This window comes from Talpa europaea, assembly GCF_964194135.1.
Source record: "Talpa europaea genome assembly, chromosome: 4".
In the NCBI taxonomy this organism is placed as follows: domain Eukaryota; kingdom Metazoa; phylum Chordata; class Mammalia; order Eulipotyphla; family Talpidae; genus Talpa; species Talpa europaea.
The window spans coordinates 4,130,714-4,272,358 of record NC_140070.1 but is presented as its reverse complement, the minus strand read 5'-3'; the positions used below and the strand labels follow the sequence as shown (position 1 = coordinate 4,272,358).

Below are 141,645 nucleotides of genomic sequence, written 5' to 3'. Positions count from 1 at the left end.
ACATTTATCCACAATCAAAAAGAATCTCAGATCTGGGCCTCCCTGGTGGCGCAGCGGTTGAGCGCTGGGCTGCAAAGCTGCCCGCAGCCACTGCAGTGCCGGTTCGATCCCCGGCCACCGGTGAGGGTCCCACATTGTGCGCAGACCTCTCCTGCTGTGCCTGCTGCTCCCCTCAGCAGTGTACTTCGTAGGTCTGCCTGTTCTGTTCCCCGCTCTGGCTCTGGTGAATTCTCTCACCCTCCCACGCTTCTGACTATATCCAGTGCTTGTATGAATAAATCTTAAAACAAAAAACAAAAAACAAAAAACTCAGAACTGTTATTTGTTTATCCATCAGCGTTTGTGCATCTGTGAGCTGGGTTTAGAAATAAGGCAGAGGGCCTCACTGGTGGCGCAAGGGGTTAAGCACCGCACTATGAAGCAATCTGCAGCCTCTGCAGTGCGAGTTCGATCCCCGGCCGGCCAGGGAGCAACCCAAATGGGGCAGCAAACCTCTCCTGCCTCGTCTGCTGCTACCCTCAGCAGTGTATTTCAGTCAGTCTGCCTGTTCTGTTCCCCACTCTGTCTCTGGTGGATCCTCTCACCCCCTGTATCTCTGGCCTGTACCCCAGCTCTTGTATGCATAAATAAATAAATCTCTAAAAAAAAAAAAAAAAAGAGGCAGAGACCATCATTGGTATAGAACGTGGAACTCTTACTATATTTTAATTTAAAAACAATGTGTTCTACACACATACTAAAATATGAACAAGCAATTTGGACTGTTATTATGGAAGCCACTTGTGAGTCATCCAACAGTTTTCTGGAGCCACCATTACTTGTCTGTCCAAGGCAAAATAATTTGTGTCACACATTTTTTCATTTGACCTACACACGTATATTTATGACATCGAAACTTAACATCCCAAAAAGCAGTCTTTAGGAGGCAGGGTTTTAGAAGACAGGGGGTTAGGCTACACTGCAAGAAAAATGAATAAATGTGTGCTTTTAACTGAATTAAAATAAGTATTATCAGAGACTCTACAAAGATTTTAACCTAAGGCAACTACCTCCTGCAGCAGAAAAAAATTCCACTTAGAAATTAGGAATATAAATTGTTCAGTGTCTTCAAGTGCCACAACAGTCCTTCAGAATATAAAGGTACAGGTACCTGTAACCCTCTTGCCATGTTCAAAGCAACTTTTAAAATCACAGCTGCTGGAAAAGGACCATGGTCATCTTTATTTCGTTCTTCTATTAAGTCATTCAGAGACTTTTCCCCTCCATATTCCATAGCGAGACACAGACTTCCATCACTGGCTTCAGTGAAAGCACGATAACCTTAAAGAAAGCAAGACATTTCCTTACTAGAAGAGGGGAGAACAACAGTACTAAGTGTTTTTCAAGAACATGACTGAAAACGCATCTGGACAAAAACTGACAAATTATGAAAGACCTATTACATACAAAACTAATTCAGTGGGTGGAATTTACAAAGCCTTCAGTGTTGGCCAAGAGCATCACAAATTATAATATTTAGTATTCTGTGCCTCTGTAAATACAATGGCTTTACCAGCCCTCCTTCTATTTCCAATGAAAACAAGGAAATTGTCTAAAAATCATTTCACGGAGACGGGGAGGGTGAGAAGGAGGAGAAGACCACAGTGGACTACGGCGGAGGACCAGGGTGTGTTGGTGGTGGGAGAATTAGTGACCACACCCAAGGGGAGAAATCCTAAACTGTCTCAAAAAAAAAAAAAAAAAAAAAAAAGGGGGCCTCCTTGTGGTACAGGGGTTAGTTTCAGTGCTATCAAGCCATTGCTATTGCCAGCCGCTGCAGCATGAGTTCAATCCCTGGCCAGGCAGCTGACACACATGGCGTAGCAGACCCCTCCTGTCTCCCCGCTGCTCCCCTCAGCAGTGTGTTTCAGTAGATCTGCCTGTTCTGCTCCCCACTCTGTTTCTGATGTATCCTCTCACCCCCCACCTCTGGCCTACACCCCAGGTTCTTGTATGCATAAATAAAAAGAAATCTTTAAAAAAATGTAATGAGGACATAAAACAATGGTACCTCATTAAAAAATAACATTAAAAAATAAGACTTAAAAGTCATTTCACGTTCTTGAATTCTAAGTTCTAACACCACGATGACTGTAGCTGTTTCTATGACATTTTAAATATATTTGAGCATCTAAAAAAAAAGTTATATTCTAATTTTTATTCCCAAATGTTCATATTAATGTGATTCTTGCCAAACTCTACCATCTCTTCATTTTTATTAGTGAAACCAATGAAGAGATCACATAAGCTGTTCTTAGATAAGTGTTTATTATATTTTACAAGACACTACTACCAAGCAAATTTAAACTTACCCACTATGTTTGGGTGATGAAGGCTTTTCAAAATCTTTGCTTCATCAGTTAGTCTTTTTTGATACACACTCTGATGATGATCATCACACCTAGGATTAATCTTTTTCACAGCCCAAGGAGAATGAGACAAACCTCTTGGAGATCTTCAAAAACATTAATCAAAAAATATGTAGACAAATGAATAATGACAGTACATTTTAAATTACTAAAAAGAACTAAATGAAATGGAAAAAAAAAAAACAAAAAAAAACCTCGATAGTAATTTGTTTAAAGATTTTTTTTTAAAGATTACCAGCACCTCTGGTGCATTTGCTCTTTAACTGGGTAAGTTCTGCAGAAATGCGAAACTCAAGAATGTATCCCCTGGTTTTCATGGAGCGCTACCATATGTCCTCAACCAAAGAAATGGCAAGAAACCAAGAAATGGTAAGACATAAAACAGAGGAAAAATGGAGGATCCAATTCACCAGGGAAGCAAAGGAAACCCCTAGGTTACCACGAAAGGAGACTGGGTGACAGAGCCGCATGCCCCGGTGTGGTACCGGCCAGGCGTGAATTGTCTGGTAGTTTTCTGATTAACTCATATGCAATACAACAATTTGTATTCAAGAAGCTTTAAAAAAAAAAAGAAAAAAGGCAACAAAACCCCAAAAAAGATTAGCCATGAACCTGTGAATTTTTTTTTCTCAAAATGACTAAAATGACTTAATAGTTTTCAGACACTAAAGCACAACTGTTCACAAAACAAATTAGTAGCACATAAACACACAAGGGGGTGCTTAAACTACACAAAGGCCTCTGGAATACCCACTTACAGATAATCACTACACTATCCTCAATTCATTCAACTTGTTATTAAAGAAAGCGTTTCTATGTGGAAATAATATAAGCCTAGACAAATCTAACAGGGTTAGCTGGGTTGGAATAGTAAACTAGATTGATTCCAAAATCAAGTTAGGATGCATGTTGACATTAAATACAAAACTAGGTACAAAGTATTAATTAAAAGAAACAACTTTAAAAACTTCTGTCTGCTGTTGTCTGTCTTATTAACTATAATCATCTGTTCTACTGTTTCATTTCAACACAACTTTCCCACTTCATAATCATGTATTTACCCTTTTTACTCAACAGCGAATGCCAGAAGAAGTAAACACTTTACTTCTGTTAGAAGACAGGACCTGACACAGCATGTCTCCAGAGAGAAGAGGCAGCAGCCAGCGATAGCTGCCAACACTGCTGTCTCTAGGAGGTTTTCTTCGTGAGAATACTTTATTTCCACACAGGAACCCATTTCTTCTGCCCCTCTCCCATCCCACACAAGCCAGGAAAAATTTTGTGGTAAATTACTTCTCTTTTAGTAATCCATCAGGAAGAAGTCAGGGCAAAGTACACCAGGCAGAGCTCTGGCAAAGTCATAAAAGTTCCGAGGACTGGAACATAGCAGTTAGGTAGGCTCAGGAACAAACTCCAAGTGGAAATTTTGAATTTTCATATTCCTTTTTGTCTCTAAGTACAAAGAAACTATGGTTCCATGTAAAAAGGTTAACCTGAAGTCTTTACTCACCTTTTCATAAGGTAGACATTTACGCCAGTACCAAAGCCAAGCTTCTGCATAAATGGAGAGGCAGGAATATTTATACATGGAGTTGAACATAACGCTAAATGTCAGAAAGAGGAATAAAAAATAAAATTAGCATTTCAAAAGGCCTCTACAAATGTACCCTGACATTCCCAGTGCACTTTTGGTGGGCATTAATTGGTATGGTCTTTTCAGAGAGTAGTTTCACATCACATCACATCATATCATAATGTTAAGTGGACACTCTTAGAACAAGTCTAGATTTGGAGTTCTGTCTCATGGGATCACCGAAGCAGAAGCCAGCATACAGACTGCTTTCATATGGCTCACAAGAATTGCTTTTACATTTTTAAAGGGTTGTTAAAAATAAGGAAACTATGCAAGAGTGTCCCCTTCTGGCCTATAAAGCACGAACTATTTATTATCTGGCCCTTTGCAAAGTTGGCTGATGACTGCAAATGGAATCAATTAATACATAAAATACATCACTACCAAACTGGCTTTATCCCAGGAATGAAAAGCTAGTTTAACATTTGAAAATGAATGTGAATGTATCACATTAACAGACTAAAGATGAGAAAAATCTCATTTCAGTAAATTTTATAAAAGCTCTTGATAACGTTTAATATCCATTCATAACAACCAGAAATAAAAGAAAAATTCCTCAACCTGATGAAAATCATCTGTGAAAAAACTTCATCTAGTGTAATATTTCACTGGGAACAAGTATGACCAATCACAAGTCTTCTGCTCAAAATATACTGGCCCCACTGCCACAGGAGAGAAGAAATACAGGGGGGTAGAGGGAAGTAAAGCTATCTCTGTTTAGCCACAACAATACAACTATGCACAGTATTTTAGGTATTCTATACTTAGAAAGTCAATATGCAAAAATCCATATACTAGAAATGAACATAAGATTTTTCTCGTTATTTTCTAAAAATTTTATAATTCTGGCCGATTTTGTATATGATATGAGCTAAGGATAGATTTGCTATGGATATCCAATCGCTTTATTTGTTGAGAAGATTATTCTTTATCCACTGAATTGCCTTTGAAAATATCCTTAACAAGAACAATACACACAGAAGAGGGGAAGGTAACATGGTTCCTTGATGGTTCAAACTAAGCTGATTCTTCACCAGGGAGAAGCCCAAATCTGTGAGTGTCAATAAAATTGGCCCATAGATGAGCAAACCATGACCTACAAAATAAGTCTTGTCTGTTAAGATCAACATTATAAACATTTATGCTAAAATTATTTGTGTAAGACATATACCAAAGACTTAAATGAAAATACTAAGACTTTCTAAAAGCAGTAACAATGAAGAGAGGTTTTAAACTGCGACCTTACCAGATTTCTTTCTTTCAGATAATTTGCTTGGCGTCTTGAAATTACTGATTTCTTCCATTGTAGTATTACTCTAGATCCTATGACGAAAAGAAATTGAAAAGTTATACGGCACTTATAAATACAAACCTCATTCATGAAGAAAAAATTCCTATAGCAATATCACTCATTTATCATATAAACATAAAATCTGAAAACTGAAGACTGCAACAAATTTCAGTCCAATTTTATTTACAACCTAACCACATCTGAAAGAACTGGAAAAAGAATAAAACCAAAATCAGAAGGAAGACAATGGTAAAACATAAGTAAATGAAATAGAAACAAAATGATACAAAAGATCAGTGAAACCAAGTGTCGGTTCTTTGAAAGGATAGACAAAACCAATAAATTCTTCCTTAGAAGAAAAGGAGAAAACCCAAATAAAAAGAATCAGAAATAAGAGAGACAAAAGTACACCAGATACCACAGAAATACAAAGGCTCATAAGAGATTGCTATGACCATCTATATGCAACAACCTAGATGAAATGGACCAATTTTTGGAATCAAACATCCTTCCAAGACTAACCCAGGATGAAATTGTTTGAACAGATCAATCACAAACACAGCAATCAAAAGAGTAATCAAAAATCTTAGAAGAAAAACCCAGGACCAGACAGCTTCACCAGTGAACTCTACCGCCTTCCAAAGAAGATCTACTCTTTATCCTTCTCAAACTTTTCCAAAAGCTGAAGGAAGGAAAGAGGGAGGAAAACTCCCAAAAACATTTTACAAGGCCAATATTACCTGATCCTAAAATCAGACAAGGGCTTAGGGTATTTTAAAAAGAACAAACACTGTTTAAGAAGCTATATTAAAAAAATAAATGGGATTTGGCAAGCTAATCAAGAGTCCTGCTGGCACCAACGTCAATGACTTTAGGAACCTAAACCAGCAGGGTAGTAACGACACACACACAGGGGTACTACTGGCAAAGCTAAGGGGAAGCAAACAGCAAAAAAAGGAAAACTAAAAGAACAAGAGAAAAAAGCAAATACAACGAGAAAAGAGAAGCAAAACGGAAGAAGGAACGAGAAGTCTGATCAGATTATTTCTGAGCCCCTGCACCACTTGTTAGGGGGAAAGGATGTCCTGAGTTAATCCCATGCAGGCTTTGTGGACCCCACCCCCACTCCAGACTAAAGCCATCAGGACATTGGGAAAGTCAAATCCCATCACCACCAAAGGGAGGGTGGCTGGGACTTGAGGGTGGAGTTGGGCAGCCAGGTTGGGTATAAAAACCAAACACGTGGGCCTTGGGGGGGCTTGCTATCGCTCGCCTCCTGGCTTCACGGCTCCTGGCTGGCAGCCAGCTCTTAGAGTGTCATTTTGGAATTCCAGATGGGCGGATCGGGTAGGACTCATTGAAAACTTTGTCTCCTACTTTTCTCCCTGAGCTGTACATTTCCTCATTTCCCCTTCCCTTGTCAATAAACCTTTTATGAACCTTTCGCGTGTGCCTGCAGCAGAGCATGGATAAGTCCTTTTAAGCGCGCGGGTGGGGACCCACAGTCAGGCACCCCGTTTTGTATCGGGGTTGCTCTACAATAAACTGACGCCTTCGGGAAGATTCCCTCGGGAGAAGCACAGACCGCTCACGCCCTGATCCCGGCGCCCAGGGAGGGCGGCTGTTAAAACCCTTCTTCCACTTTTAACGAACGCCCAGTCCCCTCGCTTGAAAACTGGAAGCAACGTTAGTGGAGAAACTCAAAGGAAGAAATCTGCGCCCCTTCCCCCGCCTGGAGCCCCAGCACCGGCCACAGCCTCGGGGAGAGCCGGAGCCGGGACGCGCAGAGCAGAACCCGCAGGCTCCCAGCAGGTGCGGCCCCGAGGTGCCGCCCGACCAAGACGCCCCACCCTGGCTCTCGCTGCGCCCCGCAGTGAAGCCCCCGAAACACAACGCAGTCCGCCAGCTCGCGGGGGCCCAGCCGGGGTACCCCAGACTGCCAGGCTTCGCTTGGAGGCCCCTTTCCCCCTGAAACCCCCGCCCCAGCCCGTGACTGCGATGTGCTTTCGGGTTTGGGTCCCCAGGATGATTCCTGAAGCTACTCCCAGCGGAAAGCCCAGTTCCCGGCGCCTGCCCCCCTGAACCCCGAGCTGTCAGCGCAGCGAGCAGAGCCCAGGCCTCTGGGGGCGCTGCCCCCGGCCCCGCCCCGGCGGCGCGATCCGGGCCGAGGAAAGCCCCCCTTACCCGGGTGGTGCGGCGGAGACGCGCCCCGGTAACGAGAGGTCCGGACCACGGCCGCCTAGAAGACCCGAGCTCCCGCCGCCCCGCGCAGCGGCCCCCCCGGCGCCGTCGCCAACAGTCGCGGCCGCGGGCGCCCGCCCTCTTTCAAAACCGCGCGCGCCGTGACGTCAACGGGCAGACTACGGGGCGGCGCGAGGGACCTGCCGCGCCGAGCTCGCCCTTCGCGCTCCGGGCCGAGGCCCTGGTCCCGCCCGCCGGGTACCCGCGCGCTTCCGAGGCCGAGGAAGGGGAGGGAAGGGCAGGCGAGGACAAACTGACCCCGCGGCGCGGCGCGCCCCTCAGAGGAACGTCTGGCATCAGGAGAATTTGTATGCTGGCGTTTAGAGCTGCCATGCTCCCCCAGTACACTTTGCTCAGGACTTGTAATGATTATTTATTTATTTATTATTTTTATTTTTTAAAGATTTATTTATTTATGCAACAAGCGCTGGGGTGCAGCCCAGAGGTGCAGGGGATGAGAGGATCCACCAGAGGCAGAGTGGGGAACAGAACAGGCAGGCTGACGAAGTACACTGCTGAGGGGAGCAGCGGGGAGACAGGAGAGGTCTGCCTCGCCATGTGGGTATCTCCCTGCCCGGGGATCGAACTCGTGCTGCAGTGGCCGTGTAACAGGGTGGTCCCCAGGAAAGGGGGAGGTTCCCTGCCCCACCCAAGGGAGGGTGGAGCTGAGCAGGAAGAGGAGAAGCTGCAGAAGAGACTGAGGAAGGAAGCAGGATGGAGCCAGGAGACCTGGAGGAGGCGCATGGAGCCTAGAGACACGTGAAGAAACTGCGCTTGTCTTTTGGTCGTGGACGGGGTGACACAGATGTGGGTGAGACCCGTGGGGAGGTGACAGTGGCAGCTTTTATCTTGATGTTGATTTTGCTCTTTTCCTTCCGGGCTTGTCTGGTTGTTTCTGACCCTTTTCTGTGAGTCCCCACTGGAAGATGCTTTAGACTTGTGGCAGGCTTTGGGGCTTTGCTCTGGGCCAATCCCATTTAGATGGACTTTTACCCACGAGGGGACGGGTCACTTTGGGTGCTTCATTTAGAAACTAGACTCTTTGCCTTACCTGTATTGTTTCCTAGTTTTATTAAAGTTCCTTCCCATTAAAGTCTTATATGTTTTGTGTTGATGCGGCGGATGGCAGAACCCATTTAGAATAGGCAGGTTTGCGGGGTTTGGGCTGACCCTCTCCCTGTCCTATAACAGCCGCAGATAGCGTCAAAGGTTGCGTCTTGTCCCCTGCGCCACCAGGGAGGCCCTGTAATGTTTTTTTTTAATATGAGTTTTTATTAGCGTCCTTGCAACACTAACTAAAAATGAATTGGCCTAGAGCAGCGGTCACTTTTGACTGAGGAGAAAAATATTTAGAAATTTTGCTAACTTTTGTAACTGCCACATGAATGTTCATTTATTCAACAAATATGTCTAGCGCCCCTACTATGTGTCCTTTGTGTTTGGAATACCCACCTCATAGGAGAAACTATACTACTTACTGACAGAGGCTAAGAGGAGAAAATTTGGGATGGAGGCATGGAAAGACCAGAAACTGGAGGTGGGGGTGGAAATGAATAACAGTCGTTAAAGCAGCTCTAGAAATGAAATAACCTTAGGCGTCAGCTGCTGTAGCAAGTGTCAGACGCACAGAGCAGATGTGAAGGGAGATGTGGAGATGTGAAGGGTGAGGGCCATTTGTAGAGAGTCCCTGGTCCTGACAGAGTAACCCAGTCACACCCTCGAAGTAATTATTTAACAATAGACAAAAATTCCACAAAAGTGGGCTTCCCTGGTGGCACAGGGGTTAAAGACAGCGCTGTCAGAATGTCACCAGCCACTGTGAGAAAATAAAATGATAGTAACTTTTTTTTCCTTTCTTCTTTACTGCTATTACATTTGAATTCTCTTTGAGGCCAAATGGTGCTGTTGATTGACTGAGAGAGCAATGGGAACATTTAGGGGAGAAAAAAGGAGAAAAAATTAAAAAGTCAAATGTTGCATTGGGTAACACCACACTGATAAAGAAACGGGAGTCGTGGAGCAGGCTACACAATGCAGGATGCTGCTGAAGAGCAAGATCCCGGCCCTTTTTGTTGATATACAGCGTAAGGGGGAGGAGCAAAAGGAAAGGGAAGGAGATTAAAGAAAGGGGAAGAATGTAGAAGATCAGGGGTCATGAGTCTGCCCTCCAGGCACTTCTTATCTGCTGATGACGGTATTGTCATTGAGATCACTCCCTAGATCCCCAGCCATGGTTTTAATCTTATCAACAAGGCATCCACTGATCAGCTTCTGGGGTCTTTTGTTATATATACATCAGTCCTCACCCCCCCACTCCCCCCCATATTCCCGGTTGTACCACGTGATGCATAGCCTTCCCTGTGTGATCCAGCTTTGTGCTCTTGTTTGATTTGAAAGGCATCTTGCATGTTGGGCTCCTGTACCAAACTGAACAGGTCATTTTGACCTTGCTTAAGATTTAGAACTGTAGGTAGCGAAATGGTGGCCGAACAGGCCACTTAGGAGTAGCAGACCCACAGTCAAAGTTTTGTTACATCTGTATATCCAACCAGTCAATTCGACACATCACTAGGGTACTAGGGATAGGCCAGTTGGTCTGGGAGGTGACAGAGTTGATAATTTAATGTCTTAGCAATGGTCCTTGAATCCATGTTTGCTGACTGCTATGGATTGAATATTGGTGTCAAGCCCCCCACCCCATCTATATATGGAAGTCCTGCCCTGCACTGTGATGATGTTAGGCGATGGGACCTTTGGGAGTAGTAATTAGGGTCAGATAAAGCCCTGGGGCAGGGGCTCTGGCCCAGTGGGATTAGCGTCCTTACAAGAAGAGACACTGGAGAACTCTCATGCTCACATGCACTCTCCCCTCTCCCCTTCCACTGCCAAGAGAGGAAACAATGGGAAGGCAGCTGTCTGCACACTGGAAGAGAGCCCTCTCCAGGCCTGGACCACACCAGCACCCTGACCTTGGATTTCCAGTGTCCAGAGCTATAAGAAATAGACGTCTGTCATTTAATTGTCCTGTTCGTGGTATTTTGTTATGGTTGTTAGAGCCAATTAAGACACTGACCAACTCTGGAAGGGGTAAAACTCCAGCACTGGGGTAGGGGCAGAAAAGAATGAGAAGGAAACTGAAGAGTCTCAGTCCCACACACCTTCTAATTCTTGCATTTGCCTGTTTTCCCAAAAGTTTCTCTTTTGACTCTTAAAAGCACATGGCTCTCAAGCCCTCCATTGTTCAGCAGACTTGTTGAAAATATGGAACCGGGCCTCCCCTGGTGGCACTGCGGTTGAGCGCTGGGCTGCGAGGCTGCCCGCAGCCTCTGCAGCGCGGGTTCGTTCCCCGGCCACCGGCGAGGGTCCCACCAAAAAAAAAAACAAAAACAAAAACGAAAATATGGAACCACTCTATTCTCCTCCCTCTGCATTCAAATGTCCACCAACAGTAGCAAGACTATGCCAGTGGTTATTTATTTCTACAATGGAATACTCTATGGCAGTGTCACTGTTGGCAGGAACGCAGACTAACTTCATTATGTGGTGCAAAGAAGCCAGACACAAAAATGTGATATTGAGTAGTTCTACTTACAGAAAGCCCAAAAACATGCAAAATAAAATCCTAGTATTTGGAAGTGCATGTTTAACTGGCAAAAAACATTTTTTATAAAAAAACCCACCAGGGATGACTGTAAAAATCATGGTCAGTTTCATGGTCATGTTACAGGGCAGGGAGAGGGGCAGCCCAGACCCCCCCAAACCTGCCTGCTCTAAATAGGTTCTGCCATCCGCTGCATCAACACAAAACATGAGACTTTTATGGGAAGGAACTTTAATACAACTAGGAAACAATACAGGAAAGGCAAAGAATCTAGTTTCTAAATCAAGCACCCAGTTACCCGGCCCCTTGTGGGTAAAAGTCCACCCAAGCAGGATTAGCCCAGAGCAAGGCCCCAAAGCCTGCCCCAAGTCTAAAGCATCTTCCAGTGGGGACCCACAGAAAAAGATCAGAAACAACCAGACAAGTCTGGGAGGAAAATAACAAAATCAAAATCAAGACAAAAACCGCCATGGTCACCTCCCCACGGGTCTCACCCACACCTGTATCACCCAGTCCACGACCAAAAGGCAAGCGCAGTTTCTTCACGTGTCTCTCGGCTCCACGTACCTCCTCCATGTCTCCTTCTGGCTCCATCCTGCTCCTTCCTTCCTCGGTCTCCTCTGCAGCTTCTTCTCTCCCTGCTCAGCTCCACCCTCCTTTGGGTGGGGCAGGAAACCTGGAACCTCCCCCTTTCCTGGGAACCCCCCTGTTACAGTCACTTTGGAGGAAGGGAACATGGCATAATTGGGGGAATAGGATGGAGGTTGACATGAGGCTTTGCTTTGATAGATTGTTCAAGTGAACATTTTGTTTTGAGTTCTTTTCTTAATTGTTGTATTTCACAATTAAGCTTTTTGAATAAAGGAATGAGAAAAACGTGTGTGATGGACAGCCGGCGTAGGGAGTCCACCCTGGCTGTGCTTTGGCTCTGCCAGTGACATGCACTTGGTGCAGTTCAGAAGAGAGTGAGATGGAGGCTCCTCCTGCCCCTTCACTTCTTTCCCCTTGCAAGCAGGGCTGTGAGGTTGGGGCACTAGTATTTGTGTTCTCATGTGTTGAGCCAGCAGGTACATGGCAGGCTCACTATTGATTTGGGCAGGTGGATAAAGGAGAGTCCCGGAGCCCTTGGTGTATTTTTTCAGTCTTTAGTGCTCTCTCTCTCGGGGAACCAGGCACACCAGGCAGGGAGGCTGGAGTGCAAGCAGGCGGGCACAGGCCAGGTGGGGGCGCTGGGAGGCAGGCAGGCAAGCAGCTGAGCCTCCCCGCCCCCCAAAAATCTTGATGCTCATTCTCTGACTTCTCTCTGGCTTCTCTCTTGCATGTCATCTCATGGTCTTGCCGCTTCTGCAGTCACACCACTCGTCTGCTCACTGCCGCCCCTGCTTTTATCCCAGCCTCTAGGCTCAGGTGTGCACATGTACACATGCACACACACCCCAACTCTAGGTACCCACAATCGGGCACATGTGTCCCGTGCCCACACTCCCAAGCACCTTCTGTTTTAACACTATCAAGGCCTCAGGTGATAGCCTAAGAGGCTAGTGGCATAAAAAGCCTGGTTTAATTCATTTACCCTACACTGTGTCTAGTCACTCACTTGGTGGGTGTTGAAAGACCCCTGCAGTGGTCAGTGGTGCTCTCTGGACCCCTGGATCACGGCTACAATGGGTATCCTTGAACCTGACATTCCCAGTCTGTCTTCCTGCCTGGCTGGCAATGAGCATGGTGACCCTCATACTGGGAAGACAGAGAGCAGAAGACCGGACACTGAGCATGTTCCACAAAGAAGAAAAAGGGATCAGTTGGACCTCATCACAGTGAAAAATTTGCACATGCGCATGCAAACTGAAGTGTATGTGAACATTTAGAATGCGCTTATATTCAGACACACAAGGGCTAACCTAATAAAGGAGGTCGGGGGAGATTTTGTTTTGTGAAGAGAGTGAGAAGACAAACTCCGGACCAGGAGGAATTACTGGTGAACCACATTATTTGCCAAGGATGTGTATCTGGGCTGTTACATCAGAACTCTCAAATTTGAACAGTAGAGCAAGCAAACAATCCAGTTAGAAATGGCTGAAGATGGGGCCTTCCTGGTGGCGCAGGGGTTAAAAACAGTGCTATCAAGCTATCTCCAGCCACTGCAGCAAGAGTTCTATCCCTGGCCAGGGAGCTGACCCACATGGCACAGCAGACCTCTCCTGTCTCACCCGCTGCTCCCCTCAGCAGTGAATTCAGCAGACCGGCTGTTCTACTCCCCACTCTGTCTCTGATGAATCCTCTCACCCCCCCCCATACCTCTGGCCCACACCCCAGTTCTTGTATGCATAAATAAATAAATCTTTAAAAGAAATGGCTAAAGATGTTGTAATCGTCGGGTTCGTGGCCTCCAAAGACAGCAGGTTCTAATCTCTGAGATCTGTTTGCTCATTGGGAAATAGCGTGTCTGCAGATGGGGTGAAGGGGAAGGCTATTAAGCAAGGAGCCTGTCCTAGATTATCCTGCATTGCCCTGAGTGGGCCCACAATTCAGTCACGGACTCTCTGAGAGGAGGCAAAGGAGAAAGCAAAGTGAAGATGGAGAGATTCGAAGATGTTGACCTTGAAGCTGCGTCCTGGCAGCCACAAACCAAGTCCTGCCAGCAGTCTCCAGTGCTGGAGGAGCAAAGACCCGTTCTCACCTAGTTTCTCACACTCTTCATTCCGAGAGGGTCCTGCCAATGCCAGCTGCTTCTCCCTCACGATGCTCCTGACTCGCCTACTTGTTCTAACATCTGATCTCACAAAGAAGCCACCTTGCCCTAATTTTTGTCATCTGCTTCGTGGACACATGTGTGTGAAGTGGGGCTGGTAAACACTGGCCAACAAGGCATCTTATCACAGTTTGATTACACTTGGCTTCATACTCGGCCCCCAGGAGGGGCAGAACGAGGGTGTGTCCGTTCAGAGGGAGTGGCGACTTTGAGCTGGAAAGGTTTGAGGATGGAAAAGAGAAAGCAGGCCTGGGAGCCTCGCACCGTGAGCAGCTCCCTACTGCTGGGGGGCGGCCAGAGGGTGTCATGTGGCCTTGGAGCAGAGGGGCAGCAGGGGCCCTGCTTGCAGCTGCTTGTGGGAAGCTGGACTCCACCAGCCTTTTCTCATCCTCCATGGCTAAAGATTTCCACTTGCAGCTGTGACTTGCTAGGAAGGGGGTTTCTGCTGGGCCTGGGAGTAAGGGACTTGGACAACAAAAAGCACTTTGGAAAACATGCTGGGATGTGAGCGGCCTGGAGCTGATGAGTTCCGTCCTCCTTTGTGGCCCAGAGAAGAGAGAAGGTGTGACAGCGAACTTGACCCTCCTCAGGGAAGCCGCCCACTTGTGGTCTCGCTGGGAGGAGGCTTCATCCTCCGAGATTGCGTAAGGTTCTGGGCTGGCCTTGACAGCTGGTCACAATTCCAGTGCCCTGATGTTTTTGCTCCATGGTGTTCTTTGCTCCGTAATTCAGCTAGAAAACATGGTCTTGATGCTTCACTTCTCAGGGTGAGTCAATACAGGGAATAACAGGCCAGAGATTTGGGTGGTGCACATTCCAGCCCTTGGACAACCCCATGAAATGTATCGGGAGGTCCTGGCGGCTCAACAGAGGGAAGCCCTCCTGCTTGCTGTATGCTGGAAACTTCCTGCCACTACGGCAACAGCATCCACTGAACAGACAGTGTGAAGAGAAAAGAAACCGGATATTCTCAAGACGTGGAGATCACAGGTTCTGGCGCTGTCCGCGTGGAAGGTAGTTAGGTGGAGGAGCTGTCCCGCAGCGCACACATGTGCCATATATTAAAGCCCATGAGGCTGAGCCATAAAAACAAGCTTGTCACCACCGCACTGCACTGAGCAGAGAGCACTTTTCCAGCCATGTGATGTACCCACTTATCTTAATTGCTCCACAGGGCTCAGAGGGCTAGGTAGATATCAGAAAGGAGGGGCCCCCCAAGGCCCAGTACCTATGCCCCTTCACGTACCTGTTAGTATTCTCAGCACCATTCAGGCATCCTGAAGCAGAGAATAGGCCTAAACTAGGTGGGTTGCTTGTGAGAAATGACTGCTGTAGTGAACAGGAGTTATTGATTGATTCAAATTGTGAATCTGAAGTAGGTAGATTTTTTTGAGGTTCTTTCTTCCTTGTGGGTGGGAAGAAGAGGGATTGAACTTTAAGAATTGCTCGCAAGAAGCCCAGAAGTGGGCAAACTCCTGTTCACTTTCTTCCTCCCTCTCTTTCTTATTCATTTGTTCATTGAAGAAATGAGCCTGAACCAGCTGCTGGAATCAGAAAATGGAAAAATACACAGGGCATTGCTGAGTGATGGAGACATGGACAGATGACAAACCGTAGCTTGTCATTGTGTATGTTATTCTCCATGCCGCCCTCCATTCCTGGAGGCATCTTGGCAGAGAAGCTGGGTCACCCTTGACGCCTTACTGCTCACGAGGTCAGTGTTATGACACCACTAAGTCATAGACATTTTGAGACCATTGTCATAGAAATGGCCCATTGTTAAGCAAAGCATGTGTATGTGGTGTGTGATTGGGTATATTGAAAGTTACACCCTGCCTCAGGGAGGGTGCACCCTGCCTCAGGGAGCACAGGGACTAGTTAACATAAGGATACACCACAATGGGGAGAGCTGGTAAGGAGAGCCTGCTGTGCTTGAGGTGAGGGCAAGGTTTCATGGATGTGGGTCTTGAAGGAATTTGCTCGACCATCCTGATGAGTGGGCGGAAGGGGGGCGTGGGTGGAGGTAGAGTGTGTGGATCCAGGAGAAAGGATGTGGAAAAGGTGTATTCTGCAGCATGGAGGGATTACCCTCTAAATGCCAGTTAGATCAGGTTGGTGGATAGTTATTCTACAGATATGGTGTCATCTATATCCTGATTGATTTTCCCTCTACCTGTTCTAATCAACCTAGAGAAGGGTGTTAACATTTCTAATTATGATTGGAGATTAGTGTCTTTCTTTTAGTTCTTTAGTTTTTGCTTCATGTATTTTAAACTTTAGGTGGAGGTATACTTTTCACATTTTTTCCTGTTTTTCATCAGTATGTACATAATGTCTGTAGGGTAAGGAAAAATGTCAGGCTTTTCTGCCCTCCCACCATGAGGATAGATGATGGATCCTTGCGGTCCTGAATGCATGCCTGATGGCGGGCACCTGGCGTAGGGTGTGGGCAGATGTAGATAGGATTCACCTGGGCTAAGACTGGGCTTTTAAGGGCGGCGTCATGAGGATGCCAGGAGAAGCTGAAAGAGAAGCCGAGAAGCAGCAGAAGCCCAGGGAGAGAGAGAGAAGGTCGGAGAGCCCAGAGTGAAGACTTGCTGGGGGCTGGGAGGCCTGCTGTGTACCGGGTAAATCCCAATAAAAGACCCGCAAAAACCACTGAGGACTCTGATTCCTCCTTTACCCGGTCTGCATGGGATCAGAAAACCTGCTCAGTGTCCATTCCTGCCCTTACAATGTCCAATTGTCTCCTGGTGAGGTGAGTTATTCATGTTCAATCCCTAGATTCACTAATTTTTTGGAGGTTAGAAAATGGTAATGTTAGTGTGCAGACTGAGGGGCACCCTGGAACCCCCCCCAAACTTGCATGCTGGGAAGGGGTTCTGCCACCTGCCAGATCGAGACAAGCCGACTCTTAGCGGGAGAGACCTTGAATCGGACTACTGTGCACGCAGGGAGAAGACAGGATAATGTTCCCCAGCGAAGCCCCCAAAGTGCCCGTCCCCTCGCAGGTCAATGCTCAGCCAAACATGGTTGGCCCAAGGCAGGCTGCTGAGGCCCTAAAACTTGCCACAAATCTGAGGCACCTTCTGGGTGGGAGACATAGGAAGGGGCAAAAGGGATGAGGCAAGTCTGGAGGGAAGAAGCAAACCCAAAGCACAGATGAAGACAAAGGCTGCCGGCGGCGGCTCCCACGGGTCTCTCACCCACCCGGTCTCCCCACGCGTCTCTGTCTCCACGTGTCTCCTTCACCGGCGTCCTCGCCCAGTGCCCCCCGGTCCTGCCCAGCTTCCCTCGCCGCTCAGCTCCCCCTTCATTGGCGGGCAGGGACCACGGAAGCTCTGCACGGGGCCTCCGCTCTGGCACAGCGTATAGCTCCGTGGCAGCGACGGCTGAGTCCAGGCGGGCCTTCCCATCCCTTGGTTGCCTTCCCAGGCCTGTCTCGCTACATCGTGTACTACAAAGGCAGAATGAACACTTCGTCCTTTCCGCTTATCATAAATAATCCTGTAGTTCACAGAATGAATGGGTTGCCAGGCCTCCTGCAAAGGCGACCCCCTGAGGTTGCTTTCAATGTCATTCTAAAGGCACGGGCTCGAGCAGGGTCGGTGGGTTTCAATTCAGGGCGTGGCTGTCCTTGCTGGCCAGCAGGCGTCCCCCCACCTGCTCCTGGATCTTGTTTACGGGACCTTAATAGCTGTTTGATAGCTTCCCTTTTAATTGATATGACGGGATATTTCAGACTCATCTCAAGATATTTCTAAACTCATACTTGGATTCAGCCATTTCTTTACCAAGCCCCCCGAGTGTGCCTCTCAGAGCAGGACGTGCTGTTTCAAGACGTCCATCCAGGTTCGTGAGGGCGATGGCTTGCGCTTGGTTCTGGTCTGGGCTACCTGCTTCTTAAATAGACTTTGGACTAGCTCTTTCGTTTTAGCCACCCCTTCACCACTGCTTCCGAAAGCAGCTCTTGCCCCTGAGTCCCCTGCTTGTTGGGATTCTGCCGTGTTCTCCCCTCCGTGCCTGGCACTCAGCGTTTTCATGTCTGCTGAGTCACGCACACTCCCCGATCCATTTTTCCAGTTTCAAAGGTGTCCTGTTGCCCCTCCGCTGCCAGCCATCGCCGGTTTATGGCTCCGAGAGCCAACATTGCTTCATTCTGGTCTCACCAGGCCTTTGCGGGGGAGGGAAAGTAGGGACATTGATCGATTCCTATAGTTAGCTCTGAAAGTCTCTCCTTTATCTTTGCATTCCTGGTGCTGGTAGAGGCCTGGCTACTCCCCAGGATGCCCTTTGGGGAGGGGGCTGCCCCCAGTGGTCTTGCTTGTGACGAGTTCGGCCAGTCCTGGACATGCTGCAGCCAGTTGTCCCTGGATGCCTTTCTCTGACTGTTTTTGCATATTCCTTGGCAATTGCCTCATCGTTTAGGTCTTAGACCCGAACCGGTGCACCCCCTAGCACCCCTGTTTCAACACATGTCTGCTTGGTCTGGGCTTTATGATTTGCCAACATCAGAGCTCTCTCTTGGTGATTAGCCTGCTGCTCGGGGACTTGTCCCCAAAGCTTGACTCGGGGCCCTGACACCGGGTGGTCCCTGGTCAGCTCTCAGCTGCAGCAGAGCCCTCTGAACAAGCCTGGCTTTTAACAGGGTACCTTCGCAGACGGGAAGAAAAGCTGAGGACAGAACCACTCTAATCCCTCTACGCAGCGTGAGCCGTCATCAGCCCACATCTCCTTGCTTGATGGCATCTGAGCACCACTCCTCAGCCTCAAGTCCAGGGAGAAGACTGCTCCTGGAGTCACTGTTTATCTCAAAGCATTTTGTACCGTGAGCAAAAGGAGAAAAAAAAGATACTTGCAGCACCTGTTTTGGAAGGTGATTTGCTTTGTCAGTTATTCCTTATCTTCCGAATAATTTGTGTGATGCGTGGATTTAGATTTCTCTCCTAAAGATGAGAGAAAAGAAAACTTTTGTTAATCCCCTGGGGGAGCAACATGGAGTTGAAATGGCCAAGGAGGCTCTGGTGACACATTCCACTTCCCTGCAGCGGACGCCGTGGAGGGGACACCTTGGCCGCAGAGTCCGCAATGCCGGGATCCAAGGTGACTCCTCGAGTCAGATGCAACACGTTTTCCGTGGAACTAGATACTGATCTCCGCCGTGACTGCCCGCGGCCACGCAGTTACTGGAAGCCCACAATGCCAGCTCTTTAAGTGGCTTTGGCAAGGCCTTTGCTAGCATTTAATCACAGCAAGAAGGCTCCAGAGACTTTATTAACTGTAGAAAGAATTACAGATATTAGTCTAAGCTGGATGACGTCCAGAGCAGCTGCACGGCCCTTCAAGGAGAATTTCTCAGCACTATATTATGCTAACAGAGAAGTGTCCTGGGATTTAACCCTAATTTAAGTTAACAAGTGTTCCTTATTCTACAAAACATCTATATTCCTGAAATTTGTTGTGTAAATCTGGCCTCTCATGCCCAATCCCTGTTCAATATATTATAATTTTTAAAAATACTTAATTTCTATTTATGGCTGAGTGTCAATGTACATACTGTTTCCTTTCAATCCCTCTTCCTTCTGCGAGTTTCTTTGGCAAGCATGTGAATAGAAGAAACGTAAATCTTAGCGGCGTCTTTATTAAAGATTTTGGTAAAATGAATATTCTCTCAGCATTCTGAATTTTTACATATTGACATTTTGGCTTCACTCAGAATGTACCAAGGGGGGAGGCCTGCCTTGCCAAGCGAGAGCCTGTTGAGCTTGTCATTTTAATTTAACTTAGAAATTTTGATGATCCCAAAATGCCATTCTTCATTGTAACAAAGTTTACACACTCTGCTGCAAAAGGAGCAAAGTAAAGGGGAATGAACGACATTTTAGACGGCTGATGTATTCAATGGAAAAGATTTTTCTTAATTCCAAGATGATGACCTTTCTTTAAGGATGCTTAGATACCCTCTCAGCTCCGAACGGCAATGGTTTGCATAGTTGCTTTCTCACAGGTGGCCAGTTGTAAGCGCAGGAATGGGCCTAGGGCAGGTTTTCTATGACCCGAGCAGACAGGGTAAGGAGGAGAGAGTCCTCGGTGGCTTTTCAGGCTTTCATTGGGATCTACCAGGTACACGGCAGGCAGAGGTGCCGGGGGGCTGGGAGGTTGGCAGGTCTTCACTATGGCTGGACTAAGCAAGTCTTCACTATGTCTGGGCTCTCCGGCGATCTCTGCTTCTCTGCTTGCTCTGCTTCTGCTGGCGTCCCCGTGACGCCGCCCTTAAAAGCCCAGTCTCAGCCCAGGTGAATCCCATCTACCTATGCCCACACCCTACTCCAGGTGCTGCCATCAGGCATGCATTCGGGACCACAGGGTTCCCTCATCTATCCTAATGGTGGGAGGGCAGAAAAGCCGGATACTTTTACCTTACCCTACACCCATATACCAAATATTAAAAATAGACCACCCTGTAAGTCTTCCAATATACACGTATATATATATATTATATATATATATATATATTTTTTTTTTGGTAAATTAACTGGTCAGCGGGACTCATAAGCATGGAAGGTGAATGGTTTATTCCCCTTCCAAATGTATCAGCCCTCAGTGACTAAATACGGGCATGGGGAGGTGGTGTTTCAGCCAAGCGTCATTCAGCTAATGAGATAACGATGCTCTTCCTCTTGAAATCATATATAAAAACAGTTCACTGCTGACATAGCTGCAGTCAGTATATTTTCCATGAACCATTACATATTGTTCTCAGTTATTCCAATGCTTGCTTTGTGTTTCTCGATGTAAATTTTGTAGATTGCTAGTTCCCTGGGTAGTGGCTTTCCCCATGCTGTGCAACAAATTACTCACTTTAGCAGTTTTAACCAATTGACACTTAGAGTCCCACCTCTGGAAAGACATCGTGAGTTCCACATTCTCCATTTATTCTGATTTACTTTGATTACATGTGCTGGGCTAATATTTGCAAATCTGACTTTTATGGTAAAGATTGCTTGTACGAATTCATACTTGGCACCAGGAATGGGGGATGTTTTGGTCTGAATGTAGCCCCTCAAATTCATGTGCTGAGACCACAGCCCCCATTGTGATGGTATTTGGAGGCAAGGTCTTTGTGTGTGTGTGTGGGGGGGAAGGGCAGACAGGTTTAGGTTAGGTCATAAGTTAGGAGGGTGGGGTCCCATGATGGAATTAGTGCCTTTATAAGTGAGATCTCTCACTCTCTGGGAACACAGCAGAGGCCCCATGAGCAAGAGCACAGCAGGAGGAGGCTGTCTACAAACCAGGCGCTGGGCGCTCGGCAGACACAAATCTGCTGGTGCCTTGATCTGGAACTCTATGAGAAATAAGTGTTTATTATTCAAGTCCAGACTCTGGTATTCTGTTATAGCAGCTTAAGAGATTAAGACAGGACATCAGAGTAGAAGCCAAATCTTTTATTCTAATTTTGTCATTTACTAGATATCTTAGTCCAAAATGCCACAGAACTGTGGCTTATTAACAGCAGAAATTTATTTCTCACAATTCTGGAGGCTGGAAGTCCAAAGTTGGGGTGCAGCATGATCTGGTGAGGACCCTCTTGGGGGTCACAGACTTCTTATGGGTTCTCTCATGGTGGAAGGGACATGGGTGCTCTCTGGGGTCCCTTCTATAAGACCCCAACTCCTGAGGGCTCTTCCTCATCACCTGCACACCTCTGAGAACCTCCACCTTCTAATACCATTGCATTGAGGGTTTGGGTTCCAACTTGTGGATTTTGGGGGACACAGCCTTGGGGACACAGCCTTCAGAGCACAGCACCAGCAGTGTGACTTGAGGCATTTCCCCATGCCTCATTGTGCCTCAGTTTCTTCATCAGCATAAGGGTTGTAATAACACCTGTCTTACTACCGCCGGATGGATTTTGAAAACCAATTCAGGGTGCTACTTGCTGAGGAAGCCAGCTGGGCATGATGGAGACCCCAAGTGCAAGCAGCAACCTGTGCAAGCAGCCCCCGAGCACAGCAGACAGTTGTGTGTAGACATCAAGGTGCAAGAGAGTTCTTACTAGCAACACTTTTCTGTAGAAAGTCTGCTCCTTCTCTCAAGCTATACACGTTTTGCGGTCATAAAATATTGGAGCTGGCAGGGAAACTGAGAGATCATCTCCTACAAGCCCTTCATCTCAAATGTAGGAATGAGAGTCCCAAAGAGGCTAAGCAGCTTGCCCAAGGACGCACTTTTAGCGAGTGGCAGATGGAGGGATAAAGCCCTTATCTTCTGCTTTCCGGCTGCGGAAATTTTCCACTGCCCCATGCCAGACACACACAAGTGTCAATTTCTGCATTTCTACTCATATAGCTTAGCCTTTGCTTTAAATGGTGATGTTAATGAATTCCATGAGTCAGTGCTTATTTTCCAGATTCTGCCAATTAATTGTGGTTTGGGGGTAATCCATTTCAAGGCCCTGGACTGTAAAGTGTGGCGTCAGCTGTTTTTCGAAGGTAATTTATTCCAAAACTTGGACCAATTACACCTAATGTAGTTGAGGGTTAGCTGAATTTCTCTTTAAATGTCCTTGAATTAAAATCAGTGGGCCTGATTTCCCCCCGTAGCACGGTTACAGAGAGTAACTGTGATGTGGGGGACTGGGGCTCTGTGGCCCCTGGGGCGAGGACCCCCTGGGGAGTGTAAAGGTCAAGTTTAAGGCCACCTGCGGTAACCTGGTGGGCCATTGTAGGGTAAAGAAAAGGTCAGGCTTTTCTGCCCTCCCGCCATCAGGATAGATGATGGATCCTTGCGGTCCTGAATGCATGCCTGATGGCAGGCACCTGGAGTAGGGTGTGGGCAGATGTAGATGGGATTCACCTGGGCTAAGACGGTGCTTTTAAGGGCGGTGTCACGGGGACGCCAGCAGAAGCTGAGAAAGAAGCCGAAAAGAAGTCGATGAAAGAAGCCAAAAAGCAGAAGCAGAGAACGCCAGAGAGCCCAGAGAGAGTGCGGATTTGCTGGGGGCTGGGAGGGCTGCCGGCCCCCCAGCACCCCTTTCTGCCATATGCCTGGTGAAGCCCAATAAAAGACCTGCAAAAGCCACTGAGGACTCTGACTCCTCCTTTACCCCGTCTGCATGGGATCAGAAAACCTGCACAGTGTCTATTCCTGTCCCTTACAGCCATGAACCCTAGCGAGGGGCAGTCAGCCTTCTTTGTGATGGCAACCAGAGGTGACAGTAGGTAAAACCCACTGACCTTGACCGACAGGCCTGACCCACTGACCTTGACTCCACTTTGGCAATCTGGGGGAGCTCTACTACCTGGGAGACACCACCTTCATCTGGAAGCCAGGAATCTTCCCCAGCCAGCAGTGCAGCAAGGAGAAACAGGAAAATGTATTATGGGTGGTAGAAAATTGCTGGCTTAGCGATTGGATGATCAGATAAATCTTCAGTGGCCCTTGAGCTCATCAGAGGAGGCAGGCTAGACTCGCTCTGTGGATCTAAGAGGTGAAGCCATCAGAAAGATGGAGTCAGAGCTGGAAAGCCTGCCTCACCCATGCAGTTGAAGGTCACAGACCAGAAATCCAGGTTTAAGGAAATGAAATCATAGTTATTTTACGCACATGGTGGTTCCTGCCTTCTCTCTGCGTGCTCGGCCTCCTCACCAGGAAAACAAGGAGGTGGGGTGAGGTGATTTCTAACACCTTCTCCACCTGACCCCTGCAGACTTCCTGCTCCAGGGTGGGGGGTTGTGGCCAGGCAGCCCGGGGGCGCTGCCTGGGAGACAGACCCACTGAGGCTCGGCGGTCCTGCCCCAGATCTGCTGAGTGAGAACCTGCATTTGAAACAAACCCCAGGCCACGCGTGTGCAGTGGACTCAGCTGTAGAAATCCGGGCGCTGCTGACCGAGACTTCCCCGAGGCTTCGGGGCGCTTCTCTCAGTGACCTGCAGGTGGCGTCCAAGAGCCGCCGTGAGCTTTCTGCAAAGGTGCGAACCCCGCGTTTCCCTAGAGTCTTGCCTTGGGCCCTGCTCCCCTCCTGCCCAGGCTCCCTCTTTGGCTCATTACCCAGTAAAGGTCCAGGGAGATGGACTCAAGGTGCCTTAGAAGCTGCTCACGCACAGTGTCTGCTCTTCCAGAAGAGCCCTGGACTTTCCAGCAGGAGCCTGGTGGGGAGTGAGCAAAATACCCCCAGTTCTGTTTCCTCAGAAATTCAGGCAAAGGCAGTGAAACCAGCACTGTAACAAAGTAATATAATGAAGTAGAAAGTGTTCCAACACTTATTTGTTTATTTAATCATGTATCTATGCAGGCATGTGTGTGGGTTTTTATCAATCAGTTCCCTACAATTTTAAATTATAATGACAATTTTTCTAATACACCAGTGTTGATGTTACTATAAACATGTTATTTGTATTGGCCTCTAGATTTTGTGAAGCACTTTCAATTTAACATTTCTTTAATTTTTTTTTTTTTTTTTTTTGGTGTAGAAGAACTGGGGTGTAGGCCAGAGGTGCTGGGGTAAGGGGATTCACCAGAAATGAGATACACTGCTGAGGGGAGCAGCTGGTGAGAGGGAGAGGTCTGCTGCGCCATGTGGGTGAGCTCCCTGGCTGGGGATCGAACTCAGGCGGTAGCACTGAGACTTAGCCCCTAAGCCACCAGGGAGGCCTCCTAACCCGTGTTTTAGCCCTCTCAGCATGAGCTGTGCACACACATGTTGATCCTGAGGTCCGAGCTTCATCCAGGGCCCTTGATGGGCTTTGATATGATTAGGATTATTATGTAATGCAATTTTAGGTTTGGTAACAACTGGAAAAAGGTTAGCGGGTGGGGAGGGTTTATCATTTTTGAAAGTTAATTTATCTAGCATTTCAGTATATTCATGATCATTAAACTCATCCTCTGACTGGGAAAGGGATTCTTTTAATACAGGAGCAGAGGCTTGAGCGAATAATGATGTGTTTGGATCAGTATTGTTTTTAGGATTATCCTGAACTTCATTCTGTTGGCCTTACCACAATTCTGCCTCAGTGGCATCAACCAACAAATATCTAATTTGTACCCACAAGGACAGAGCCTGTCTCGGAACCTGAGATGGTCCATGAAGGGCATAAAACTCTTTCACTTCTTTTCCTACTTTCTTCCAAGTTTCCAGTGACAAACTACCTTCTTCTGGAAACCACGGGCATACCCGTAATATAAATTTATAAAGTTGCAGTAGAGCTTTCTTATTTACTTTAATACCTCGTGTTTCCATCATATTTTTTAATATAGATAGAAAAAGATTTTTGTTTTTGGTCTCGTGGTGCTTTTGTTCACTTAAGCAAAGATTTCTTTCAACTGTGCTGTCCGGCCCGTGTCCCTCGCGGGAACTTGCGGAGGCGTCTTAGCTAAGGTCTGTCCGTATAAGTCCCGGACCAGGCTGCTCCGAAGAGCAGATGACCGTTATGCCTTATGACGTCCTCCACGGGAATCGCGGGTGCAGCCCACTCAGACTCCGTAGCCACGAGGCCGTGGAACCGTAATCATACACTCTCACACACACACAGCACCACGAGCATTTACTCTTAGAAAAACTTTTCACTATCTTGAACTGATCATCCTTTATCAGCGAGCTCCGGACGCTCCAGTGAGGATCCTATCCCTGACTGTTTAAAAGAGGGTATTTTAAGGGAATCACATTCACACTCACACACACAAGAAAGGAGATAGCTTACCCAACACGATCTCTCCGTTACTCACCTCTTCTTTGGGTGGAAGACACAATGAAATGAAATGAAATGTCGGGGCCCCACGTTGGGCGCCACCTGCCGCAGACCAGCACAGCAGTAGATGATGAGGCCACCTCAGGGTTGAGAGAAGCGTGCAGGGTGGTCAGGGAGTCGGCGAAAGAAATGACAAACAGACACACTTCAAGAGTGAAAATCTGAGTGTAATTTTCTTTAAGTTTGTGACTAGTATATATATGTTTTCTAAAAGCACAGGAATGAATATCAAAGAAATTAGCTTGCTCGCTGGCTCAGTCTATCACTATCAGGGAGGTGATCTACATAACAAGCAATGACCATTATAGAAGAAAGGAGGAAGTTTAGAAAGACAGATAAGGGATTAAAGTTTGTAGTTCTAGAAAGACAGGATAAGATTTTTAGCATTCTTGTAGTGGTTCTTGGTGGTCGTTAGTTATCTTTTGATAAGCTTCTGCCTTTTCAGGGAACTTCTGCTGCACTTTCTCTGCTTCAGGCTGTTCCCCCCCCCCCCCCCCCCCCCCCCCCCCCCCCCCCCGCGCTGGTTGCCCAGCCGGATCTAGGGACCGTGGCGAAAGCCATTCCTAAAGATCACTGCGGGGGGAGGTGCAGCAGGTAGGGTTTTGCTGTTCTCCCCCTGCGCGCTGGTTGCCCAGCCGGACCTAGGGACGGTTAGCCCTAAAGGTCACTGCAGGGGGAGGTGCAGCAATCCAGTAAGTTGTGGAACTAAGACTTGGGTCCCGTTCTTCTGATTCCAGATTCTATAAACTGTTTTGCAAAGTAGCCACCTCAACTGTCATCAAATTTCTGCTCAATGAATGACATCGAACTATATTCACTATTGCAGTTTTTTATTTGGGGATTTAACAGTTTTACCTACCAGTATTTTTCTACCAATGCAATTTACCAGCAAAATCTAATCAGTATTAGAAATGGAATTTCCGGAGACGTGGGGTGGTTGGGAAGCTGCCACTGGGCACAATGCACTTTAGAAATAATAATATGCTAAAGTACCTTGAGATGGGGCTATTTCCCTAGAAAGCAAAGTCAACACTGACTTGTCCCTACTACCCTCTACACATCCCTCAGTTCTCGCTAGTGCAGAAAGGAGAGGATTTTCTTCCTTGCTCTATGTCTTCTTCCCTTTCTCAGATATTAAGCTCCTGCCCTTGGGCAGACCCACTAACAGGTGCCATGACACTGGACAACCCGTTCCCACGATCCTGGAGCTGATGGCCTCGTGGGGGAGGCCGACCCTGGACAGATCGGGGCGCTGACATGACAGGGAAGAGCAGGAACATGCAGCTGGTACTAAGAGGACATACCCGAGGGAGAGCATCGGGGAGGGCTCTCCCGGAGTGAAGGACAGTAAGAGGGGAGAGGGGCAGTGGAAGGAAGAACTCCTCTGCTGGGGAGACATCACGGGCTTGTCAAGGGCCCTCGAGTCTAGAGCCCGAGATGGGCCCTGGGGACAAGAAACGGCTGGCGAGATGGCCTGGGGTCACCCCGTCAAGGGCATTATGATCACAAACCCAGTGCTCTGCTCCCCAGTCATTGGTGACAAGTCCATCTGTTAAAACGTTTCAGTGGGTGCGCCCTGCGGCGTTCACAGCTTCGCAGAGCTTAGAAATTCACACAGGGACACACGTCTCCTTTTTTTCAAGCTTCAGGATTAAGCACAGAACTAAAAGGGAGCAGACCTCAGAGGAGTGCTGGCGCCTCCTTCTGTCCCACGGCGATTCATTCGAGCTTCCACGCCCATATTCATTCTAATAACGCGCTCAGACTCCGGGTTTTCTGAGCCCATCACCACATCATCTGCAAATACTCAGTTTTGTTTTTTCTTTCCAATCCTCACACTTTTTATTTATTTGTTTGTTTCTCACTGTGCGGGCCCGGAGGTCTGGCACATACCGCAGACGCAGAGGTGGTGGCGTTTTGGCCACGTTTCTGCCGAGAGGGGCGGGCTGGGCTGCCGGGGTTCGCGCTTAGGAGTGTTTATCACAGGCTTTTGGTAACACCGTTATGCCAAGTCCCATCCACCCTAGGAGGTGCAGCAATATTACAGTCAAATATTGACCCTCTTGTTGTTGAGATAACATATGCTTTTTATCCTTTAATCTATTCATGTGGTGATTTGCATAAGTAGATTTTCTAAGTGAAGGCAATTTCCATTCCTAGCATAAATTCCACGCTGCACGCGGCACAGCGCAGAATGCTTTTTATATTTTGCTGCTGCTTTTTGCTGATCCACTGTGTCGAGGGTCTGCCTCTATGTCGACGGGTGGGATTGGCTTGTGATTTTCCCCTTTCCATACACTTCCAGTCTCGAGTAGTTAGCGCTTACCAGTCTCACCACCTGCAGACTCTGTTGTTTAAAATGTCATTGCACTTTCAACTCCAGGATGCTACTCTGGCCTTCAGAAATACTTGAAATGTCGTCTACCTTTAAAAAACGCCAGGGCAGGACGCTTGTTCTTAGCGCCCCCTCTGACTTGCCTCGAAGTCCCTTTCTGTGTCTTCTCTTTTTCTTCTTGATCGGGTTTGCTTCAAGCTGTCCATAATGTCTTTTTAAAGGTCCACATTCAGTTTTATTGGTCTGTGATGATGTCCACTGTGTGGACACACCCACTGACCTATCCACTCACCGATGCTGGACACTTAGGTCCTTCCAATTTTTGTGTATCACAAAATTGCTGTGAACATTTGCATGCAAACCTATGGGTGAAACTGTGCTTTTGTTTCTCTTGGATGAAAATACCTAGGATTGAAATGGCTGAATTTAAGGAGTTGCCAAGATATTTTCCAAGGCGGCTGTGCCATGGTCATTTCCACCAGCTCCGGTGAGAGTGATGCTGCTCTGCATTTGCTCCACGCCCTTTCCGACACAAACTTTGTCATTATTTTTGCTCTGAACAGTCAATTATCTTTTGAAAAGATTTAAATGCAGTTAAAAATATGAACCCATGAAGTGACTGTTGCCATCTAGACTTAACTTTCGTGTAGCCTGGATCAGCGGGGTGAGCAACTCAACTTTTGCGTGTCTGAAAGAACCTACATATCACCTTCGTGTTAGACAGGAGCTAGTCACTGGGTTAGCCATTCTAGGCAGGCAGGTGTTTTCTCTTTCTGTATTTGAATGATGTTGCCTTTCTATATTTTCACTTACATTGTTTCCGAAGAGAAACCTGCTGATATTATTAACTCTGTTCCTGTCACATATGGTTTCTCCCTCACGGACTGCATTTAAGATTTTCTCTTTATCAGTCATTTTAGGCAATCTATTTTTTATTTTTTTAAAGATTTATTTTACTTTTTATGCATATAAGAACTGGGGTGTAGGCCAGAGGTGCAGGGGGTGAGAGGATTCACCAGAGTCAGAGCGGGGAGCAGAACAGGCAGATCTACTGAAATCCACTGCTGAGGGGAGCAGCGGGGAGACAGGAGAGGTCTGCTGTGCCATGTGGGTCAGCTCCCTGGCCGGGGATGGAACTCGAACTTGTGCTGCAGTGGCTGCTGATAGCTTGATAACACTGAGACTAACTCCTGTGCCACTAGGGAGGCCCTTCAGTCAATTTAATTACAAAATACCTCGGTGTAGAGTTCCTTCATTTTACACATGCTTTAAGTTTGTTGAATTTTAAGGACCTATGGGTCTCTAATTTTCACCAAATTTGGGGAAGATTCAGCCATTATGTCCTCAAATGTTTTCTGACTTTGCCTCTTCCTTGACCTCCAATATACATGACCTCCCCATTTGATGTTTTTCTATAGTTAACTAACATTCTACTCATTTTCCCCATTTTTTTTCCTCTCTCTTTGTTTCATTTTGAATTCAACGTCACAGAGAGAAACTTTCCTCTGCAAGGTCTTACCTATTAATCGCAGTACATTTTCAACCCATTTCAGTGTTTCTGTTTTGACTTTACTAAATGGGTAGAAAATGAATGGTGTAGGGTAAGTGATGAAATAGTCAAGCTTTTGCACCGCTGGCCTCTGTGGCTATCATCTGTGGCCTTGAATGCAAGAGGAGCTTGGGAGCATGGGTTCGGGGCACACGGGCCTGATGGTGGAAACCTGGAGCTGGTGTGGGCATGCGCGTGTGTGCACACCTGAGCCTGGAGGCTGTGGATCTAAGGGCTGCATCACTCACACAGAAAACAGCTACAGCAGAGAACAGCTACGGGAGGATGAGTGGCTAGAGAGAGGCAGGACCATGAGATAACACCAGAAAAAGCCCAAAGAGTAAAGATTCACTGGGCTTGGAAGGCCTGCAGTCTCCCACCCCTGTCCCCAGCTGGGCCCCTGCCCGCTCTAGGCCTGGTTGCTGCATTGCAATGGCTCTGGATTTTATTTCGGGGAGTCATTCTAACATAAGCCTCACTGAGGGACTGCCCCTCACCACCTGAAAGGTCCTAAGTGAAGGCACCATGTCCAAGGAGGTCGGCTGTGTTCATGGCACAACTGCCAGAATAACTCCTCGAACATTCCTTTGCTCATACAGTGGAGTCTCTCCATCAGAAAATACCACTGTCCAGAATTGTGGGATGAGAACTTGGCAGTAGGAGGGGGTTCACACTACTTGTGAAAATATCTCTGATTCTAATTAATCTCTGGATTTGTTTATATAACAAGATCTAAGTGGATCTTCAGAAATGAGTCCTCACAAGAAGTTCCCAAAGCCTTGGTGGTGGTGGTTTCTCACAAATCCAACTCCTGTCCTTTTTCCTACCCCCACCCTTCCCCTACCTGAACCCTGCCTGCCCTTTACCTCTGCTGCCCAACACTAAGCTACTCCAGAAAGGAAAGATGTGCTTTTAAGATACGTTTCTTAATTTTCTGGTTTGCTATGCTCGTGTGTAACTATGTCTCAGAAACACATGGAGGGGTAAGACATTGATTATGACTACATAGCTTAGGAAACAAGCGCGGTATAAATAGTAAAGGGCTCTTTATCTTGATTTAGGAAATGTCACCACATTGGCTATGATTAGCCTGCGCTGTGGGGGGACCTGCCTGGCATTCTTCTTCGCATAAAGTCATACAGCTCCAAATGTCAAACAACTTCCTGCTTAGTCCCATTTGTGACTCAAGAATAAATAAGTCTGTCAATTGATTTTAGAGATGGAAGAAATTATAGTCCTTTCCACGCATGCAGCCTACAGAGTGGCTTGGCTTAACTCCAGCACTTGTAGCCCCAAAACCTGGTCCTCACAGGCAGGCACTGAGAGGAGGGCAAGAGTGGTGCTGTGTAGACTCTGGAGAGGGCAGGGAAGAGAGGGCTGTCCCTCTCCATGGAGGCGGTGGACAGAATGGGGGCCCTGTCCACAGGTGGGGCATCCCCGGGTGTTTTAGGGGAGGAAAGATGGAGGTCTCCATGGTGGATGTCCAGGAGGCCAACTTTTCTCTTTTGACATCTTTTAGCAAATTGTCAAGGCCCTGACAGTAGGTGTTCCCAGGGGTGCTGGCTGTGAGCGTGTGAGTTGCCAGGATGGCACCATGACCTGGGGCATCGCACACCCTCCTTGGGTCAGGGTCTGGGAGCTCCTGGCCTCACAGATCTTGACTAACTCTGGAAAGTCTCTTACATGCGAATGGAACTTCCAAGGGCAGCAAATGCCTGAGGTGACTCCAGGAGCAATCGTCTTAGAAGGTGGGCCTCGATGTGGTTCTGTTGCTTCCAACCCTGTCCTTAGGTTGCCACATATGGCTGACACTCTGTTCCACCACGCTGTCGGTCTAAGTTGCCCTTCCTACTAATTGCTGCTGAAAAATGATCAGAACACCCAGATTTCAACAGTCCTCCCACAGGACTTGGCTTCTCATCAGAAAGAATGTGACAGAAGTCTTAGCAGTGACATGTTTTCAGCTTTATTGAAATTTTTTCTTACAAAAAGGCCTGATGTATTTTAGGCCAGGCCTAATTTCCTCTAGTCCCTGAAATACAGGTCCATGGTTATTTCCATGCCCTCTTAAGTAGGATTGTAAACCAGTAGACTTTTATTTTAAGGTTCAAACACTCATCGCTGTTGTTTTCATTTGATGGAAAACAAGACTTTTTTTTTCCTCCCCAAAGACCAACTTATATGGGTCCTCCTTACTGGGGCAAGTGGGTGTTTTCCAGAACCATCTTAGGAATTTATTGCATTCAATGTGATATCTCTCCACCTGTAGCATTTTCTTCTTTAAATGCAAACTTTGCGATGCGCGGAGCCAACGGGGAAGAGCGCTCTGTCTACATGCGCGCACGTGCGTGGTCGGCCCGGGACAAGAGAGGCACGGGCCCTGCGTGTTGCCTACACATAGCAATGGCAGAAAGAGTCTCTGGTCACTAGGGCATTAATGAATATCGAGTATATTGTAAGCAAAGAACAACCAACAGCACAGACTAGTTTAGGATCTTTGCTGGTCTGCATCGGGGGAGCCCCAGACAAGCTGCTGCTCACCCAGCTTGCAGGCACGTGTGCACCCCGGGTCTGGCTGAGCCTTTTGGCTCCCTAGGTGCAGTGGGTCTGTGCGCACTTGTTGCCATGCAGCCCCAGTCCTGGAGCATGATGTGAGCGGCTCGGCCCCTTCCTCCTGTCCGAAGCAGAACATGACCTCCCGGGGGAGGGCGCGGGATGAGGACTTGCAGATTCCTGTGCCCATCCTGCTCCAGAGGTTAGAGAGAATCCATTTCCTGACACCTTGGTAGGATCCACCAGGACACATGTTCGCTTGACCCCAGGATCACACCCAAGAAGCCTGGAATGTTCTATATCATGCCCTCCTAACAATGCAGAGGACTTGACTTGAACGGTGATGCCAGGCACTGAGCTCTGGTCTCCGCTTCACCCAGACAACCCTGTGTCGCCCTCCATACCCCCTGTGTGCCTGGCTGACCTGGGAACAAGCCGTGTCTGGTCTCGCACTCACACCTGAGCATTGTAGGTTTGTAACTCAGTCACCCGCGTGCACCACGAGCTGCCTGCTCAAGCCCGGCCAGGCGCGCTGCGGTGGACACAGAGGTCAGTTGTTCTCAGTCTTCTGGCTTGCAGGCCAGGGCGTGGGCAGTGCCTCCAGCAGGCCGTGTGCACCCAGGCGCCACTGGGCCTGACGCGTGCGTGCTGGTCTCGCAGCACACACACATCGCCCACCCCCTCCACGTCTGGATCGGCTCTTGTGTTTCCCTCTTGTTCCTGCAGCTGCCTCTCTAAGTCACGTCCGCAAACTAACATCGGGGGGCAGAGGCAGAGCAAAGAGGGGAACAGGAGTCTCTGGGTGTTGCCCGTGGCTGGAGAGATGTCAGGACGCCTAACAGGTCTGGGAATGATCTGCAGAGAGAACCCTCTGGTACTCCCTCCCGTGCCTAGGGCTGCATTTCTCTTCGACATCCTGTCAGCGTTCACGTCGAGCCACAGACGGGAGGAACGAGGCCTCGGGAGCCGGGCCGGGTGTCTAGGAGGCCAGGCAAGGGCCCCCCCCGGGCGGGTCCTGGGGTAGGGGTAGGAAGTAGACGCAGAATGGCACCTTGGAGATGTCCACGGGGACAAGGACAACAGGCTGCTACCGGCCCGGGAGGGGGGCGCTGCTGGGCTGGGCGAGGCAGAGCTGGTCAGGGTGACCCGAGCGACGCCCCCGCCCTGGAGAGCAGGAAGGAGGCCGGCTGCGGCCCCCAAGCTGGGGCGCGCCCCCGTCAGTGTCGGCTGCACGTCACTCCCGCGTCCTCGGCGTGTCCGCAGTTCGATACCCCCCATTTGGAGAAGCTGCAGCGGAAGATGGTGTCCTCTGTGCCCTTGCAGGCGACGTCATCCATCCAGATCCTCCCGGTGCCTGTGGAGACAAGTCACGGAGGGTCTCAGCAGGAGGGCGGGGCGCTCTGCCGCGTTGGCCCTTGGCCAGGCTGTCAGGCCTTCTTGGCCATTCTCGAATCTAGAGCTTCCCACCTGCCTCCTCCCCGCCACCGAGACCTCACTGCGGTTCTCTAGGCTCAGTTTCTCCACTGCAGAATAGTAACTGCTGGGGCGATCGCAGCCTCTCCCGAGTGTCTCCTGTGCGATCTTCCTCGGTCCTCTGGCGCTAATAAACCCATCTTACGGGTGGGAAAACCGAGGCTCAGAAAGCATTCGGTGCAAGTTGCTCACTTGTAAGTGGGCAGATTCTGAACTCAGGCCCAAGTCCAGCCATCTGCCAGGCCCGCACTTTATACGTGACACTGCACGGCTTTGAGCTGTGATGTCTTGTGACGTTTGTTTGATGAGAGTCAGGCAGGCCTAAGCAGATGGACAGTGTCAGGCAGATTTTGGGTTGTCCCTGTGCCCCTGTTGTCCCTGTGCACAGGCAGGCCAGTGCCAGCATTACCTCCCATCTCCTGAGGCTGAGAGCAGATGGTCCCATGCTACAAGCCCAAACCTGTGCCTTGGAAGGCCAGCCCTGGGACTCAGCAGCGTTCCCAGACAGGTGATGATCCGCAGGCTTGTGCTGGGCCGCGGTAGGCAGGTCCGTGATGCGGTCAGAGGGACCTCGGCACCGCCCGCGGCCTGGGGAGGCGCCCCGCTCCCCGTGACTCCCTGTGCTGCGTGGCCCTTGCCTCGCGGTGCAAAACCCGCACCCGTCCGCCTCCCTGTCTGCAGGGAACACGTGCAGACCAGGTTTGCTCACCTCCATGCCCCATGCAGCCTAGTCTGGCCCTCAGCTGTCTAGAAAGTGCTCAGGAAAGGGGCTTGGGGGACATGGACCTTCTGCCAGGGAAACTTCCTGTACCATCTGCAGGAAGAAGGGCTTGAACGCCTCAAAAGGAAAGCAACCCAACTGGTGAAGGCTTTGGAAATGTTGCCATCTGAGGACAAGATGCAGTAGCTGGAGCTGCTCACCTGAAGATGAACGGGGCATTGGCACGGGGCCGGGGGGCCCGTGGGGGGTGAGTGAAGCAGGTGCACGCATGGAGTTGCAGAGCATGCCAAGGACAGACAAATTCGTAATAAAAGGTGACCTAACTGCTCCTCCCCAGAGAAGGTGGTGTGTGGATTTGGGTCTTTAAGCCAAAAGCCTGAGCTGAAACGGCATTCTCAGGCATCTGTGCGCCTCACAGCAGAGAGAAAAAGGGACTGGCCTAAGTGGGAGGGGTCCAGACTGGACCCTGAGACCAGTGTGAGGTGGAGGGGGCATCTGACCAGCAGGCAGGAAAAGAGAGGAAGCCGAGGCAAGGAGAGGGGGTGGCCCAGTCATGGGCCATGTCCACAGGTGGCCGGGGGACAGCGAGTGGCCGTGGCAGGGGGTGCCGGAGCGGGGCCTGGTGACAGGAGGCGGGTGGCCATGAGGGGTCTCAGGAAGGAGGCCAGTGCTGGGGAGCCGGGGCTCTCCCTCCCAGCGCCTTACCTTGCCCGAACCGCGCCGTGCGGTACACCTGCTCCGCGCCGCGGAAGCCCAGCATGCGGCAGGCCACGTCGCCGTCCTTCTTGTCCCAGCCGTCGTCACACACGGTGCCCCAGCGCCGGTCGTGGTACACCTCCACGCGGCCCTCGTGCGGGCCCGAGCCGTTCACCAGCCGGATCAGCATGGCCTCCATGCCACCTGCGGGGCAGCCTGGGGTCACTGGTGCCCTGGACACAGTGGGCAGAGGCTCTCCCCCAGCGCAGGAAAGAGGGGGGGGGGGTTGCAGCCAAGGCCACACTGGCAGAGTCATGGCGACACCGTGATTTCTTCTCCCCACCTTTTACCTTTTGCTTTCTTTTTTTCAAGTATTATTTATGCATATAAGAACTGGGGTGCAGGCCAGAGGGAGGTAAGAGGATTCACCAGAGACAGAGCAGGAAGCAGACCAGGAGGATCTACTGAAACCCACTGCCGGCGGTTGGGGGGGGCGCAGCAGGGAGACAGGGGAGGTCTGCTGCGCCATGTGGGGCAGCTCCCTGGGTACCTGCGCCTCGGCACTTGTCCCCAACTCTCACATCCAGGGCTTCTCCCCATAAAGGAGGAGCATGGTTATTGGCCCGTGGGGTTGGCAGATGCTGCCTGCCCCCAGGGCATCAAATGATTGTGACAGTTGTCACCCCCCGGAGCCACCCAGATGGCACTTTCCTTCAAATGCTGTCTCACAGGACGTGGCCCTAGTTATGACTTTTTGCCTCCTTTCCCCCACGGACGGACGGGCTCTGCGGGTGCCTCCCTTGGGAACATGCAGGCTGAGGGGTGATCTGATTATGGAGCAAACAGCCCCATCCAGGCAGCCAGGCAGCCCAAGGGGCAGGCCCTAAAGGCCTCTCCGGCCTCCTCTACCCTGAAGCTGCAGGGCGGAGGCAGGCAGACCCTTCCCAGGCCTGACGATGATGTCCCTGCAGGAACTCTCTTGGGGATCTCCGGATGACTCCACAGGACCCCCTCTCTGGTCTGACGAGGACGTCAGTGACTGTTAAGAGGTTTGGGTTTCTGTGGGCAGAGGGTTTAAACTCTGCTTTTTCCCAGCAGTTTCGGCCTCAGGGCAAAGCTTTCTCACCAAGCGACCAACCCACCAACCGCGCTAGGAAACATTCACACCCACAGCTGTGTCAGCCCCCACATAATCAGAAGCGGTGCCTGAGAGGCGGCCTGGCCTGGTTTGTGAGCCCCCTGCCTGCCCCCAAAACACTTCCTGTAAGTCCAGGGAGCTTCTTCCTCAGATGCCCACGCAGCGTGGCCCCGGGGCCATGCGGGGCCCCAGGAGATGGAGGAGGCGGCCCTCTCCGCACACGCGAGGGGAGAGGGAGGTGGACTCCTGACCGCTCCAGACTCAAGAGCCCGGGGCCAGCCCAGCAGTGGGGGGACGAAGGGGCACAGAGGTGAGGGCCCTCAGGTTTTCTTGACTACGTGGACCCCCTAACAGCTTCCCCGTCTTGACCGGCAGGCCCGGACAGCCTTGTCTGCCTCCCACCTCAGCAGCCCTGGCTCCTCCTTCCTGAGCTCCACGCCTGCCCACCTTCCCCCGTGGGCACTGCTCCCCGTTCCGAAGGAGAGCCCCGGGAGGGGGAATCTCCCACCTTTTCTCCCATTACTGGGGCCCTGCCCCGCAGACGGCAGCCCGCCTGGCCTGTGGCCGCGGTGGCGAGTTGGGGACGGCGGCCACAGCACCTGCTCTGCGGGAGGAGCCTGCCGACCTCCGCGTGTTCTGAACAGGGACATTCAAAGTAGTTGGTCCCTCCCCAAACCTGAAGGCCAGTGGGGGTTTTTCTAAGTGGAGCATTTGCCCCAGTCTCTAGCCCACCGAGTCTTGTACCCCCTGCACCCCTGCTCCCCCATGGCAGGGGTGCCCCGATGCTCACGGGCCAGACCTCTGCTTCTCTGTTGCCATGGCCCCAGATGGGGCAGAGGGCCTCCCCTGTAGACAGGGAAGCGCCAGAGAAGAGCTCCTGAGGTCAAACCCAGACCAGCACTTTGCCTTGCTGGGGGGCCCTAGGGAGACAGCTGATGTGGGGTCCCAGGGCAGGGGCCGGCGAAGGGCCAGCTGCTTCCCCACCAGGCTCTCCGGAGCATCTGTGGCCCTCATGGCTGCTTGGGCCCGACCACGAAGCCGCCCCCTCATTCCCTGACCTGCCACCACCCAGGCCGCGCCTGGGGCCACCCTCCTGCCGCGGGACCCCAGATCTCCCCCAGTCCTGACCCACTGTAAAGAGGGGGTGCTGAGGTGCAGCCGGGGTTGGAGAAGAACAAGGCATGGTGTCCCAAGAGGAAGCTTTGCCTTTGGGCGGGAGAGGGGGAGCCTTAGAACAAGCTCCCCCGCGCAGATGCAGACCTGGCCCTGGCCCAGCACTAGCCTCTTTCAGGAAGTCGCCACGCGGCCGGTTGTCACGCGCTGCATCACGGGCGCCCCTTGTGACGCCCACCCCTGGCCGGCCAGCACCTCACGCGGCGAGTAAGGAGCTCGCGCGTCTTACTGAGGCCGGTCGAGGGCCCATAGCCTGAGCAAGGCTGGCGCCTCGGCTTCTTGTGTGCCAGAGCAAGCTGCCGGCTGGACAAAGGAGCTCAACCCGCATCGGCCTTAAGGTCCTCTGCTCTCCCCAGGCGCAGCTCCTGGCCCCTCAGCACATCAGGGCCTGGGGGGCCTCCGCGCAGCCCGCTCTGCTGCCAGCAGCTCCTGCTCGCTCCTGCAAGTTGGAGGCGACTTGTCAGGCGAGGCAGCTCCGGGGCAGTCCTGAGCGTGTGCTGGGGCGAGTCCACGCTGGGGCCCCCGGCTCAGAGCTTCCTGCGTATACATGTGGGGATGCCCCTCTCAGGACAATGGGCTTTGCGCTTGTTGCCTTGTAAGTACAGATGGAGGAAAGCAAGGGAACCCCAGACAGGGTCTCCGGTGCCCCCCAGAGCCGCACGGCTCTGAACCCCTGTGCCCAGAGCTGGGTGGGGTCCTGGAGTTGGCCTTGAGTCTCCTCTCCCGCTCGCAACGGAGTCTCTCTCCACCCCTGCCTCTGGCGAGGGCTCCGGCTCTGGGAGCCCAGCAGGGAGGGGGTGTCTGGGCAGCTCCAATGTTTCTCATCCAGGGGTCCCCTCCTGATTTCACTCCAGCTGCTTCCGGTCTCGTGGCTGTAACTGGGACTAGGTGGGTGGACCAGCGCCCTCTTTCTCCAGCATCTGGGGAATGCGCAGGCCGGGGGGGGGCCTCCAGGGCAGCCTCGTGGCAAATATGACCAACTCAGAACCAGCTTCCGGGCTGGGGCTGCTTTCGAACTACCTGCTTCCTGAGGGCCACACCTGCCTCAGAGCACCCCCAAGTGCAACAAAGCGACATTCGGGGGCTATGCCAGAGAGGCGGCGAGTCCAGGAGGACAGTGACGCGAGAGAAGGTGCGCTCAGCTCCCACCCCCTGCCCGGCACTGTGCAAAGGGCCTCCCGGGGCAGCTTCTCACTTTTTCCTCCATGAATTTCTGATGATGGCCCAGAGAAGTCGAGTTATTTGCCCAGAGTCACACAGCTGCTGCGAGGTGTCCAGGGACAAGAGCAAAGGTCTTTCATCCTCAAACCACAGAGCCCAAGACAAGCAGCTCCCCGCGGCCGTCCCGGCATGGGAGTGCCTTCCCCCACCCCCACCCCTCGCAGTCGCGGGGATCAGTGTCTCTTGTGGGAAGGGGAAACATCTTGGGCTTGAAGCAGTGGTTCCCTGTCCTGGGCTGCAGGTGACCTGGGGAGCTTTTTCGGGTACCACTGCAGGGCTGGGGGCTGGGGATTGTCTTCCCACACTTCACCGGGGCCGAGACACGAAGCCACATGGGACAGATGCAGGGACACCTGGGCTGCACACCTGACCAGCTGTCAGGCCGGGCAGGAGGACACGAAGACTTCTGTAGGGTAAAGAAAATATCAGGCTTTTCTGCCCTCCCGCCATCAGGATAGATGATGGATCCTTGTCCTGAATGCATGCCTGATGGCGGCACCTGGAGCAGGGCGTGGGCCTAGGTAGATGGGATTCACCTGGGCTGAGACTGGGCTTTTTAAGGGCGGCGTCACGGGGACGCCAGCAGCAGCAGCAGAAGCCCAAAGAGAAGAGGCAGAAGCAGGGAACGCCAGAAAGCCCAGATAAAGTGAAGATTTGCTGGGGGCTGGGAGGACTGCCAGCCTCCCGGCCCCCCAGCACCCCTGCCTGCCACGTGCCTGGTGAACCCCAATAAAAAACCTGCAAAAAACCACTGAGGACTCTGACTCCTCCTTTACCCGGTCTGCATGGGATCAGAAAACCTGCGCTGTGTCCTGTCCTGACTTTACAACTTCACTCCTCTAGAAGGGGCTCCCTGCCCTGCGGGGTCTCGATGAGAGCTGACCCCACCTCTCTTGTGCCCGCAGCATTGAGCTGGGGGTGGGGGCGCGACGGGCACCTGGCACCTCATTGCTTCCCTTGTGGGCTGAGAGCCTGGCGGGTCCAGTGTTCACCAAATGAGCCAGCGAGGAGTGAGTGGGTGGCTGGACGGGGTCCATAGCCCTGAGGGGGCCTGTAAGGTAAGGTGAAAGTATCCGGCTTTTCTGCCCTCCCGCCATCAGGATAGATGAGGGAACCCTGCGGTCCTGAATGCATGCCTGATGGCGGCACCTGGGGTAGGGCGTGGGCCTAGGTAGATGGGACTCACCTGGGCTGAGACTGGGCTTTTAAGGGCGGCGTCGTGGGGACGCCAGCAGAAGCAGAAGCAGAAGCAACAGAACAAAACTACCAGAGAGAGAGAACCACAAAAGAGTAGAGAACAAGGCCAGGAGAAAACTCCGGAGAGCCCAGATAGAGTGAAGACTCGCTGGGGGCTGGGCGGCCTGCCAGCCTCCGGCCCCCCAGCACCCCTGCCTGCCGTGTGCCTGGTGAACCCCAATAAAAGCCTGAAAAGCAGCTGAGGGCTCCAGGACGCCTCCTTTACCCTGTCTGCTGGATCAGAAAACCTGCCCTGTGCCCCTTCCTGCCCCCTACGGGGCCCTAGAACAGCCCAGAACCTGCTGGGCAGTGTCTCAGCAGGGCCCTAGGGGCCAGGGAACCGCTTCTAAAGGAGAGGAGACGGGGAATGCACAACACGAAGCATGGGGCTCTGGGGTTTGTTTATCCTGCTTCCCTGCGGCCAGAGCAAAACAAGCCGGAGGGAGGGAGGTGGAGGGGAACAGAAATAAACAGGCGGCGGGGAGAGCAGCCTCTGACGCTGCAGCTGCGGAGCAGAGCCGGGATAATGCAGACCAGCTGCCCGCTCCGGAAGTCGAACTTTCCTTCTGTAAAGAAAGAGCTCCCCGTGCTCCTGAGGGGGGGCGGTGGGCTCCCCCTTTCTAGACATGACACCTCCCTTTGCCCTGACATCCATGGGAAATGGGGCACATGTGGGAAGGACAGGAGCCATCCCACAAGCGGAAGAAGGACTTCCCGGCCAGCGCTCCTGGAGGGCAGCGCTCTGACAACGCGGCCTGGCCTGGGGGCGCTGCTCCTAAAATGCTATTTCCTAGTGGTGTTTTGCTCTTCCTTGAATCTAGTCCCTCATGCCTCTTCAAAGCACGCTTGCTAGATGCTCTCACTAGTCTTTGCAGCCCTTGGGGGGGTGGGGTGGGGGCTGCACCCCCTGCATAGGTGGGGAAGCTGAAACTCAAGGGGAGGGACTTTCTCCAGGTGACGTGGTGAAGCGGCCACCCCCGGTGTCCGGCGCTGCTGCTGCTGCGGCGCCAGTACCGCATCTCGCATTGGGGGCCATGGGTGCTGCGGCTTTGCTGGGGACTCCGCTTTGGTGGCCACGGGTGCTGCGGCTTTGCTGGGGACTCCGCTGTGCTTGGCACTCCGGATTCCGTCCTTTTGGGTTGGGGCGCGTTCAGTCTGCGTCTTGGTGGAGCTGTTCACCGAAGCACCTGGGAATGGCCGAAACAGACATGGCACGGCCGTGGTGTGATGGAAGGTCCACAGAGGGGCGAGTTTGTCACCATCCGCTGGGCACGGCGACTCTGCACGTCCTTTGGCAGCCGGCGCTGTGCCTTGGCTGCTGTTTCTTCGGTGCCCTGCTCACTCCTGGCTGCAAGAGCGTGTGTCCCATCAGAGTAACTGAGGCGCGGTCCCTGCCTGGCCCCGAACCAGAGGCTCTCCCGGGGCAGTGGGCGGACGTGGCTCCCTCCAGAGGCGCCAGTGTCACACCTGCATCTTAGTGACTTACTGAGCGGGAGGTTGAGTCCTGCGTGTGGCTTTTGCTCCTGTGCTTCTCAGCGGGCAGGGAGGTCACCGAGTGTCGCCAGGCCTTGGGAAGAAATGCTGCAGAGCGGGGAGAAATTTGGTGGCGCAGACTCCCGCTGGGTCCCACGATAGCCTGAGGTGGAGCGCCCTGCAGGAGGCCCTGGTGCACACGAGGCGCCCTTCTGAGGCTGTGCAGACCCGCCGCCTTTACCGCAGGATCTCACACCGGGACGAGGAGCCCTTCCCCAGGTCCGGCTGGAGACTCCATCTGATGCTCGCCCGCCTCACATCCCGGGAGACAGGAGCAGCCTCGAGCTCCGTGGCCTTGGGCATGTCATTGAACCCCCCAGAGTACTTTCCTCACCTGCTGAAGGGGCTGACAATGCATCTTAGAGACTTTCTTAGAGAACTTCTCACGCTGTGTGAGCTCAGTGATGGTGGGGGGGGTTGGTGTTGGGGGGTGGATCTCAGTAAATAGTGTTATTTACTGTTCCCCTGAGGATCAAGGTGGGGGTGCGAGGCACTGTGTCGAGCGCTCCCCTGGCATTGGAGTCAGGGAGGCAACCAGCCAAGACCCACCGACCTCAGCACCCAGGACCTCCCGGGGCGTCTGCAGGCCTCGCCTCCTCGCTCATCTCTCTGCCATCAGAATTCGACCACAGCGCTCCTTAGAAGAGAGTTTGAAGTCCATTGCCAGGGAAGCAACTCTTCTAGATAACTGGCTCCAAGTGCACCCGGAGGGCGTTTCCATCTTCAAAAGACAGCGAGGTTCACGCAGTGGCCACGAGCGCTGAGCCAGATCCGTCCCAGATGCAGCGGGACCTCCCGGGTGTGATCTGCAGGGCCTTCTTCCAGCCTCACCCCCAGGGGCAGAGGACAGTGTGTGGGGTCACGGGGATTTAGGACAATTCCGAAGTTTGTTTGAATTGCTCTCTGAGTAAACAGCTAAACCATCGCTGGTTTTAATGCACGTCTCAACTTCAAGTGTTCTTGTATAAAACCCACATCAAAGACCCACAATTCAGCTCTTCTGTGGTTCGGGGTGTTGTTTGTGTAGAAATCTCTTGTTCACCTTCGGCCTGAGGTTTTATTACTGGAAGTTTTCTTGCAAGGCAAATCACAGAAACCGCTGCGTGTTTGCCAGGGAATCAGGAAGGGCAGCTGTGGGGGAGCTGCTGCCAGGCCCCCCTTGGGAAGGACAGACACGCGTCAGCCGAGATGGGCAGTGCGAGCACGGAAGGCCTCCACACTCACCGTAAGATGGCCAAATGCTCGGGCACCAGCGGAAACCTCCCCTCAAGCCCGCAGCCACCCCCTAGACGGACAGCCAAAGAAGCAAGCCTGCCCAGGCGCCACTTACTCCCGACCCAAGCTGTGGACACTCGCTGCCCAGCTGGGCCTCGGTCAGCACACACAGCGGCCCCTGGGCCACATGGGTTGGAGCTGTGCAGGCCACTCAGGAAGATTTCCTCTCTGAGGTTCTGCATTCATGGATTCGACCTCTGATGCCGTGGGTTGAACCTGGGGATATGGGGTTCCTGGGGAGAGCCTGCAGCACTGGAGGGGCTTGGTGTCTGAGGGGGTGGCCTTGGAGCCAGTGCCCTGTGGCTACCGGGGCATGGCTGTAGTTAACTTCAGGGAGAGAGTCAGAAATTGAGGATTTTTAACTGTGGGGGAAATGAGTACCCCTCAGCCCCGCTTCTTAGGGTCCACACTGTATCTGGAATACCAGGCTGGGGTGTCCTGTTCGTGACCTCTTAGCTGCTCTCTAAAGCACCTCGGGGGTTTCTCCCGTTCCGCCTGTTACGAGATATGAAGGCAGCCCATCCGCGGGGCTCCCCAGGTACGCGGGGCTGAGCGTGGACTCTGGGCCAGACAGAGCTGCCTGGGACCTGGCTGTGCCCCAGGGGAGCACCGGCGACCTCGGGTTCCTCCTCTTCTACCCCCAGGGTTCCCACATCATCTCCACAGGTGGTGCCTCCTCAGAGTCACACAGGACCCGGCTTCCTCATGGTACGGGCCGGCGTGGTCAGCCGTGTCGTAGCAGCGGCGAACTCTTCCTAGGGTGTGCTTGGCCTCCAAGTCGCAGCGTGGCTGGGATGTTAACGCCATAGTCACAGCTGAGACACAACCGTGTAAGGCGATGCGCCTTCAGTGAAAAATAGTCGGATGAGCCGCGAGGCTGTCCCCACGGGGCATGCGGACGAGGGTCTGCGGGAAGGCCCCGCTGCTCCGCCTCTCCAGACTGGGCCTCGCTGACCCCGCGCCACCTCACCCCGAGCAGACGCCGCCGGGCCCCAGCGCAGCCACAAGGCGGGGTGGGAGGAAGGGGCTTCACGGACCCCGAAGACTGTTGCAGCCTTGTCCAGAGCAGAGACAGGAGTGCTTGGAAACCGCCTCCCTCGTTTGCTTTGCGCTTGCACCACACACTGGGGCACCCGCTATCCCTTTCACACCCCCTCCCCTTACTCTTGAAAGCTCATGCAGACGTTAAACACTCTTCACGTTTTCTGAGGTGGCACCGATGCCCATCAGCACGCGCCGGCTGAGAACTCCCCTGGGCGCCGTCTGTGTCCACGGGAAACCAAGCGGAGGGACGTTCTTTAAACAGCCCGAAACTGTATCCTGCTTCGCATTCATGCTGGGGGACTGCAACTCAACCAAGTCCACGTCCCGCCCCTCGCTGCGAAAGTAGAATTTATTTTTCCTGCAGATGAGCTTCTGGCAGGGACGAGCACATCTTTCCCACTCGAGCTGTGTGTCTGTACCTTTCTTGTCCTCTGGCCAAGACTCCCTCCAAACCAAAAATTTAACGGAATGACTGATGTCACCCTGGCCTGGGAAAGAAACAAAGCAAAACCCAACAGCAGGCCCTGGCCTTCCCGTGGCACCGAGGTCAGGGGGTCCCGATTCTCAGATGGGGCCGCGCCGGCTGCAGCCGGGACCAGGGCTCTCTCCGCTCTGCGCTGGTGCCGGGCAGTGAGTTGGTGGGGCGGCCTCGGGGGTGAATCCGAAGCCCCGTCTGACTCGACAGTCCTAAGACTCCCACCCCGACGTGGGCAATCCACCGCAAGATTTTATTCTGAAAAAAACATTGTAATTGCGCTCTTCAAAGGGAACCCCTCCTGCCAGTGACCTGGAAGGGGAGCTGGTTTTCCTTGTCAGTCCCTCTAATGTGGTAACATCCCCACCTGCTGGATCGTCAGGCTTTTGCCTCTGGGTGCCTGATTGGGAGGCGCAGGTCAGGGGCCCTGGCTCAGGCAAGAGCTGGGTTGCCAAGAAAGCTTGGGGGATGCTCCTCCCCCACAGTATTAGTTTTAGAGAAGAGTAGAGCTGGGGTGCTGAGAACCCCTTCTTCCTAGCTATTAGCGCCTCCAGTGAATGACTAAGAACCCCCACCCAGAGGCACTCAGCTGTGGTCATGATTACCACACTTTCCAGAAAGATGATCCCCGCCTCTGCCCTCCAGGCTGGTCTCGGGGATCCAGTTAAAGCCCCTGGGACCTGAGTGCCTTGGAAACTACCAGGGAGTGTGAACACAGCAGGGTGGGTGGGGTTTGAGGCAGGCCAGGGTGGGGGCCACCACGTGGGACAGACAGATGTCAGCTCCCCTCAGTCTTGGGCCCTTAAAGCCCCATCTCCAGGCCAGGGACTCACTAGGGGTCGCGAGCCCACCCCACCCGTCAGGGCCGCAGCCCCAGGTTCTCATTCCAGAATTAGCCTGATGACTTGGCGATCAGCTCCCCACTCCTGGCTTCCAGAAACGGGGAGCTGGGTGGGTGGCCTCCTGGATTAGCGTCCGGCCATGCCTCCTGTCCAGGGAGCCACCTGCCCTGTAGCCCACCTTCCACCTCCCTCCCCGCCGCGGTACTGCAGGGTCCCATGGGCGGGCAGGAAGGAAAAGACCAGAGCTTGGTGCAAGGGCTGGCCTGGGCCCCGGCTCCAGCGAGGGAGCAGCCTCCAGTGAGGGAGTAGCCTCTCAGGGCAGGAAAGAACGCCCTGGGCCCCCAAAGCGGGTGTGCGGTGCTGATGTCAGCCTCCTGCAGTGTGTCCACAGACTCTGGGGCCAAGTGGATTAGACGTCCTTCCCCCATGCTCCCCGCCCAGGCTTGGGGGGCGGCTTGAGGCTCAGTGGCCTCCCTTCCCACCCTCCACCCCTGTCTGGCCTCGGGTGCGGAGCCCAGCCCGCTGGGTCTGCAGAATCCAGGCAAAGGTGACGAAGCATCCTCGGGATTCGCGGTGACTGACAGCCGATTTAGCACTGACCTCGGCCAGCGTCCCCCTGGCGTGTGGGCAGCAGTTCTGGTCACTCCCAAAGGTCATCTTTCCACAGCTCCTCCCTTCCAGTCCCATCGGGAGTTATTTACTTCGGACAGCTAAATACCACGGTCCTCGGCTACCTTGGCAGCCTCTGTCCGGAGGCAGGCGCCGCGCAGAGCCGGAGACAGCAGCCGGGACGCGGTACCGAGCCCAGCCCACAAGATAGATGTGACTTGGCCCTGCCGCGGAGGCCCAGATCATTTCCAGACCCCTCTGGCTCCCCGGCTCCGCCCTGGCTCCCTGCAGGCCCACCAGACCTCCGCTAGCCGGACACTCCCAGTGACGCCCTGGCCGGCTCCGCAGCGGGGCTGGGGGTGCTCGGAAGACCAGGAGACACATCCAAGGCTCTGTGGATGGCATCGCCTCGGGAAGGTGCCCGGCGCGCCCCAGGCAAGCCCAGGCACATTTGTCCTCAGATACCGCCCTCCCTGTAGAGTGACAAAGTCCTCGATGCTTCATCACTGTCCAGAGAAAGGCACGGGCAGAGGAAGCAGGAGCCAGGTCAAGGGCCAGGGGCTTGGGAAAGCCTTTTCAGGAGTGAGGGCTGATGTCCTTGTCCAGTGGGGCGGAAGGGTCCCTGTGGAGACTTCCTGAACCCCAAGATCAGCCTCAGGGAGGTGCCTGCTCCGGGTCTGGTGTGTGACTCTGCAGTGGCATCGGTCACTGTGTGTCCACAGGGCGACCTGAGCCCGGGTCCTCGTTCCCTGCCTGTCTTCCCAGAGAGCCCAGGCTGGGGCACACGGAGACCTGCCCCCCTCACCTGCCTGGCAGAGCCCAGGCCTGCTGCGGTGCTGAGACCCAGCCAGGGGCTCTTCACTGAACTTTGCCAGGAGGCTCGTCCTCAACAAGCCCCTCCACGTAGCCCTTTGGGGGTGGGGCAGGACACCCTAGAAGAGTGCCCTACACTGGCTCCCTCATCAAGGTTTTAGAAGGGTGTCAGAAAGACACCCGTCCTGGGTCCCACCAATGAGGTCTCGCCTCACCTTTCAACCAGTGACAAAGGAGGGAACAAAGTGGGGGTCAGCCTTGCTTCGGCACCTCCCCCAGGCGGGCACCCAGGAAGCCGTGCAGGGTAACATCTGAGCTGAATTTCAGCGCGCACCTGCCATGGGGTTGCCAAGTCCAGGTGAGGCGGGTATCACATGGAACCTCAATGCCAACACCCCTGAGCCCTGACCGGCTCCTTGCGCCCTGACGTGTGCTCAGCGTGGACGCTCATGCAATTCTCCCCGTGACCCTGGGAGGTCATCTCCCCCCTGCATGGAGGGGACACAGACACCCCGGAGCTGGGAGCGGGGCAGGGGGAGGTGCGGGGAGCCTGACCCGTTGCCTCCGAATCCCCACACTGGCCACTGCCCCCGGAACCACGTCAGGACACAGGCCCTGCGCTGCCCCGGCGGAGCCCTGAGGCACGTCTGTACGGAGGCGTCTCCAGGAAAGAGGGAGGAACCCTGTTTCCTGCCTCACCGGATGGGTGGGGCCGAGCAGCCAGGTGAAGCTGTGCAACACGGAAGCAGGGGGCTCAGGGAGATAAAGGGGGCCCTCTTGTTTCTGCAGTCTGGCTTCAGGCCTCAGCGACCCTGCATTAGGCTGACCCTGTTGGGCTGGGCATTGGCCCACGAGGGGATGGGGATTTGGGGGAGTTTGCTTAGACATGAATGTCCTCACCTCTCTCCCCGTCTCTGCTCACTCCTGCTCAGGGTCCTTCACACCACGTCTTTGCCGTGTGCGCATGGCTGGCCACACCCCTTTCGAGCACGCGAGTCTGGGGGCCCCTCGGTGCTCCTCGGTCACATGCGAACACTCTGACACTGCAAGCCCAGCCCGTGGCTCTAGCTTCTGGACCCCCCAAATTTGGGGGGCTATACCTGAGCCAACACAGAATCCCCCGACCCCAACAGAATTGTCTTACTGGCATCTCCTGGCCGATCTCCTCGCTCTCCTTTCTCTCCTTTCAGACCTCGGTCACCTGAAAGGGAGGAACAAATAAGGCCTGGGGTGAGCAAAATGTTATCCACTGGTGACGTTTTACCCCAAGACCAGAGAAGCCCTGGCAGGACCTAGCAGCTCTGCGGGCATGGCAGGTGGGACGCGGGCAACTTTAGCCAGTTGTGGTGCCGTTGCCATCATCACCCCGGGTGGGAGCGGGGCCCGGCTGGGGTTTCCTTCGCTCCCAAGTGAAGCAGCCAGCAGCAGTGACGGCATGGCTGAAGGAGGCGGTGGTGCTTAGGAGGAAGCCAAACCAAGACATTAAATAGTCCAGTTATATGTCCACTTCCAAGGCTGCTCTCATGGGGTAGGGAGGGGGTCTTCAGTGACACAGGGAGAGGCACAGGGGACTGCATGTGAGTGAGTTAATCAGGCTTTTTACTCCATGAGCGCCTCTGTGGCTATCACCTGCGGCCTTGATCATGTTCATGCAGAAGGCGCTTGGGAATATGGGCACTGGGCAAGCGTGTCTGATTGTGGGCACTTGGAGCATGTGTGTGTGTGTGTGTGTGTGTGTGTGTGCATAAGTGTGAACACCTGAGCCTAAAGGTGGGGCTAAAAGCCGTGGCAGTGACCGGAACAAGAGGGCAAGGAATGTGACGCTAGAAGAGAGAGAACACTCAAGAGCCCAGAGCAAGGACAGCATAAAGATTCACCGGGGGCTGGGAAGCTGGCAAGCCTCCTGGTTCCCTGGCCCCATGCCCACCCTGAGCCTGGTTGCCCCACAACAGAGATGTACACGTCAGGTGGATGTACCACTGAGGAGGCTACAAAGCACGAGGGGGAGCGTCGGGTAAATGTGGTTGGTCAGGCTTTTACACCATTGGCCTCTGTGGCTGTCACCTGCAGCCTCGATCTTATTAACGTAGAAGGCGCGTGGGTGGGGGCACAAGTGCCTCATGACAGGCACCTGAGCCTGGGTGTGTGCGAACGTGCAAGCATGCACACCTGTGCCTAGGAGGGAGGGGATAAAAGGGCAATGTCAGCCTGGGAAGGCGGCTCAAGTTGCTGTCTCCCCGCTGGCTGGTTTCCCTGCTGACCACTGAAACCTATGAAGATGACGCCAAAGGCTCCAAAATTCTTCAAATTGCTAGAACCAACGTGAACCTACTAGGCCTGGGATGGTTATAAAACGGGAGTTTCTAGGGAATTGTGGAGCCGCCTTGCCAGGATATGGTTAAAAGAAGAGAGGTCTTCTCCCAGCCAGCATCTCACTCTCCAAAGAAGTAAGAAGCTTCTGACATCACTCAAGACCCATTAACGGGACTGGGGGATTCTCTTCCAAGTAACCCCAGACAGATAACTGCAAATCAAAAGCCCATGACATATTGTCTGATGAAAAAGCATGCCAGCAAGTTCCAGGGGAGAATGATTTGAGTGATCCAAATTTTGGAAAAACAAGGCAAGCATCTATGTAATGTGAATGCGCCTGGAGAAAAGTCTGGCAGGACTTGCTCCAAAGTGTGTACGGCGGTTACTCTAAGAGCTGAACCGACCGAAGGACAGGGGAGTCACTTTTTATCTTACCCTTTATAGATTGCTGTATTAATTTCTTAAACATATGCTGCTTTTGCAATCTTTTAAAATCAGTTTTTTAAAGATGTGAATCATAAAATGAAGGGAAATCTCGTCTGTTTAATCACCAGCCAGAAAGTAAAGGTTCCCAGTGATTCGAGATGAAGAGACCATCCTGGACAGGTGGGAATGATTAAGAGAATTTGTGTTTTCACTGAAGAGTGAGGAAGCGGAGCCCAGAGAAAAAGCACCAGGTTTTCTGGTCTCCTGCAAAGATAGAAGATCTGGACCCCTTTGAAAGAAGCATGGAAGGCAGAGACTGTCTACAAAGCAGATCCCCCTGACAATGAGCACATGATGGTCTGTAGGGGAAAAAGCAGAAGAAACACTGGCTGCTGATGTGTGTCTGAGGCTGAACAACAGTTGTAAATGCTGGGGGATGGAGGGAATCTGTACGCGGGGTGGGGTGGGGTGGGGTGGGTCTCCGTGGCTGCTCTGAGGTTGGTGATTACCTTTGAACCCACGCATGCCCATCGGGCCTGTGGCACCCAGTTTCCCGTCATCACCCTTAGGGCCGGGTAGTCCTGGGGTTCCTCTCTCGCCTGGCAGACCTGGGGAGACACGAGGCAGGGTGGCATATCAGACTCAGGACTAGAAGGTCTGAGAGGTTCTGCGTGACCTTCAAGGTCTCAGCAATCGACCTCATCGCACATCCTCCCTCTTGTAGTTTCCAGATTCTTCTCAGTTGATTTAAAGACATAAAAACAGGGCCACCCTGGCGCAAGGGGTAAAAGACTCAACTTATGAAGCTGTCCACAGCCTCTGCAGCATGAGTTCGATCCCCACCGGCCAGGGAGCTACCCACATGGCGCAGCAGACCTCTCCTGTCTTGCCTGCTGCTCCTCTCAGCAGTGTATTTCAGTCAGCCTGCCTGTTCTGCTCCCCACTCTGTCTCTGGTGAATCCTCTCACCCCTCTCACCTCTGGCCTGTACCCCAGTTCTTGTATGCATAAATAAACAAATCTTTAAAAAAAAAGATGTAAAAACAGTGCCCAAAGGTCCACACAAGCCTTTGCCAGCAGCAACTTTCATCCAGTGTGCTGGAACCCCCTGGCGTGCAGTTGCTGGTGAGTGGGGGAGGTGCGCCAACCCCAGGGGTGCCCCTGTACCGCTATGTTGGAGAGTAAAATTTGGCCATTTTTTTTTTTTTTTGAGGACTCTATAGCCAGTTGCTGTTCTAGATGCTTTTCACTACGTATCCCATTTAATCCTCATAATACACTGAGGCCAGTATTATTTCACTATGTTACACATGAAGAAGCTGAGGCCCAGAGAGGTTACAGAACCTGCCCACGACCACACAGCAGAGAACAGTGGAAGCAGAATCTGAGTCTGGAAGTTCTTGGTGGGTTGGCTTTTTCTCATGCTGGATGAAAAGGGCTGACTGGTATGAGGAGGAGGCTGAAATCACTTTCCATCCTGTTTAAGAAAAGGACAAGAAGGCCCTTCCTCTTCCGTTCAGTGGAAGGCACGGAGGGCAGAGGCGGTGGGGTGGCTGGCCGGCCACCGGGTCAGGCCCCAGTCTGGGCCCCAGGCTCCAGGCCACCTACACGTCACCATGGAGATCCAGAGTCAACACATCACCTGGAGAGGCCCTGGCCCCGGAGGCCTGACCTAAGCCCACAGCTATCTCTGCAGAGCAGAGCGCGCTAATGAACTGATGAATTGATCTTTCCGGCCTGAACGTTCAGTTGGTTTTCTTTGGCGTTTCCCATGACTTGGAGGAACCTGTCTCCAAGTAATTATCCCTCCAGTGCTAACGTCAGCTGCTGGAAGCGGACGGGTGGTCCGGGCAAGTGGCAGGGCCTGGAGAAGGGCTGATGGATTTCTTTTTTCCTCCCTAATGTGACACATCTGTTCCCGGAACCCAAAGCTGCCCCCGCCTCCCCAGAATTCTGCATCTGAACCCTCCGCAGGGTACACCCGGGCGCCTCATCCCTCACTGAATAAGGCAGAAAACAGGGTCCCATGACCCTGGAGCCCCAGGGCTCCTAAGTTCTGAGTTTAGGGAGCTCCCCTGTGAGGGGAGGCCACGAGCAGGGCGGGACGTGGCTGCAGGGAGCTGGTGGCTGCAAGCCTCCATGGACCTCTTCAGATCTGGTACTTTCCGTGAGAAACAATTTGCTCCATCTTGTAGCTACACCAAAACGCTACCAGCCTCGTAATAGGACTGGGCATCCTAAGCCAAGTTGGTTGGGAACCCCCTCCAGGGAACCCATCTTTCATACAATGAGAAACCAGAGGATCGGGGTGAAATGGACTCCCCTCCCATTCCTGGTAAGTCCAGGGCCCTCCTGGAAGCTTCTCTATTACCTCGAAGTCCAGGCAATCCAGGGATTCCAGGCTCGCCTTCCTTCCCTTCACTCCCCTGATCACCTTTGGGGCCTGGAGGTCCTGAAAGTAGAACAGACAGCACCAGGGTTAGAGGGCTGCTTTCCAGAACAGGCCACCTGCCAGGGAGACAAAAACTCCATCCCAAAGAGAGGGTCAGCGTTATGCTGTGGAAGCACCCAGGGTACCACCTGGTCCAGCTCTGTGTTTGGGGACCAGGGGGGACCAGGGTGAGCTTCTGGAAGAAGTGATCTCCAAGGTGAAACAAGGCAGCTGTGTAAAGGAGTGAGTGGGTGTGTAATAGACAATGTTCATGCCCCCCCCCCCGGATATATTGCAGCTCTGATCCCCAGTGGGATGGTATTTGAGGTGGGCGTTTGGGAGGTGATTAGGTTTAATGAGATTACAAGGCTGGCCCCCCAGAATGGGGTTAGTGCCCTTAGGAGAAAGAGGGCTCTTTCTCTCTCTCTCTCTCTCTCTCTGAGTTTCTCCCTCATGTAAGGACGCAGGAGAAGATGACCCTCTGCAAGCCAGGAAGGGCTCGCACCGGAAACTGACCACACTGGCCCCCATCTCAGAGGCCCAGCCTCCAGAACTGAGGGGTGCAACTACAAGCCAAGGAACACCCAGGATCGCCACCCACCAGGAGCAGTTGGGAAGGGGCATGGAGGACACTCCCCTGGTGTCCTCAGAGGAGCCACGGCTCTGGGGACCAGGACTGGGGGGGCGCTGGTCTGCTGATGTGGCTGCCCAGTTCAGCCGTGGCCGCTCCCAGCAGGGCAGCGATGCTTGTGCAATCGCTACTTGAAAGAAAGAGCAGATGAGCTCAGAGGGCGTGAACATGCGCACGAGGCCCAGGCGGCCAAGATCGCGATGTGCTGGCACATCCCAGAAGCTGGCATGTCCCGAGCCCCTGACCCAAGTTGACAGCTGCGATGGCCCAAGCGCGGGGAGAACGTCACGAACAGTGTCCCGGGCACGAGGACGCTCAAGGGCTGCGGGCTCTGCTCCTCTTTTCAGAGAAGACGGTAAAGTGGACCCCGACTTCCACACAATGGGGTGGAGGCAGGGGAGGTGTCTGAGGGGACCCAGCCCAGCAGAGGCAGAGGGAAGAAGCCAGTGAACTGACTCAGGACACTGTTCCCGGTCCCGGCACCCCCCGGCCAGGTCAGGCAGCAGCGCCGGGGATGGGGAGAGGGGCCGCTCGCTGTGCTCCGGGAACTGTAGCAGCTGACTCTCCTCCCCTGGACCCCCCCCCCCGGTCCTCCCCCATCACTCCTCATGACCCTCCCCCCCACCTGGCTCCCTGGGCATCAGGAATTGAGAGGATCAGGGATGCAGTGGACCCCACACCCCAATCTATTCTATTCCCTCTGAGGTGGGGTGAAGAGTGGTACTGCCCGGGACTCACTCTGGCCAGGGGCGGGGGCTGCCCCAGAATGAGCCCGAGGCTCAGGCATCAGGGTGGCTGAGGTCACTTGGAAGGGAGGGTCTAGCGAGGCCCTGGAGTGACCTGGTTCACGTCCTGGTGCTGAGCTCAGTGAAAACTCCCTCCTCAGGCATCTGCAGGGGGCGCGAGCAGATGCCATGACACAATGGACGCCAGCGGACTGGACACCAGGAGTGGACACCACCCCTGACACCTGCCCCCCATTCGTCATAGTGCTTCGTCAACTCTTCAAGGATTGTGGGGTGTGCTTACCCTAAAAGCACCTGAACTCAGCTGCCGGCTGGGCTTTCAGGGAGAGGCGGGTGTGGAAACCTGCTGCACAGGCGTAGAGCTTTCCAGAGACAAGACTAACCCAGAGATGATGCCTCAGTCACATGCTCACACCTGGCAGGTGCTGCCGAGCCTAAAGTGTGGCGTGTGGAGCCCCTGGGACCTGCTGCCAGGCACTGCCTGGACCAAGCGCATCTTCAAACACCGCTGCCCATGGCCCTGTGCCCTTGGGGTCTGGCTAACTCATTTTCTCAGGAATCCAGGCTAAAAATCTCAAGCTTGCTTTGAGTCCTTCCTTTCTCTACCACCCCCTCCGGTTTGTCATTGAGGCTCCTCCCTGTCCTGTCTCTACCTCCTTCCTCGCCAGGCCCAGCCTATGGGGCGCAGGATGCCCTCCAGTCTCTTTAAAGACTTCCTTGTCTCAGGGGGTCTCTCCAACCCACACAGGGCCCGGCTAACCCTACTCATCTCTGCAGCACCAAACCAACTCCGAATCCGGGGCCCTCCCAGTGCCATGGGGCCAAGGACCCACTGTGAAGACCCTGCAGCTCATGCCCCCCCATCCCTTCTGCAAACTCATAGTCAGACATTCCCCCCTCAGCAGAGCCTTCTCCTCGCTGTGTCCCCAAAAGTCAGCCAGATCCTCACGAGTCCCGTCCCCTGAGCCCTGCCGCTCGCCTTCACGCACACCCTTCCGGTCTCAGAGCACCTGGGGGAGCCCCGAATCTCAGAGCTGGGGGAGTCCTTCCCAGGAGCATCACTGAGCTGGCCAGGTCCCCCCGGCCACTACGCTCGTCAGCACTGTCCCTCACCCACCTGCGGTCACCCAGGAGGACAGCCTCACTGCAGAGCCCGACCCCCACTGTCCACGCCCTGGGGTCAGCCGCTCCCGGCACTAGCGGGGACGCAGAATGACTTCCGGGCAATCGTAGAAGCAGTTAGGGTGCTGGTGGACCCCGGTCCCCAGCGATCATTTTAACTTTGGGACATTGTCACTTTCACCCTTACCTGGCTGGGACTGGGGGGCAGGGAGGTGTCTCTGCTGCATCACCAGAACCGCCCAGCCTCACTCCGGGAGAAGCCTGGTGCTTGCAAGGCCCCAGGTACCTCCTGGCACTGCGCCCTGTGTTGGCGCCTCGTCGGCTGGTCTCCTGGGCTAATGGCCGGGTAAGTATCCGGCGGTTCTTGGGGAGCCACGGTGGGTTTTGAGCAGGGGTGATGCGGGAAGGGGTCTGTCACAAAGGGCCCCTCCCACCCGGCAGCCAGAGGAATGGGGGCTGGGGGGCAGCTGGGGTGGAGAGAGCCAGGCTCTATCTGTGGGACACAAGAGGACACACCCGAGAGCCCACAGGGGGGCCATCCTATGTGAGCTATTTCTAAAAGCAGCGCTGGGTGGGCGGGAGAGGGGCAGGTACCTTTGGCCAGGGAGAGGTTTCTCAGCGCGACGGAGTGCTCCCAGTCCTTGAGGCGCAGGTCCTCCGTGACGGTGTTGAGCACGGCCAGCTCCTGCTTGAGCTGCCGCTCCAGGCCCAGGTGCACCAGCCGCATGCGGCGCGCGTCCTCGCTGGCGTTGCTCACCAACACCTGCAGGTCCTGCAGCCGCGTGTCGTGCAGCGCCACGTCGTAGGACAGGCTGTGGTTGAGGCCGCGCAGGGTGCCGCCCACGTCGGCCAGCTCGTCGCCCAGGACGCCCACCCTGCGCGCCAGCCCGTCCAGCAGGCCCGCGTGGCGCCGCAGCAGCAGCTGGCTGTGGTTGCTCTCCACCTGCAGCTGGTAGAGCTCCAGCTGCGCCGCGTCGCTCTGCTGGCCCGTGCGGTCGCGCAGCAGGGCCACCGCCTGCTCCGTCTGCGCCGCCTGGGCCTGCAGCCCCCACAGCGCGCCCTCCAGTCGCTGCACCGCGCCCGCCAGCGCCAGCAGCGAGTCCGACTGGTTCTGCAGCGAGTCCTGCGCCTTCCACACTTGCTCCGTGAGGTCCGCCTGCAGCGGAGTCTGCAGCAGCCGCAGCTGCAAGTCCCGGAAGCTCTCGTTCAGCCGGTTCACGTTCCGAGTCAGGGCCTTCAGGTCGTCGGGGGAGCTCCGGGGCCTGGACACTGCAGGGGAGGCAGAGGGGAGAGATGAGCGCGGGGTGGGGAGGTCCCGGGTGCCAAGGCGCAGAGCCCGGCGTGCAGTGGGTGCTCAGTAAGCCACGGATAAATGGAAAGCAGAGGTGGCTGCAGGTGGATCGCAGGCCTTTACTAGATCGCAGGCACTGGGCTCGGCCCATGGGCCCCAAACTTCTCTGCCCCTTAGAATCACCTGGGAGGGTCCATCTGCAGAAACGGTGATGGACAGAGATGTTGGAATTTTTCAGAGTCCCAGGTCATTCCTGGGTGCAGATGAGTTTGGCAACCCCTGCACTCATCCAACCAGAATGTTTGAGGGTAACCTATGTGACACCCCGGTTTTTGCATGTTAAAAGTGACGGGATGTTTGGCAGATTCATGTGGTTCCTTCCACACTGTTATCCTCTGAACTTCAGGAGGCCGGTACCTCTCTGCTCCCCTTTAGCAGAGATAGTGAGGCCACTGCCGTTGTAAATTCTGTTTTTTTTTTTAAGATTATTTATTTATTTATTCATACATACAAGAACCAGGGTACAGGCCAGATGTACGGGGCAGGGGTGGTGGTGGTGGTGGTGAGAGGATTCACCAGAGACAGAGTGGGGAGCAGAACAGGCAGATTGACTGAAATACACTGCAGAGGGGAGCAGCACTCGAGCCAGGAGAGGTCTGTGGCGCCACGTGGGTAGCTCCCTGGCCGGCTGGAATTGAACCGGCGCTGCAGAGACTGCAGACAGATTCACAGCGCTGCGCTCAACTGTCAGCGCCACCAGGGAAGCCCTGTAAATTCTGATTTTAAAGTTGTGAGTGGCAACAAGAAGGAGGCCACTCACTGATTTAAATCCCAGGGCTGCTTTTGCCCAGACATGCAGAGGCGACACTGTGAGTGGGCAATTTCCCTTGGTGCCTTCAGTCCATCCTTCCCTGGTCCGCATGCCCACCTAGTGCCTGGGTCACGGTGGTCACTAGCCTGGCCCATCAGCCACCTCCTCTCAGAAGCACCAGCTCTCGGACCCCTTCTTTTGGGCTCAGAAACCAAAACTTCTCCTGATGGTGAAGGCTGAAAACCAGTCACTCCTCCCAGGAGTTCATTTGGGTCTTTTAGGGCTGTTCATTGCACAACCAATATGAACATAAGTCCAGACAAAAGAGAGAGAAGATTCCCCCACAATCCCACAACCTCCAGCAAAACTGTTGTACTTGTCTGGTTTTCCAGCTCCATCCATACACGCACCCGTCTTCACAATGCGCACCCTGTTTTTTTTTTAACCTAATAATAGTAGTTATTTTTGTTCATGTTTATGCAAACAGCTCACTTATCTCTCTGCCTGGTGTATCTACTTTTAATGTGATTTAATTATTCCAAATAATAATAATTATGTTAGTGTTATTTTATAAACATTTCCCCAACCTTCTCTCTGGTTTTATGATTAGAATGTGGATGGATGCATTACAACTGATCCACCCTCCTGCTGCTCAATATTTTTTAATCAATTGTGGTAAATAAATGCAGAGTTTGAAAACTTTCCTGACAATAAATCCCCAGTGATTGGATTTGTAGGTGGAAAATACAGATAATTTTTATGATTCTTGCAAAGTCCAGTCAAATCACTTTCCAAAAAATGTAATACTGATGTATAGCTACATTGCAGATTTGGTAACTGCAATGTTTCAGTGTGACCTCAGCCACTGAGTATGACTAAGGTTATGCTGTTAAATTTCACAGATATGAAACAGTACCTCGTTTGTTTTTTATGTTAGTATATTTGCATTATTTAAGGAAACTTTTCAAGGCAAGGTACTGGCTCAAGGAATCAAAGATCTCTTAGTTACCCTTGTTAATCAAAACAGAAATGTTTTGGAGGGTAAATACTCTGGGCATCCAATTGTTGTACTAGCCTGGAGCAGCCTCCCTTTCTGGGGATCACTTACCCACCCCAGAAATGAATGATCTCCTTTCAGCAGTCACAGTGTGTTCTCAGCTCACACACCACCGCCACCCACCCGCTTCCCCCATGTAATTCCTTCCAGATGTTTGCTGTCCTCAGCAGGGAACAATTCTTCCTTGAGTGTGACTCTCTTAATTCATGTTTATGCAAGTGGTTCATTTATCTCTCTGCCTGGCATATCTACTTCAATGTGCTCGAGTTATTCTTCAACTTGAATGCTTTCACAAAGAGAGAAATCAATCATAGAGGGACAGTAAACACTGGCATTTCCCTCGCGTTTACTGTGTGCCAGGCAAACTGGGCCAAGAAATGAACCAGGACATGATGCTCAGTCTTCCCAGGGACTACACAGGTCACCCCCCAACCCAAGGGCCAGTCACTTAGAGATGGATGGAAGGATGGCCTGGCTGCCCCCACCAGGAACCCCTGGTGACCCACGTTTACTTCTGTGGACAAACTGTAAGGTCCTATAAGTGAAAAGGTTTGCTCAAGAACTCGGATCAAGCTGGTTGTTCTTCCTAGAATGCCTCGTCTTTCCTTCCTTAACTCCTTGTGCGGAGCATCCTTCCGTCCACACCTCTTCCAGGAAGCCCTCTTGGAGCCTTCTTTACTCCCAGTTGTATCAAGATTTTGCTTCTCTCTCTTCTAGGCAGTCTCTCTCTTCTTGCATCAAATGCAAGGTCAAGAGCTAATACTTGCCGGTCTGTCCCATCACCCCAAAATCCCCAGGGGGCGAGGCTCCTTATCATTTGCATACAGCAAGTACCTGTTCAAAGAGCTGAGTGTACGAAGTGCTGGCAGAATTTAAAACAAAAGCACCATGTCTTTTAGTATAACTTAAAGCTGGGGTGTCACAGTGGGTTGAATGCCCTCTCCCCCACAATCCATGCCCACGTGGAGCTTCAGAATGTGACCTCATTATAGATCATGCTCCTGTAGATGGGATCAGCAGGATGACATCTTATTGCCCGGGGTTCTTATACAAAGGGGCGTGCAGGGCTGGGCAGTGCAGCCCCAGCCACCACAGTGTAGGCACCTCGCGCGGACAGCGCCTCCTCTAGGCTGAGCTGAGAGCAGCGCCCAGGCTTCTGGCCTCCGGGACAGTGAGCGAGGGCGTGTGCCTTCTGGGCTCGCAGTCCCCCAGCTAGTCTTGCTTTTTTCTCGTGAACACAGGAAGACGACGCCATGTCCAAGGCTCCGCAGGGCCTTGGCGTCAGGAACAGGCCGGAGCAGGACAGGGAGGGAGCACGCCCAGGTCCAGCTGAGCAGCGGGGATGGAGGAGCGGTCCTGAGCGGGGTTCCCTAGGGGGGCAAAGGGGGCTGCCATGCACTGGATGTTTGCATCCCCCCATGCCCAGGGGATGGTGTCTGGTGGGGTCCCGGAAAGGTCAGTAGGCTTCCATGAGGCGTGAGGGAGAGACCTCCAGGAGGGATCGGCCCCTCGTGAGAAGAGACCAGGGTTTTCCTCCTCTGGGCATGTGAGCACAGGGCAGGCGCCGTCTGCAAGCCAAGAAATCAGACCCGGGCCTTGCTGGACCGCGAGGTGGACTTCCAGCCTTCAGAACCCGAGACGCGAGCAGGTTGTTTGAGCCCCAGTCCCTGGAGCTTTGACAGAGCAGAGCCTGAGCCGACTGAGAAAGAGATCTAGGGGGTGTCTGGGTGCAACAGCAGAGCCTGCGGGCAGGTGGGTCTCCGCGGCCATGTGGGTGTCAGCAGAAGGCCCACAGGCAGGGCAGGGCAGGGCACCCCAGCCACTGGAGCAGGGTGCAAGGGATGGCCTCCAGGAGAAGGGCTGGGGGGAGCAGCAAGGGTGACATCCATGGCCTGAAGGACAAAGGACTGGGACAGCTGAGTCTGAGTTGTGGGGGGCTCAGGATCCCACACCCGGATGGCAGCCCCCTGGGTCAGGGAGAGCCCCAAGAATCCTCTGCCAGCAAGGGCACCACTGGATTCCAGACCTGCCTGGTGGCCACATCCCTTCCCACCAGAGGGGGGCGAGTGGGGGCCGTGGGTGGCCCAGACCCTGCTGGGCTGCATGTGGGTCTGAGGAAGGACCTAAGGCTGGGAAATGAAGCAGGTGGGGGAGGGAAGTGCTGGGGTCACTCATGAGGAGCAGCAGGAGGCAGAGGCCAGCCAGACTCTTTGCACACGGCCCACAGATTCCCCGCCGTGGCCCACACATTCCCCACCCTGTCAATCTGGAGGGACTCCGGGCCACGGCAGGTGGTGTGCTCACGGGACCCCCAATGCCTCCTTGCGGTGCCTTTTTTCGGTTGCGAGACGAGAAAAGCAGCCAGGCCTGGGCCTGGGGGCAGCGTCCAGCACACGGCAGAGGAGGGGGATGGCCTGCCCGCCGGAGCAGGACCTCACCGCGCATGGCCTGGGCCTCAGGGGAAGCCCTGCCTACGTGGGAGCAGCTGGGGCACAAACCTCTCCCTGACAGACACTTCTCCCCGCCGCCCCGCAGCGCCCAGAGAGGAGGGCAGGACCGAGCGCCGTGGTCCAGGCACAGACCAACTCAGAGGCGCGCCTCGGGTCTGCTGCCCTCCCTCTGCCCCCGCTGCCACCCAGCATCGCTCCTCGCAGCAAGCACCAGCCCGTGCTGGACGCTGAGGTCCGTGACAGCCCAGCCACGCTGAGGAGGCCCTTCCTTCTCCGCACACCGCCCGCCTCCCTCTCCCGCCTGCTCTTCGCGTCTTCGCAGCTGCCCACCCCGGCCGCCGGGCACCGTTCGCGTGTCCGCACGGCCACCCGGCAGGTTGTGCTTGGGCTAGCAGGGCCGAGGGGCGAGCCCTCCCCGCGAGGCCGCGGCCACGTCCCAAGGGAGAAACTGCACAGAACAGGATCCCGTTTTCCAACTCCTCTGACACGTGCCCGGTGTTCCCTGGGAGAAGAAAACCCAAACCCAGCACCAGGACTCTCTGGCGCAGCTGCCACGGTGCCCCGAGCGAACCCTCCTCAGCTGCTGGGCGTGGTGGTCTCTGTGTTTCTGTGGGTGGTGTCCGTGGTGGGGAGCAGGAGCAGGAGGAGGGCAGGGTTGCCAGCGTCCGGCGGACGGCAGAGGGCCAGGGCCGTGGCTGCTGGGACGACAAGGGGCACCTTGAGAGGCAGGCAGAGAAGGGGACGGGCAGGGGCGGCCTCCGGGAGCCGGAGGGTGAGGGAGAAACGGGCTTTAGCGCTGATCGCAGGGGCGTCTGGTGACAGGAAACCCCCAGCCCCGTGGAATCAAGCCGCAGGGTCATCCTGCAGCGACGAAGTCAAGCTCAAAGCGACCGACGTGGAGCCGGTCATGGGGCGGGGCTCGGGGAAGAGGCACAGAAGCGGTGGGCTGCAGGGTCTGGCCTCAGCGGGACTCACGCTGGCTAGCGCCCCGCTAGGTTCCCGCCTGCGCCTCAGGTACCCCAAGCCTGCAGGCCCCTGGTCCCCCACCCTGCCCCTATCAAGACCAGATCTGGGGGCCCGCTGCCCGCCTGTCCCATCACCCCAGAATCCCCGGGAGGTGAGGCTCCTTATTTGCTTTCACAAGTACCTGTTCAAAGAACTGAGTGTGCAAAGTGCTGGCAGAACTGAAAACAAAAGCACCATTTCTTTCAGAATAACTTAAAGCTGGGTATCACAGCGGGAAAAGGCCCAAACACGCCCGGGGTGTGTGTGTTGGGGGGTCTCATTGTGATGTCATCGTCAGGTGCGGTGAGAAAGGCGCTGCTTGGGGTTCTAAGCTGCACCTGGACTCGCCCTCCAAGCTCCAAGCGCCAGGCCGGGCCCGATGAGCAGGTGTTGGGCTGCTGCTGCTGTTGTCTCTTGGCTTTCATCCGTTTCTTTTGTTTTTTAATTTGTTGGTTTGGGGTGTGTTTTCGAAAGCACAGTAGGTGGGGTGCGTCTGGGCGGGCAGCAGACGGGGCTTCCGCAGCAGAAGGACCTCATCTCACAGGCTGGAGGCGGAGGCCTGGGCCCTTGCACGGTCTTCCCTGTGTGTCCTCGTCTCCTCTCTTTGTGGGGCACAAGTCCCAGTGGACGGGGCCCGGCCTAGTGACCTCACTGCGCTGCGGTCATCTCTGTAAAGGCCTTGCCACAGGACAGTCACGTTCTGCGGTCCCAGCGCTGGACTTCGGCAGCTTTGAAGATGTGACTCAAGGCACAACAGTGGCCCCTGAGGGCCTTTACTGGGGATTCACGGGAGGCAGTGGGGTGGGGAGGAAAGGATGATGCAGTGGTTTGAAACACGCTCGGTCCTGGGTGTGCCAGCGGCCAGGCACCACGAGCCCTGCGCGGCCCTGTCTTAGGTTCTTCTGTGTCCGCTGGGCCGGTGCCGCCTGGGGACGTGGCCAAGCACAGCCACGAGCACCGGTGGGGACTTTTGTTTCTGTCCTTCCTGTCCACAGAGGGCTGGGTGCTTGCCGGCCGCCCCGCGTGGCCGCCAGGGCCTCCTGTCTCTAGGGCGCCTTCCTGGGTTTCTCCTCTGTCTCCTCCTGTGGCCGTGCCTGACTGAACATTTCATGAAAGAACACAGAGATGCTCACACGTGTAGCCTCGGTGGGGCGAGCCCAGAGCTTGCCCCTGACGGCAGCCTGGCCAGTGGTGAATCCCGACTCACCTGGGGCTGCTGCCCCGCCCCTGCAGTCCACGCGCCTTCCGGGCAGCGGCCGCCTCCCTCTCTCCAGGCTGCCTCCAGCCCCAGTCCCGTGAGGCCAGCTCTGCAATCAGCGAGGAGGCCAGCGTGTTTCTCTGTTTCCATCTTCTGGACAAGTTGTTCCATAAGTGCTTGTTTTCAAATAGCTCAGCGAGGTCCCTGGGGCACCACATGGCTTGGGGCGGGAGCAGTGGGAGGCGTCCCGTTGGCTGCTTCCCCGCAAGCCTGTCCGGGAGTACTCTGGAAAGGATTCTCACTAGTGACAAGGAGGGGATGGCGCCAGGCTCGGCAGGAGTCAAGGCACCTATTGGGCTTCCCCTGCCAGAAGGTGGGGCTTGCAGCCCATGCGGCAGGCAGATGGCTCGCACCCCCTGCTTCACAAGGCGGACCCGCGCCTGGACTCACAGGTGCTTTGCCCTGAACGTGACCTTAGCAGTCGCTCTGCATTTTCAGAGGAGGAAATGAAGGCTGAGAAAAGTGATATGACACGTCCCAGGTCCTCTGAACGGTTGGTGGCAGGACAAGATTAAGCGCTCATTTTCTGAAGCCCAATTCGCCTCTTGCCACCATTCTGCACTGCTGTCGAGAAGGCCAGAACTGGGTGCCCATCTCTCCACCTCTCTCCCATCCGTCCTTTCTTCCTCTCTCCCTCCCTCTCCCTCCCCTGCTGTCCTGTGAATCATCACTGATAATCATGTAAACGCATTTCCACCCAAACATGTAGAGTGTTTCAATTAAAAGCATTGACACTCAGTAAGAATTATTTTGAAGGCTGTTTGGTCCCCAGAGGGTCTTGCATTATTAAGTAGGATATCTTTAGTGTTGCAAAAATATTTAGCATTGCAAAAGAGTCACATGAAACTGTGCCATCACCCATCCCATTGCAGTGTTATGTGGGTTCAGAGCCTGTTCTACAAAAGGGAAAATAATTTAATGACAACTTTTAATGCAGCATAATAAAAAAAACACCCTGCATGCATCTCTTGTTTACTGTCTTACAGAAACTGAGAGCTTTATGTGACGTGTAGATTATCAAAAGGAAATGAATTTTAGCATTTCATGACTCTTAAGAATTGGACCCTTAGCTATAAATCAGAAAGGAAGGAATATTGAACTTAGAGTCCCAGAATTTTGATAGCTTAACTTGTTGCTTGTGGACATGGGAATTCTTTTTAGAGTCTCCCCCTTTTGACCCCAAAATAGAATTAGCAACGTCTCTATCTGGGGTTTCTGTGAAGACTAAAGAGTAAATGCTACCGAGCACTTACTCTGGCCAGGTGCTGTGCTGCAAGCTTTGTGCAGCTCTTATCTCATTTGAGGAAATCAAACAAGTAGGAAGAAAGCCCAGTGTCTGCTGCAAAACCCTCTTCAAACTCACAGACTGGTTGTCGCGTGCACTTGCTCAGCCTCGCCCCTCTGCGGGGTCGGACAGCCGCGTGGGCACTAATGTTCCCGGTGGGAATCCAAACAGCTGTCGAGGGCTTTGCATTTTACAAAGCTCTGTTGTGCTCACTGTCTAACCATAGACCCTCGACCAGCCCTGAATCCCGTTGTATTTGGCACAGAACTGAGGGGAATGGGTTTCCCACCAGCAGGTGCCAGCCAGGCCTTGAGTGAGACCCGCTCCTGGGCTCTACACCAGGGAGCATCCTGGGCACATCTGTCCCTCCTCCTCCCTGGGGGTGACTTTCCAGTCACCTGAACACACACCCTCTTAGCCCCTGGGGACCTCCACCATGGCTCCCCCTATGACCTGGTAATCATTTGGAATTTCCAAAGGAATCCAGAGCACCGGTGCCCCCTTCTCATCACCAGTACTAAGGGAGCCGGTGCATCCACATGAGGGGACCTGCTCCCCTGCAGTGTATGGTCCCCTCTGGCCATCCTCCTCCTCGTGACTCTCCTTGGGCTGCGCCTGAATTGTTGTCGTCCTGTGTTCACTTTGCCATCAGACACCCAGGTGTCTAGGCGCGCTTGCCACGTCTGCACTCAGCAGTGACACACCCTGTAGCTGCACCACCCTGGCTTTGCCTCTGGGACTGCAGACGCTGCTGAGGAATTGGCAGACTTGGTTCATGCTCCTGTTCTCTGTATACACCAGAAACCAAAGGGTCACCTCCCTCAGCCTGTACACCATACCTCTATTAACTTTGCAATTTTTGGTGGGCAGCCATACTTACTCTTATAGCTAACCTCAAACAGAAAACCTTGTTTTAAAACTTGCCCTCGAGATCCTTGTCTCTACACAATCACACAGCACCTCCTGCTCATCCACTTTCATTCTAGAGTCTTGGCTTCTCTCTGGGGTTCAGGCTCAATTTGGACTTGGATTTTGCATTCCATTGAATTGAATGCATATCTCCGTGAACCGCAAAGATAAACATGCTCTCTGGGACTGAACTACATTCAACAAAATTTATCAAGCCCGCACAATGCATAAAGTAGTAAGTCGGGTATACAAAGACATCAACAGTAACTAAATAAGATGTGTTGGTCGACTGTAGGCCTTGGGAAGATAGGAATTAGGCCTTCCACTTTCTTGGTGACCCCAAAGCACCCCATGGGAGTGAGCATATAGTAGATGCTTAGTAAATATCTGATTGGTGTCACGTAGGTAAACAGACAAAAGGCCGAATCAACTCTCCCTTAGGAGTTGCTACAACTAACAATCAAATGAATGCAAAACTCTATGAGATGATCAGTTAGCAATGAAATGAAAATGAAAACAAAAAAATGAAATCACACTAAGGCTCAGTGTTATTAAGGTTCACTCTAAGGGGCCAGTGTTATTGATATAGCTGGCTGGCAAGACCCTGGTGAAAATTTGTGTGTTTATACACTACTGCTGACAGTGTGAAATGCTTTTGGAAAGCAGTTTGGCAACATGTATCAAGAATCATAAAAATGTTCATATGCGTTGTTCAATAATCTCACCCCTGGGAATTTACCCTAGAAATAGCCAAAAGAAGATAAATGCCATACATAAAGAAATTCATTGCACTCTTATCTGTGACAGCGAAGAACAGGAGATGTCACAAGTGAGCCGTTCACGAATAATGAAATCACAGGACATCATCTAGTCGGGCTTCAATAAGGCTCTAAAAACGAGAGGTTTACAATGGAACAGCGTGGAACATGCAGACGCCACACTATTCAGCAAACACATACAAACACGCACACGGGATTACAAGAAAACTACAATTGTTGAAAATAATTGATTTTAGAGTGGCAGAATTATGCGTAATTTTGATTGTTTCCCGATGGGATGGTTATGTTTGCACAATATAAAGAATTTAAAGCCCATATCTATGGAAGGAAGGTGAAAAGGGTTGTGTTACAGGTTAACCATGTCCCTACCCCAACCCCATCTATATCTCTTTTTTTTAGATTTATTTATTCATGCATACAAGCACTGGGATACAGGCCAGAGGCGGGAGGGTGAGAGGATTCACCAGAGACAAAGTGGGGAACAGAAGAGGCAGACTGACTGAAGTACACTGCTGAGGGGAGCAGCAGGGAGACAGGAGAGGTCTGCTGTGCCATGTGGGAATCTCCCTGACCGGCCGGGAATCGAACCTGCGCTGCATAGGCTGCGCACAGCTTCACAGTGCTACGCTCAACCCGCTGCACCACCGGGGAGGCCCCCATCTATATTTTAAATCCTAACGTCTTCGAGTGTTGACCCTTTTTTAAGAGAGTCTTTAAAGCAGTGATTAATTTAGCGGCAGGCTGTGGGCAGGTGGGCGGAGGCTGGGGACGATGAACAGGTGCTAGAGGCAGGGGGTGGGGATGGTCTACAGCCACGTACATAATGCCCTGAACTTGCACTTGAAGATGGCCGAGGGCAGTGTTGGGGTGTGATATAGGTGCAGGCATCACAGATGGAGCTCTGCCACAAGAGAAACATTTCAAAGGGGACCTGAGGGAGGCTCTGGGGTGGGGTAGGAGCAGGAAGAGGGACTAAGACTCTGGCTGGGATTGGGGACTGACCCCTGGGGGTGGGTGGCGGCTTGGGGAGCGCCTGGCTGATCCCAGCACACGCTCCGGTCGAGCATGACTCAAGCTCAGCCCAGTCCCACCCAAGGTCAGATGCTAGATGGGCTGCAGGGAGGCCACGTGGCCCCAGCTCAGCTTTCACAAGGGAAGTTTCAGAGCCTGGCCTGGGGCCGGAGGGCTGGAATCTTCTCTCCCTTTCCCTCCATCCTCTTGGCCATCGAATACAGTGATGGGGCCGTCTGGGGTGGGCCTGCTCCTTGGGGCGGCAGGGTCTGCCAGCTGGCCTTTCTGCCCTCGGGGGCAACACGGAGCCCAGGGCCACGTGTCCGGGGGGGCATGTGCCTGGGGACTCGCGTCTTCAAACTGGCCACTCGTGTGGGGAGGGGTGGGAACCGTGCCCAAGTCCCTCTCCAAGGAAGAAAAACAAACAGCTGGGCACAGGCGGCTCCAGCTGCGGGCCACTTTCCAAGATTGGGAGGGAAACAAATATTCCAGTCCCAGACGCCTAGTGAAATCAAAAGCAATGGGCCGCAAGAGGGAATGGGGATTTCTCCTCCATAGCCCTGGCTTTACCAAGGAAACTGAAAAATCCATCCTCAAGAGCCCACCTGTTTTACATCGCAGTTTGCAGCGTGCCAGGACGGCCCGTTAGTGGACGCGCCGTGTCACCCGTGCTGGGAAGGCTGACGGCATCACATCACATGACCATAAAGCTCACGCCTGCGGCCTGCGGGAACCAGGCAGGTGGGTCGGGCAGAACCAGCTTACAAGGGGATTCTTAAAAGAAAATCCCCCACTTCCCCTCACCCCTAGATACCTCAGTTTCCCTCTCTGCTTCTTGTCCAGATGGTGGGGGCGGGGTGGGGGGCAGGGAGGTGGGACAGCGACCTTGGGAGGACTCAAGTCCCAAGAGCATTCAACCACGGGGAGCCCAGCCCTCCTGCCTGGTGGGCGCAGCCCAGGCTCCAGCTGCAGGGCATTCCTGGGGGGGTGGGGCTGGGACCCTAGATGGGGAGGGGAAGAGCTCTTGACTGAAACCAAAGGCCGACCAGCTGCCATGTCACTGCGGCTCGGGCAGCGAGGGAGTAGGGCCATGGTCGCAGAGGAGAGCTCAGCGTGGGAGGGGCCCGCGGAAGGCCGGTCCGCAGGCATACCCCACTCAGCCCCAATAAACCTACGAGCCCCTTGACCACACCCCATGAAAAGAGGGGTCTGTTATTCCCCCCGTCTCCTTCCTGACTGATGCAGGGCTGGGCCTTGAGGGAAGGCAGGGCTGCGGACGTGGGTCTGGCTCCTGGAGAGCAGTGGGGGTCTGAAGGGGTGCGGGACACAAGAGGAGCCCCTGGCCCAGCCCCAGGAAAGCAGTGCTGCTGCAGAAAGATCTGGAACTGGGGTGAGCTGCCGGTGGATGGTTCACTGCTACATGTGAATGAGCAGCTGGTCCCAGCAGGTCAGGTGATGGGGGGCCCTGCAGGGTCCCGAGCAAAGCCTGCGCTCCGCTGGGTGAGACACGGGCTTCGCATCCTGACGTGGCTGGGCAAGGCCACACTGTCTGCCACCAAGCAGAGTCCCTGCAACCCAAGGAGGCCCAGAGCATCAGGGAGCGAGGGGCTTAGCCCATCCGGCTGCCCCTGCAGCTGGGGCCCCTGCAGCCTGAGGCAGCGACATGGAGTGTTGGTTGCTAAGCTGCCATATATGGGTCTTGCCCAAGAACCAGCCCTCTGAGGTGCCAGGAGTCCGTACTCTGACCTTATGTGGGGAACCTCACTCCCTCCCCACACCCCTCCTGTTCTGTCCCACGCAGTCTCATACCCATGCTTGGGGATACTGGCCTGTATGCCCAGGTCCTACCCCTTGGTCCCTCGGCCCTGCCAGTAGCTCCCAGTTGTCACACACAGGGGAGTATTACTCAGCCATTAAAAAGAAGGGCATCCTGCCATTTGCAATAACATGGATGGACCTGGAGGAAATTGTGCTAAGTGAAATAAGCCAGACATGGGAAGACAAATGCTACATAGTGTCACTGATAAGTAGAATCTAAAAACAGAGAACTCATAAAAGCAGAAAGTAGAATGGTAGTTGCCAGGGATTGGGGGAAACTGGGAGGAGCTGATCAAACAGTACAGAGTTGCATTTACACAGGCTGAGTAAATTCTGGAAATCTGACATCCGGTGTGAAGACCCTCGCAACAGCACGACGCTGGATGCTTGAAATCTGCTGAGAGTCGATCTCGATGTTCTCACCACACACGACCAGAATCTCAACCGTGTGGATGATGGTTACGCCCACAGCTTTATGAAGTGACTGTGGCAATCATTTCACAGTATAAGCATGTACCAAAGCCTCACGCAGTGTACCTGAACACAGACAATTTTAATTTTGTTGACTTCACCTCAACAGAGTTGGGGGGTAAGCTACAGGCAAAGAGATAAAGAGGGAAAGAGAGAGGAAGCGAGAGGTTTGAGGGGAAACTTAAAGCATTTGACATCGCTCCCAAAGAAATAGAAGTTGTGAAATAAAATTGGCAAAGCAGAACCAAGATAGGCATCAGAAAGTGGGTGCTGGGCCTGGGGGCACAACTGGGACCCTCGAGGAGGGTGCTCGGAAGACAGGACTTCTCAGGGGTGTCAGAAGTTTGGGTGCTCCAGGTCCAGATGCAAGTCCCCATCTCCCCAGAGGCGGGGACAGTGTGGAGCAGGACACTTCCCCTGGCCTGGGCTCACGGACAGCGCAGAGGTCGGGCGTACTCCCCCCAGCACTGGTCTTATATGTCATCCGGCCTCTCCCTCATCATGTGTCCTCAGGGTCCCAGCCCAGCGCCTCCATCTGAGACAGGAGTGTCTTTGAGTCACTCCAGGACGGCTCTGTGGGCCCCACCTGACACTGGACAGGGCAGCCATGGGCCTTGGGAGGTGCTGGCCCCACGGGAGGTGGTGGTAGTAGGGGACACTCAAACCCCACGGGGGCCGTGTCCTCCACTCAAGGGGGATCCCGTGGCTTTCTCCAAGGGCGGGTTTATCAGAACAGCAACAACATCACACACAGAACGGAAAGGGAAGAAGATGCCAACGAGCCTCCCACTCCACCGCAGTCCTGTTGGCCTCCCCAGGCCCCCCCCCGCCATCTGCTTGCATAATTGCCCCCCAGCACACATGCACTCGGGCAGCCTGGCGCCCCAGAACGTCATTGCACAAACATCTGCCATGTTGCTCCATAGCTGTTGCTGGGATGGCTGTGGACTAGCTCTGGGTGTCGACTGCCCGTCACTGGAGTTAACCCAGCCCTATGTTGGAGTCAGGTTTTTTCCAGTTCTCAGTGGTCACGAACACCGTTGCTAGGCGCTTTGTACACAGCCGCTCCCTCCCCTGTAATCATTTCCTTGAGACCCGCGGAGTAGGGTTTCGGAGCCAGAGGGGAGAAACCGCCTTCACAGACCCTGAGGGAGGCGAGCTCCCATCTGCCCGCGGATCCCCGGGATCCCTGCGCCACGCCCGGGACACGAGTGCTCACGGGGACAGAGGACTGGCTGGACTCGGCCCGGAGAGACGAAGTTTTCCCAAACGCTGGCAGAGGTGACGCTGACAGAGCCACACAGACAACTGGCCAGACCCTGTGGCTGCGACAGCAGCGAGAAGAAACAGGGCGGAGGAGGCCTCCCCAGCACCTCTGCTCGGCTGGAGCCCGGGACCACCCCGTGCCCACCCCGGGCTCTGGCACTGTAGCACAGAGGGGCCATTGGGGTGCCTTCTCCACTGCCTGCAGGTGCTAAGTGGGGGGGGGCGTCCCTGAGGTGCTGGCTCCAGGTAGCCCCACGACATGACAGCTGAGCTCAGATCAGGGGGAACCAGAGAGAAGCAGTGAAAGGGGCTACTGCGGGGGGCCCCACGCCCCCTGCCTGGAACACAGCTCCGGCTACTTCTCTTCTGGGATTTCCCGAGGATGCAGCAGTATCAGATCCCCCCAGCAGGGTGAGATGGGGATGCAGGATGCCTCCCCCTGCACCCCTCGGCTTGCTCCAGGAAGGGCTCGGGGAGTGTGGCTGTCTGAAGGCCTCAGGCCAGGCCAGTGGCTCAGGAGATGCCTCCAGTTATCTGACCTGGCTGGGCTGCCCCCTGGAAGGGCAGTTGGTGTGGACTCTGGGGTTCTATCTCTGAGGTACTTCTCAGAGGTGGAGGGCAGGACTGAAGCTGGACTTTATCCTAACAAGACAGAACACATCTGCCAGAGGCCGCAGCGTGGCCCCTCCTATCTATGGGAGAGGAGCTGAGGCTGAGAGGGGGCCTGTGCTGGGGAGCGGGGCCTGGTCCACAGACAAGGGGGCTGTGATTGGGCGCTCTTGCCCCACTCCCGGCCGGGGTCGGGGCGGGGGGCAGGTATCTGCCATCTGGTGGGCAGGGCAGCGGCGCTGGCATCAGACCCCCGGGGCCCAAGCCCCGTCATTGCCTCTGACTGCGTGATCTGGGCGAGTCATTCCAGCCACCTGGACCTGGGTGTCCTGTCAAGAAAGCAGGAGCAATCCCCACTTCTAAGTGATGTGGTGAGGGTTCAATGAACTCATCCAAGCAAACCACCAAACCTCTGGGAGGGGCCGGGGCGGGGGCGCATGGCCCCCCAGCCCCACCCACCCCAAGGACGACCCTGGCTGATTAGGTGAGAAGCTTGCTGCCTCCAGGGCCTGCCCACAAGTAGTTGAGACAGGTTTACACTAGAACATTCTTCATCAGTGATGTGAAATTCAGACGTATCGGGGTAAGCTGTGTTTTCCTTGGCTGACTCTGGCAGCCCTTCCGGGAGCAGTCGGAGGCGTGCAGGGAGAGAAAGCGGGCTGAGGATAGGAGGCGGGCGAGAGACGTGGGGTGCCTGGGTTTGGGTTAAGATCCCGGGGTCGATGCGTGTGTCATTGATAGGGCTGGCAAGGATGGGGGGAGACACGTGTTTGGGAGGGGAAATCAAGAGTTATCTTTGCAGGTTAAGTTTCCAACTTTTACTCAGTCGCCCTGCCGGGGCGTCCAGGCAGCGGGACGTGTTAGTCTGGACCTCGGGCAGAAGTCAAAGGGGCAGACAGAAAGGGAAATTGAGGAAGGTCCCTGGCTCTTCAGTCACAGGGGGAGAGAGACTCAGGACTGAGCTAGTTACCCCATGATGGGGGAGGGGGGCGGGGCCACGGAGCCCTAAGGGTCCCTTCACTGCATTACTCGGAAGTTCGCCAAATGTTTTCTAGGGGAGCACCCAGCGCGGCCCTGGTGTAAGCCAGGTGCTGCGCCAGGCACTGCTCTGTGTGCTCTCGCGTCTCTGCTGTCCTGACTGGTGATCATGATTATCCACATTTTAATAGTGTTTTTAGTGAGACTCATGTTTAAGCAACCCCCAAGGAGCACCCCTCGTAAGCGAGCACACGGACTCAGCGCGCCTGGCCCCCTTTGGGTGCTCTGTGGTTCTTTGGCGTGTCCCCTGCCATTCAGCTGGATGTTGACCTTCCTCGGCGCGTCTTCTGTGTCCAGTGCAGCGCCAGGCGCAGGGTGGGCGCCCAGCAAGTCTTTGTTGTTTGGGATTTGACGCAAGAAGGCTCCAGGTCCTTGGGTGGAGACAGGCGAGGCACGAAACCTGCAGGACCATTGCAGAACTTCCAAGAGCTTCTAACGTCGCTCCAAAAGGGCAGGGAACAAGCGCTTGTTAGCTGCTGGGCTTTCGTCCCAGTCCAAATTCAAAGCCATCGGGTAGTGACACAAGCTGCTTGACAGTTCTGGCACACGGCAGAGGACAGCGCCAGAGAGCAGAAGGGAGGGGGTTCGGGCCACGAAGAGGCAGCAGGAGGCCACGTAACTCCAGCTAGTCGTCTTCTCTCATAAATAAGACATTTCCTCTTCACAGCAAGATCTGGGGCTGCGTTCAATGTGTCTTTAAAGTTACTTCTCATCCTGGTTCCCGGGACAGAAATCAAAGCGTCGGTAGGTCTCTTGCTATTTCCTGGATGGCAAGGGATGGTCACCTGGTTGCGGGACTCACACCGGCTTGAATCATCACCGACGAGACTTAACTGGCAGCCCTGGACTCTCCCAGGCAGTTTGCTTGGATGAGTTCATTGAATCCTCACCACATCACTTAGAAGTGGGGATCACGCCTGCTTTCTTGACAGGACACCCAGGTCCAGGTGGCTGGAATGACTCACCCAGATCACGCAGTCAGAGGCAATAACGGGGCTTGGACCCCGGGGCTCTGATGCCAGCGCCGCTGCCCTGCCCACCAGACGGCAGATACCTGCCTCCTGCCCCGACCCCGGCCAGGACGTGGGCAAGAGCGCCCAATCACAGCCCCCTTGTCTGTGGACCAGGCCCCGCTCCCCAGCACAGGCCCCCTCTCAGCCTCAGCTCCTCTCCCATAGATGGCGAATGCTTCCCTGCTGCTTTGATTGTTAGGAGGAGTGGGGGACGGTGGATGTGAAAGTTCTCTGAAACACAATTCAGAGGTGCAAGCTGAAAATGGGAATCAGTCATCAATAGAAACCCGGAGGGAGCAGAGATGTTCCTGGAGCGACCTATTTCAGGTCTGTGGTCTCTGTTACAACCACCCAGCTCTGCGTGGTGCGTGGAGACAGTCACGGACAATGCGTCGATGAAGCCTGATTGGCAGGAGCAGGCCGCGCCGGATCTGGCCTCTGGCCGGGGATGGAGTCCAGCGGATGCAGCTGATGCGTCCTGGCCCGTCCTCGCTGATCACTGCGGTTACTTGTCCGCAGACGCAGGGAGGACATTTCCACACGGAAGGGTCGTGTTCTCCATTTTTCTCACCTCAGGTGTGCTTGAAAGCTTCCATCAAAGTCAAAGGCAGGGCCGGCCGCTCACCTGGAGAAGCCGGGGTGTCAAAATTCTCATCTTTCCCTCAACCCCGGAGCCGGGTGAGGCTGGCGTCCCTTCTGGGGAAAGGCCGAGAGTGTGCGAAGGCGCGCGGGCCGGCAGGGTGGGGCCGGGAGCGCCTCGGGAGAGAGCGGGGGAAGAAGGCCGGCGCTGTCCCGGAGCGCCCCTGCCTCTCCTCGGCCGGCTCGTGCGGCTGGCGCGCTGGTCATGTCCCCCCGAGGCCTGTCCCTGGGGCGGCCGGCTGTGGAGGGGACCTGGCTGGGACACTGGCTCGGACGGGACTGCTGACAGGAGGCTGAAAGGGAATGCTCAGTGACAGATGTCTGAATCCAGATTCAAACTGACCCGCCCGGCAGCGCTTGGCAGAAAGCAGCACGATGACATGATGCCGGGATCGTTAACAAGATCTGCACCAAAGTCAGGGCAGCACCAGCACCAGCCAAACCCAGCTGCACTGGCACAGGGTGGAAGACCCTCGGGATGCGGCGTGGTGTGTGAGAGGAGTCGCCTCCGGGAAGGCTGGTGCAGATTCCGGCTACGTCAGCCCGTGTGGTGCACAGCCGGGCACTCCGCCCTGGCCGGACCACGCAGCACGACTGGGTCTAATTCTGTTCACCACTCAGACATTCTACCTTATCCTGAAGAGTCTGGGTTAGGCCAGACATTAACTGAGCACCTACGATGTGAAGGGAGACACCGGGAGGACAAAGACCAACGAGATGCAGCGGCTTATCGTGAGGGAGTTTTCTTTCAGACGAGAAGGTAGCCGGCACATGCCGATACCGCCAATATAATGTGGCGAGTGTGAGAGCAGGACATGCAGAGGCCTCTCCAGACACTGTGGACAGGACTGGGTTTGCTCAGCCTGGGGGTTTTGACTTTTGAAGGACAACCGCAGGGACGAGGCAAGATCTTAGTTTTGAGTTGTTCCCGCAGAGGAGCTAGAGACAGCGTGTTTGGGACGGTCAAGAGAATTCAGGCAGAAGTTTCTGTCCCTTGTGGTGATTCTTCAGGAGAAGTACAAAACCTCGTCTGTCTGGGAAGTCAGGAGGGAGGTTCTGGCCAAGATGACGAGGACAGAGGCCCCTTCCAGGACTCAGCTCCCCAGAGCCAGGAGGAGAGGCCACACGGTGCTGCTGGTCACTCGGTCCACTAAGGACTCACAGCGCCGTGACCGTCTGTGGAGCCTGAGGAGAGTCCGTCACAAGAGCCCAGGGCCCCTCCCGGTCTCTGTGAGGGGTGGGCTGTGGGCACATCCTTCCCACCACACTGACCACTGTCTTTCTCTCTGGCTATAGATGAAACCACTGGGCACTCAGGCTCCCCGGGCAGGTTTCTGATCCTTTGCTCTTCTGACAGCAAAATCCCTCTGATTGTCCCAATAATGACCATAATTCTATCTAACATGTATTGCTTTTCATGGAACAAAGAGTTTTCATGTACTGATTGACCTAATCCTCACAACCACCCTGTGGCATAGGTGCCATTATCACCCCATTTTATAAATGGCGAAACTGAGGATCTGAGAGGTTAGATTATTTGCCCCAAGTGTATTGAGCCATTCAGGACACAGACTGGATTCGAAAGCCTCCCCATTCTGAAAAAATACAGCTCTTCTCTCAGAATGTTTGCAAGGCACGGAGGGCTGCGTCACACTGTGACTTGTATCCTGTTCATCCATGGTGGTTTGTGACCATTGTTCAAAAATGAATATAGAATAGAATCAAAAATGTTTGTGCCTTTACCACATATTTACAGTTATTTCCCTTATAAACTGGTGGTGATGGAAAACATTTCTTCATGTAGGTCAAGGTCCAAAAGTTAAGAACCCCTGGTCTAGACCACCCACGCATGTCACAAATGGGCACATTAAGGTTTAGACAGTGAAGTGATTTCCCCCACGATTACAGCATGTTAACACTGAGCCAGCGTGATGGCCAAGTTAGTCTGACTCCTTTCACATGCTCGGTTTAACTAACTACAAAGAAAAACAAGAGAAAGCAGGAGTAGTAACACTAGGTGGTGGTACTACTACTACAGCAGCAGTGATAACCCTAGCTGCTGCTTCTGTTGCGCATACGGCCTGCCAGACACATCTCTATGTGCCTTGGATAGATTTCCCTTATTTTACTTTCGTAACAACCAAAGAGGTGGGCACAGGTATTCCTCCATTTTCAGATGAGGAGACTCAGTTTCAGAAACGTCAAGGAACCTGACCAGCGCCACACAGCTGGTAACAGAGAAGGTGTTCTGCGGCCCACACAGGCTGGCCTCAGACTCTGGCGATAACCGGTCACATGGGCCTGTCTTAATGTTCCTGCAGGGGCATATGCCAAGCACAGTGCAGATAGCTGGGTGTATGGCATTTCTTCCAACATGTTTCGTTATAACGCCACTTCCAAGAACCTTTCAATGGCTTAAGGGGGGACTCACTGCGCACTCTGGTATGTGTGTTACCATAATCAGTCACACACCTCCTTCTTCTACCAGCCACATGTCCTTGGCGGGGGTTCCACATGTCTCTTATCCACAAATAAGATCCACTCCCAGGCTGCCTGTCTCGACCATTCGTTCATCCAGCCACACCCATGTTCCGGAACATCGTCATGTACGTGCAGGATTGAATAGAGTGGCCAGATTTTTTTTAAAGACAAAACTGTATATAATACCCTCCCTTGTGCCAAAAAACAAGGACGTCTACAAGGTCGCATGAAATGCACCCAGATAAGAGCAGAGGAGAACAAAATAAAGGAAGAACAAGTTAGAGCCACTGAAAGGAGCTGGAATGAGGCTAACTCAAAAGCTTGTTCTGCCTATACGCTCGGGACGGGCGTGCCACAGATCTGTCTTCAGGTTTCCCTCTTAATTACCTTCAAATTCACACATCTTACAGCGGATGACAACAGACTCTCAGTTTGCATTAATTACCTCCTTGCAATGATTTTAATTACTTTCAGATTTGCAGTTTCTTCAAGTTAAATAAAAACCTAATTCTTCAAGAAAAGCGTATCTCCTGCTGAGATTTAGACAGAAAATAATTTCTCGATGTGTCCCCTTAGCTGACACTGTATAAAGGCTGAACAACGTTCTCCACAACACCCTTAGAATAAGCCCAGGTGGCATTTCACGGTGCTGTTTCCAACACCGCATCCATCCCAAGAAAGGCCAAGGGGTGGAGCCCTTAATTCCAGGGTGAAGACGGTGCGTGCAACATGAACATGTTTGAACACACGGTTCTTTGGTTGCAGAGTTGGGGACAGAGCTGCTTGGAAGAGGCGATCAAAAAGAGGTGCTGGCTGTTGGTGGGAGTGCAAACTGGTCCAACCACTATGGAGAGCTGTGTGGAGATTTCTGGACCTACTAAACATAGAGCTTCCATAGGATCCAGCAATTCCACTCCTAGGTATTTACCCAAAGGACACAGAAACATCAATTCAAAAGAGCACCTGCACCCCTATGTTTATAGCAGCACTGATTACAATAGCTAAGCTTTGGAAACAGCCCAAATGCCCAAAAATAGATGACTAGATTAAGAAGATGTGGTCCATATACACATCTTCAAGAAAGATAAACTCATGCCATTTGCAGCAACATGGATGGCGCTGGAAGGGATCATGCTCAGCGAAATAAGCCAGAAAGAAAAAGAAAAATACCGGATGGTCTCACTCATAGCAGGAATCTAGAAAACTTAAATAAGGGACCAGGAAAAAGAATAACTATAAGAAAGAAAATATCAAAATCAACAAACAACTATGAACCAGAGACACTCTATGGGGGGGTGGGGGCGGGGAGGGGAGGGATTGGGGTCAAAATAAGGGTTGCAATTGTATGGGGAATATAAAAATTATATATATATATATATATAAAGAGGTGCTGGGCCCGGTTGCCACTTGGTGTTTCAGTTGTCCCTGGCCGAGGCCTCCCAATCTTAGAAGACCCATAAGGACCAGCTAAGGAAGGGTGGCTACACTGGCATTAAATTGGGAGAACATGTTCCATCCTCTTTTCTCAAACTTCCAGGATGTCTTGGTAAATCCCACTCAAGCCCCAAGTCAGGAGGAGAGCTGTAGCTCACGCTGGACAGCACAACTTCCGAGAATGCCCTCTTCTGTGCACCACAGAGATCTGTCTCTTGGCGAAGTCTACCCACCATCCAGTTCTGCCCTCCAGGCCACACGCACATCTGGCCTTTCCCACATGGCAGCCCTCAAACACCTGGCAAGAGCGTCCATTCCCTTCTCCGAGATGCAGTGACCCTCCACCCCAGACCTCTGGAGGCCTGGCCCAAGGTCCCCGCTAGTCTAGACCCCTCCCGTCACCCTAGTTCCTATTCAGTAGAGCCATTATAACACCACAGTCCAGCTTTCCTGCTGGGCTGAAACTCTTTCCAGACATTCTGGAAATTTGCTATGGTCCTGGCTGCCAAACCCACAAAATCTAGATCCCAATCTCTCCTCACTGAGTGGCCCAAGAACATGTTCAAACCATCCTCTGACTGGACACCACCCCTGGACCACTTGGCCAAATCACGAGCAATCTGGTTGCCATTGGCTGCCCTCAGCTCAGTGGTTGGTGGGATAGATGTCACCCCCAGGGATGCCCTCTGCCCTGAGTGTAGACACCCGAGGGCACAGGTAGCCTTGATCACCCCGTCCCATCATAGGACCCAAGTGACGATTCTCGCTAAACAGAAAGTGAGTCAAGACCAGGGAGGGCCTGGACTTCTGCCCCAGCTTTTGTAGCCAAGGGCCATTTGCAAGGCCTCGACCTTCCCACTCCTGCCCAAGAGTTGACACAGGACCCGCCCTCAGCCCGCCAAGCCAGCTCTTCCTCTAGCAGCCTCGTTCCCACGACTCCCCTCTCCACGCAACACACAGCCTTCCACCTCTGGTCACTGGCATGGACACAGTGCCCATCACAGTCCTACCAGCATTCTGCCTTCAAATGCACTTTATCTGGGCCCCCACCTTGTCCCTAGACTTGGAGATCTTGAGGGAAGCCCCCATTTAGCTGTGTCCCCAATCCTTGCATGGAGCCTGATACAAAGTAGAAAGAGCAAGTCCTCACCAGAGGTCACTCACGGGTTCTTGGAAGGTGTAAATTCAAGCAGAACAGCATATAACAAAAGCTGGTCCTTGAATAATGTCATTTTAACCAGCATCTGCTGGGGTTGTTTTTTTCTCATTGACATTATAACAAAAAGATGTGGAACGAGAGGACAGCATTCGAGGACTCCCTTCCTTATGCAAGATGGGGAGGTTGAAAGCAATGGATCCCTTGTCCTTACTGTGTCAAACCTCCCGTCTCCCATGAGAAAGGTGCTAATTGGGCAGCCCTCCCTCTGGGTGGGAGTCAGGAGACCCCAACCAGAAATGGTGATGCTCTGTCCCCCTGCGTCAGCATCTCCATCATGGTAGGATTACAGGTGGGGGACAAGGTGGTCTTCTCAACGGTGGGTTCCCCACTTGCTCCCTCCAGGAGTTCACGAGCTCTGCTTCTCCCTCCTAGAGGACATGCTCAGAGCCCAGCCCAGCTGCGGTGGGGCAAGCCCGTCTCACTCCCACCGCTTGCCAAAGGGCAGCAGGCTGCCCTGGACCCTGGCTAGCCCCCCAGCACAGTGCCTCCCGCAAACAGCACAGACCCGCGGTGGTGTCACGCGGCGAGGTGGGGCAAGCCACCGTGGCAGCCAGCTCTCCGTCCCCAGCCTCAGAGAATTCCCAGGCTCACATAGGCCCTGCCGACTCCTCAGAATGAGCGAGGCTGCTTGGAGCCTAGCAGGCGGAAGGGCCAGCCAGCTCCCTCCCTCCCGGTGTCCAGGTGAGAAGGCGGTCGCTTCCCGAAGGCAGGAGCGGCCAGGCTCGGCCTCCCGGTCCCGTCTGCTCTCACTTCCCACCTCCTTTCACCTCCTTAGAGGCCGGAGCCGGAGGGGGGCACTTACCTGCCAAGATGAAGATGCCCACGAGGATCAGGAAGACCAGCAGGTAGAGCCCGAGGACCGCGTGCTTCAGGGCCGACAGGGAGCCCAGCTGGGTGCAGCAGCCGCCCGCCCTGCGTCTGTGGCACGGTCCTGGCAGGGCCAGAGGGAGGAAGAGACACGTGAAAAGCCTGCTCGCTCCTGCCCTGCCCTGGGCTCAGCTCTCCCCGACGTGCGTGGATGCGGGCTGGAGCTAACCCCTGGCACGAGTGTGTGCCACGCTGTGAGGACGCGTGCGCTTCTGGATCGTGGCCAGCTCAGCGCCCGGCCTCCTCCCACCTCGGGGTCTCCACACGCACACCCGAAGCTCCCTGGTCCAAAACCCACCTCCGGGCCACTGCGTGCGCAGAAGGCCTGCGAGGCCGGGCCTGCTCCTTTACGAAGCAGCATCGTGTCGCGTGACCCAGAGCGTTTGGGGAACATGAGAAACAGGGGTTCCAGGTGGCCGGGCCCACCACGGTGCAGCACGAGCAGAGGGGGCCTGGTGGGGAAGCCAGCTGCGCGGGCGTGCGTGGTCGCGAGAGGGGCCGGAGCACCGAGGGCCCGCGGATGCCAGATCCAAACTGTTCCCCAAAAGCCAGAGAGATGACGAGACCTCCCTATCCGCAAGTGCTGACAACTAGCTAAACAGACAGACAGACAGAGGCGCACACACAGGCCACGAGGGAGTGTAAACAAAGCATATTTGCACGCGGACCTGCCCCCTGCCTGCCCCCTCCGGTTTCCATTTACACGAAGGCTTCCTGATTTTGCCTTGTGATGTTACACAAGACCCCCCAGCTTCCAGCCAAAATGGAGCCTCGACTTATTGGTGCTCGCTGCCCCTCCTGGATGGATTAACCCGAGCCCTTCAGGCGCAGATGTTAGCAGCAAACCGGGCGCTTTTCAGCGGGACCCATTCAAGGAGGCGCCTCAGAGGCCTTTGCGGAGCCCAGCAAACTCACTGCCGCCGCCTGCCATGTCCATGGGCAGAGGACAGGAAGGGATGCTTACCGCCCTGACCCAGAGGGCAGGTAAGAGGGGAAGGGAGGCAATTTCCAAGTATGCACCCCCCTTTTATGCCACTACACCCCGTCGGGTAACCGTGTCCCTTGTGGGAAAGGCGTGGGGCCAGAACAGGCTTGACAATGGTACTGACATCACTTGTGTTCAGAAATGCTCTGAAAGCTAGTGCAATATTTGCAATTCCTTGGTAACTGGGGTTACCAAGGGAGGCTACTGCTGACCTCCGTGACTTCCAGAAGGTTTGTTGCCATGAGAGAAACGGTGGTGACCACGTTGGCCCCCAGCTCCCCCAGGGGTACTGGTAAGTGAGGAAGCTTTATCCCATTTTATTGAAGATGCTGCTTAAACAGTTAAGAAGGACTATTACATAATATTTCCTTAGAACATTGGGTACAATTTGGAGCAAATGTTCAAGAAATACAATTCAATTATCATTGTCATCAACATTTAAATGTTAGCAAAACTAGAAGAGTTGACCCAACTTTCCACTGACATGCAGAGTACATCTTTCTAACTCTCTCTAATCTTTTTCTAGAATTTTCTATCCCTTTCCACACACTAGACTCTATAACCATTTTGCTCCTAAATATGTATGCTTCTCGTGTAAGCATTGCATCTTTTCTTCTTTCTTTTATTTGTTCCTTGTGACCTTCTGGTAGAATTTATTAGGGAAGCGTCTGTTACCCTGGAGAGTCAGACGGTGGCAAAACATTGTAGAAGATACAAGTACTGGTCACCTTACTGTGATGGTTGTTCCAACTCCTCTCTGCACCCTGCGACCTCTGCAGCCACGTAGCTGAATAGGTAGAAGAAAATCACACAGCCAGCAATACTGCTAACTGAATCTTGCCTTTGTCCTTTGCAAGCGTGTTGTTGCCACCCTGCACTATGGCACCAGTGGCCATGACAGAGTTCTGGTTTTCCCATCAGAAAAGAGTCATTCCCTCCTCTGCACTTGAAACTTCTATTTCATAGCAAGCAGCCACTGGTTCCAAGTCCTTTGTTAACTAACACACGCAACGCTGACCTTCCTCTAGGAGAACGTAGCTGTTATAGCAAGACTTGATCACATTACAGTAACATCACATAAGAATTAAACACAATCTATTTTAAATGACACATAATAGAGCCTCAATAGAACTTTGCCACAAATGGTTGGACGAGCAGGACCAGGCAGATGGTTAGAGAATAGGATTGTTGTTGTTTTTTTTTTTTTTTCCCCAATGGAAAGGGACTTTAATACAATTAGTGAGCAACACAGAAAAGGGAAAGATTATAGGTTCCAAATCAAGCACCCAAATGACCCATCCCCTTGTGGATAAATGCCCGAACAGGGTTGGCCCAAAGCAGGGCCAGTTAGAAAACAGGATTATAAAAAGATGATTTAGGCAAAAGGCAAGTGACTAAGCCTGCCCAAAACTCACGTATTGACTTTTTCTTAACTTGGCAGGAGGATGTTAGCTGGGTCAATCATTCAGATTATTGATTGAAATTATTGATTAAAAACACTCCAAAACCTTACAATCAACAAAGCCAGGCCAAAAAATAGCTTATTTGGGGGGAAATAAAACAATAAATAAAAGAATTATCAAGTCTTGGAAAGATATGGAGGAAGACTGCATGCTTACTGCTAAGTGAAAGATCAATCTCAAAGGCGACCTACTGTACGAGTCCAACCACATGACAGTTCTTGAAAATGCAAAATTATGAAAATGATAAAAAGATCACTCAAGAAATACTGGCTAAATGAGAGATGAAGATTTGGCCCTTCAGATGCTCACACCTGAGGGGAAGAAGATGTGAACAGGTAGCATGATACAGGTGTGAGGGTGTAGGCGTGGCATCAGAGGTGCTGAGTCCTTCTCTGCCAGGGGCAGTCCCAGGCTCTGCCTGGAGGAGGTAGCGACTCAGTAGGGCTTTGAAGGGCAGCTCTTCCTAGACAGGCTGAAACCTGTTATCTCTCTCTTCAGTTTTATGGCTGATTGACAGCTCTTGAAAACCGGGACTTCAAGAAGACAATGTTTTCTCTCCGTGATCTGAAGACAGTACCAGACAGAGCTGTTAGTTATTAAACATAACAGCTCTGTGCAGAGATGGTCACACACAGGACCCCACTATGCCAGGAGAAATGGCACAAAACAAACCAAAAAAGTCCTCCAAGATCTAGGAGAACCAAGATCACAGTTTCTCCGTCTTGTCATAACCTGCAGAAACGAGGGTGGCATCTTAGGAGATGAGGAAGCCAAGAGAAGGAGGCTTGTGAGACTGGAGAGGGTCAGACCCACGGCTCCCAGGGAGCAGAGATGCCAAAACATATGCAACATGATTTGAGGAACAAGCCCCCAAAGCCAGCCTTTGAGACTGTCAGCGTGGGGTGTGGCTGCCGAGGGTGGGCTAGGAGCAGTCAGACAGGCGGTCCCTCCCCTAGACAGGCCCGTCCACCGGCAGCCCACAAGGACCCCACCTGCAGAGCAGGGCCCAGGCTGCCCGACCGCAGCCACACTGTTGGCGGCTGCTTGGCACCTGCCACACCCTCTGGCCATCCTCTGGATGGAGGTCAGACTCTAGGCCAGGGGCCCCAGGAGGTTGCAGGTGGTGGGGGGCTATTCTCTCACCTGAAGTCCCCCAAGAGGTTCCTACTCCAGGCTTCCCTCCAGAGCCATTTAAAACCCTGTCCTTTGCTCTTGTCCAAACCCATCTGGCTTCCCACCAACGGCACCTCCTAGGATAATTCCTTCCATCTGTCCCCTGCATTTCAGCCATCAGTTCCCACGGCCCCACCCTAGCTTCGTCACTGAACAAGCGACTCCACCTCTGAAAGCTCCAACTCTGGGAACCCGCTCTCAGGCCTGGCGCCCACCAGCCGGCTCCGGGTTGTGCAGCGACTCCCGGGTCAGAACAGGGAGGGGTGCTGGGCTCCAGGGACCTGCAGATGCAGGTCAGTCCAGGCCCTGCCTCTGACTTGACTTCGTGACTTCACCAGATGCTTCGCCTCCCTCATTGACAAGCTGGGCATGATAATATATGTCCATGTGTCCTGCTGACCCCTCCATCTTGGACTTCCAGCCTCTAGACCATGAGAAGTAAGGGTCTGTCCATCTGGTGTTGGGTGGGCAGCCCTAGCTGACAGACACCTGGTCACCGCTGACTGCCAGTGGCTTATCCTAGGGACCAGCATGTGGGCTTTCCCCACCTTGACCTTTCGGCAGCACCGCTGCGGCTGGTCACCGCTTCCTCTGCCATGTGCCACCAGAGCACGACACCAGACAGCAGCGAGCGCAACAGCGCCAGGAGGCGGTGCCAGACACCCAGAGGCTGCAGTCAGCTCTTCGAGACACTGGGCCGAGCTCCCCAGTGTCCCCCACAGGCGAGGTCCAACAGGCAGGGCTGGAGGCAGGCCCGAGGCTGCGTCTGTGCAGGTCTAGAGGCGCGCAGGAAGTCTGCAGACGGCTGTGAAGGTGAAAGCCCACAGAGGCCTACAAAGGTCCGGTGAATCCCTCACAGGTTGCCCACGAGATGTGTCTCTCTCTGGAGGCTGGGAGAAACGTCCTTCCTCTTTGAAGGCTAGTGCTGACTTTGAAGGTCGTCCAGCAAATCCTCCTTTTTCTCGGGAGGCCGGCTGCACACTGCCTCAAGCTGGCTCTTGCTCTGCCTTTAAGGCTCCTATCCCATAAGCCTGACGGGACCACTGTCAATCCTAAGTATCTAATTGGACTGTTTAGCACCAATCAGCTCATTTTCTGTTTTTCAATACAAATAATTAACTAACAAAGTGAGTTTGAACCTGATTGATCCATTTAACTCGTACCTGATTGGTCTATTTTAGCATCCTAGAGCCAGATCTAAAAGGGGGGACAGGCCAGCCCATCTGCACTCAGGCCAGGGCAGGCTGGTAGGCCTGTTGTCTCCAGGGACCCATGGCTGGGGCTGGTTCCTTGGGCCTGGAGAAGAAAGCAGCTGGGGTGTTGGGTAGAGAGCACCCAGGTGACCACAGAGATGGGGGGTTCACACTGCAGCCTTCCTATGTGTGTCCCCACCTCCTGAAGGGTAACTCCCTGGGGCCCAGCCCTGGGAGGCAGCCGTCCAGGCTAATGGAGTGAGTGGGACGAGGGGAAAATGGGAGAACCCCGCACGGAGCCCAGGGCCACCCGGCAGTCACCCCACTGCGCCCTGTGGATCCACACTCACGCCTGCTGAGCTTCAACAAGCAGGCTTTCGTCACCGGCCCAGGCGGGTCCCCATCTTCTGGAGGGACCCAGGGTCCAGCCTGGCCACCAGCACCCCCGACCCAGGACTGCTGATTTATACAGCAGGCCTTCGCGCTCTGCTCTGCCTTAGTGGAGAGCTCATCCCCCTACTCTGCGGCTCTGCTCCAGAGTCTGACTCCCCAGTAGAGGGTGGAGACCCTGTGAGGCCCAGCCAGACCCGCCCGGGAAGCCCACTGCTGCCCTTGGGTGGCTGCCTGGCCTCCACCGCGCCGGAGGAACTGGGAGACTGACTGGTGAGAAGCTAGACACGGGGCTCCCCTAGAGGAATAATTTAATTTTATGAGGACGGAAGGTCAGAATGGGGGGCTTGGGCCGACAGGCAGCCCATGGCCGGCAGCATGTGGGACACATTACCTCCCAGCTGTGAGGGGTGATGCCGGGCTAGGGAGGGGTGGAGGGCCGGGGCGGCGGAGCAGGGCTGCAATATTTTTCTGACACTAACACCTCTTCCTGGCCCTTGGAAAAGCCGCCGAGGGACCAGGCCGGCCCAACACCCCCCACACCCTCCACTGCCTCCTCCACATGCTGGCGCCAAAGGAGAGGCCCAGAGCCGCTCAGGCCGGAGGCAGGACCAGGAAGACGAGCGCGCCGGGGGGGGGGGGGGGGGGGGGGGGGGGGGGGGAGGAAGAGAAGCAGGGGGAGAGGGAAGGGATGCTGGGGGAGGGGCGCAGAGAAGAGAGGCAAGGATGGGCCGGGACAGGCAAGGATGGGCCGGGCCGGGCCTGCTGGCCCATTTGGGTTTCTCTTCAAAGGGAGTGGGCAGTGCGGTCAGAGGAGGCGACAGCACCTCGAGGCCACTTTCTGCCGTCAGTCCTTCCACGTGCTCTGCCGCACAGGCGGGCCCAGGCCAGGGTGCGACGAAGACATGGACGCTCAGAGCTCCCTGTCCCTGGGGACGGCCCATCAATGGATGGGCCTGGACAAGGGGACAAGGAAAGAAGTGGGGTCCTGAGAGGTGGACCAGATCAGAGGTGCCCTGGAGGGAGCGGTGCCCAGAGGCTAAGGCGCCTGTGCAGGGTTACACCAGGCAGGAGCTGGGCGAGGCCATGCTGGAAGGGACAGGAAGCCAGCCACCTACCCAGCCACCCCTTTCTCTCTACCTGGCAGGTGAGGGGGGAGGAGGCACAGGCAGCGGGGAGGGCGGTGGCGGGGGTGGGAGGGGGGAGAGGCCGTCATTCCATGAGGTTGTTGCCTGAGTTCACCCCCAGCAGCCTGCGGACCCTGCGCTACAGCCTGAGTCCTACTGAACATCCGGCCACGTTTCTTCACCTCGGCTCCCCTGGTCTCCAGGCCCCAGGCCAAGAAGAGGCACCTGCCCGCCTCCCACCAGCCTACCTTCCAGGGGGCTTGGAGCCCCCCAGGCAAGATCAGCAAACCAGTTCTCCGTTCTTGGACTCGGGCCCTCCCTGTCCTGCCCCACCCTCCTCTGCTTCCACCAACCTTCCTCTCCCTCCACCTGTCCCTCTCGTTACCCTCCCCAGAGGCCAGGACCAAAGGAGAAGCAAAATCTTGGCAAAACAGATCAAATTTGGCATGGCTTTGCCCAAGTCAGAGCTCACCGCTTTCCTCTTCCAAATGAAAGGGAAGGAAAACAATCCACCGGGAAGCCCACAGGCTCCAGGAGGCTGTTCTCATCCCGACGCCAACCTCCCTGCTCCCAGCCCACCTGCACCTGGCGTCCAGGGGTGAAGGGGCGGGAGGCCCAGACAACTTGGAATCCAGGTTTAGAACGTATTTGTCTTGCCAACATCTATGCCAAGGACACATTCACTGATTCATGTGTTCACTCATTCAGCAGATGCTTTGTGAGCACCTACTACGTGCCGGGGGTGGGAGATGTGGGCAAACAAAGCAGAGATTCCGGCTTCTCGGCGTGTGACTACAGCTGTCTCTACCCCGTTGTCCTCAGGTCTCTGCGAGACCCTTGTGTGGGCTCCGATCGACTCCTCTTTGAGGTAGGAACAACCCTCTTCTCTCTCACACTCACTGCACAAAGGGGTGCAGCGAGCATCTACTGAGCCCCTGCTGGGTAAGGCAGGCTGTTGGCGAGGTGCTCTGAGCTCCTTTGGAGAGGCTGCACCTGTTAAGTCCCCAAAGGTTTAGCGGAGAGCCAAAGACGCGGTGCCCTCTGGGTCTGGGGTGGGGAACTCCTTCCTGGGGTGTGAGCTGGGGCCTAAGACCCCGGGGGAGGATGTGTGCCTGGAGAGGTGTGTTCAATTCCCGCAGACCCTTCAGGGAATGAACTCGGGAGCCTCGCAGAGCGGCTCTGAGCGGATTGGTCCAGGTGCCTTTGCCTGCCTCAGCCTCACACAAAGGACAGGGGGACAGAGAGGCAGGAGAGCCGTCCTCGGGTTCAGGTGTCCCCTGATGCCTTTGCAGCCCCCCAGCTCGTCTGCACAAGTGCAGGTTTTGTTGAGATGCGTGAACGTGAAAACACATTGAAAGGACCTTTCGGAGCGTGAAGGTCAACGCACAGGATTCCAGTGCGGAGGTGGGGGTGTGGCCTGGACGGCGCTGGCACCCGAGCACGAGCCCCGAACTCACCGTCATCACACAGGTTCAGCTTGGACAGGCTCCTGCCGTCGAAGGGCTCCTCGAAGATGGAGCTGGAGTCGCGGTCGCTCACGGCGTGCAAGTACATGGCTTTGTTGTCCATCCCGCCTGCAGCGGGGAGAGGAAGGACAGTGTGGGTGGGCGCAGGAACCATCAGTAGAACACGGCCCCCACTGCCGAGCCCCTGAGCCCCAACACCAGACCCTCTCACCAGCAGTGCCCAGTCCTCAGGCCCCGACCCCGTCCCAGTCCTCAGTGCCTGGGAAGGCCTTAGGGCCTGCCATGGGCCCCGCGCCTTCCCTTCGGCAGCTCCAGGCAGGGCTGGAGCCCAGTGATGGCACCTCCTCCTGACTCAGCAGAGGGGGTTCTGCGCCCCGGAGCTCCGGGTACCTCAGAGAGACCTGGGTAGAGACAGCGTCTGTGCTGCGTGGCAGTAAGGAAACTGGGCACTACGTGGGCCTGGGACCAGCACAGCTGAGGGCACAGCTCCTCCCAACCAGCCCCAGCAGCCATGGCTGAAGGAGCTGGTCAGCAGAACCACAGCAGGGCCTGGGGTGGGGTCCTCCAGACGCCGAGATCCAGGCAGCCTCGGGCCCAGGTGGGGCGGGGGGCCGTGCTGGATGGGCTGCTGAGGCTCAGGTTGGGGTTTCCAGTCTTCCTGGCACCTATTTAGACTTGGGACACGAGCCGTCCCTTGTGCACCTGTGTGTGCAATGCTGTCCGGTTTGTGACACGTGCACATGCCCCACGGATGTGATGCGTGATGGAAAGACACGCCCATCGCTGCCAGGGGCTGCCTGGCTGGGGGGTCGTGCTTGCTATACTTTCTGGGCTCACCACGAGGCACCTGCACTCTCCATATCACACAGAATATCCATTTCCCAGGCGGGCTGCAGAGAGCTGGCTGACACCAGGCACCAGGGATCTTCCTCACGTGTGCACTCAGTGATCTCGCAAGTCCCTCTCCTTCCAGAGCGCCTCCGGCCACAGTGTCACTTGACTTCTGCTTCTGACCTTTGACCATCTGGACACTGAACCGCCCACCCCCCAATTCACTCTTAAAAAGTGGATTCTGTGCAAGACAAAAGGCCCAGGGAGGGGGGACGGGAGACAGACCCAGGGGCCACTACCGGGCAGGAGGACAGGCCACTGGCTAGAGGGGCAGCGGGCAGTGCCCCCACGCGGGTGGGAGGTGAGGCGCTGGCACTGTTCCCGCAAACAGTCGGGAAGGAGGGGCTGGCGGCTGGCTCGGCAGGCAGACCGGAGACAAACCCCTATTTTCACGACTTGATACTGGTCCGCAGAGACCTCGGGCTCAGGCCGAGAGAGGCCGCAGCTGGCCTGTTGCTGTGTAGCTGGCTTCCGACGGCCAGCGGGCCGGGCCAGGCTTCTGCTCCTCTCTCTCCAGTGCTGAGATGCCACACCCCCGTCCATGTGTGCACGCGTGAGCTCACACAGCACACGCTCACGCGCTCCACCAGGGTGTTCCCAGGCTCTGAGGCCTTTCTTCCAGCCTGAGCGGGGGAGGGCTCCGCCTGGCCAGCGTCTCCCCTCCCTGCCCCGGGGGTTCCCCGGAGCCCCAGGATAGCTTCCACCCAGCTTCTCCAAGTGCGGGAGTCCGCTTTAGTCTCCACCAAGCCCTCCGCCCAGGCAGACAGCTGCTCGGCGCAGGGACCCTCGCTGCATCACGAGCCCCGAGCCTGTGTGCGGTCCCCTCCCTCTGGCCTCGCTCCTGCGCTGGGGAGCCATGGGGGAAGCAGTGTCTCTTCTGCCAGAGGCAACAGGCGCTGCTGCCCAGAGTGGGTGCAGGGCTGGAGGGCGTGTGCCAGCCAGGGAGGTGTGGAGGCTCTTGGCCAGGTGAGCCCCATCCTTATCCACCTTCCCCTCCCCCCTCTGCTGCTCAGCCTGGGCAGGAGCCAGAATGTGGGGCTTGCTATCTGGAATGCGTCTACTGGGCGGCCCCTCCTCTGCCCCCACCCCTCAGCTGGTGGGGCGAAGCCCCTGGAGCCTGATGGGGAGAGGGGCTGGGCCGAGCAGGAGGCCAGATGTGAGCCAGAGGAGACTGGAAACGCACAGGCAACTCTGCTCACAAGTTTGTTACTTGAGACTGAAACCCAAGAATGTTCGTCTGCTCCAGGTTTTATTGGGGGCTGCTTTTCTGTCGTGGGGCGTGGGGGCGGGGATTTGTACCCTTCCACCTCGGGTGGTAGAGCCTTTGGGTCACATCTGTGCACTTGAGCAAAGTACGGTTAGCTGCTGAGGGCAGTGATAACGGAGCCGAGCCCCTTGTGCATCTGTGCACGCTCGTGTGCACACGTGTGTGAGTGCATAGGTGTGCATGCATGCACAGGTGCACAGGGAATGTGGTATCTCATTACTTGAAGAGACACGCGGTATGGACCCGGTGCACCCGCACCCCTGTCCTCCCCAGGAGTTCTATGCGGGGGGAGGGCATCAATCCATCACCCCATTTTACAGAAAAGCCACCCAGGGCCCCAGGAGTGAAGAACCAGTGGGTGTCAGCGGGCTGAGGCACAAGGACAAAGCACCCTGCTCCGGCACTGGCCCAGCCACAGGGGTCATCCAGGGAGTCTGTGTCTGTCCCTCCAGCCACCACTGGTAGGGCTCAAGACCAGCGGGGTGGGGGTACAAAGAGACCTCCCAAGGGCTTGAAGCAAGGACAGGGTAGACCCCAAGTGGCAGCTCCCAAGCCGGGCTTCTGTATCAGGCAAAGTGTGGGGCCATCCTGGAGCAGAGAGGACTTGTCAGCTGAGTCGCTCATCCTCCCACAGAGATGCCCCGGCAGCTCCTGGCCTGCCTGCAGGGGGTGGGGTGCTCAGGGGACACCAGCTCTGTCCTGGCTCTGCTCCTGATTACTCGGCCCAATCAGCCACAGGTTCCTCATCTCTGTGCAGGGATGCCCTCAGGTGCCCACCTCTGGGCACTGCCAGCCTGCCTGAGAGGTGCGTGCAGGGGCCTTTGGACCAGGGCTCACAGGGCGCTGGTGGTGCAGACTGAGGAGGATCAACAGCACCCAGCATCGACTTGGGGGGACCTCCAGGTTTCTAGGGCCTCCCTCCTGCCTCAGCAGTCCCAGGAACTATGCCGGTGGGTGTTCCTTTTGTACAAAGCAATCGCTGAACCCGACCCAACTCCCCAAGTCCTTCTCTGGGCAGTTGCAGGACCCCATTCAGCCCTCCTGCTGTGGGGGAGGCACCAGCCCCACTTGCTGCTGCAGAGACGTGTCTCTGGATTCCAACAGCTGATTCTGCGGGGCTCAGAGTTTTTCTTTGGCTCACTGACTTCAAGCTCATCAGAACCAAGTGAAAATCACCTGCATGTGAGTGAGAGCATCGCTAAGCCGGTTTTCAGAGTTTTTCCCTCTGACTGTGTTTACTTGACCTGAATCATAACCAAAGCTGCGGAGCTGTCGATGACCGGGAAATAGGTTCTCCCTCCATCTGCTCCTCCCCGGGGCACGCACGCACTTGCACGCCCTCCGCGCAGGTGGAGGGACTGTCACTGTATCTGTACCATGCGCTCTTGAGCTGTGACACAAGCCAGGCTCATTGCCACTAAGGCATAGCTTTCTCCAGCACCCCAAGTGCAGGCAGCTGGGTGGGGCCCCACAGACCCTGGGCTCGCAGCTGGGAACTTCCCGGCCGGTCGCCACCTCCATGATCTGCAGCCTGAGGATGCACCCACAGGCCCGGCTCCACCCTCCACATCCCAGGGTCCTGCAGCTGCCTTGGGAGTCCATGCCCAGCCGCCAGGACAGAGTGATGCCCAGACTCACCTGTGTGCCCTGCTGAGGTCTGTCCCCTCAGTTCCCGGCATTTGCCATGGTGACAGGAGAACTGGCTGTTGCCCCCACTCAGAGACCCCGGCAGTCCCTTGGAGCCTGTCCCCACAGCCGGTCAGATCCAGATGGACTCATAGAAAGAGGCTGCTGGGGTGCCTAGACTCTTCTCAGGGGTCACTTCTCCAGCAGGACCAGGTCAGGAGGCAGGACACAATGCGGTGTCCGAGTGGGGGCCGTGGGCTGGGAGTCCCTGGCTTGGTGCCTCGCGTCGGTCAGCCCCCGGGCTGTGCTCCGAGATGTTCTGTGAAGGCACCAGCAGCTCTGCTAGGTGCTGACTGAGATGGGAACTGCAGCTGCTCTGGCCGCCCAGCTTTATAAATAAAAAGTTCTTGGAGCAATTGCAGAGGCTCCCCTGGGGCTGGAACGCGCACCCCCTCTGCCGGCCAACCTCAGCATTGCAGGCACCTCCCGAGCAGCCAAGCCAGCCTTCTCGGCCTTGGGACTGGCGCTCACACTACAGGCCCTGCTCAAAATGCTTTTTTGGAAAGCTTCTAGGGAGAATGGCAGCTAGACCTGGCTTAGGGGGCATGCAAGAAAATCAAGTGGGTGAGCTTATTTGCAAGACGGATTGGCATTGCTCGAGTCATTCACCGAACCTGGTGTGGAATGACTTAATGTGTTTTCCTTAAGCCACACCAGCCCTCCGGGGCCCAGGCTGAGGGTGGTCAGAGGGTGCTCCTTGAGTGCTGAAGGTACTTCGCAGAGTCACACTCAGCGCCACTCAGGAGGGTAGGGGAGTCAGACGGGCTCGCCGTTCTGGGGGGCAGGGGCTAGGGAGCTCCGGTGGAGGAGGAGAGGCTGACAGGGGCAGACCTGTAAATCGAAGCACGACCGATTACATTTTAAGAAGAGGAAGTTGCCCAAATGTCAGGGAGTCTTGCGTTCAGATTGCGGGGTAGTGACAGGAAGGAATCAGGAAAATTCCAAAAGCAGTTTGAGCTGCCCTGTCTGCTTAGAGCTCCCAAGGACCCAGCACTGGAGGTGCTCATGGGACGCTCCCGTCTGTGGATTAGCGATTCAGCCTCCATCCTTGTGGGGCAGACCTCATACGTGGGGGCACTCTGCCAAGGCTCAGCGAACCCCGAGTGCAGCTGCCAACCCGCAGCTGAGTCAGAAATGTCTTCGTCATTTTCAGAGACGGCTCCTCCTGGCTGGCTGGGAGGCAGCTCCAACGCAAGGCTGCAAGGCTGCTTTTTACAGAGGGGGAGGCCGCGATGACATGATGATGGTGACGAGCAGGAGAGGCAGGAGGTAAAGGAAACATCTCTTTACAGGATAGACCATGTGCCAGTCGATTAAGTGACTCTCGACAGCAGCCCTGGGAGTAGGTGCTGCTGTTGCTCCCATGTCACAGAGACAGAGCAGTCTAGTAACCTGGCCAACACTTACCGGTACCTCTTTTCTCCAGTGGAGCACACGATCCTGTGTTAATGTTGAGAACTTTTGGGTTTCTTTTTTATGTATATCTTTAATTTTTCATTTCTTTTTTCTTTTTTAAGATTTATTTATTTATTTACACAAGCACTGGGCACAGTCAGAAGTGCGGGAGGGCGAGAGAATTCACCAGAGCCAGAGCGGGGAGCAGAACAGGCAGAAGGACCGAAGGACACTGCTGAGGGGAGCAGCGGGCGGCAGGAGAGGTCTGCGCGCCATTCGGGACCCTCCTCCGGTGGCCGGGGAGCAGCCGGGGATTGAACTGGCGCTGCAGAGGCTGCGGGCAGCTTCGCAACCCAGCGCTCAACCACTGCGCCACCGGGGAGGGCCTCTTTTTTCTTTTTAATTAAAAAAATTTTACTTGTGCTGAAGTACACATCAAGCAAACTTTTTCATCAAAACTGCTTTTTAGGGTCCAGTTCAAGAGTCGCATAGATTCATGTATTTTCCTCAACACTCCCCACCAGCCTGCTCTGGAATTCTTCCTGTTTGTAGAACAGAAATTTATTCCAGTTAAAGAACAATGCCACACTCTCCGACTCGCGTGAGTCCCCATTCTAATTCCTGTCTCTGTAAGATCGTCTAGGTACACCTGCTATGTCTTCACTCATGGCCCGCTCCACAAAAACTATATTCTTTACGTTTACCTCCTGTATTTTTTTTTTATTCATTTGTAACCTGGTTCATGTGAAATAAAAATGCAAGTAAAAATTTGCATCATCTTTGCTCCAACACAGATTCCCTTGGAGCCCCTTATTTTGCGACCCACGTTGGGTACCTAGATCATCGCGTTAGAAGGAGACCTGGGCAAACAGATTCTGTGGTGCAGTGGTTAAAAGCAGCACTATCAAGCTATTGCCAGCCATTGCAGCACAAGTCTGATCCCCAGGGAGCTACCCACATGGCGCAGCAGACCTCTTCTGTCTCGCCCGCTGCTCCCCTCAGCACTGTACTTCGGTCCATCTGCCTGTTCTGTTCCCCGCTCTGTCCCTGGTGAATCCTCTCACCTCCCACACCTCTGGCCTACACCCCAGTTCTTGTATGCATAAATAAATAAATCTTTAAAAAATAAAATATATTTTGATCATGGTTCACCAACCAGCATTTTTTAAAATTGTGGTATAACGGACACACAGCGTTATTATACCAGTTGCAGGTGTCCGGCATAGATCTGACATTTATTTACATGGTGAAATGTTCACCCCAGCCAAGTCTCCTGATCATCCATTGCCACACTTAGTTACTATTTTACTTGCGAGGAGAATTTGTAAGACTGACTCAGCAACTCTCCAGTGTGTAAGGCAGGATTAACCACAGCCACCCTGCTGAACACCCCAGCCCCAGGATTACTGATTTTACAGCCGGAGCTGGTGCCTTCTCATCCCCTTACACATTCTACCCCACCTGTTTCCTCCACCTCTGGCCTCCACCAGTCAGTTCTCAGTATCCATGAAGTCAAGAGTCCGCACTTGGCACGGTCTCCCCATGCAGCAGCACAGCCCAGCATGTAAGGTTCTGGGCACCCGGCACAGCATTCATTCCTTGCTCAAGGTCAGAGGCTACCTGCGGCCCCTGCTCACCTCCCCATCCGGTTTTCTTCGGCCTGAACTCCCCCCATCCACCCTCGGCACATAGGTCAGCTCCTGCTCACCCCCAGCCACATCTGCCTCACCAGACCCTGCCCACTGCACCCTCTCCTCCACCACCCCCAGCCCCTCCAAACCCTCCCTCCAGGACCAGACCAGGCCCAGCCCCTCCCCGAAGCCTCGTCCACAGACTGGCCTCCTGGTCTCTCCCAGCTCCTGCGCTAGGGGCTGCTCCACCTGCCCTGCAGCCTGAACCAAGAGCCCCTGGTTGCTCCGAGCTCACCGAGGCCAGCGCTCATGTGTCTCCCCCAAGCACCGAGCCTGGGAAAGGCCCAGAGCAGATGGTAGATCAATGGTTACAAGCTGGTGACCTGGATAGTCTGCTTCAGAGACGTCGCATGGAGAGAAGACTGGATTCCAACGCAGGACGCTCAGCACGACTCTCGGCTCCATGCCCCCGAGCTCTGGCTGTGAGCAAATCACAGCAGGCCTCTCCGGGACTTTTCTTCCCGTCTATTAAACTGGGTTACTACTTCCAGGCCTTCCCATTCCTATTACGAGGGAGAGTGATGTTTAAAACGCTAAAGCACTTTACAAACATTAGCCATTGTTATTGTTTTCAGAGTTGACAGGGCTGACAGATAGCAGATGTCCTTGGGATGTGACTCTCTCCAGTGTCCAGGTGCCGACAGCTGGCTCTGTGTCTGAGACAGTGGAAGCAAGAGCCTCCACTCTGTGGAGTTCCCTGCTCCTCATTTATCTCCCCCAACAATCAGCTTCCTCTCTACTGACTTGGCTCATTTTCCAGAAGATGCGGGGATGATGGATTCCTCGAGACAGCCCAGGTTTTCTGATTCTGGCCCAGGGTTTCGGACAGCAGAGGCAGGCTCCCTCCCCGGTCTGTGCATTAGGCCAGAGACCCAAGAGTTGGTTTGCCCAGATGTCTTTCAAACTCAATGACTCAGGGTACCCAAAATGGGTCACAAAATAAGGAGCTCCAAGGAAATCTGTCTTGGAGCAAAGATGATGCAAATTTTATTTGAGAATTGGATGATGAAATACTTTTAATACAAGCACATTGTGATTGGTGGCCCAACATGTTCATTCAAGTGAATCCCAAGAAACTTCGCAAAACAGGGTGAGAATTTTGGGCCCAAACTCAGAAGAGATTTGGTGGGACCAGGGTGAAATAATGATGCTGGAAAAACTTACCTGTCCACATGCAGGAGGTGGGACACCAGGCTCCTCAGGGGCACATGAGACCCAGCCTAAGACTTTAGGTGGCTGTCAGGTTGATGTAGCTCAGCAAGGGCTGAGAGAAATAGCTCTTTTAAAACCTAGGTTTGATTAATAGAAGCACAGCGAGCAGAAACATGGAGGGGAGAGAGCTCCTGCAGTCTGGATGAGCTCACACCTGTGAAGTAGGTGTAGTTCTAGGAAAGAGGGTGCCCATTGAGGTGGCTGGGAACTTAGAGGTCCACAGGTTAGAGGAAAGGGCAGTGTCCAGCTCAGAGAAGAAGCTACTCCCAAGAACAGCACTTCCACTGCCCGGTCTATCAAGGGCTGTTCTGGGGAGTTGGGTTTCCGTGAGCTGTCCTGGAGAGCAGGCAACCTTCCGCTCGAGCCGCTGGAGCCCCAGGTCACAACGAGCTGTCTGGGCTGAGAGTCCTGCTGACGGCGGGGCTCTCCCACACTTTGTTTAACTGGAGCCTGGGGAGCCCGTGCCCGACAGGGGTACGGCTAAGGAGGTCTTGTCTGTCAGGCGGCTGGTGGCACCCTGTGGGTCCTGAGACGGCTCCCTGTCTAAGGGAGTCTTTACAAGAACAATTTCTCCACCTTGATGAAGAGTAACTCAAAACTGACTGCCACTTGGATTGCTTTGGCTGGGGGAGAGAAAGAACATTCCATGCATGCTTTTAATATTAAGAACCAAGAACAGGAAATATTATGTTCAATAAACATAGTAAGTCATAATAATAAAGATATTTTGGCTGCGTAAGATGCCAGGAAAAGAGAAAAAAAGGAAAAAAGATGAAGAGAAGTTGGGGGGAAACATGGCAGTAAAAAAGAGGCAAGCAAGGCAAATAAGTGAAAAAGGAGAAGGTGGAGGAGAGCAGGCAGAGGAAAGGGTAGAAAAGGATAATTTTTTTCTTTTTTTCTCGTCCACCCTGAAGCGTGATGCACGTCATGGTAGTGCAAGATGGAGGTTTTCTTGTTTCAATTTGGAGTTTACATTTATCAAAGATATGTGTGTGCATTTTAAATAGTCTTTTTGAATAATCCAATAATTCCTCGAAGCTTTCATAAAGGCAACCTATCACTTATCTCTCATTTCCATCAACTAATTCTATGGGCACCCATAGTCAACCTTTCAGCTGTTACTTTTTATGATTTTTCATTTCTAAATAGCAAAGTTATACTCTATTTCTTGATCCCCCCCCTTTTATGCATATCCCACCCCTACGATGGGGTGTTACCATTATTTTACGTCCTACCCGCACACATTTCTTTTCCCATCCTCCCAGTGCAGCATGCCATACAAATGCTACTCACAGATCAGCCATAGAATGTATTTTTTCTACAACATTCTATTTGCTTTGGAGTTAACAGTTCTCTTATGTTACCATTTGTGTAGTCTTCTATTTCTTTATCACTAGTTCTTTTCCAACACCCCCTAATGCCCCACACCATTTGGACCATTCTCCTCCAGGAATATTCAGACATGTTAGGTATGCTACTGATTTATATTTCTGTAGTTACCTCCCCTAAACTTTCTGCTTTGCCTCATATTGGACCAATTGCTTTCTACACTTAGTTTCTGGCCATTATCCCCAGATTTTTCTTCACCGTTATCCTAGAACTTCTCTATGATTTTATCTAGGCTTGGAGCCTCTGTGCTTTTATTGTCTTCCCTTACTCGTTCTTAATTTACTTCCATTGTTTTGGTGGAGGACATTTATCATGAAACACTTTTTAAAAAAAAAAAAAAGATTTATTTATTTATTTATACAAGAACCTGGGTACAGGCCAGATATGCAGGAGGTTGAGAGGATCCAACAGAGACAGAGCGGGGAGCAGAGCAGGCAGAAGGACCGAAGTACACTGCTGAGGGGAGCAGTGGGAGCGGCAGGAGAGGTCTGCACGCCATGTGGGACCCTTGCTGGTGGCTGGGGATCGAACTGGCGCTGCAGAGGCTGCGGGCAGCTTCGGGGCGCGGCGCTTAAGTGCCTGCGCCACCAGGGGAGGATATCATGACACACTTTTATGGGGACCTTGAAGATATGAAAATATCTATACCTTTATCCTCATCCTTGATGGATAGTTTGTCTGGCCATAAAATTCTAGGAGGCACTTACCATCTCATTAGTCTCAATAGGTTGTAACAGTGTACTGTATGTTCTTTATTTCCCACAAACTTGAAAGTTTGTAAACAGTTGAATAGACAAAAACACATTCTTCTTGTAAAAAATCAAACCATAGAGAAGAGCACAGGGTAAAAAGTCCCTCCTTTCCACATTCTCTTCTTCATCACTTCCTTCCTTCCTCCCATGATCCCTACTGTGTGTTTGATGTATTTATTTCTAGGCATTTTCCTCATTTACCTATGTATTTGTAGAATTGTAGAAATATACAATTTGGGGGGTTTTTGTCTTAGTTTGCCCATGTGATCACATATTGGGATGCCATCCCATGTGATAACATACTGACAAACTGGATGTGTTATTCTGTAACTTTTTTTTTCACTCTACAGTATATCTTAGGTCTATTTTCAGGCCAGCACATGAGCCGTGAAACCACGCCTTATCATTCTTTTTAACACGTGCATAGTATTTTGTAGTAGGGATGTGAACAAACACAGCTCATCCTGGAAGCTAAGCATGTCAACCAGCAGGTCAGCCGCTGCTCAGCCTTGAGGCTGAGGAGGTCGACCAGCACGCCGGCCCCAACTCAGACTGGAATGAGGGAGTCGACCAGCAGTCCGGCCACAGCTCAGCTGTGAGCTCAGTGTCAATGGACAGTCTGGCCCAAGCTCAGGCTAAGAGCTCTGGGTAGACCGATGGTCCATCCCCAGCTCAGCCTGGTGGCTGAGGGGGTCACCTGGGAGTCCAGCCCCAGCTCAGTCTGGAGGCCAAGGGTGATGAACGGCAGTCCTGCCCCTGCTGAGGCTGGAGGCTGAGGACATCGACTTCGAGTCTGGCCCAAGCTCCAGGAGGAAGCTGACGGTGTCAACCAGTAGTCCGGCCCCAACTCAGGCTGGAGGCTGAGTGGGTCGACCATCAGTACTGCCAAGGGTCTGCCTGGAAGCTGAGGGAGTCTCCAGGAAGTCCACCACCAGGTCAGACGTGAGGATGAGGGTCGACCAGGAGTCCGGCCATAGCTAGGCTGGGAGGCTGAGGAAGTCAACAGAAATTCTGGCCCCAGCTCAGCCTGGTGGCTGAGGGAATCGAAAAGCAGAATTTTTTTTGTCTTGCGAGTCTGTCACCTCAAGGAAAACAAGTGACAATATTTGTTGCCAATGATAATTAGCTTTTAGGGGGAAAATTGGAACTCTGTAGGACCATCAGCTTAAGACTTCAAGACTTCTCTGATGAACTTGGTGGAGATATTACTTATATGCACTTGTGGTAAAATATAAAGGAATGTGTCAATATCCGGGAGACCTGCTGAACTCACTGAACAAATATTTTCAAAATGATTAGTGCTTCAAGCCTTAAAACCAAACATTGGTATGCCATCTGTCCCCGACTGGAGGAGAAAATGTATTTTAATTCAAGAGGGTATGAAAAAGTTCACCGATCCCACAAATGCAGACTGCAACTCACCTTGAAGAAAATGCCATTTGTGAAGATTGTACTAGCAGAGAGTAATCTCCAGAAATTATCTGCAATGGCTGTTGGCTTTAAGCGCTGTGTTCTAACTTTCCTATCTGTGTGAGATTGACTTTCCTTCCTACCTATTAACCAAATCTCTATGGCCACAGATTGAATCAGAAACAGATAAAAGAATCCAGCTGTCTTCTACTAGGCCAGAGAATAAAGAGATTTGCAAGAGTGTAAAGTAACATCACTCTTCTCAATCAAATCTTTTGGAAGATATTTCTTCTTAATAAAAATACATTATTTATGTTCACATGTAATGTGCTTTTTTACTTTGAATGAATTAGTAGATATTTTTAAATGGCCTCAGCTTTCATTTCGAATACAGTAAGTGCCAACAGATGTAAAACCCCCATAAGCAATATCTCTTTAGGTTCTCAATTACTTTGAAGAGTGTAGGATCCTGAAATTGAAGAGTTTGAGAAAAGTATACCCTTCAATGACCTCCTGAAAAGGAATAACGCCAAGCCTTTCTCCTGGCTCTCATGCCCATATTGTCTCCACGACACAAGGCTACCTCCCTTCCCATAAGTCTCATTAACAGTAGGAAATACAATTGTCCCTACAACTTGATTTTGCAATGGTCCCCCTCTTTCCCATAACATCTTTGGGAATAATTTAGATAATTGTCTTTGGTGTAGCAGCATTTTCTTGTCCTCAAAGCTCTAGAAATCCATTTGGGATTCCAGATGACTCGCTTTGGCAACAGAATAAAAAAATAAAAACCACGTGCTCAGCAATCAGATTATGCCAGACGGAACAAGAGATTGAATTTTATAAACTCTTAAGCCCATCCAGTTGGGAGATGTTCTTTATTAGATTTTTTTTATAACAGAAGTCATTCTGATTCTTTGGCTCCAGGCTTGTTTTTCATCCGCTCGAGGTTAAGCTCCAAGAATTAAGTTGCTGTTTGTGGGGGGAAGGCTTGCTGGGGGACATTCTCATAAGGAAGTCTTGCATGCCTCTCCGCAGTGCGGCATTCTCTGCGACCTCCCTCAGGCTCCGGTGGAGCTTGTCCATCTCCTTGTATTCGCTTTTGACGTCTACAGGACAGTGGAAAAAAATGTAGCAGCAGTTAGTATCCTTTTCAGAAGTGCCCCTGGGAAACAGATCCCTGAGAAGCCAGCAGTGACCTGGGTCACTTGTTCCAGCATGTGAGCTGCGGTGGCACCGAGAGCTCAGAATCCAACCTTGTGCTTTTATAAACCACCCGATCTAATTGGTTTTATCTCAGCATATGAGTCGCTCTCTCAAGAAACACATGCCTCCCCATGAAAAGGTCTGGAAGTCTCTGGTTCTCACAAAGGGTCTCCAAGAGGAATCAGAGCACAACACACACGAACCCTTCCTAAGTCTTCGCCCTCCCCCAGCCCTCTCCTCCCAGCAGCCCCCATCGAGGTGCCTTTGCTCTGTTTTGGCATCTCAGGCTTTTTATCCCATGCTCTGCAATTAAATTGTATCCTGTGAAAGTTATTTTTATGTGTCAGTTTTTTTGGGCCACAGGGCCCCAATATTTGATCAAAATTATTCTGGATGTTTCTGTGCCTATATGTGGATGGGATTTACATTTAAATCAGTGGACCTTGAGTAAAGCAGATTACCCTTCACAATGTGGTGGGCCTTGTCCAATCAGGCGATGGCCCGAATAGAAGAGAAGGCCCAAGCATGGGAAGACCTCGATGAAGGTCATGAGCAAGTCTAATAGACTGTAGCTGTTTGAATTTCTGATCGTAACCAGGCTGCTCTGAACAACCTCATCCATGTGCCATCCTGCCCACATATGACAATAGCATGGCAGAAATACCAGAAGGACCACTGGAGACAGCAGGGTAGAGTGTGGATTTGAATTTGCTGCTTTCCAGTTCTGGGGACATTATCTGAGCACATTTCTGCAATAACAAAATGGCACAATGGCGTCCAGCTCGCAGGACCGAAGGCAGGTGTGGCGGAGGGGACCGCGGAGCCCAGCCTCAGGTAGGCCAGCGCTCAGCACAGGGCGTCTCGGTCCTCTCCAGTCCTGCCCTGGAAATTCCCCCTGACTTAATGTCTCTAGGTCCAGTCAAGAGCAACCACAGCGAGGGGTGTCGCATTACCTGCCAGCTCCTTGTAGAGACCATCCCCCTGGGATGCAGCGAGGGTCAGCATGGTAGCGACGCTGCCCTTCACCCGCTCCGTGATCCCATTCTGTGCAACAAGGGACAGTCATGCTGTTAGGAGGACCTGGACCCAGGACAAGTGCTTATAGAAGACAGCCCACCCCACCCCAGCCAGGGAGGGCACACACGGGCCGCCAAGATCAAAGCCACGTCCAAGGCATGAGACAGATGCCCACAAGCCACCAGGTCAGCATCCCTGATTTCCCCCACCTGTCTCTTCCCACTTCCTGCCTTGCAAGGCTCATGGAGGTTGGGCCCTGGTACTGAATCAGGGGCTTATGCGGAGGCATGGGGGCAGGGGGCAGGGGGCAGCCAATGCAGCAACAAGAGGAAACGTGCCACTGACTATTCCACTGTTCTGTCCCACACAGGACACATGTTCAGGGGGCACCTGTGCATGCAGCACACACCTGACATACCTGTCAGGAACCGCACCTGACATGCTTCTTCCCAGCTGGCTGAGAAATGTCTTCCTGCTACTCCCAGTCCTTCTATAACTACAACCACTGTCCCTCTCCTAAGGTGTCTCATCTCTCTTGGAAAAAATATCTGAGTCTTTCCTCTTGCCAGACAGAGCCTAGTTTTGAACATGACTTTCTGACTCAAAGACTTCAGCTTTGTCTTCAACACAAGAGCCATAAGCACTAGTCACCCGGACCTTCAGGGTTCTGAGTCCCTGTAGGACCAGGGTATGGGCACTGTGGTCTTGCCAGTTTCACCCACTCATTGACGGTCCAGCCGGACGCGGTCAAAGCACTCATCCTTGTTGGTGGAATTGCTTTCTTAGGCAACTTAGGGCCAATTTCCATATGTCCAGTGGGAACTGGGTCCTGTAGCGTTTGGCTGATTTTCTGCCTGTATTTGTAGACAGAAACCAAACTGTTCCCAGCAAATGAGGCACCTCGTAGCCAATTCCAAGAGACACCGGCTTCACAATGTGGAGAAAGCCGTTTGCAGGGGAGGGAGTGAGGGGCGGGGAGAAGAAGCAGGTGGGGGGTTTCAGGAATGGTTGGTTCAGAGGTGGCATGAAGTGGCAACTTGCCAGGCTCCGCAGCAGGTTGGAAGAGGATCAGAAGGGCCAGGATGGAGGTAGAAGAATCTGGAAACTCACACGGCCAGGGAGGGCCCACAATGGTTTGCACTATGACAAAGGATTGATATGACCAGGGGAGGGGGTCAGGCCAAGAGCTGAGACACAACAGTTTGAGGGAACTTAGGAACTGTCTTCAGAGATAGACAGGTCAAGCCCGAGCCTCTGCAAGGCGCCAGACAGAGTTCTGCAAATTGACTGGCATTTCCTTACTGATGTAGACATTTCACTCACTAAAAAATCTGTGTTGAGATTACACTGTTGTTGGGGACACGGAAGCCAGGTTCCCTGACCCCAAATCCTAGCTCTGCCACTGACTAGTTGGGGGACCTGGGAACACAGCCCCCACTCTCTGCCTGTGTTTTCTTACCCATGAGAGAACAGAGATGGGACCCGCCTCACAGACTGGCTGGGGTTTAACGAGTTAAGGAATGTGCAGGCCTGAGGACCGCATCCTGACGCCCCCGTGTTCTACCGATGACTTGTGAAAAGGGAAAGAAACAGGAGGGGTTGGTGGATTCCATTTCTGCTGTCACAACCGGAGGGGAGCCCGACACCGGCCGGGGTATGGAGGAAGAATTTTGGGTGCCCACTGGGCCCCTCCCACCCCTGTGGGCACTGGGGGTCCCACCTGGCAGAAGGCATCAGCCTGTGTGAGCCCAAATGACTCCTGCTAACTCCCGTCTGCACCCACTTCCTCCACGCCCCCGGGAGCCCCCGCGAGACTGGCGGCCACACAGTGGGTGTCGATACCTTGAGCTGCAGGAACTGGTGCTGCATCCTCTCCTGGGCCCTCTCGAACATGCCCTCGGCCACCTGCCGGTCCACCCCACGTCTGAGGACGGCCTTCATCCGCTCACAGGCTTTTTTGCCAGTGATCTGAGCTGCTTCTGGCAGAAATGACAGCAGTCACACCACAGCAAGGACAGCTGAGAAGCCCTTAGCATCAGGACGAGACACATATTTATACATATAAATGTCTCTAGATAGACTGTAGCTCACATGGGCACACGACATTGTCTCTAATATAGAGACATGATGCCGCGATGCGTGATGCCGTACCTGCGACTATGGTATTGCAGGGTAAGGTAAAAATATCCGGCTTTTCTGCCCTCCCACCATTAGGATGGATGAGGGAACCCTGCGGTCCTGAATGCATGCCTGATGGCGGCACCTGGAGTAGGGCGTGGGCCTAGGTAGATGGGATTCACCTGGGCTGAGACTGGGCTCTTAAGGGTGGCGTCACAGGGACGCCAGCAGAAGCCGGGAGAAGAAGCAGAGAAGCCGAGAGCAGAGAAGCCGAGAGAAGGCCGGAGAGCCCAGAAAGAGTGAAGACTTTCTGGGGCCTTGGAGGCCTGTCAGCCTCCCGGCCCCCCAGTGCCCCGGCCTGCCTTGTACCTGGTGAATCCCAATAAAAGCCTGAAAAGCCACTGAGGACTCCAGGACGCCTTCTTTACCCGGTCTGCTGGATCAGAAAATCTCCTCAGCGTCCTTCCTGCCTCTACAGGTATGAATGTATAACACACGCATGTGTATAAACACAGGACACACATGTGAGCGGCCACACATCGGGAATGACAGGGACACATTCTGAGAACACGTAGCCGGGCCATGTTGCCGTGGTGGGACCGTCTGGAGACGCAAGGGCACAAAGCCACATGCCAGGGTCCAGTAGAGAGGCCACCATTGTGCGCACGGCCTGTCGCTGCCTGGATGCCGCTTTGTGGCACTGACTGTATACACAGACACGTATGCCTGCTCGGGTCAGCATGGGTGCCAGTAGGCACAGACGTGCTCATTTCTGTAAACGCACTATGTAACGCCATTTTCCACAAGAGTGGAAAATTCAATAAAATGAGACAAAAATATATTCTCAGTATCTAGATCCTCGCTATCACTCAGAAAATCCAATGAGTGGATTAAGCAGCTCACACGATTCCAAACCCCCCTCCCCCATAACACTGGGATTGCCCCAAGCAGAAGCAGCTGGAAGGTGAGTTTACAGACCCTGAAGAGCAGGAATGAGTGCTGGTCCGTGAGGTTGAGCCTAATGAGCTGGGCGGCAGCGGGGGGAGAAGCAAGGTGTCCTTGGTTCCCAGGGCAAAGTGTGGATGGAAAGGGCGGGAAAACACACCCCTGCAACTATTTGGCCTTGATATGGAGCAAGAGCGCTCCAGGGCTGGGGACTGCGGAGGACAGGCTCTTGAGGGCAGGAGGGGTGGAAAGGAGGGGCAGGAGCTGGCAGGCAGGGCCCCGGCAAGCAGCACGCCTCCACGCCCACACCTTCGTAACAGGGCTTCAGGTCGTTCTGGACGGAGGTGGCGAGAGACTCGTAGACCCTCCTCTTCCTCCTGAGGATGTGTCCCTCCAGGCCGCCCAGGATGGCGCTTATCTAGAATCCACATCAACAAAAGGTCCCCATGACCACCCTCCCGGAAGCAGGCAGGGACCCGGGGGCCTCCCGTTCCTCATGTCCCACAGGCACGAGCTTGGGGTTAAGCACCTGCAGAACCTGGGCCCCACCAGCCACTCCTGAGATGCTTGTGGGGCAAAGACAGGTGCGTGCAAGGTGCTGGGATCTTCAAGGTGGGGATGGGCCAGGCTGCCCAGGCTATTTCTGCAGAGCAGCCACGTAATTGGGGCTGGCACCATGGAGAGACTATCTGTGCCTTCCCCATTCATATTTTGAACTGCTAACCCCTAGGTGATGGGGTGGGGTGCTGTGGGTGGTGACTCTGTCAGGAGGAAGGAGGCCTCGTGAATGGGGCGAGTGCCCTTTGAGAAGACGCCAGCGAGGCCTTCATCCTTCCCGCCTTGTGGCGGGGCTGGGAGACAAGTGGCTGTCAGCCAGGAAGCCGGGCCCGGACACCAAGCCTGCCAGCGCCTGACCCCAGACTTCTCCAGAACTGGAGAAATAAATTTCTGCTTATAAGACACCGGGTGTGTGGTATTTGGTAGCAGCAGCCAGAACCCACTAAGCAAGTCATGAGGACTCAAACTGAAACACGAGTTGCAAGAAAAGTGACTCTAAAGCTTCGCTGCTTTGGATAAAATTTCACAATATTGGCAAACACAGCAGAGAGGTTAGTGAAAACGTTACAAGTAGATTCAAAATTTGTGCATCTAAGAATTCTTTGAAGATGCTTCCTGGGAACCAAGGACAAGCTGAGCACGGACTCTCGGTGCTGGGGGCGGCACCTCGCAGGCCAGATTGTGCCCCCTCCCGCCCCCGTAGGCGGTAGTCCTGGCACCTGCCCTGTGCCATGTCCAGACCCTGGACACTCCAGGGGACAAGCAGGGGGAGACAGGAAACCCCCCTTTCCTGCTGGGGAGACATCCACTCCCCAGACTCACCGCTTTCTTCACTTTGTAAGGATCTTACCTCCTGGATCAGGAAACTTCTTTTGCAGTGATCATATTTCCAGCCATTTCTTATCCCAATTTCCGCCATCTTCTCCTGCAGAGAGTGCTTGAAAGCATCTATGTGAGGCATCAGGGCCAAGCCAGTGGTCTTCCCAGCACTGCAGAAGAAGGCAAAGCCAAAGGTTAAGAGGCGGCAGGGGTCCTGTGGGGGGCTAGAACAGACCAGCCGGGGTCCTGTGATCATGTTTAGGGGAATAAGATCCAACATCTCGCAAACTCCTCTGGTGTGCCAGGCCCGTGGCATCAAAGCCTACCGTCAGCTCAATGATGTTCATTTTCCAGAGGAGAGAACTGAGTTCAGAGAGGGTTTCTAAGGCGCCCCATGCCACACAGCAACCCAGTGGCAGAAGCAGCTCTGGATTCTGACCTGTTTAATGGCAAAACAAATAGTCTTTCTGCTGCCCCCAGGTGTTTCCTCTTGAAAGGGTGGGATTTGAACTACACCTTCAAAGGTGGGTGAGCAGCAGGGGAGTGAGGAGAAGTTAGCATCCCCCAAGAGGACACACGTGAGGGGAACTTCAGGACATCCCAGGAGTGAGGAGCAGCAGGTGCACAGGAGAGGGCACAGGCTGGAGCCCGGCATGTCCACCCCACTGCTGCCCGGACACACTGTGTCCTCCGAATCTCAGGGGGATCTCATGCGGACTAGACAGGGCGTGGGGAGGATGGAGGCAGAGTGGATGGCTCGGCGCCTGCTTTGCTCGGTTGCTCCCTGCTCCCTACCAGGCTGGCGAAGGTGAGAGCTGACTGGGTGACAGTGGGGAGATGGGGACAGCCGGCTGGACTCAGGTGGAGTCTCTGGAATGCCACTGGAGTCTCCCCTACAGACTTGGGGTCGGAGTGAGGGGGGCATAGGTGGAATGGCATGATCCCTGATGTATAGAAGATGGTTGCAGGAAGGGGAGAATGATGCCAGCAGCTGCAAGTGGAACCCAGAGGTGCAGGGGACAGGCTGGGGGGACAGGCTGGAGGCAGCTCCACTGATGGGAAAAGGATCTGAGGCCAGGGAAAGGCACACCATGCCCCCCAGCTCATGTCTGCTGTGCGTGCACAGAGTGCAGTCGTCTTCCGTGGCCCACCGATCCTTCGTGCATTCAAGGGAACTTATGCAGGCTGTGTGTTTGCTTAACTCCACACTCTCCAACCAAAATACCCTGTCCTGGGCTCAGGTCCATGAGAAAAATTTATCCCCAGCTGCATGTATGAGATACTTGAAAAATAACGGGAATCATAATATTAGCCTGAAAGCAACATCTCCATCCACACTCCAGGTCACCATGGGTAATTATTGAGTAAACAAAACCGAAAGGCTTTTGCGTCTTGCCAAAGACCAAGCTTCCCTCCTCGAGTTGCAGGCTGCTCTTTGCTCTTCCAGATGCAACATGCAAATGCTCACAGTGAGAGCAGCCCGATGTTCTGCAGATATTTGTTCACAAGGAGCCTCGCGAAAGATCCTTTACCTGAAAATGCCTCCAAAAAGAGGGTCAATTTGGTCATAGATGGGCTGAGTGATGGCTTCGTTCAGATCGATCCTCGCCAGAGTCCGGGAGGCGTAGACGCCATTCTTCAGGCAAACGGCTTTCAGGGTCTGGTGGAAGCCCTGGTTGCCTCTGCTCCGCTGGGTAATGACACCATTGGGTGGCAATCAGGAGGCAGGAACTAGACAGTGCTAGAACCCCACTGCCTTTAGCCCAAGGCTGATACCAAGAGCCTCAGGGAAGGAAGACAGGCCACACGCATCTTTAAAGGTGTGGCTGAGTCTGCTGTGGAAGCCCCCTTCCCTGGATGCTCTGTCATGACAGCCCTGCAGGTAATACAACAAAGGAGCAAAGTAATCCAGCAGACCTCTCCTCCACAGCCTCCTCTCGCACTTTCCAGGCCTTGGAAGCCCCATATAACTAAGTTCATCCACCGTATGTAATAAGTATAACAAGGAGCACCTCAAGTAAGAGGCTGCAAGATGACCCGTTACTGTGTAATCTCACTGATCCTCACACCAGCCCTACAGGGTGGGCAGAACAAGTGCTGAGCCCCCCCCCCCCATTTACAGAAGAAAATTTCATCCAACCTAAATGGGCTTAGGGTCTCGTCCAGGGCCGCACAGGGTGTTGGTGGAGCTGCGCCCCACACCATATCCTCAGATCCTAATTTCCAACTCAGTTTTGATTAAGCCACGAGCTCTCTCCTGGTTCCCCCCAACACACAGCTGACTAACTCCTGCTAGGCACTCTCCCGAGGACAACTTCCATGCTGTTCTGCTCTCTTACAGCACTTTGCATCCTTCAAAAGCAACAGGGTAGTGAAAAAAGAGCTTGGGATCAGGCAGGCCTCACCAAATCAGGGGTTCTCCCTGCAAAGGGCCACTCACCACCAGGCAGGCCCCGAGGATCCGTCGGTAGGAGGCCCTGGCCAGCCTGACCCCCTCCTGCAGGGGCTGCTGGAGGCGGGAGAAGCACTGGTCCACGGCCTTCTCCAGCTGCTGGATTTCCTCTTCCACGAATCTCCGCAGGCTACTCAGGTGTAAGTGTTCATTCTAGGGACGAGGGCTAGAAGGAGCACGAGGCCATCCCCCCCAGACACCCCCTCCCCACACTGGGCTTTCTGTACATACAACCCACTGCAGCTTGAGCCAGTCAGCCTCAGGAGACGCCACCTAATGATCCCAGCAATGCATGCTCAGTGCACAGATCTCCTTAGGCTTGGTGGGATTACAAAACAGAACCAACATGCCTCCTGCAAATCACCTGGGGTGTATCAGGCTATTTGGGGGGAGGGTAATTATCCCCCCCAAATCCAATTGTTATTAAGACAGATTTTTCTAATGTCATCCGAATGAACAATGATTTAATGAGCTTTGCACAAAGTGGTTGAGGCCACTTGAGTGGCTTTTCAAACTTTAATGCGCAAACACACCACGGGGAAAGCTTTGCTAGAATCTTTGGGTCCGGGGTTCTGCATTTCTAGCAAGCATCCAGGGGTGCTGATCTTCTGGGTCCTGAACCCTGCTTTGAAGAGCAAAGCTACAGGACACAAAAATGAAGACAGGGTCTCTTCTTCAAAGGAAAAAGTAGTCTAGTCCAGGAGAAAAATATCTTCAAATCCAGATGACCCCTGAATAAAATTTGGGAGTTCAGGGTGCCAACCTAACCACAGTCCAAAACCTTTTTTTAAAAAATCTTCCCCAAAAAGATCAATCGCGCACATTTTTAGGCTTGATTTTTTTCAGAATGCAAAGGCCCTGACAAAATTCTTGCCTTCCAACTTTCTATCAAAGAACTAAGACCAAGACCGATATCCGAGGCCAAGGAATTCTGAGGAATGCTGCTGGCAAGCCCAGCCCAGGGCGCCAAGCAGCCCCCGCCGGTGGTCCCTGGCGCTGAGCCCGCGCTGGGCCTGGCCCGAGCGGCTGCACCTCCGCAGAGACCGGCATGCGGGCAGGCGCTCGAGTTTGATTGCAAAATGCCTTGACCTTGTGTTCATAAAATAAGCCAACCACACACGGCACCACATCTGATTCCTTTTCCATCAGCACTTCCAAAAGCAATCTTTTGCTGGGCAGAGAGGCAACTTTCACCCTGAAGAACTTTTTCGGGAAGTGAGAAGATCAAACCCTTCCCCAGTGTCTCAGAGGACAAAAGTCCAGTTAGAAAAGCTCAGATTCCAGGAGGGTTTTTTCTCCTCTCTCACAGGACAAGACCAAGATGGGGCATAAGAAAAAAATGAAAAAGAATGAACTTTGCTCTATGTCACTTCTACGCAGAATTTCTCAAGGGCGGGTGTTTGACCCTCGCGGTCGGTGCAGACCAGCTGCAGGGCCTGGCTGACCTTCCGCATGGAAGCCGGGTCCCTCCCAGGCCAACCCGAGCTCACGTTCCCAAGTCTGGGGACCCCTGCCACTCTCAGAGCTCGGCTGGCACCTTTCCTGCCCTTCCCCGTTCTGCGTGTCAGCAACTTCCACGTGCAAATGTGATGGGTGCGAGCAAGTGTGCAAAGAGACACCAAGCCAGTGGAGACATGCCAGGGCCATTTACCAGGCTGTCGGAAAAGTCACGATGCGCTTGAAAATACGTCATGACTTTTCCAACAACCCACTATTTCGTGCTCGCGGCAGCAGTGGCGTTGACACTGTGATCTGCAGGGACTCGAAGGCAGGCAGAGGGTGGGGAGGCACTACTGTGGAAACGGGGGTGGCTCTAGAGGAGCCCTAACTGGAGGCCATGCTGAGGGTGGGGCAGGCCGTTGGGGGACTAGCCAGAGCTTCTCACGTCATCATCAGTGCAGGCACTGGGCCTTCCTGGTCGACTCTGAGCTGGGCACGGGGACAGAGGGTGGGGAAGCTGCAGGTTATTAGCTGAGCTCCTGCCACTTGGGGGCCAATCTTTACAGCAGTTGTTGCTGAGCTCCCTGGGTTGTTACTGGAGCCGATTGTGGGGTGAGGGGGGAGTTGGGGCGCCCCAGGGAGGGAGCTGAGAGTTATGGGTCAGAGTTGGTTTTATACATGTCCCGCCCATCTGCAGGGGACTGAACCGACCCTCGCAAAGAAGCAACACAGTAGGTGAATGATTCCAGGAGTAGATTTTTCTCCAAAACTCTCCTAAGCCTCTGCCAGAGCCACTTACCCTCTTATTCTAGGGTAAAAAAAAAAACCATCCACCAAAGAGAGAACCTTCTCCATGGCTGTGAGAAAGTCACCGGCTGTGAAAGTCACTGGTCACTCAGAGGCCTGTGCTCTAGACCACGGAGACAAACGTTTAAACTTCGCTGCAAATCGCCCTAGTTTCCTCCCGATCACTCGTCTGAGGTCCTGCGAGGTGGGTTCCTTGGACTGACCACATACACCCGCCTCTGCGGGAGAACCCGGAATCATCTGCCTTTGCTGCAGCAAACAAATCCCTCCTGTAAACACACCCCGCCGGTTGGTCTCCAGAGGCCCGCCGACTGCGCTCACATCGTCCTCTGCACCTGTCTGTCCCCATAAAATGTCATTCCTTTCTTTTCAACCCAGGGGTGGCCATCTTAAGCCTCTCTCTTTCTGTCCTCTTTTGCTTCTCTGAGCTTAGTCTCTGCCTTTGATTTGAAACAAACAAAAAAAAAACATCCCAGTGAATCTGCTAACTTGGTCCAAGGGAAGGCGCGTCATGCCCACCCGCGGGCGGGGTGGCGGAGCCCCGAGGTCAGGAAGCCCGTACCGGCGGGGTGTCCGTGGAGCTGAGGCTGTCCGTGAGGAGCAACAAGCCAAAGGCTTCAGTCACATACGTGGTCACCCTCCTCCTCTTCTTGTCCAAGAGCCTTTTCCTGATGGATTCTCTTAACTTGGGGATTTCTGCAATTCACAGGCAGCACACATGTAAGGGTTCAAAGTCAACAGAAGTGGACAGAGCAGGATGGCAGAGTGAAGTGGCTACACTTAGGGTCCAGCGTGGGGCGGGTGGCTCTCTAGGGCAGTCACCCTTGTCTAGGATCAGCGGGACAGAACAGGGGTTCAGGAGGTGAAGACTAATGTACATAGCCGTGGAGCACAGCTTTGTAGTAGCAGAAGTGCCAGCGGACCTTAAGAACTGGCTCTTCCCTTTGCGTTGGGACTCACCTGTGTGGTGCGACCCAAGATGCTCCATGTCTGAGACTCAGCTCTTGGGTCCTCCTAGATCTTTCTATCTACACCAAATAACCCTCCATATCAAAACAATTCAGGCGTGCATCGCAAGGAACCCGGCTGGGATTCCAGATGAGAAACTTCCCTTCGCTCTCACACTTTGTGAGTGAGTAGATGACCGACGTCATCCTGCTTTCCCCCCATTACCCCGTAAGTGGAACTGTTTTCTGGACTATGCCTTCACCTGTTTCATGTCGCCGGCTCCTTCTGTCCCCACTGAGACAGTCCCCAGCTTGGGAACATTTCACACCTTTACGCCCCCCCCCCTCCCATTCACACACACCTAGCGAGAGGCGGCCTTTCAAACCCATTTGCAGCTCAGACCAACGTCACACCGGGACCCCATGCACTCAGCCAGCTTTCAGCGAGGATGACAGTCGCCCAGAGGTCTGGGTGCTCTGAGCTTCGGTCCTGCTGACACACGGTGTGCCCCCGCCGTGTTGGCGCTGTGAGTTTTGCACAGGGCGTGGTGTCTGCTCCTTGTCTGGAGTTTAAGTTCTTTGAAGAAAGGGGCTACGTGGTCTCCTTTCCCCTCTGCACAGTGAGCGGACCGTAGCTCCTCTGGCAATGTTCCCAATACCAGAGCCGGGGCGGGGGGCGGGGATGAGGACCCCTAAGCCATATCCGGAGGCAGAGATGACCCCATCTCTGCCTGCCCTTTATGACTGGGGGTAGATTTGGGGGAGAGAGGAACTGTGGTCCCGGGCACCAAACAAGACAGAGAGAAAAACAGATTTGTAGAGCGTTCTAGAGACCGTGGCAAGCAGGCAATGTGGCTCAGAATGTTCTAGAAAGGGGAATTCAGAGTGCCAAGTTTGATCGAGCCCTTCAGTGATGGAGAGAAACACAGACATAAGGTACCTGTTTCCTCCTCGCTGAGGAGAGCCTGCTGCCAGTACTCCTGGGCGCTGACCGTGTACACCAGCGGGGAGGCGTCCAGGACTTTGGCATCGGCGGGCAGTTTTGTCTGCAGTGAGAGAGGCAGACCCTCAACCACAGCCAGGGAGACAGCATGGGCCTCAAGGCCGTGGCAAGTTGCCATTATCTGCGAGAGCCCCGCAGGGCCAAGGTCTGTCCACCCGGGAGCCCTTGGTGCCCGCCTCACCAGGCTAGACGGCGTGAGCAGGACCTTGCTCCTGAGAGTGAAACACACCAGCACTAGCAGGAAGTGGAAAGAGAAGACAGTTCCAGACTGTGCTCAGAGGCTCAGAGCCAGGGGATACCAGGATCTGGTTTGGGGACAGAAGCACGTCTGGCGATGATGTGCCAGCCCCTGAGCAGCCTCCACAGCAAGAGTCCAAGTATTTATACCATGGCCATTGGCGGCCACTCTCAAGACTTCTTCCATTTAATTAATTAATTTATATTTTAGCAGAGAGCTGATGGCTAAGCATTTAGCAGTGCCACACAGCATGATGCTGGCACAGGTGCCATAAAAGTGCCAGTTGCTTAGCTGGCTGGTTAATGAGGAATCACACACTACAAATGTTGAGTGATGTCTAAGCAAATGGATGGTTTTCAAAGTCAAGAAATTAAGGATCCTATAGAATGTCTTGATAGTGATCAGGAAAGAGCAGACCTACATAAATAGTGTTGGCAGCTTTCATTCCCCCACTGCAAAGAGAAAGACCACATGGACTGTGTGTGTGTGCGTGGTTATGGGGCAGGGAGGAGGAAGGAATAGAGCATGTCCACCTCTTTCTCACACAGATCCAGAGCTCTGAATGTCCACTGAGAGGGCTGAGGGGCCACAGCTCCGGCAGGTTGAAGCCCGAGCTTTTGAGGCTGGAATTGAGATGCAGGGAGAGTCTCCCCAGGAGCCCCCAAACTCCACACTGCACATCCCAGGTGAAGTTGTAGAAAAAATCTACCAAGGCTTTTTTTCCCCTCCTGATAGAATTTTGACTCTAGGAAAAAGGCTTCCAGAAAGTTTAAACTATTTTCTACCAGGAGATAAAAGTAACATTAAATTAAAATTAAACAGATTTAAAACAATTCGAGAAATTCTTGGAGGATGTCTGGCTGCATCTAAGAGTGGACAACCTTTAAAATCTTGCTCTCAGTTTTGTAGATGTTTGCTAAAAAATATGGAACATTAGTTAGCATTGAAGCTTGTTACCACAGAGGCATTTTTTATAGCGTTGATGAAATGACTACATATCATTTGCACATCCAGGTTCATATTATTGTGAAAGTGGTAGAACTGTCACAGCTGGAGGGTGGGCTGAGAGGTAAGTAGATGCTCAGCAAATTATCCTGTAGAAAGGCTAGTCTCTAGCATACACCCAAGACCCGCCATGACAACACAGGCCGCGTCCTCACTACATCGACCAAGGGTCCTTGGAGACCATGACTGTCATATGAAGCAACAAAACCGGGTTCTCAAATAATGTCGTTTTTGTTGTATATCAGCCAGGGTGTTTTATTTTTTTTCTTCTCATCAACATTATAACAAACTGATGTAGAATGAGGACCTGTTGTATTCAACTTCTGCCTTGTATTTTCTATGAGTTAAAATTAAATTTGTTCCCAATATTGTCCAGATTTCACAATAACTCATAATCACAGTGGCTTCTGCCCACGGAGGTGGAGGTGTGCAAACCCCCAAGGCACTGGGCCTTCGCGGTCAGACCAGTCACCCTGCCGCGGCCTTCCCAGGCCCCAGCTCCTACACACGGATCCACCACGTCTATTATCAGTAAGTGTTGCTGTGAATTGTGTATGGAGGTATTTTTTGTTTCGGCTTCCAAAGATATTACAATAAAATGCTTATAAAATGCATGAAACTTCACTGCCAACGGGAATAACTCAAGAGAATAAGAACAGCTTTCTGAGTTATTGCCTCATTAGAAGCAGCTTCGAGAACTACTTGGGAGAAGAGCTTGGCTCCAGTGTGAAGTCCGATTACACTGAACTAGAAACAAAAGCTTTGAAACTCGGATTCCATGTTGTGCAACAGCCATTTTCTGCATCAACACAACTGAAGTCAAACTACAGAAAGCAGTCGCCTGGAGAGCTGGACACCGGCCATATTTTTCACTATGCAACCAGCTCTGAAGATTTAGTTTCCACAAAACCACATCATCGATCACATTACTTACTCTGTTATCACTTCTGTTGTTACACCTATGTCTTATCTTAAAATTGGTTTCAAGGTTTTTGATAGATAGGGCTTTTAAAAATTTTTTATGGAAGTGACATTGGTTCATAGCATTAGGTAAGTTTCCAGTGAACAGAGTTATAATTTGACACCTGAACCCACTATATCACAATCCCCATCAAAAGTGGTTTCCATGGTTTCAGTTTTCGTTGCCTACACTGCAATAGCAAGGAATTTCATGTTAATGCCTAGTTTCCTGACAGAGCAATAAAAATAATTGAAGAAAATACCAAGATTCCCATAGAACGATGACTCAAACTTGAAAATACAGCTGTGCCCTCAACCCCTGCACGCAGGCCCTGCTGAGCTGCCCAGAACCACCATCTGTTCACCAAAGAAGGCGGCCTGTCCCGACCAGCTGGCCTCTCCTCAAGGCCCTCTCTTCTACTTCTTCACCTGCTACAGACTACAGACTTTACAGCTCTGCTCAGGAGACCAAGTTCCCTGACCCTCAACCCCACACTGCTCCCCGGCTGCCAGTGTGACTGGAGGCCCCCTCCTGTGTTCCCACGTGCCCTGCCTTCCTCTGGCCAAGCACACCTTCACCTGTATGGGACTCGCTCCCTTGACCTGGACCGATGTCTCAGGAGACCACACGCTCATTCAGTCCCACCAACCATCACGGGAAGTACATATTCCGATTACCCTTTTTTTACAGATGAGGAAATGAAGGCTCAGAGAGGTAAGGCACTTGCCTCTGGTCACAAGGTTACTGACCAGTAGAGCTAAGTCTTTATAGTCTCCAAATCTTTGCCCTTGCTTACCACACAGGACCAAACAGACTTTTGTTTCTCAAAAATCTGAGTAACTGAATGACAGAGGAGTGGATTAAGAAGATGTGGTATTTGGGGCCTCCCGGTGATGCAGCAGGTTAAGTGCAGCGCTGTGAAGCTGTCCGCAGCCTCTGCAACGCGGGTTTGTTTCCTGGCCAGCCAGGGAGCTGACCCACATGGCGCACAGACCTCTCCTGTCTCGTCCGCTGCTCCCCTCAACAGTGTATTTTGGTCCTTCTGCCTGTTCTGTTCCCCACTCTGTCTCTGGTGAATCCTCTCACTCTCCCATGCCTCTGGCCTGTACTCCAGTTCTTGTGTATAAAAATAAATAAATCTATATTTAAAAAAGATATGGTATTTATACATGATGGAATACTACTTAGCCATAAAAAAGATGAAATGTTGCCATTTGCAACAACATGGAACTGGAGGGGATGATGCTAAGTGAAATGAGTCAGAAGGAGAAAGACAAATACTGGACAGTTTCATTCACGTGTGGAATATAAAGAAACAAAGCAAAGGAACAGATGAAAACAAACCCTTGAAATTTAACTGCAGAACTGAGGCTACCAGAAGGGGTGAGTGGGGTAGGGACCAACGGGGGACAGGGCTCAATGAACTAGGGTGGGGAATTTGGGTGGTGGGTGGCAGGTATGGGATGGTAACATAGATTGGAAGAGGTGCGAATCCTTGCCATTGGTCATGCGGTGCTGTAAACCAACGTTACCACAATTTAAAAGGATACAATTAAAAAATAAAAATAAAACCAATCTGAGTGGTTGAAAAACACATGGGGGTCTGTTAACTCACCTTTAGTTTTTCCTTGAGAATTTTACTCTTCTGTAGTTTTATCATTTCATTTCTTTCTAATACAGCCTCTCGCTTTCTTTGAACGGCTTGCTAGATAGTGAAAAAATACAATAAGAGCATGGCAAAGGGCTGAGGGCCATCAAGAGTGGTGCTGGGAGTCACCACTTCTTCAGTGTGGGCAGCCAAACAGGCAGGTATTAAATTACAGAATATTCATCATAAACAGGCATTATTTAAAAATACCCCGTCCACAATATGTCCAACATCGTCAAGACACGGACTCCATGTTCTTGTGATTTTTTGCATGTGAATTACACGTCCACAAAACTAAAAAGTTAATACTTACATGTCCCACTTTTCTTTCCCTGAAATGAAATCAGAAAAGCGTGACAATTACTAAACTGTGATGATGCATCATGGCCGTCTCTGCCGTCCGGCGTCAGGGCCAAGGGTCACCCGGAGGCCTCTGCCTGGGCCCTTTCTGAGGCCCAGGTGCTCTCCTTTCCTATCCTTCTCCAGGGCTTGTTTGACAGTCTTATTCCTCCGTGTTTCTGCATCCTCACCAGCCCTGTCACTCTGCGTTCCTTGGCTCTTTGCTCTTCCTCTCCTAGGACCTGTAGCCCTTCTCAAAATGGTGACCCCAAGACTAGGTAGGGCACATGCAGCCCCATCGCAGTGCCAGGACATGTTTGGTACGTTTGACTGGACTCTGATAGCTTCAGGGTGGGCACGGACAAGGGAGCTGTGAGACAGGATGCAGCTGTGGAATTTGGGGTTGCGGCAATTGGGGGTGGGGAACAAAGCTGCAACTCCAACCTTGACCACGAGGGCCAGAAGTTAGGAGCCAGCCTTAGCCTCTGTCTTCACCCAAGAGGGTCGCAGCCCAGCCCCACTGCCCAGGACCGTCCTGCTGATTCCTGCTGACCTGCCCTCAGGATTCAAAACCCTTTCACTGCAAAGTATCCTAACAGGGAAGATAAGTTACAGTCCTTCTGGTTACAGGAGGAGCAAGATCCAGGTGGAAATGCATGTGTATTAATATCCACCAAGCTCCAACATGCTTCCTGCCATTATTTTTTGTAGACAATGGCTCTGTAAGAATACCTTTCCTTTGGCCGAAGTTCTAGAACTTGGTAAACCTGGCTACAGATTTAAAGTTTCAGAAGTAGATAAATCAGAAGCAGACTCCAATCCTTCAAAGCTGACCTGTGCAAGAGGCATAGAACGAGCCTTGAGCTATGGGGGTGTCTACACTTTCCATATCTGGGGTGGGAGAGGGGTGGGTAGGACGATCACACTGCCCAGCTGCAGGAGGCGCTATCTGCATCCCACAGCTGTGCGTGGCACCCCTGCAATCCACCCAGGACATCACCCACATTTCTCCTGCACCCCAGCAGTCACTTCCCTAAGTCCTCCAGGCCCACCATGTCAGGGTCAAAGCTCTGTGGTTACAGAGCCGCACCCCCGCCGACCCGGCCAGTACCTTAGATATTCTGGCAGGTGCAGTTTGTCGGTCTTGGTGACCACCAGGGCCACGTCGCTGCAGAAACCCCGTTGGCAGGCCTTGATGCTCTCATGAAGAAGGCCTTCGTGGGCTCTTCCCCCGGAAACTCTCTCTATGTCGCTGACCACCCAGATCACTGAGCATTTGTCAATGGTCTGCGAAACATGACCACAGGGTGTCTAAGAACACAAAGGGCACCTCGGCGTAGAGGGCAGGACTCCTTCACGTACCCCTGGTCTCCCGTGCCCTGCCAGCCCCGTCCCTCACCACTCCCCACAGCACCCTCCATGCACCCACCACACTGAGCTACTTGCAGACTCTCAGACTCTACAACCTCTGCTTGATCTCACTTGCCCTTCAAGATTCTGTTAAAAGCGGGATGAGTTGACCATCCCTCCTTTGCACCCTGCAGCATCCGGACTCACCCGTCAGAGCATCTCTCACTCAATTACCACATGGGGTCAGTCCTCTTACCCCAGCCCCCACCCCAGATTGTGAGGTACTTGATGGGGAGGGGTTGTACCTTTCAGCTTGGAATCCACATCACCCCAAGCATAGCTTTTGGCCCACAGTAGAGGCTTCATAGATGTTTGTGGCATTCGTGATTGATAGAATTCACGAAATCCAGACCTCTAGTCCCAAAGCCACCACTGGCTTGTTTTTACCTCAGTTGTCCTTTAGGGAAAATTATTGTTTCTCCCAAACTAGTTCTGGTGGTGCATCTACCGCAAAGCTATCACCACAGAGCATCACATTCATGTTTGTCTACCCCAGAATGTTCAGCACGCTGCCACCAAGTGGCAGCAGGGAGTCAGAGACCATGATTCAAGTTGCAAAGTTCAATGAACATGAAATTACAACTTATTATTGATAGCATAAATATTGCTTTCACTAATATGCAACTTTCATGTGACAAATGATGTGTTGCCTTATGACATTTCTCTTTTTTTCACTCGTCTCTCTCCACATAAGTGAAAAGCTGGTCTAAGTCAGGGATTGAGTTTATTTGTGGTTCCTCGGAACAATGCTTTACACATAAGGATGTGAGAAATTTGTGCCTTGCTGGTTATATCATTGGGTTGATGCTGACAGCGCAAGACTGTAAATGTATTTCTGCATCGCTATGATTTGCTTAGTAACATTTTTTCTCTATATTTATTGTAAGAATATAGTATATAACACATATAACATGCAAAATATGTGTTCGTCAACTTTTATGTTATTGGTAAGTCTTCTGGTCAATTATTAATAGCAGGCTATCCGTAATTAAGTTTGGGGGTGCCTCTAACCCTGGCATTTGTTCAAAGGTCAACTTTACTTTTTTTGCTTTATACCAATGATGATGAATGAGTGGTGATTTTGTACCCTAGGGGACATTAAGCAACATCTGGAGACATTTTCAGTGTTACAACATATGAGGAATGGCCAGGGATGTTGCTAATGATCTGGCCCCAGATGATGGCAATGCTGAGGTTGAGGAACCCCGGCCCTCTCAGAGGGCATCAAACTTGTCTCCAGCAGTGGGTCTTTTTCAAATGAAATCTTAGGAAGCATTCCAATGGACAAGCTTGCCCTTTAAAGCTGAAATGCTCATGTTGAATGAGGAGGGGTAGAGGTTTGGAGGCCCCGACTACTCAGCACCCCTACACTCTGCCCAGCGTCTCTTGGCTTCGTGGAGCCTTGGTGCTTGCTAGCTGGTTTCCCTGCTCTGCCCAATCTTGACCTCCCTCGCCCAGTCTGTCCTGTTTCCTTTGCTGCTGCTCCTCACACATCAAGCTCTTGTTCCTCCTACCAGAGCTGCTTCTCAAGTCCTCCTTCCCCAGCTTCTTCCTCATTGCCCTGAGTCTCAGGACATCAAAGGCAGAAGAATCTAATGCCAATAAACTCATAAAATCCCTTCAATGACAACAGAGCATTCTTTGCTGCTGAGGAGGGGGGCAGAGGCCTTGAGGGAGCAGACAAGGGGTCTTAAGAGAGAGAATCACCTTTTTCCACATCTCATCCCTCTTGCTGTTGAAGTCGCCTGTGCCCGGGATGTCCACCAGCACAACCCCTTCTGGGATCAGCTCTGACTTGGGAAGCGTCACTTCCACGTATTTGATCAAGGGCCAGATCTGTGTCTCGGTGGCTCTCCCCTCCCAGCCTCTCCTCTGAGTCTGGATGTAGGGGTCCAGCTTGAGTGACAGCTCTCCTGCCTGGGGAGGGAGGAGAGGTCACACCCCCAGCCCTTCTCCCACCGCATCAAAGATGTCCTGGGTGACGGCAGGAAGCGGTGTGGGCAGCAGCCCGCAGTTCAGTCCGCGCTGACCTAGAAAAGAACTTAACTAACCCAAGAAGAAACAGTCAGTTAGCCGGGTCTCAGGACGCCACAGCTGCACCGGACACTCATTCCATCTTGCAAATTTGCTTTCAGTTCTAAAGGGATGTGTTCTAGAAGGATGCAACTTTCTAAGCGTGGGGGACAGGTCATTCTTCCTGTTTTGTTCGTGTAAACATTTTGATTACCAGAAAGTCCCGATGATAGAAAATTGAGGGTCGTGTGGTGACTGTGCTTTCCAGATTAAAATTGAATCCAGTAGCAAGTCTTCGTTTTTTAAAATCTACCTTCTAAGTACGAAATATATCACGACCAATAAGCATTTCAGGGTGCTTTAATGAGGACGGGAGGATGGAAATCATTCTCAGCTTGTTCCTCCCAAAGCGTTTCTGGGGACGGAGCCGCATTCACGCCAGCAGCTGCGCGGGGCAGCGAATCTGTCCCAGACACGCAGGGGACAGACAGCGTCACTGTGGGCCAGGAGCATGTGGAGGGTGTTTGTGGGAAAAACCCTACTTCCCAGGGAAAGGGAGATGTGTTGGTGGCCCTTTTGAATCTACTTTTTGCTTTCGTGGCGCGAGCCGTCTAGCCGCTCAGAGGCAACGCGCGTGGGAGACCCAGGTCCACGGGCAGAAGCTGGTCTTCACGTGGCTGGGCCCCCCGCCGGCCCACCCATCTAACCGCCTCCTGACTTCTTACTGAGAAAGTGAACACAGGGGGGCTTGTTCAGCCATGTAAGTTGTGTGTTTTTTCCCATGTGCAACCAAAATAATCCTGATTATCCTCAAGAAACTATAACTCCTCTTTCCTGTGCACAGAAGCTCCCCCATTCCGACGTGGAAAACTCCCATGTGGGAGTCATAAGTGGCAAAAGCTAGCGTGGCCGTGGCCACTTCGGAACTGGGGCAGCTCCTTCTAGTCAATAAAGACGCTGTCCCTCGAGCAAGCCCCTGAGTGGACTCAATTGTCGTGCTTGGTGAAACAAAGGACTGAAGTCACCTCATCGGCCTTGAGGGTGATGACCCTGCTGGCGGGGATCCTCCCTTTGGGCTTCGCCCGCAGCAGCTCCTCGTAGTTCCTCCTCTCTGCCCCGGGCCCATACAGCACCCGCAGCTTCCAGAGCGCGTCCTCCGCCGCCTCGTCCCTGCCCCACGCCGCCTCCTCTCCGCCCAGCTCCTCCGGCCCGTGCAGGAATTGAGTCAGGTTCCTCAGCTCCTCCTTCCACTCCTGCCAAGGCAGAGCAGGACACAGGTATGGAAACAGGATGGTGGCGGAGCCACTGTCCCTGCGGGGAGGTGGGGGGTCATGGGGGGCTCCGGAATCAGGACATCAGATCATCAAATCCACCCCCACCCCTTGCTTCCTCAGAGGAAACAGGAGCCCACAGCAGGACGGGCTTGCCCCAAGGCCTCAGGCAGCGCCCCCACTGGTTCTCCTGAACTCTCTCCTCCCGGTGCTTTCCATCCAAGGAAGGTGGGGGCTGTGTCTACAGGAACACAAGCCCCAGCTCCAGGAGAGAGGGAGACGGAAAGAAAGAGAGGGCAGGAGAAAGCAGAGGAGGGAGGGAGGGAAACAGGCAGAGAAGGGGCTGGAGGGAGGGATGGACGGGCCACGCTCACCTGCTCGGAGAGAAGGTGGATTTTGGCCTCGTACTGCTCACAGCAGCCCGAGCTCACTTGCACGATGCACGAGGTGCAGACGCTCTCTCCGGACACCGGCAGGAACATTTCTTGCTGGATGATGGCGTTGATCAGGGAGCTCTTCCCAGCCCCGCTGCTCCCAAACAGGCCGATGTAGATTGGGTCCAGCGACGGCTTTTCAATCAAGGCGAGGAGCCTGTTTCTAGATCAGGTTTTAAATACACGCCCCCGGTGACACAACTGCTGGGTGACACCTCAGGTGGTGTCCCTGAGGTGGGCGACATAGTCACCCCAGGGGAGAGGTGGGGGCGAGAGGTCAAGGGAGCTGGGGACTCACATGAGGTACTTGACACCGTTCGGGATGCTGTCGTCCAGGAAGACGGACTGGAGGAGTTTCTGGTAAGTGCTGCTCAAAACCCTCCTGGTCCGGGACTCCAGCTTCTCATCTGAAATCAAGAGAGAGGAGGGAGCTGCCAGGGGCAGGCGCGATGCTGCCACAGCAGGGCCTGCCCGCCACTGCGGAGAGGAGAGAGGAATGAACTAAAAAGCCCATTAAGCCAAATAGCAACTTCTCTGACACTACAGATAACAAAGCCTGTGCTCTGCCAGGAGCTTTAGCCCTTCTAGAGTCTTCTCTCTTATGGCCATAAAGGGGAAAAGTGCAACACGTCACAGAAACATTCACTTCAACCATCCACAGCCAACCGTCTTCACGGTCTTTGCTTTGAGCAGAAAGAGCTTGTTTTGATAACAACCCTGAGATCCAGAGACTCCGGGAGAGACATCACCATCTCCACAGAGGCCACAAGACCTTGCTCTCTGTCCACCCCGCTCCCGAATTAACCTCCTCTGCCTTTGGGCATTTTAACACATTTGGAAACGAACAGAGCCTGGTACAGCAGACCATGTCCGTCCCTCGACCCTCACACTGTTCCTCCTTTGTGGGCACACTGATATTTCATTTTAATGTTGTACGATCTCAAGTAAAGAGTAACAAAGGAAGAAGAACTGTTAAAATATCAGTTCAGATAAAATTCACCCTCGTGGTCATAGCAGCTGGCGAGGATGAAGAAGCTCGCAGCTCACCCTCCGGAAAATGATTCTGGATTTTTCGTGTGGGGTTCTCACAACCAAGATCACAGAGGCACCCTGAGTATTTTCTGGTATATCTCTTAAATACGAAGGGAAATACTTGATTGCTTAAAATGGCATGGTTTTCAATAAATGTAATCTTACGATAGTATGATATGATTCCCCTACCAGAATATGTTGTTTGTTTGTTTGTTTGTTTGTTTGTTTGTTTGTTTGTTTGTTTGTTTAGTTTTGGGGGCTTTTCTTTTTTTCTTGCTACAAACAGAGGACATGTCACCCAGCTAACTATCTATAATTGTTCATTCATTTATAAACTCACTCATTTAAAACCCTGTCCAGGGCGTGGGGTTTAGCAGGGGAGCCTGTTTTTATTGGGGGATGGGGACACTCACACTCCTTCAGGGCGCTTTGCTCGGCAGAAGGAAATGCCCGGAACCGCTGGTCTCGGTCTGATCGCCTCCTCTTTTTCGTTGGTTCTTTAATCCCATCGCTGTCAACTGAGATAAACAGGGGTTACACGAAGTGAAGGGCGCTGGGTGTGGTGTGTTTGCTGGCGCCCGCCCCTTCCAGCCGCAGGCGCCAGGCCGGCCCCGGTCCCAGCAGCCCAGGGCTTCCCCACGTCTAGCTCCAGCGCAGGCCCACCCTGTCCCCAGAAGAGAAGTTCCGTCTGGAAATCCTCAGAGGCCAACGTGGTGCAATAGTCTCCACCAAATGCCAGATTTCAGGAAAGCAAACCACCAGGGAGGGAGAAGCCCACGTGGGGGCGAGACAGGCTCAAACTGGGCAAGAGTCACCCGCTGCGGAAAGCAGAGGCCAGAAGGGCGAGACCCGGGCAAGGCTCTCCCTCTCCTTGGGCCTCAGTTTCCCCACCTGAAAGCAAGAGGAGTGACAAAAATAGCAGTAACACAAGAGTTTGGGAGTGTGGGCGCCAGTGCTCCCTCCAGAGGCTAAAATGAAGGGAATTTGCAGGGTCCCTTGCATGGGCAAGAGCAGACATCTCCCAGGACGGGTCTTCACTGCTCGGGGGCTTCATTCACTGTCAGCGATTTCCTTCCGGGTGAAGGGAGGGCCTGTGAGGCCCATCACCTGCAGGGAAGTTTCAGGAAACACTGCTGGTGGGTGTACTTCACTGTCAGAAAGGGGGGCATGAGCTGCGTCTTTGGGGGCCAGTAGCTCCCGGGGCCGGTGTATGCCTGAGGAAATAGATGTGGGGTGACTGGGAGACTGATCCCCAAGGGTGTGACCCTCCAAGTTGCTCTCAGGGCATCTTCCCTGAGACCCACAGAGAAGGAGCGTCACTCCCGGACCCAGCAGAAGACCGAGCTCCACTGTGGGGCTCAGGTGTGGGCTCCCCACCTGGCCCAGGTGCCCTGCCCGGTCCTTCCTTTGTCTTTAACCTGCCCTTCTGCTGCCAGCTCCCGTCCTATGGGTGCCGTGGGGCAGAGACAGGTGGTATGTGAACCCTGGATCTCTGGCGCCTCAGGCCGGGCTGAAAAGGAACCACCAAGGAAAGAAATCTTTCCTGCTAAAGGGTCGTAGCCTGGTGCAGTAAATAATCCAATGCAATTGAAAATAACAAGTTTGCTTACTTGATAAACCTTTCCTTAGAGAGCTTTCCATCGAAGTTTTAGCTTATCTAAACGAGGTTACATTTTAACAAGGTCGGACAGCCAGCCAAGCTGACTTATCTCTCGAAGACCATCCCTGAATGTCCATCTTTCCCGCTTTGTCTGGGACTTTTACGGCAAATAGTGGTGCTTGCTAACCCATGTAGAAGCCCTCTGTCTCTACACGGGTGCTCAGACCTGACGGGACGGCCCGGGCCCGAGACCTCACCCATGAGTAATACAGCGTCTCCTGACCTCGCCATTCCTGAAGTACCGCTTGTTCTTCCCTTTCCTGGGTAAAACGCTAGAATTTATTTCTGCCACAGGACCATGGGGAGCTCCTACGTGAGCCCCTTCTTTCTCAGATGTTCTGACGTCACGACTGCACTCCGGCTCCATGTGGGCGGCACCAGACACAGTGCCCAGCGGCTCTGGCCCCTCGCTGGAGCTGGCAAGGAGGGGCCAGGAGGACAGAAGATGTGCTGGGCCTGGCCTGGGCAGCCCAGGCGGGAGAACACCTGAGGCTCTGCTACCGAGGGGTCTCGGCATCCCAGAGTGTTCCCACAACTGCCTGTGAAAGGGTGTGCGGCCTTGCTCTGGGCTTGGTACAGCAGGAGCTCTGTGATGTGAATAACGTCGGCTAGTGCCACAGCCGCCTAAAAGTGAGGGGGAGGCCTGCAGTCCCCGCCCTGGTTTCAGCTTTGTAGGGACTGACAGTCCATCTGATAAATGAGGGAAATTTATTTCTTAACTCAAGGTGAAGAAGTCAGATAAAACAGCTGGGCGTTAACTTTTTCTTCAATTTCTAAAATGAAAAACCTCTTGGGAAGGTGAAAGTATTCCATCTTGGATTTCTGCCATTTAAGGTTTTTATGTCGAATTATAACTGGAGTGAACCGGCCTGAGCTTGGACCCCGTGGCGTGTTATTCCCTGTCATTGCTCAATCACGCCCTTGCCTTTTCCAGCATTTTCCACTGAATTAGCCTGGGAAAGCGCAGGGGCCAAAACGGCCCCTCAGCCAGCGCCTGGTGCTGCTTCTTGCTGCCACCGGGTGTCACTGGTGAGAACTCAGCCCCGCCATGTGGGGTCCAGGCTGGCGGTCGAGCCAGGCCTTTGTGGGACCAGCGCTTGCCAAGCCAAACACTCAGCCACTCTTGGGGCCAAGGTGAAGGTAGGGTGCCCCGAGTGGCAGTCCCAGCCCTGTCTGAGGTGCTGGTCCCTCCCTGGCTGACCGGGGACCACTGCTTTCAGTGCCCCAAAGGGAACTTGTCCCTGGGATAGAGGACGTTTCTCCTCCTCCGCTCTCAAAGCGTGAGGATGTGACAGCCCCCCATTTTGCATGTGGGGGTCACTTCCACCCTCGTTAGGAAACGCTCGGTCCTGGGATCCAGAGCACAACACACAACCTTAGGGGGAGCATGACCCCCTCAAGACCCAACTTGCTCCCCTTCTACGGAAAGCACCAGAAACGTGTGGGGGGCTTAGCTCATCCATTCTAAGAGAGGCTACCCTCAGAACATCCCAGATGGTTTTCTGGAAACTTCTTTAAGGAAGGAAGTGGGGGCCCTCATTTAATTGCCAGACAGCCCACTACCTCTATGGATGGGAGATTTTACTTGTGGTTCAAACCATTTACACTTGCAAGGGAAACACACCATGAGTAGCAGCTTCTGAAATAAGAGCAAGCAGCCACGGCCAGTCAGCCTCAGCACGGGTGCCCTTGACGGTAGGACAGCAGCTCCTATCCGCTCCTTCCAGGGAGGGAAGGGGGTTACCTGGGTGTAGCTCCTGCCCGGCAAAGTCCTCGGGCTCTGCCATTTCCTGTTAGGGAATCGCCCGCGTTTGTCCACTAAGAAGAGCCGGCCTGAAAATACACATGGGTGTCAGGGGCAGCAGAAATTGTCCACGCAAAAGAAAAAAAATAACACGTGACGGTGCTTGTGCTCTGCCCCCCAACTAGAAGCCAAGGCCCTCGGGGCAGGCTGGGCGGCTCTAATTCCTCTTTGTCCCTACACCGCTGTGATTTAAATATGACAAAGATCCATGAATGACCACTGCTTTATTTGTACTAGTTGCATCTGTAGAGATTTAAACTGAGGTCTTTAAGGCAAGTCCCTCTGAAATAAGAATAAACCTCTAGCGGCCACAGTGGTGAAGGTGAGGTTACATAGCCTTTGGGCCTGAGGAGACACCTGTCCCTGCCACGAGTGCCCTGCATCAGTGAGATGCAGCCCCAGCAGGGCCTCAGCAAGAGTCTGGGAGATGAGTAAGACATTTGACATTCCTGGGGGTCCTCTGGAGTTGTTTAGGGAAGGAGAGAAGCCATGAGTAGGTTCTCTGGACCGTCCTCGCCACCTAACCCTTCACCTCAACCAGACCCTCCCCCCCCCATGAAGGGCTCTGTGCAGCCTGATGGTGGGGGGAGCACTCAATCCAATTCCAGCCTGCTGGCAGGCAGGGACTGGGCACAGAGGAAGAACAGAGCCCTGTGGGGCCACAGGGCTCAGGACAGAGGGCACAGAACAGACCAGCCGGCCCCATATTCTCCCCAACTTCCTTTCTCCGGGCAGACCAGAGTCTGAACAACACGAGCAGAGGCACCCGAGGTGCTTACTTTCGTATCCCATGTTTCTGTTTGGGTCACTCTGCTGTGTATTTCAAAATCGTAGCATCTCCGGTTCTTCTGAAATATGCAAAGTCCCACCTGACCTGTCAGTTAGGGAGGCTGGGCCTCATTTACATCTTAACCCCAAATGGAAATCACAGCTCACCCGTCAGAACAGCCTCTCACGTTGGTTTGCTGGTGGATATTAACCGACTAAACGGTTTCCGTGCTTGCAGGGTGTTGGTGGATGTGGTGTGAGCCCCTACTAGGCCCAAAGTCCTGAGCCTGCAGTCGGGGTCCTCATCTCTCTGTTCTTTTGCTTTCGAGCCCCCCTCTCAGCCCATCCCAAGCTATTTACAGTGCTCAAGGCAGGGTTTGCAGTTGAATTTCATGCATTTTAGCACATGCCGTTCCTTCTGGGAGGGGGCCCTCCCCTCTTCCTGGTGAATCTCTACTCTTTCTTTGAGACTCTCTTCTAGCATTTTCCCTTTGAAGCTCTCCTTACTCCCCATCACTACCCGCTGTTCCTGTAGTCACTGCTCCCAGCACCCCTGCAGTGTAATGCTTCCTTGGCTGAAGCTAAGCTCCCTCTTCCTGGAGGTCAGGGGCTGCGTTTGTTTCATGGTTGTGTCTCTGTCATGAATGCAATGACGGACAGTAATTGCTGAATGAATGAATGGGCGCGGTGATTCATGGGAATCAAATCACAGAGGGCAGAGGGGACAAAGCAAGCAGTGCTCTGACCAGCGGGCAGATCCGAGGGACCTCCGAGACACCCTACGTTCTGGCAGACAAAGACCGGGAAGAAATAGAGGAGCCGATGAACCCCAAACAAGTACCAGGCCCAGCGGACAAGAGTTGTTGCCCTATGAACACTAGGACTCAGGCCCTTCCGTCCGAGAGGGAAGCGGATGATAGCAAGAATTCAGCGAGAAGCAGCGGTGTTCACCAGATTCTGGAATGCGGGCAGAGCTCTGGGCTTCCTTCGGGGTCCCGGGAACTTGGGTTCATTTCTAACTTCATCAGTAAATCAACGGTAGCGACCGGCCGGGGCTGTTACAGCTCTCCAGGGCGGACGCTCTTGATCCAGCAGGGACACCAAAGCCTGTGCCCCCCACCCCTGCCATCCTCTGGCACCAGCACAGGAGCGGTTGGGACTCAGCCGAAACACGGAGCAACTGGAAATCTGAGACGAGTGTTGGTGAATTCAGCTTCTTTCAGTTCCCAGACTGTCAGGGAGGGATCATTTGACAAACTAAATACTGGGAAAAGGAGACTGATTTACAAAAACGCTGGAGAGGTAGGATGAAGTAAACACTAAGCACTTAAAAAAGAAAACTTGTTTTAAAAATTCTCAGTTAATGGAGGAGGTGGGTGATACGCTGCAGACATGCAGTCCATGGTCACTGGCTCCAACGAGATGATGCCGTGGGCCTGGCTGGCACTGGGCCGCTTATCCAGCGTAGAAGCTTCCAGCTTTGGAGCCTCCAATCAAAGGAGCTGGAGGACTCAGGCGAGACCTTTGTCACCCTGGGCTTTAGTTTTCCCTCCTATAAACAGAAAATGGAACTGGCCCTGAAGGGCAGGTGTTCTAGGATTCGTTGGAGGCTAAAGGAATGAAAGTTCTCATTTTGAAATGTCACCTGTCATGGAAACCAAGACTGAGCCAGGGTCCGGGGCTCCTGAGTGATCAAACCAACACAACTGAGACTAATGTGATCTCAGGTTCCTTTTGCTTTAAGGATTAAAGACCCTGGTGCAGAGCCCGTCCTCAAATTATGTGGGGGTCTACTTTCCCCCCAAGGGAAGCAGTAGCGATGGGGGTACACTATGTGAGAGTTTGCTTTCTGTGCAGAAACAATGACCAATGGTCCAAATTCACCGCTCACACAGGCAAGGCTTTCAAGTGTGGTTTATTTCACCTGAGTTTCAGCTATGCGGTTAGCACTTGAGTTTCGCTTTTAGTACTTATTTACATTCATGCAGGCTGAGCCTAAGAATAGCATCTTTTAAATGAGACTGAATATTTAGCTAGCTATAGGGAGGTTGCACGTAATGGGTTTCCTGTTAAATAATTGTGACTTTTGACCGTTATTCTCCACTCTCCCTTTCTTGTGTGTTTGCTTCTTGTCTTTTTTCCTTAAAATAAATTTTTAAGATTTATTTATTTATGCATACAAGAACTAGGGTACAGGCCAGAGATGTGGGGGGTGAGAGGATTCACCAGAGACAGAATGGGGCGCAGGACAGGCAGACTGACTGAAAGACACTGCTGAGGGGAGCAGCGGGAGACAGGAGAGGTCTGCTGTGTCATGTGGGTCAGCTCCCTGGCCAGCTGGGAATTGAACTCAAGCTGCAGCGGCTGCGGACAGCTTCACAGTGCTGTGTTTAACCCCTTGCACCCCTAGGGAGGCCATTGTCTTTTTTTTTTTTTTTAAGGAAAATAAGAGGTGACACATATGGAATAATCATTGTTATGCTAGAGCAGCTTTACAGCATGGAATTACATCTAGAATGTTCTCGAACTCCTTTATAGACATGGACACTGAGCCCCATGGGAGGAACTTGACCAAGGTCAGGTAGTGACTCCAGGCTCAGGGTCCTCTTCCTTCCACCAGGAAGCCTCTAGCAGGTATGTTTAAGCCAATTCACTGGAGCATATGGGTAGAAGGATGGAGGGAGAAGGGCCTACAAATGAGGGGCTCCCTCAGATACATGAAGAAAGCACTTGGCAATGAACCCTACTGAGGAAGAAAGAGTAGCAACTTGATCAAGGTGTGCATAGGGACTGGTTTCTGAAGCTGCTGCCGGTGTCTGCTACAACGGTCTGTGTCTGCTGCGGAGCTGAATGTGGTTATTGAGAACAACAAACATGCCCTGGCCCAGCTTTCTCCGTTAGTGAGACTCTCACCTCTCCCACTTTACCTCACACCTTCAACCCTTGTTTTTTGTTTATTTCTGCACCCCTCCTTCCCCAAAAGCAAACCTAAAATTTTAAATGCTTAAATGAGTGAAATTCCTTTCAGGGGCATTTTGATCCTTAATTTTGACTAATTTTTCACCCCTGGATAAATGGGGTACAGTGTTAGGTACACACGAACGCTGAATAAATATTTGTTGAATGAATGAAGTGTGTTATAAATATATCCTGATGGTAAGATTCATAATGCCAGGAATTATATTCACTCATTCATTCATTCCACAAGTATTTGTTGAGTGTCTCCTCCCAACGCGTGCCTGGCAGTCTTCTAGGTGCTGGGGAGGCATCGGGGAACAGGGTGCACTCACTGTATAAAAAACTCTGAGAAGCAGTAGATGAATACAGCCAAGTGGCAGGTTACAAAATCAACATACAAAAACCCACAGCTTTTTTATATACAACCAACAAATAAGCAGCTAATGAAATCAAGACAATAACTTCACTTATAATGGCTTTAAAGTAAGTGCCTCAGAATGAATCCCAGGAGGTGAGGGACCTGTGAATGAGAACCAAGAGCCGTTGCTAAGGGACTTAGTAGTAGTGATCTAGGAGACTGTCCAAGCTCAGGGTGGGGAGTCACTGGACTCTAAATGGCCACCCTACCCAAAACAATGCAGAATTTTAATGCAATCTCATCAAAATGCCAGCAATATCTTTCGAAGAAATTGAACCAAAAAAACTGAAGTTTATATGGACCCACAAAACCCCTTGAACAGCAAAATCAATATTGGAAAAAAGGAGAAAAACAGAGGGAGTTTGCAGGAATTATGTAGGGAATTATGTAGGCAGTAGGGAAAACAAATCAGAAAAAGCCAGTGGACAATGATAAATACCACAAGTTCTGATATTAGGGCCTGGGGAGACCAGGACAAGGAGATATGGGGTGGGGAAGTTTTTTTTTTAATTGAAAAAATTGCTCATTCAATCTTATAACAGAGCTCAGGGTGATCACTCCAAGGCTGCACGGCAGAGATGCGGGTGGCTGACCCAGGCATGGGCGGGGAGGTGGCAAGAAGGAGGCTTACCCAGGATGCTTGCTGTCGGGTTGGTGGGCATGAAAAAGGGGTAGGCATGATGCTAAAATTATCAGTTTGATCAGCATTATGAGGATTTGACATTTATTAGCCTGTAGGAAGGAAGAGCAGGGGACTGTGAGGGGAGGGTGTTAAGAGTCAATTTGGGGCAAGTAAAAAAATCTGGGTGAATTCAGAGTCATTCAAATTGAAAATTTAAAAAATAGAGATAAATATTGAGCTCAGTTTTAAAAATTGTACATGGCAGAGGAAGGAAAATCTGATCTAGTCAGAGGAATCCTCAAAAAACAGGTACTTCCCTAGGAAAGACTAGAAGAATATGGTCCAGAGGGCATTTCAGATTGAGTCAGTCTGTGTCCTCCATGTGGAAAACCCTGTGTCCTCCATGAAGGAAAACTCCAGGGACATCAGTATTTTGCACAAAGTCACAGAACCAGTGGAAGAAAAATGCAAATGAAAAAGTGGCCGGCGTCTGCACGCACAGGGCTTGTATTCCAGGCTGAGGGCCCCTCCTGGGCTGCCTCAGAGTCTGCAGTCAGAATGCCTGAGTTTCTGGCTCCTGCTCCCGTATTTCAATCACCCAACCTCTCTGGGCCTCCGCGTGTAAAACGAGAATGTAAAATGCATGTCTATGGGGTTCATCTCGAGGATTAAGTGCCACAGTTCATGCAGAGTTGCTCTGCAGACACTTAGCAGCTGCACAGATGTTGTTTGCTTTTAGAATATTGGTGGAGACCGTTGCACTGGAAATCACTCCTAGTATCACCTGGGCCAAGTCTTGGGAGGACAAAGCTGCTTAACTAAGAAAATGACTCCCGTTCTTGTTCCTGTTGATGGTTAGTCTGTCTTCCCTGAGGAGTCTTTAGTAAAGTCTCCCCCTTCCCCCCACAAAGGGCAGTGAGTTGGGGACTAAAATGGGAGGAAGCAAGTCCCAGTACAATGGTAGAATGTTGACATCGCTCAGACATCTTTCTTTTACATGTTAAGTATCTCTGGTGTTGGTATCATTCCCGAACTACCTTGCTGGACACAGCACAGTTCTTCCAAACTAGGTGAGTCCCACAGAAGCAATTTAACATATTAGCCCAGAAACAAAAATAAAGCAAGGACCTTTAAATCCCTAAGGAAATGTGTTATGTGTTAAGCATAAACACATCAGCTGACAGGTCTACAACCCACGTCAGACTCCGGCCCACAGAGGCAGATGCAGTAGAAGAGGTAGCGGGAGGACACGATTTTCTCTCTCCCCCCCACCCCAGGTGAGTAGTTGTATAAAATAAGCAGATATTTTCATAACGTCCTTCATCAGATTCCAACAGAATGAATTTGAATCTTCTCATGTTGCTCCCCTAAGCACGCCAAAGGTAATGAGGCGTGAGATGACATTAATACCTCCCCCATCGGCGCCTGCAATCACTGTTTTCTTTGGGGAGGAATGATTAGTGACTTGCCTAAAATCATACCATTAGGGACTCAAAATAAAACCCAGTTCAGTAGATTTTTAGTTCGTTGGCCTTTACATAGTCTTAAATTTCATTTAAACAAATAAGAAAGCAAAATTCACTTTCCTTCAACATATAACTGACTTCAAGAAAATCAAGAGAGGGAAAAGAGACAAATGTCTCATAGGAAATGCTTCATGCAGATAATCCATCTTCAAGGAGAGGGGCTTGTACAGAACTCCTGCCCTAAGTGGGCTTCACAGAGACACTTCTGTTCAAAGAAGACGAGGAGCTTGCCAGTGGAGAAACTAGACAAACACTGCCTCAGCCAGGTGATCACGGTCAATACCAGTGACCACAGGTCATGCTGATGACACAGACTCCGGAGGTGATAAGATGAGGATGACCCCAGGCTCTATATTCCTCCCCCAGGCCCATAATTCCATTCTAATCATGAGAAAAATGGGTGCATTTCAAGTGTTGCCTCCCCTAAACCAACAAGGTCCTCAAAAACGAGGGAAGTCTGAGAAACTGTCACAGCTAAGAAGAGCCTCAGGAGAAAGGACAACTAAACGCCACATGACGGCCTGCAACAGAAAACCACAGTGATATAAAACGAAGAAAACCTGAATAAAGGATAGCCTTTTGTTAACCATAATGCCATAAATAATGATTTATTAATTATAACAAGTGTGCCATACAAATGTAAGATAAGAGGGAAAGTTGGGGTGGGTTATTTGGAGACTATATTGTGCTGTTTTCTGTAAATCTAAAGTCTATTTGTTTAAAAAGTCAGTGACAAATTATAGCAAAAATGACAGAAGAGACACAACTTACCAGATGCCACGCTTTCTGCCTTGGCCCCAGGAGCAGCACAGGAGATGCTGCAGCTTTCTTGGCTGGTATGATATTGGGACCAGCTGAGGCATCTAGGCCTTTGCAGCCACGGTCACAAACCACATTTACACAGAAGAAGTGAAAGTCATTTGCCAGCAGCTGCTATTTATGACAATCTCCTCCCTCAAAAATTGATTCGTTCTATTTCCTCCTTTCATTTAAATTTAAATTGTATGTGTTGAGGATCTTATATCCTTCTTTGCCCTATTTCGATAAGCAGGCAGATATTAACCATTTTTTCCTTTTAAAATAAATTGCAGCTTTTTTTTTTCTTTGAAGGTGGAAGTTACTAGGTTAGATCTGGCTTGCTTGAGCAGATGGAAAATGCCACAGATCCAAGTGAGGCCCAGCCCCCGATACAAGACAACTGGGAGAGAGGGAGCATAGGAGATGGCGAAGAAAAACTGATTCTTGATACAAAGACTTGAAATTCACTCAAAGCCAAACAATTTTCAGTTGCTTAGTTGTAGAAATGACCATCATATACAGCTTTCAATAACTTTCTGAAATTTAAATTCAACATCTGCATTAGAAAAAAAAAGCATTTTTTTTAAGACTTATTTATTTATGCATATAAGAACGGGGGTACCAGCCAGAGGTGTGGGAGGGTGAGAGGATTCACCAGAGACAGAGTGGGGAGCAGAACAGGCAGATCCACTGAAATACACTGCTGAGGGGAGCAGCGGGCGAGGCAGAAGAGGTCTGCTGTGCCATGTGGGTAGCTCCCTGGCCAGCCAGGGATCGAACCCCTGCCATGCTGCAGTGGCTGCAGATAGCTTCGTAGTGCTGTGATTTAACCCCTTGTGCCACCAAGGAGGCCCCCAAAGCTAATGTTTTTGAAGTTCTGTCCCAGCACTTTTTGTTCGGTCTCGTAGCCCGAACAAACTCATCAAGTTCAGGGAAAAGGCAGGTTTTTTCAACCTTTAGCTTCAGGTTGTGTTTGATCTTCAAAGGTGGACTCTGCCTTTCCTGGGATAACCCTCAACAACTTGAGGTATGTTTTTAGTCTAAATTGGGAACCCAGGAGGCAAAGAGGTCAAAAAGAATTGAAGATAAATATTTAGACTTTCGTCTTAAAAGCTGCTTTGAACTTTTGGCAAGACAGTGTGCCGCATCCAGTACAAAGTTCAGAAGGAAGGACACGACACGGGTGTGAGGCCATTACCAGGGCTGGCCTCACGCTCGTCTGCCTTGGACTCTGTCACGTGCTTAGCTCGCCCTCTGCTGGCTATTTCGTTGCTATAACAGCGCTTTTTTTTTTTTAAAGATTTATTTATTTGTTTGTTTGTTTGTTTGTTTGTTTGTTTGTTTGTTTGTTTATACAAGCACTGGGTACAGTCAGAAGCACGGGAGGGTGAGAGAATTCACCAGAGCCAGAGCGGGGAACAGAGCAGGCAAACAAATGACGTACACTGCTGAGGGTAGCTGCGGGCGCGGCAGTAGAGGCCTGTTGCGCCATGTGGGACCCTTGCCGTTGGCCAGGGATAGAACCGGTGCTGCAGAGGCTGCGGACAGCTTCACAGCACTGCGTTCAACCTCTGCGCCCCCAGGGAGGCCCGTTAACACTATTCTTAATCAGAGGTGTTGCTTAAGTACTAAAATTAATTCTGGGCATAAAGCTGGCTGAGTGCAGGGTGATAGGCCCTGACACCTGAATACTAGAAGTCTGGGCCAGCCAGTCGGCTGAACTGCCGTTGGACTCACTGGGATATTGGAGCAATCGGACCTTTCACAGAGCCCCACTGTCGGGGCCAGCTGGCGTGCCGGATGGGTTCATTGTTGATTTGGGCAAATGGAAACGAATCTTGGAGCTTTTGGTCTCTTTAACATGTCTTTAATGCTGAGTCAGGAGACTGGATACACAGGCAGAGGAGCAGGCAGGGAAGCAGGCGTGAGGGAGGCCAGGAGGCAGGCAGCACCCAAGCCTGGAGATGTCCATGCTCTCTCTGGCTTTTTCCTCTCGCCCAGGCACTCATCTCTCTCCCCTTTTCACCCTTTCAGTCCAGGCGTCCACATTTATATGTGCCCCAAGCTCTCTGGCTTTTCAGTCTGGGTGTCTGTAATCACAGGCGCACATGTCCCGAGCTCACGCTCTGAAGTGCTAACACACTTTGTGATAATTGTGATAATGTGATAACACATTATCACACGTGGGTAATGCAACCTGGGAGGAAAACAAAGCTACAGGTGGCAGCTGCAGAGGCTCACGGCTAAGGCAAACAAGAGCCTGAGTTACTCCATTTTTTTTCTTTTTTCTTTAGATTTATTTATTTAAACAAGAACTGCGGTATAGGCCAGAGGCGCGGCAGGAAGAGAGAATTCACCAGAAACAGAGCGGGGAGCAGAACAGGCAGAAGACCGAAAACATTGCTGAGGGGAGCAGCGCTGCACTCAGCCCGCTGTGCCACCGGGGAGGCCCTGAGTTCCTCCATTTTCCTGACACCCAGCAGGCCACCCAGTCACTGCGAGACCCTGCATGGGTGTGCTCTTTTCCGTCCTGTTCATGGATGAGCTGTTGTTACCGAGCTTATGGCCTTGCTAACACAGAGACCGATACCGTGATAGCAGGAAAAGAGGAAAAGCTTTATTGCAAATGGTTGGCAAGGAGGTAGGTGACCGACTCGCCTCTACCTCCCCGACTAAGAAAGGGAATAGGTGTGCGGGACCAGGGTTGAACAAAGGAGTTAATTTTATTGACTAAGGAGCAGGTTGGGAGCAAAGAAGTGTGGATTCAGCTGACGGTTCATCGGCCAGTCACGGGGCAGTTCACACATGGAGAGGTGTGAAGAGGCTTTTTGTCAGATAACTGGAATTTTGAATTTCTGTTGGTGGGGCCCTTCACCTTCGGGTAGCCCCCTTCTCTGTGTTAGTGTCTGTCCTCCACTCAGCCTGGGACTCAGCTCAAGGTTAGTCCCTAAGCCTCCAGGCTCTGCTGTGTCTGTAAAATCATGTCTCCAAGACAAGTTTAGGTGAGGTTTTTTTTTTTTTTTTCCCCCATTGGTGCCCTAGTTAAATTGTGCTCAATTTAACTAGTTAGCTTCAGTTACACGATCTGTGTGCCCATCAAAAGGTAATCCCGCTTCTTGGGCACCAGATTCACCCCTCGCCCAGCAGGATTATAGCTTTCTCTTCGTTGGTTGAAATTTCACTCTGCTGGATTATTGCAATCAGCATGCAAACTTTCTATTAAATTTCCATGTTAACAAATGCTCCCTTTGACCCTTTTCCCTGCCAGCTGCTACCTCACTTTTCCAGGCTTTATGACAAAACCCGCTCAAAAGAGTTGTCCGAACTCACCGTCTCCAATTCTTCTCCTCTCCCTCATAAACCTACTCCAGTCAAGCCTTCACTTCTACCATTCCGTGACCATGTTCGTGTCAAAGTCCCCAAGGCTACCGGTCGATTTCCACCTCTCCTCTCACTCCACCCACCAGCAACGCGCAAGCCGGTAGCTCGGCCTCCTCCACACGCTTCCCGCACTCGGCTTCCCGGTGACCACGCTCGCCTCGTTTTCTGTCCACCTCCCTGGAGCCATCTCCTCAGCCTCCTTTGCGGGCTCCTCCTCTTCTGCCCAACCTGTTAATCACAGAGTGCCCCGATTCTTGGTCTTTGATCTCTTCTCGTTCCTTTCCACAGTCACCCTGTTTCACAGTTTTACATTTCACCAATGGGCCTACAACTCTCAGTCGGTATCTCCAGTCCCAACTGCTTTCATTAGGTGTCCCAACACGTCAGAAAGTGAGCCGCATCTTCATTCTGCCGATGTCTTCTTCATTCCTGCTAATGGCAGCTCGATGATTCCAGCCTCTTCATCTAAAAGCTCTGGGGCCACCCTTGACGTTGACGTCTGCTTTCTCTCATATCCCACGTCTGCTGATTCAAGTCACGATCACTTGTGATTTCATTCACTGGATCCCATACTTCGCTACACACTGGAATCACTCGAGGATATTTTAAATATATCACTAATACCTTGCTCCCACTTCTTGACATTCTGATTTAACTGGTGTGGGATAGGACCTGGGCACTGGGATTTTTCACTAACCCCTGGGAATCACTGGCATGGGTATAACAGTCACTGACCTGACCTCCTTGCCTCTGCCTTCTCCCCCACAGTCTATTCCCAACAAAGCAAATAATACTTTGAAATTGTGTATCAGATATCTCTGCTACACACTCCAATGGCTCCCACTGCCACTCAGTGAAAGTTGCGATGGTTACAAGGTTTTACATGAGCTGCACTGTCCCCCACCTTACCCCATCACTTCTCTGACACACACATCTCTTCACTCACTGCTTCACTGACACTGCCCTCCTTGAAGGCACCAGTGTCCCTCATGCTATGACCTGAGCGCTGTTCCTTCTACCTGGAATACTCTTTCCCCAGAGAGCTGCATCTCAAGTATTAGCTCAAATATCACCTTCTCATAACCCCTATTTAACATTTGCAACTGTATTAACCACCTCTCTCTTTCTCCTGTATGGGGTAAAAGTGATGAGGTGGATGATGGCGTCTTTAGATAAGACTGGGGAAAGAGGGGGCCTCCTGATGGCGCAGCGGGCTGAGCGCTGGGCTGTGAAGCTGTCCGCAGCCTCTGCAGTGCCGGTTCGATTCCCGGCCAGACAGAGAGATTCCCACATGGCATGGCAGACCTCTCCTGTCTCGCCTGCTGCTCTCCCCAGCAGTGTTTTCGCCTGCCTGTTCTGCTTCCCGCTCTGGTGAATTCTCTCACTCTCCTGTGCCTGTGGCCTGTACCCCGGTTCTTGTATACATAAACCTTTAAAAAAAAAAAAGAGTGGGGAAAGAGCAGATTTGGAGTAAAAATAGAGCCCTGAAATATTGTCTGAAATGCACATTAGATCCCGGTTCTAACAAGATGTCAGATAGGGATGAACTTGGGGCTGGACTATAAGAATGGGAGTAGATGGCGTTTAAAGCCATGGTACTTTGGAGAAAGAAAAAGCTGAGAAGCAAACCCTGTGGACACCAAGTTCTGAGGTGAGTCAAAGTCCACCAAAGAGATTGAGAAAAAGTAGACAGAGTGAGAGCAAAAGGCAATGTCATGAACAACTTTCAAAAATGATAATTTCTGTCAGTTGGTACCAGTGTGACAGTAAGATAAAGACAAATAAGCACTGCTGAACTTTGCATGATGGAAATCACAAGGCTTGACCAGGACAGTTTGCTCTTGGTGGTGTGGTCAAAGACCTGGAGCTATCGCCATTCCAGTGGGAAGAAGGAACTGCAAACAGCACATATTCCTGTCTTCGTATGCTAAGAAGAGTGGTTTTTAATTTCTGGCTCATGAATAGGTTTCAAGAAAACATACCCCCAAGTCCAGCCACCAAACTGCCAAAATGTGGGCTTAGGCATGCTTGTCTGGGGACCCCCCCACAGCACGGGTGATGGGAATAGCAGGCGTCCTTCATCTGAGACCTTGGGGACTGCTGGCCCTCGAGTGTCACTTGGTTCCTGCCAGGTCTCTACCAGGTCCTGGCGCCCCACCACTCCAATGGGCAGTGTTGTCATTTTTGGAGTCTGTGGGTTTGGATTGCAGGGTCCGTGGGTTCACTCTGGAAAAGATGTCACCAGAGCTCCCATTTTAGCGACATATGGAGAGTTTCCTAGCGAGTTTCTTCACAAGACAGAGACATTAGTTATAATTTAAGGGCAGCTTTATTAGGGAAGGGATAAAACAGTTAAAGACACCTGCATAGACACCAGCAGGCAGGAAGAGCTGCCCCAGAAGGGACAGGTTTGCTGAGCAGGCCTGCATGGTTGCAGGTGGGCGGCCTTGACAGGTCACAGGCAGGCAGGAGGCTGCTGCCCTGCAGAGGGAGAGAGTTGGTGAGAAGAGGCACCTGCAGAGGCACAGGCGGGCAGTGGGCGTGCTGCCCCAGCCTGCAGAGACTCTACCAATATAGTCCTCTTCTGTGTGGGAGGGGCCACCCCTTGCGCGCTGTCGGTGGGTTGCTGGTTTGGGGTAACTATGTGGAATTTGAAAGGGACCAGAGAGTCTACAGTGGCTCAACTCCACATCTTCACGCTCGGGCCTGTGCTCTGGGCAGCAGTCTGAGTCCTCCTGGATGTCACGCTGTGTAATCCCGGCGTCCACGCCTGGGGATACCGGTTCCCGCAGCTGCGTGACGGTTAAGCTAATCTCTTCGGCCCCCACCTCCTTGGGAGAGCCGGTTCCTGGCCTGGCAGCGCCTCCTTTTTAGTGTTTTTCCTGCTCCTGTCCTCCACGGGCAGCACCCGGGCTCCCGCACCAACTCTCTCCCCTTCTTGGCAACCTCCACGGCCACACTCTGGGCTTCCAGGCGCGGCCTCTGCACGTCAGCTTCCCCCGCGCGCCGCCCGGGTGGAGCTCGGAGCACCCGCGGCCTTGGGCGCCCGAACTGGAGCTGGGCCGCCGCGCCCCCGCCCCCCGCAGCCGCCCCCCGCCCCCCGCAGCCGCCGCCAGGGGCGGGGCGGGCCTTGGCGCGCGGGCTTCTGGGAGGCGCTTTACGGCCACGCGACGTCATTTTACGACGGCGTGGCGTCGCTTACGGCTGGCGGGCAGGCATGGCGGCTGTCCAGTGACCCAGAGAGCCGACGCGGGAGCTGCACTGGCCCTGGGACTGCTGCTCCGGCGCGCAGAGATGAAGCAGAAGCGGAGAGGTGCGGGAGGCCGGGGAGGGGGGACAGGGGGGCGGGGGAGGAGGACCGGGGCGGGACAGGGGGGCCGGACGGACGGGGGAGGCCGGGGCGGGAGGGGGAAGCCCGGGAGGGAGGCCGGGGCGGGACTGGGGGGCCTGACGGACAGGGAGGCCGGGCCGGGAGAGGGGGGCCGGGGAGGGAGGCCGGGGCGGGACTGGGGGTCTGGGCGGGCCAGGGAAGGGGCGAGCACCTGGACGGGCAGAGACGGAGCCGGACCTTCCCCGGGGGTCCGCTGCCCGCGCCGGCCTGCTGCGGGGGGCAGCCCCCCGCCTTCGGGCTACTCTTGTGCTGTTTATGCCCCGCCGGTGCCCGCCGTTTGCCGTCACTGGGTGTCTGGTGTGTTCACGGGGCAGAAAGGCCTCCAAGGAGTTCACGTTCTCGGCTTCAACCTGCTGAGATTTGTTTTACGACGCGTCCCACGAGTTGAGGTTCTTTAACTCGAGGTTTGTTTTAACCCTGCGTTGAAAGAGAAACGCCGGGGGATTCTCGACTCGGCGGGGCAGACCCGCAGCCTTTCTCCTTCGCCTTCCCCCTGGACCTGGCCCGGGACAGCTCCCTCCGTAGTTCTCAGCGGGATGCACTCGGCGGTCGGGTGTGCTGCCCGCCTCTGGGCCTGTTTCTGTAGCTCCCTGGAGCCCTCGGTCTAATAGATGATGGTCGTGGAACTATCCGCTGCCATTTATTGAGCGATTACTAGCAATTCCGAAGTGGGTATCACCTCCGTTTTTACAAATGAGGACATTAAAATGCAAAGAATGAACTAATTTTTTCTAGCCCAAAATGATACTTAGGAAGTGGGGCTGGTTGGTCAGGCTGGCTCTGTGACCTCCCCCCATCCCCACCATGGAGGAAATAATCTGTCCTTAATCAGCTGCCTCTGGCATCAGTTGCTATTTCTCGTTCCAGCAACAGCCCCAGGTGTGCAGAGTTACTTTCATTAGTCGGGCCGTCTTACCCCGTGTGTCCTGAATGAATGTCTTCCCTTATAAACATGCTCCTCACTCGCAGGCCAGGCAACTTTCCTCTTCATTTACCTGCCACCAACTCCTGCCGGTACTTAGAAGTCGCCTCTCGGGATAGTTTATTCCCCATCATTCTGACTGCCATTCTCCTAACCCCGCTTCGTCAGTAACGACTTTTTAATAATATTTTGGTTTTTGTTTACGTTATTTCGATGGATTCTTACAGCAGTCTTGTGATGTGCGCGTTATACTGATTTTATAGGCAAGCAGAGGGGAACTTAAGAGGTGTTGATCTTCTTGTTAGCAGGAAACAGCAGGGATTTATTTGGAGGAGGGGTTGGAGACTGTGTCCAAGTTTTCAACTTTAAATCTTGTGTTTTTTTTTTTTAATACTGCCTTTCAGCAGTCTTTTATTTTGTATCCAGATTCTGTATACTTTCTTCACCTTCTTGAATAATTTTTTGTGTCATTTCAGTATATTTTGCATACTTTCTTTAAACTGTGTTTTAATCTTTTTATTCCTAAATAACTTTCACTATCACTTGCATCCTATTTCAGTGCCTTGCCAGGGTACTTGATACAGTGACCGGTTCTTTACCCAGCCCTGTCGGGAAGCCTGTATTCTGGTGAGGCGCTTCCTCACAAAGCTAGGCGATTCTCTTCTCTGATGTTCCTCTGTTTTGCCCTCTCCTTTGTTTGTCCACCTCCTCCCCTTTCTTTCAAGACCCCTCTGCCATTTCCTTCATGAAGCTTTGTCTTACCAATTCACTCTTACAGTTAATTCTTGATGCTTTCATAGGCTATACAAGTGGCTTTTTGGTCTTTGTCTATTTTAGTCACCTGAGTCCTCTCTTCCCTACCAAAGAATTTGAGGATCCATATATATAAACAAAAAGGTGGCGTTCTTTGGTTGACATGGACAGAGAAGCCTGTCTCTCTGTTTCCTGTCTCCCCCTCCCCTTTTACCACCACCAGCCTCACCTTGTGCATGGCCCCCAAGGCACCTTGTGGAGCTCCGGAGAGCTGAGTCACATGGTTCAGAAAGCATTTAACCTTTGCTAATAGATGGGTTTATTTTTTCCTCTCAGATTATTTTGTGTTTGTTAACTCGAACTCATTAAGTTAGAGGCAATGAAAAAAAAACCTGAAAGTTGTGGAGAAAACACTTGGATGTGAGTCTTAACGCTGCCCTGTACATACAGCGGTCTCTTCACTGCCGTAGCTTTCCAGATCTGTAAGATGGAAACGCAGTTCCTGCCTTAGTATTCGTGTGAGGTTTCACGTGAGATAAAGTAGATGAAAGGACTTCAGACTTTCCAGGGCGTTCTCATGTGTGCTTCTCTCTGATGACTGCGTTGACTTTGTCCACCAACTTTCTGTCAGCCTGCATGCTGGCGGCACAAGCCGAGAGCTCACAGCTGTTACCGCTGTGGGGAGATTGGCATTTTTTGCCTTGAGGAAAAGAGCCAGATTGGCCTGACTTACAGGTGCCCACCCTTGAA

The 141,645-nt window shown here is 52.9% G+C and overlaps 3 protein-coding genes across 6 annotated transcripts in view; all 3 read right to left on the bottom strand.

Annotated features, from left to right (window-relative positions):
* The window catches only part of PBK (PDZ binding kinase), a gene marked incomplete at both ends in the record, with an annotated part of 8,456 nt that extends 3,111 nt beyond the window's left edge, over positions 1 to 5,345 (bottom strand). The window contains 4 exons of the mRNA XM_084232132.1: positions 1,151 to 1,320; positions 2,352 to 2,494; positions 3,919 to 4,012; positions 5,288 to 5,345. Of these exons, the coding sequence (XP_084088258.1) occupies positions 1,151 to 1,320; positions 2,352 to 2,494; positions 3,919 to 4,012; positions 5,288 to 5,345 (465 nt within the window). The remainder of the gene's footprint in view (positions 1 to 1,150; positions 1,321 to 2,351; positions 2,495 to 3,918; positions 4,013 to 5,287) is intronic.
* Positions 5,346 to 33,330: 27,985 nt separating this feature from the next.
* SCARA5 (scavenger receptor class A member 5) lies at positions 33,331 to 86,641 on the bottom strand (the record flags this gene model as incomplete). Of its 4 annotated transcripts, none has more annotated exons than XM_084231362.1 (8): positions 33,331 to 33,467; positions 35,013 to 35,219; positions 47,507 to 47,563; positions 49,611 to 49,709; positions 51,472 to 51,552; positions 54,625 to 55,299; positions 78,677 to 78,805; positions 86,530 to 86,641. In XM_084231362.1, 8 exons carry the CDS (start codon positions 86,639 to 86,641, stop codon positions 33,331 to 33,333), a joined length of 1,497 nt encoding a protein of 498 aa, XP_084087488.1. The 4 variants fall into 4 exon arrangements, with proteins under 4 accessions (XP_084087488.1, XP_084087489.1, XP_084087490.1 ...); XM_084231363.1 differs by having other exon boundaries at positions 35,013 to 35,207; XM_084231364.1 differs by having other exon boundaries at positions 35,013 to 35,207; positions 86,515 to 86,626.
* Positions 86,642 to 99,181: 12,540 nt separating this feature from the next.
* Positions 99,182 to 125,341, bottom strand: NUGGC (nuclear GTPase, germinal center associated; the record flags this gene model as incomplete). Its single annotated transcript, XM_084232131.1, is given in 18 exon segments — positions 99,182 to 99,215; positions 99,217 to 99,340; positions 100,391 to 100,481; positions 102,297 to 102,433; positions 103,827 to 103,935; positions 104,926 to 105,064; positions 106,427 to 106,584; positions 107,335 to 107,499; positions 110,156 to 110,289; positions 111,481 to 111,586; positions 115,363 to 115,452; positions 116,815 to 117,021; positions 118,852 to 119,061; positions 120,183 to 120,410; positions 120,803 to 121,025; positions 121,161 to 121,269; positions 122,308 to 122,412; positions 125,299 to 125,341. Coding segments are annotated over 18 exon segments (2,412 nt in total).
* Positions 125,342 to 141,645: the final 16,304 nt, after the last annotated feature.